Source organism: Mesoplodon densirostris, chromosome 15 (assembly GCF_025265405.1).
Source record: "Mesoplodon densirostris isolate mMesDen1 chromosome 15, mMesDen1 primary haplotype, whole genome shotgun sequence".
In the NCBI taxonomy this organism is placed as follows: domain Eukaryota; kingdom Metazoa; phylum Chordata; class Mammalia; order Artiodactyla; family Ziphiidae; genus Mesoplodon; species Mesoplodon densirostris.
The window spans coordinates 87,766,824-87,884,416 of NC_082675.1; the positions used below are offsets into that span (position 1 = coordinate 87,766,824).

The window sequence follows — 117,593 nt, forward strand, 5'->3', positions numbered from 1 at the left end:
AGCAGCCCAAGAGCGGCCAGTCCACGTGGACAGGAGCCCGTCCCCCCGAGACACAGGCCCCGTCGGTGGTGCGTCCTCTGGCCCTGGACACCCTTTTAGAAATGAAACCGTCCTTAAAAGGGTGGGTCGTCACCTCGTCATCAACGTGATGGCTCCCTTGGCTCTAAACACCAGCAGCACTTTTTTTTTTTTTTTTGCAGTATGCGGGCCTCTCACTGTTATGGCCTCTCCTGTTGCGGAGCACAGGCTCCAGACGTGCAGGCTCAGGGGCCATGGCTCACGGGCCCAGCCGCTCTGCGGCATGTGGGATCTTCCCGGACCGGGGCACAAACCCGTGTCCCCTGCATCAGCAGGTGGACTCTCAACCACTGCGCCACCAGGGAAGCTCTCATTGAAGTTTTGATATACATTTCCTTATTGACTGATGATATTAAGCATTTTGTTCATGTGCTTATTGGCAGTTTGTATATCTTCTTTGGAGAAATGTCCATTTTAATCCTTTACCTATTTTTTAGTTGGGTTGTTTGTCTTTTCGTTTTTAAGTTGTAAGAGTTCTTTGTATATACTAAATGTTAGATCCTTATCAGATATGTGATTTGCAAATATTTTCTTCCATTCTGTAGGTTGGCTTTTCATTTTCTCAGTACTGTCCTCGGATGCACAAATGTTTTGATTTCGATCAAGTCTGGTTTATCTATTTTTTCTTTTGTTGCTCAAGCTTTTGGTTTCATAGCTAAGAATCCACCGGGACGTTGATAGGGAATGCACTGCATCTTACATCACTCTGCTGATGCTAACATCAGAACAGTGTCTTAACCATGTCAAGTCTTCCAGTCCCCCGATTTTCACAAGGCTGGCTTCTCCTTTTTACGCAGATTTCAGCGCTTAACTGCTTCCTTCTGTTTTAACTCTCGTATGGTACCTACCACTGCACAGTGCTTTCCTTATTTACTTGTATTTTTGGTTGCTTCTGCTCCGTCTTTGTTCACTGGAACGCAAGCTACTTGATAGCAGGGTCATCATGCCTGTTTGTTCGATGCTTTATCCCAGCATCCGGAATTGTGCCGGCACCTAGTAGACTCTTAACAAATACCTGTAATGATGAATGAATGGATGAACCAGTGAAAATCGGCTGGGTGAACAGAGCACGTTTGCCAGGGAGCAGAGTGGGAAAGTTATTCTCTTGTAACCAGAAGTGACGGCAGGGTGATCTCGTGCCCCCGACACGCAGACGCTCTGCAGACAAGCCTTGTCCTCTCTTACAGCTCTGAACTTATGAAATGGATTAACCTTCAAGCATCAGCTGTGAGAAAGTAGGTGGAATTGATTGCCATGGTTGCTAAGAATTCACGAAAGGCACCTGTTGTTACATTTACATTTCTTTCCATTTTGTTGTAAATTGTGTTTTATCCATCAGTCTATTGATGCTGCTGAAAGCCAAATGAAGTGAAAAATGTGTTTTCTCCTTAATCTAGTCTAGAATCCCTATGGGAAGAGGAGCTCTTTGAATCAAGAGGCTGTAACCTCTGTCCTCCAAGTGACAGTGTGGCATCAGCAGGGTCAGTGGTTCACGCCGTTCTCCGCCCGCCTGATGTTCGTATGAAACACCCACTCGCAGTGGTATTTCTCCCCTCACTTGCTGACTTTTCACCGGCACTGACACAGAGCATCCCAGACCTGACCCCTAGTCCAGCAGGTGGCCTGTCATGTAGTGTGCAGGCAATAAGAAGACAGGCCACCAGAAGGGCTGGTAACGGGGCCTGAGTGTGCACGGGGTGGCCGAGACTGACGATTTAGGGGCTGTGAACCCAGGCCCAGGTCTGCTCACAGAGTGGAAGATCTCAACAGCTTACCGTGAGCGCAAAGCAGAGGCCAGATGCTGGGCGAGCACAAGAGTGAAGAAGTGGGTGTCTGTTCTGAGCCCCAGAACAGAAGCTGCCTCTAAAATGAGGCGTCTCATAAAAGGAGGAAGAAACAAGAACATGCCCCGGGCGCCTTTGGGAGCCACGCAGGCCAGCGAAAGGGAGCCGGGCGAATGGCGATCTCTGATCCTCTCTGCTCTTGTTTACTCTTGCTTGGAAGATACGGTAAAGCGTACAGATATGCAAATGCATCTGGAGCCAGGAAGATGCCGAAGCACGTGGGTGCCAGCTGGACCTGATTTTGGCAGTGGCCGCAGAGAGCCGAGCACTGCTCGAGGTGCAGGGTCGGCACAGGTGCGACGCACCTGTCGGAGGGGAGCGGGGTTGCTTGGAATCTTGTGTCACGCTCAGCTGTGGGCCTGGACAAGCAAACACCCATCGGTGTTCCCTTGCCAGCTACGCCTCGTGCTCTAGTCACGCCGGGGTGCTGGGGCCGGGGTGGGGGCTGCCGCTCTGCTGCCCCCCCAGGTCCTGCACCCACACCTGGAGTCCCCCCACCCCGCCCACCGTCTTCTTCCCTAGCGTCCTCAGTCCCGTCCACCCTTCAGGTGTCTTCCCCGGAGAGGTCCTTTCACCCAGGGCTGGTTAGCATATAGGAGAAAACTGCTTTCCTGTTTTGCTCAGTGAATCAGTACAGGGAGTAAAACAGAGAAGGTACTTCGACACAAGGGGAGAAGGAACTACCTGCAGGAGACTAGTTATATCCCTGGCAGCCGACAGGTGTCCACAGGAAGGCACGTTTCAAGGATGAGGTCACGTCTCCATTGTAGCGACAGTGTGGAATCTCTCTTCTATTTATAAACAGACCTTGAAAAACAACAAGTGATTTAACCAAATACCTCTTTAATAGGATGTTATAAAATGACTTGGGTAGAAATGAAAATTTATGGCTTTCTCTTTTAAGAGGGGTCAAACGTTGACCTCCAAGGAGGGCAGGACATTTCCCTTTGCTTCTATCCTTTCCTCTCTCTCCTGCTCTGCTCTGTGCTCCATCTGTCCGTCCATCCTCTCGACGTGAGGCCTCCTTTTCACTGCTAACAAGTGGAGCCTCCAGTTAACCCATGTGTGGGGAAAGAAGCCTTTCGGCATCTCCACATAGGCTCCAAGTATGGTGTAGGAGGATTCATGATTCATTGACTTGACGCCCGTGCACAAGTTGCTCTTTTCTGGTTGTATAACTGAAACATTGTCCTCAGACTCCAAGAGGAAAGTGCTTGTAATGTAAGGATGGAAACGAGAAGCAGCCTCCTAACCAGGACACCATGAGAGCTTGTGGTGCATGTGAGTCTGGACACAATGGGAGCCTTTCACACTTCAGGGCAAATCCAAATGTCAAATAATTCTGGAAGCATAATGTGTGGCTTGTTAACGCGCGTGAGCATCTTCACGCTCTTTGTGCGCTGAGGAAGAGGCAGTTGGAGCAGGGGGCAGTGAGAGAGGGCGTCTGTTCAGAGCCCCTTCTGCCCGCGTGTTTGCCCTGCGGCACCCGGAGCTTGCTGGGCACACATGCCGCCACAGAGCAGGTTCCAGAGCCAGGGCGCCGGGCCCAGCATCCTCCAGGGGTCAGAGACGTTCTACCAAGCTCACAGTCGGAGACCATGGAGTGCTTTGGTTCAGTTACTAATTAGTCACCATAGCAATGTGCTCATGATTCAAGTATAAAATACCCTTACAGATCAATGAGAAGGCAGCCCGATGTCTCCACCCCAACAACAACAAAAAAGGGTCAAAGATCCAAGCAAGTGTTCACAAAAGAAAAACTGGGAAGGACAATGAACAAATATAAGAGGTCCAGCCTCACAAATTGCTAAAGAAAGGCGAAATAAGAACATGGTAACAGGCACCTTGTGGCTGCACAAGATGGTAAGGACTTTTCTCCCCTAAATGGTAACGCTTTGTGTTCCTGAAGATTCCGGAAGCAGGCACACGGATGTGCTGCTGGTGGGAACACGAGTGGGCCGTGCTTTCTGGGGCGTGATTCGCCCTCATCTGTACAGACAGAGGCTCGGCTCCAGCGGGGTCACGTCCGCGTCACCGCTCACCCTTAGGAGGATGCGTGCGTAAGTGTGACATGGCATTTCTCCATCACCACGCTTTCCAGGAGGTGGAAACTCAGAAGTAACCTCGGTGCTGGAGGACAGGACTCCCAGACACTGCGGGTGGTTCTGTCTCGTCTCCCTTCCGACCACGGGAATGGGACTTGGTGATGCTCGTCAGGTGGACTCTCAACCACTGCACCACCACGGAAGCCCCCTTTTATTTTTGCCACAGCACAATTCATATGTGAAACTTCTGGCTAAAGGTGTTCAGGCAAAATCCAGCATCTCATCCATCTGAGGCTTCCTGGGTTCCCTCTTCTTTTTTTAAAAAAAATATTTCTTTATTTTTGGCTGTGTTGGGTCTTTGTTGCTGCGTGCGGGCTTTCTCTAGTTGCCGTGAGCGGGGGCTACTCTCCATTGTGGGCTTCTCACTGTGGTGGCTTCTCTTGTTGTGGAGCATGGGCTCTAGGTGCGCAGGCTTCAGTAGTTGTGGCATGCAGGCTCAGTAGTTGTGGCTCGTGGGCTCAGTAGTTGTGGCTTGTGGGCTCAGTTGTGGCACATGGACTCAGTAGTTGTGGCTTGAGGGCTCAGTAGTTGTGGCATGTGGGCTCAGTAGTTGTCACTCGCGGGCTCTAGAGCGAGTGGTGTCCGTGCTCTAAGTGACTGGCACATCCTCATATTGGCTGCTTGTCCTAAGGAACAAGAGCCATTTCTGGTAGGAGGGGCCGAGTAGACGTCCCCCAAACGGACCCATTTTCCTTTCAGCCCCCAACTCAGTGACTCTGGAGCAAAGCCGCGTGCCTGGAAGGGCTGCCCAAGGTCAGGGTCCCCGCCGAAGACGGGATGCAGGCGACGTGTCCCCTCACATCTCTGTTCAAACCGTTTGTCCTGCAAAAACAAACAAACAAGGAAACGAAGCACAGCAGAGCACCGGGTGTAATGTGGTGAGGGGCTGCGGACGGCCGTGGGGACGCTCAGGGTCTCGGGGATTGTGACGCCGCCTCCCGTCAGCCACCGGCGCCTGCGCAGTGGTCCAGGCCCAGAGTAGCCACGCGGCGGTGAAGGAGGACGGCCTGGCTCCTTCTGCAGGGCTGTTCCTGACACTGCAGGGCACCCACCTGGCCGCTCACAGGGTCCCCTCTGAGACCCCACTGAGGGACCAGCCACAGGGGATCCCGTGGCCTCCCGGTGGCAGCTTGGGCAGACCAGACTCCTTGCCGCCTGGCAGGGACAGCGGGAAGGGACACCTTCCTGGCCCCCAAGGGACAGGAATGGACTCCAGTTCTGGTCGGTGCCGCATGCTGAGGCATGCTCCCCCACCCAGAAGGGCAGGTGTGGTGATGTCCCCACGAGCTTTCCTCCCCTCAGCCAGGCAGGTGGTTCTGGGAAGCGCTTCGTGAGGCTCCTCAGAAGGTCCCCAGGGGGGTCCACGGTGGCCCCAGCTGGAGACTACATCCCCGCGTTGGCCTCCCTTCCCTGTTCTGCTCCCTAGGGCCCCGTTCCCAAATATGCCCCCAGCACACAGGGCTCTGCTTTTGGTAGAAGCGGGCCAGGACCCCCCTGCTCCCCAAATGCTCATTATATGAAAAGGAGGACGAATAGGAGGAGTCCTCTTGTGCATCATTGATTGAGGAAAACAAATTCTCCCATTAGCCTTTCCCGGTCTTATCTGAAATTTCAAAGGCTATACAGCGTCATGTGCCTCACCTACTTTTGTAACACTTTCCTTTTACCGCCAGGGAAATTGCCAGTCACTGAAAGGATGAGGTCCTCTGGAGAGTCAAAGAGCATAAGCCTCTGAAGAAGGGAGAGAAATGAGAAGGAAGGAAGGCTTCCAGGCAGGCCAGGGGCGCGTCCAGGAAGCGGGGAGGGGCGAGCCGGAGCCAGGTCGGAACTCGGCTCAGCAGCCTATATGGTGCCCAGAGCCCAGAGGCTTAGAAAGGGGCCTGTCGGGAGCAACAAGGGCTGACCTTCGCTGAAGGCTGTCCACGTGCCCAGTGCTGTGTAAGACTCTTACACACACCGTTTACACTTCACAACAACCTCTGAGGGAGGCAGACAGGAAGCAAGGCAAGGGCGATCCTTCAGCCCGTTGGCTTTTCCAACACGCAGAGCTCGGCGGTCCAGCCCTGGGGGCTGGGCTCTCAGGTCAACCTTGGGCTGTTGACATTAAGTGTCTAAAGGGACGGCGATTGTCCCATTCTAGACTGGACTTTTCACTGAAGCTTTTTCATCGCGTTTTATTCGTATTCACTTCTGTTGCTCAACGTGTTCAGCCCAACAACAACACACAAAGTGCAAGGCTGTCACAGTCGCCTCGGGTGGGCTTGTGATTGTCTACCTACAACTTTGCTGTCCGTTTCAGACCTTAGCTGAGGATAAAGCGAAAGCTTCGATTTCCCTCCTCTTTTGGTGAAATGTCAGACATACCCCTCAACTTTTGTGGACTTCTTAATGTAGCCGTTTCCTGTGCCTTAAAGGTAAGTTTCAGGGCTTCCCTGGTGGCACGGTGGTTAAGAATCCGCCTGCCAATGCAGGGGACACGCGTTTGCGCCCTGGTCCAGGAAGATCCCACATGCTGTGGAGCAGCTAAGCCCGTGAGCCACAACTACTGAAGCCCGCACGCCTAGAGCCCGTGCTCCACAACAAGAGAAGCCACCACAATGAGAAGCCCATGCACCACAACGAAGAGTAGCCCCCGCTCGCCACAACTAGAGAAAGCCCGTGCGCAGCAACGAAGACCCAACACAGCCAAAAATTAAAAAAATAAATACATTTATATAAAAAAGGTAAGTTTAAAAAATCTTTGAATCATAAAAGTGTTAGAACTAGCGAGAACATTAGCAACCACTTGCTTTATGTTAATAAACTGAGTCTCAAAGAAGTTAAGTGCCTTACACCATGAGTAAATATAAGTCACCATAAGAACTCTGGCCTCCCGTCTCCCACTCATTGGTGTCACTATACAGAACATTTCTTGGAAAGATCTGGTATGCAATAGAAAGTTGCATCGTCTTTGCTACACATCATTGGAACTTAAAACTCACCTTTGGTATAGTCAGCATGTCTACAGTCATGCTATTAACAAGACCTACCTCTGGGAGCAGTAGGTATTGTTACTGTCAACTGAAAGAAAAAACTCACAGCAGAAGAGCTGTGAGTTTAAGTTTTATTCAGGGTCTTACTGAGGACTACAGCCTGGGAGACAGCCTCTCAGGAGCTCTGAGTAAGCTGCTCTGAAGAGGCTGGGGGAGGGTCCAGTGCTTGGGCTCAGGCATCAAGTATCCATCTTGGTAAAACACTACTTGTTGCTAGTCACAAAGAACAGACATCTCAAGTTAATGATTTTAGTGCTTTTCTATGTACAGAAAGATGCAAGAGTCTGAGTTCATTGAAATTCTTGCTGAAGTACCCTTCTGCCTGTCTAAGGGGCCTGCTTGTCCAAGCACAGAGCATCCTGGTACCATCATTCCCCCCGTCTGAGGCAGAGGATACTGTTGGTCAGCAGCTGTAGTGGGTCAACCCTTGCAGAACTGCACAAAGCTCTCTGCTCTTCTTTCTTTACATTATGTATGTTATGTATGTTAAGGTATTGTTATGGACTGAACATGTGTGTCCCCCCAAAATTCGTGTGTCAAAACCCCCCACCCGTGTGATGGTGTTAGGAGGTGAGGCCTGTTGGAGGACATTAGGTCGTGAAGGTGGAGCCCTCGTGGTGGGATTAGTGCCCTTGTAAATGAGGCCCCAGAGAGCTCCCTTGCCCCTTCTGTCATGTGAGGACACAGCAAGAGGATGGCCGTCTGCAACTCAGAGGAGAGCCTCCCCAGAGCCCGACCATGGTCTCACCTGCTCTCAGGCTTTCAGCCTCTGGAACCATGAGAAATAAATGTCTGCTGTTTATGAGACATGCAGCCTATGGTACTTTGTTATAGTAGCCTGAATGGACTGAGGTATGAAAAAAACTAGGAAATAAATATAATTTCAGTCTGCATGTTGAGTTCCCCAGGCAGACAGTGCTGAAAGAATGTTGGTGTGTGTTAAGCCTCCTGCACCATGGGTCATAATAGTCCATCTGTTTGAAAGTAGAGACATCTAACCGAGGCTGCAGCCTATGAGATGTGAGCATCCGTGGATACTATGAGGGTTGTTTAGCTTTAATCATATGTCCACAGAAATGATTCTATGTTATTGCTGCTCTTTTACTTTAATTGGGAGATTTAAATAATATACCCCAAAATGTTGTATGCATACAACAGATGGTATAGGAAATAATTTTAGGCAACACCCCAACAAATGTTTTATTTAAATATCTCTATATTTATTTCATATGTATTAAAATGTATTGCACAACACATGTTGATTAAAAAACTGGTACCCAAAATAAAGTTAAAACTCAACACAAAGAAAACAAACAGCCCAATTTTAAAAATGGGCAAAGATCTGAATAGTTACCTCATGAAGGAAGATACGCAGATAGCAAGTAAGCATATGAAAAGATGCTTTGAATCATATGTCATTAGAGAATTGCAAATCAAAACAGCAGTGAGATACCAGGACACAGCAATCCGGAACACTGACAGCACCAAATGCTGGCGAGGATGTGGAGCAACAGGAACTCCATTCACTGCTGGTGGGGATGCACAATGGTGCCGCCACTTTGGAAGACAGTTTGGCGGTTCCTTATCAAACTAAATATAGTCTCATCATGTGATCCAGAAAGCACACTCCTTGGTATTTACCCAAAGGAGGTGAAGACTTACGTTCACACAAAAATCTGCATGGATGTTTATAGCAGCTTTATTCATAGTCGTGAAAACTTGGAAACAAACAAGATGTCCTTCAGTAGGTGAATGGATACATAAACTGTGGTTCATCCAGACAATGGAATGTTACTCAGCACTAAAAAGAAATGAGCCATCAAGCCACAGAAAAGACAAGGAGGAATCTTAAATGCACATGGCTAACAGAAAGAAGCCAGTCTGAACAGGATACATACCGCATGATGCTGACTATATGACATTCTGGAAAAGGCAATATAGAGACAGTAAAAAGAGCAGTGTCGGCCAGGGGTTCAAGGCGGGTGGGGAGAGGGTGATTAGGTAGAACACAGAAATTTGAGGGCAGTGAAACTATTCTCTGTGATACTGTAATGGTGGATACATAACACATTTGTTAAGACCCATAGAACTGTACAGAAATGAACCTTAAATTATGAAATTTGGTTAATACTCATGTGTCAATATTGGTTCATTAACTGCATCCAATGTAACATACTAATGTAAGGTCTTATTAATAGGAGAAAGTGTGTATATGGGGGGGGGAGGGTACGTGGGAACTCCCTGTACTAGACGCTAAATTTTTCTGAAAATGTAAAACTGTTCAAAAATCAACTATTAATTTAAAAAACCCTCAGGCGCTCGCCTCGGCAGCACATAGACTAAAATTGGAACGATACGGAGAAGATTAGCATGGCCCCTGAGTAAGGATGACACACAAATTCCTGAAGCGTTCCATATTAAAAAAAACAAAAACAAAAACCTCCTCAGAGTTGTTGCTCAATGAATATCGTTATTATAAGCGTCCACTATGTGCCAATCACCGCTTCAGCGCTGGAGGTCAGGCCTGTATCTTAAATGGCCCGGGTCTGCTCTGCGGCGGGGAGAGTGCAGGCGGCGCGATCTGCCACCAGGTGGCGCTCCTCCTCCCCGACTCTGTCTCATTTCTTCTTCATTTTCCCCATTCTGCTCCTGTCTTTTCCTTCTTTCCCTTCCGTGTGTACACTGTCATCCCTGGATCTAGTCACCTGGGGAGGGAACCCAGACCCGCCGTTTCCACGAGGGCTGCCTCCACCTTGGCGGGGGGGGGGGTGGCGCGGGGAGCTCCGGTGCCCCGGGCGGCACGTCGCAGCCTCTGGGTCCCGGCGCGGGTGGGAAGTGATGGTGACCGGCCAGGGCGCTGGGTGAGCGCGCGAGTCTGCTCCACCTGCATCAGTCCCGGGCCCGGGTCCCTTTCCCTGTTCCTCCCACCCCGCCTCTGCCTATGTGATGAATATCCAGACCCTGCAGCTCACCCGCTGAGACCCGGCCTCGCCCCCGGCTCCCCAGCCCGGGGTAGGGCGTTCACACCCGGATCACCCCGGGCTGGTCCCCAGCCTCACGGGCCTTGCCTCCCCTACAGATCTCCCCGCCTGGGGAAGCGGATTCGACAATCCAAAACCTAGCGGGGGAGACCGACCGACCCTGCGCTAAGAGACCGGACAGCATCAAAGTGATTGTGTGACAGTGTGGCTGGGGGCGGGGTGGGGACGACGCGCTGGATGCGACAGAGGGAGGGCAACCAGCGGGCCCAGAGCGGGGACGCCCAGGTCAGGTCACCGCAGCGCCGGGGACACAGGCTCGGGGCTGGGGAGGGGTCTCCGGGGGAATTAGAAAGGATCACAATGAACAACTTGGATTCTTATTGCGATAGGGAAAAAGGCTGGTCCACGAAATTATGTTACAATTAAAACTTGCATTTCTCAAATGACAAACCAAAATGGGCCACAGAATGGAAAGATGTTTATAACACATTTATCTGATAAAATATTAGTATTCAGAATATATAAAGAATTACTATAGATCTCATAGTAAAAAACATAAACCTAATGCTTAAAGTAGGCAAAAATAAAAACAGGCAAATCAGTGAAGAGGAAAAACAAGGGAAGAAAAGTTCAACTTCACTAGAAATTAGGAAAACTCAAATAAGACCCCACAGGTTGACAAAAATTAAGAAGTCTGGTCATACCAGACGGTGATGAGGGTGTTTTCAGACACTGCTGGTAAGAATGTAGATTATTACAATCACACTGGAAAATCATTTTAAATCTCAGTAACTCCACTCTTACAACCCAGCATACTTATGTCCACATGTATAAGAATGTTCACAGCAATTTTATTTGTAATAATAAAAAAAAAGAGAAATAGCCTAAATTTCACCAACAGAATAGATAAGAAAATTTAATATAGTTATATAACAGAACTCTTTACAGCAGTGAAAATGAACAAGATACATTTCTCATCACAATATAGAAAGAGAAAATAGATGCATAAAGATACATACATTCACAGGCACTGGGGCTGGCTGTGTTTAGGATCCAGGGCAAATGGGGTGGGATGTGCCCTCCCTTTAAACGTGGCTGGTTCTGTGGGCCCGGCCTCCCAGGGAGGGGCTGCCACGGAGCCGCATCGTGAAGCTGGGCTCTGAGTTTGCTAGTGAATCATGAGTACATTTTCGTTTTTCTTACAGCCCAGAGTAATGCTCACACCTGTGATCAGTGGGCAAGCAGGACACCCCGACCCCTGATCCCTGGAAGTGTCCTGCTCAAGGGCCACTGACTTTTAACTTATCCAACAGACTCTCCCTGGGGAAAAAAAAAAAATAGTGTTTGATGGTTTTTGGTTGAAGCATAGAGCAGTCACAGAGTTAAAACTGCTCGGGACGTCAGAGAGACACTAATTCAGCCTTCTCATTTTACGGTCTGAGACCTGGAAAGGTAAGGCGATTTTCCTGGGCTTACACAGCCTGACACCTCTGTTTTCTGTCAGCAACTCTGAGGAATTTATGGGGAAAATGTGTTGGAAGTTGTAAAGCAATTGTTCTTTCTTCTGGTGTCTTAGAGTCTCCTCACTGATGGCAAACCTGATTTTTCCCGCTGTTCCACCCCATGACTGCTGATCAGGATCCACATCTGCTTTCCTTATTATCCAAGACACTCTCCCCCTGCACACATCGTTTGCTTCCTTACTTGAGTGGTGTTTGAATGATGTCATTCCTTACTGCACATCAGCTGACTGTGCTTTTTGAAATCATGCTCTTGGTAGCTCCCTAGTTTACCCCTAACCCCTGCCCCCAGTCGCTTTCTTGCTTGTGCTCACACCATCCCATCCGTGTGGGCCTGTGCCTGTTTTCTTGGGCTACTGAGTGCTTCTTGAGGAAGTCGTGAGACAGGCTGATTGGTGTTACAGTTCTAGCTTATACCTAGTAACCATTTTATTTATCTACTTATCATAAGTTATTATTTCTATTATCATATTATTTCAATTTTCTTAGGTGCCAAACTAAGTCGGTTTACTTCTGAAAGTACTCCAAGCAGTTTCAGCTTCAGGCAGATTTCAGAGTCTAGTTCAGTTTGGAATCTGTGAATTCAGGCAACTCTGGAGTGAACTCGGATTCCCACTCCCAGATCTCAGCTTCTCGAAGGGCAAGGTATGTACTTTAATTTGCTCATCTGGTATGGGAAAGAGCACAGGGCTCTGGATACCTAGGGACCTGCTTTCCAATCTGAACTCCAAGACCTACTGTGTGACCTCAGGCAAGTTATTTAACCTCTTTTGAGAGACTTTTGTAAAATGGGAGTCTATACTTCTATTCCTGGGACAACTGAAAGAGATTAAATGTGTAAATGTGCCTGGTGGCAAATTAATACCCAATGGTTTTGCTTGCATCTTCATTTTAACTTGAAAACTGGCTGCTGGTATTTAATTCTTGACAGATGAGAAACAAACAACAACAAATCAAAAAACCTAAACATTATTTCTATGACTTGAAAACTGTGCTAATGCTAAACTCTTCCATAAAATTCAAGAGGAAGGAATACCTCACAATTCAATCTATGAGACCAGTATTACTCTGATAGTAAGACCAGAAAAACACATTACCAGGAAAACTACAGACTAATAACTCTCATGAACATAGATGTGAAAGTTCTTAGCAAAATTTTAGCAAATCAAACATTCATTCATGATAGAAACTCTCACCATCTAGGGAAAGAAGGGAATGTCCTCAACTATAAAAAACTTATAGCAAAAATATAATTAATGGGGAAAGACTGAATTCTTTCTAATATGAAAGAGGAAAAAAAATTTGCTGTTATCGTGACTGTCCATTAGTACTAGAACTATTATTACAGGTTCTAGCCAGTGCAACAAAGCAAGAAAAAGAAAAAATGGCTCCATATTGAAAAATAAGTAAAATACTTAATTTGTAGAAATCATAATCATTAATTTTAAAAACACTTGGGAATCTACAAAAAAAGCTAGACTGACTTATACATAAGTTTAACAAGGTTTCTGGATAAAGAGACAATATTGAAAAATCAATTGAACAATCAAGTTGATGCTAGATAAACAATATATTTAATAAAACCTCAAAAATACGAAATGGGAGGAATACATTTGACAAAAGATGAGCAAGACTTGATCACTGAAAACTACAAATTGTAGCAAAGAGAAATTAAAGAAGACTTGAATAAATAAAGATACTGTGGTCATAGACTGGAGGACTTAATATTGTTAAGGTGTGAATTTACTCCAAATTAATCTAAGGATTCAAAGTAATTCTCAAAAACTCAGATTTTTTTTTAAAGAAATTGACAAGCTGATTTTAAAATTCAGGAAATGTCAAAATGACTTAGAATAGGCAAAACAACTTTGCAAAAGAACAAATTTAGAGAACTTAACACTACTTGGTTTCAAGACTTATTATAAAGCTACAGTATTAAAGACAGTGTAGCACTGGAGAAAAAATAAGCAAAAAAGTAATAGAACAGAATAGAGTTTAAAATAGACCAATACATATATGATCATTTAATTTTAAACAGTGTTGGCATGGCACTTCAATGGAGAAATGATAATCTTTTAAATAAAAGGTGCTGGAACAACTGGATAGTATATTGAAAAAAATAAAACTCAACCCTTACTTCATACCATATACAAAAATTAACTCAAGATGGAGAAAGACCTAAAAATAAGAGCTAAAACTTCCAGAAGAAAACATAGAAAATCTTAGTGACTTTGGCAAAGTTTCTTAAAAATGATAAAAGTCATGGAACAACTGGTAGTTTAGACTTCAAAAAAATAAAAACTTATGCTATTCAAAAAACACTTATGGAAATAAAAAGGCAAGCCACATACTAGGAGAAAATATTGCAAAACATATATCTGACAAATAAATTATATTCGGAATATTTAAAAAACTCTACAATTTAATAATAAGGTGACAATCCAATTAAAAATGGGCAAAAGATTTGAACAGACAATACATCAAGGACAATACACGGACAGCAAAGAAGCAGATGAAAAGATGCTCAACATAATTAGTTATTAAAGAAAGGCAAATTAAAACCACAATGAGATACCATTACACACCCACTAGAAAGACTAAAATTCAAAAGGCTGACCATTCCAAGTGCTGTTGAGGAAGTGAACCAACTGGAAGGTCATGCATTGTGGGTAGAAATGTTAAGACAGTACAACCACTTTGGAAAACAGTTTAGTAGCTTCTAGAAAAAGATACGACTACCATATCACCCTGCCATGCCACTCCTAGGTATCTACCCAAGAGAAATGAAAAGTATATGTCCATGCTGAGACTTGACACAAATGTTCATAGCAGTTTTATCTGCAATCAGGGCTGGTATGAGGGCAAGGCAAGTGGGACATTTGCACAAACCTGACAGTGAGCACCTCCTTAAGTTTGCACACAAGGTGCCCTGCTTCTCTCACCCTAGTCCGGATCCTGTTTATAACAGTCAAAACCTGCAAACAATCTAAACCTCCATCTAAGGTGGGTGGTTAGAGAAGCTGTGGTCCCTCCACACACCGAAACACTATTCCGTGCTTATTTCAACAGTGCAAAAAATGGGACAATACAGAGAAGATGAGCATAGTCCCTACACGGGGAGGACTGCAATTTTGTGAAGCATTCCGTATTTTTATAAAATAAATAAGTCCTAGAAATATAATGTAACCATAGTTACTAATGGTAACTATAGTTAGTAATACTGTATTGTATATCTGAAAGTTGCTAATAGATCTTAAAAGTTCTCAGCATGAGGAAAAAACTGTAATTGTGTGTGGTGATGGATGTTAACTAGACTTATTGTGATCATTTCACAATATTTACAATTATCAAATCATTATGTCGTACACCTGAAACTAATACAGTGTTATATGTCAATCATATCTCAAAACAAAAAGAAATAATATTCAGCAATAAAAAGTAATCAATTATTGATTCATGCAACAACACGGATAAATTTCAAAACAATTATTCTGAGTGAAAGAAGTTAGACAAAAAGAATACATATTGTATGAATTCCATTTATACAAAATTTTAGAAAATGCAATTAATCTATAGTGACAAAAAGAAGATCAGTGGGTGCCAGGGAAATAAGTAGGAAGTAGGGGGTAGGAAGGAATACAAAGAGGAATAAGGAAATTTCAAGGGTGATAGGATATATTCACACCTTGATTGTGCTGATGGTTTCACATCTGTATGTGTCAAACTTATTAAACTTCACTCTTTAGTATGTGCAGTTTATTCTATGTAAATTACATCTCAATAAAGCTGTAAAAAATAAAATGAGGGCCTCCCTGGTGGCGCAGTGGTTGAGAGTCCGCCTGCCGATGCAGGGGATACGGGTTCGTGCCCCAGTCTGGGAGGATCCCATATGCCGCGGAGCAGCTGGGCCCGTGAGCCATGGCCGCTGGGCCTGCGCATCCGGAGCCTGTGCTCCGCAACGGGAGAGGCCACAACGGTGAGAGGCCCGCATACCGCAAAAAAAAAAAAATAAATAAATAAAAAATTAAAAAAAAAATAATAAAATGAGGCACAATAAAAACTTAAAGACATTAATCCTTATTGGATCCTGATTGGGAAAACAAATTTCAGGGACAATTAGGAGCATCTGAATATGGATTAGGTATTAACCATTTTAGGAGATTATTGGTAATTTTTGTAGGTATAATAATGGTATTGTGGATATGTAAGAAAATTCCAGTGTTCTTAGGAGATACATGCTGAACTATTTAAGGGTAAAATGGGATGTCTACAACTTATTTAAAATAGTTTGGAAAAAAAAAAGAAAGAAAAAAATAAATAGATAAAGCAAATATGGCAAAAATAGTAAGACGCTTGAATCTAGGTGTCAGTATACAGGTGTTCATTTGACTATTCTTTCAACTTTTTGAAAGGTTTGTTTGATAATTTTATCATTAAAAAGTTGGAAAAATTTACCAAATGGATTTGAAAAAGAACCAAATTACAAGAGATACAACAGAAAATAACTGAATTATCAAACTCAATGAATAGGTTTAACTGAAGACATGGCAGAAGATAAAATCAGTGAACTGCAAAATACATCTTAAAAAAGTATCCATAATGCACTACAGAGAGAAAAAGAGGCAGAAAATATGAAAGAAAAGTTAAGAAACATGGCAAATAAAATGAGAAGGCCTATGATAAATCTGGTTGGGATTCCAGGAGAAAGACAAATTTCACTTACACTTTTCAATGAATTCTTGAAAGTGTAAATAAAAAGAATCCATACTTAGGCATACCATGATGAATCTGCATGACACGAATGGCTGAGAGAGGCCTTAAAAACTTCCAGTGAAGATGATAACCTCCAAAGAACAAAGACTGATAAGACTCTTCATCACCCATGACAGAAGCCAAGCTAAAAAATGGAACACTTTCAGTGGACTGAAAGAAAATGATTGTCAACCTAGAATTATTTAACCATAAAAATGAGGGCAAAATAAAGTAATTTTCAGGTGAACAAAAAATGAGAGTGTTTGGCACTGGTCATGCTACTAAGTGAAGCTGTGCAGTACGTGCATGAGACAGAGGGAAAGAGCAGATGAAGGTCAGAGGTGCAAGGAATGTGATGGACAAAAAAAGTGGAACATGGAGGTATATTTAGATAAATTAGACTAAATAAAATAATATAATAATATCTTCTAAAGCTTAGAAGTAGAATTAAAACACAGAACTACGTGGTATATAAATTAGGAGAAGGGTAAAGATATTTATTAACATTCAACTTTCGTAAGTATCATCTTGAAGTTTCTAGGGTTCCCTTACAGAATACAGCATGTAACTTTCAAATCAGAAAGGAGAAAAAGTAGAGGAAGAAAAACATGTCAATCCAAAAGAAGGCAAGAAAGTAGAGAAAAGTAAACTTAGATGACGGAACAAATTGAAAGCAAAAAATAAAATAATAGGCACAAATATTTTTCATACTGTGTTAAAAAATCAACACCAGAAGGCAAGTACAAGACTACTCATAGCAGCATGTTCATTGAAAAACAAAACCATAGGACCCAGCGATGCCACGCCTGGGCATATACCTGGAGAAAACAATAATTCAAAGACACATGCACCCCAGTGTTCACTGCAGCACTATTTACAATAGCCAGGACATGGAAGCAACCTAAATGTTCATCGACCGAGGAATGGATAAAGAAGATGTGGTATATATATATACAATGGAATATTACTCAGCCATGAGAAAGAGCAAAATAATGCCATTTGCAGCAACATGGATGGACCTAGAGATTGCCATACTGAGTGAAGGAAGTCAGACACAGAAAGACAAATATCATATTATATCAGTTACATGTGGAATCTAAAAAGGGCACAAATGAACTTATTTACAAAGCAGAAGTAGAGACACAGGTGTAGAGAACAAACTTATGGTTACCAGAGGATGAGGGGAGGGATAAATTGGGAGATTGGGACTGACATATACACACGACTATATATACAATAGATAACTAATAAGAACCTGCTGTATAGCACAGGGAACTCTCTGCAATACTGTGCAATGACCTATATGGAAACAGAATCTAAAAAAGAGTGGCTATACGTATACGTATAGCTGATTCACTTTGCTGTACAGCAGAAACTAACACAACACTGTAAAGCAACTATACGCCAATAAAAATTAAAAACAAAACAAAACAGAACTTGACATAACCCAAAAGTCCATCGTGGATTGAATGAATACTCTATGGCATAGTCTTACAATGAAATACAACAGTGAAAATAAATGAACTGCAGCTATATGCATCAGCATCATTGAATCTCACAAACACAATACTGAGCAAAGAAGCAAGAAGCAGAATTTGGAAGAACTTTAAGAAAAAGTTCCAAAGCTGGGCCAACTGATGAATACTTCATTTATTTAAAGACATCTAAATAGACTGTACAACCGTAAAGGCGAGGGGATGATTATTATAGTATCAGGAGAGCAGGTATCTCTAGGGGGAGGACATTTTCAGTCAGGATCCCATGTGGAGCTTCTGCGGTGTTGGTCCTGTTTTCTAGCTGTGCCCTGTGTGGTGATTCTGGGGAGGATATGTTTTATGCCCCCTTTTTAAATGTCTGATATAGTTATCAACTTCAAAATGAAAAGGAGGAAAAGAGCAGTCCTCCATGGAACCCTCTGACACACCCAGGAGGGTGAGTATAGAAAACCAACCTATATACAACCTACCAAGGCTGAATCATGAAGAAAGAGAAAATTTAGATAAACCGATAATGAGTAAGGAGATTGAAACAGTAATCAAAAACCTCCCACCAAAGAAAAGCCCAAGACTAGATGGTTTCACCAGTAAATTCCACCAAACATTTAAAGAAGAATTAACACCAATCCTTCTCAAACCCTTTCAAAAACTGAAGAGAGGAACACTCCCAAACTCATTTTACAAGGCCAGAATTATCCTGATACCGAAGCGAGATAAAGACACAGCAGGGGCTTCCCTGGTGGCGCAGTGGTTGAGAGTCCGCCTGCCGATGCAGGGGACACGGGTTCGTGCCCCGGTCCGGGAAGATCCCACATCCCACGGAGCTGCTGGGCCCGTGAGCCATGGCTGCTGAGCCTGCGCGTCCGGAGCCTGTGCTCCACAACGGGAGAGGCCACAACAGTGAGAGGCCCACATACTGCAAAAAAAAAAAAAAAAAGACACAGCAAAAAAAGAAAACTGTAGGCCAATACCTCTCATAAACATGGATGCAAACGTTTTCAACAAAATATCAGCAAACTGATTTCAACAGCACATTAAGAGGCTCATACACCCTGATCAAGTAGAATTATTCCTGGGAAGCAATGAAAAACAATAAACGTGATATACCACATTAATAGATAGAAATCATATGTTCATTTCCATAGATGCACAAAATGCACTTCACAAGATTCAACATCCTTTCGTGATAGAAACTCTCAACAAATTGTGTAGAGAAAGAATGTACTTCAACAAAATAAAGGCCATATATGACAAAACCACAGCTAACATCTTACTCATGGTGAAATGTTCAAAGCTTTCCCACTATGACTAGGTACAAGACAAGGGTGCCCACTCTCACCACTTCTATTCAGCATTGCACTGGAAAGTCCTAGCCAGAACAATTAGGCAAGAAAAAGAAATAAAAGTCGTCCAAATCAGAAGGGAAGAAGTAAAGATGTCTCGCAGATATGTGTAGGTATGCATGTATGGTGAAGAAAGAAACCTGTGAAACTACATGGGGGGCACAGTGATAGAGGTGCAGCTCTTTCATGGATAAAGTGAGAATCTTGTAACTAATCATGTCTACTTTTCTGCTTGGGCTAAGAAACCTGGAGTTTGATTTTCTATTTGCCTTTTATAAGGATTTTATTAGTTTGGGTGCTTACTCACTTTTTCTGTTTTTTCCATTGTCCTGATTTCCTCCTGTTTTTCCCGATATAAATTGCTTCAAATCCTTTTCAGAACAAAATAGGGTATGCACTCACAAACACATCACCATCATCCAAATTGATTTATAAATGACCAAGGATTCTTATCTGCCTCCAATCTATTTTCTCAGCCTTACAAGGTACTCCAGCCCTAACATGCATATGGTAGTACTGTCATATTTTGTCTAAACTTAATGTAGACTTCTGCTTTGATGCAACTAGGATCATGGGATTAACAGGTAAGCAGATTTGGTTTGGGTCTTGGATTTGCTTACAGGCTATGTAGCCTTAAGCAAATTCCTTAACCTCTCTGAATCTCATTCGTAAAAGAGTACCTTGAAGGAATGTTGTATGGATTAGAAGTATTTTACGTAAGGCACTAAAACATACTAAGAAGAACAGGAAATGTCAATGGCTAAATCCCATTTGCCATTCACTGGCTGCCTGATGTTGGGAGGTTGAATAACCTGAGCGTGTTTTGTTTTTTCAGGAATTGGATGTATACAAAGCCCCTAACAGATAAGACTCTTCATTTTAGTTTTTCCTTCTTTACCCTGTTGCTTCCACGTAGAAAACCCTTTACCATCTGTTAGCACCCAACCACTTACTAAGTTTCAGTTAAGAAAGGGGTCTTTTGTATTTATTTTTCTAACTATAATTAACCTTGTCCTTCTCAAGGTTCTCTGTGGATTCTTGACTAGTTTTGTTTCTTGCCCCATGGTTCCAAGTTTTTCGGGGGGACAGATTGTCTTGTTAACCTTTGTATTTCCTCATAATACCCTGCGTGTAGTTGGTGGTCATTATTTATGGCTTTGCATTCATTTTTCTGAGGATACTAAGACGATGTTAGACTACTTTCTTTCGGCTTTGCTTCACCTCACCTAACACTCTGCCGTCATGCTCCTGTTCGGGTTTTGGGTTAAGTCAGTATGGGCAACAACAACAACAAAAACCAGATGGACACATTTGAGATTGTAAACTTTAATGCATTACATCAGAGGATAGAACATAAGTGACTTCTGGGTGGGTCCTCCTCAGTCCAAGGTCGATGTTTTGGGTAAATTTAGGCTCCCAGTCGTTTTGCCCCTGTGGTTTTCACAGGGATGCTCTCAAAGGCCTTCCGGAAGCAACCCGGGGAGATGGAGCGCTCAGTTTTCCTGGAATTACACGAGCATATACACACACAGGACGCAGACTACGCACGAGCCACAGGAAGGACCCGTGGCTGGGTTGTTTCTTTTACCTGCCTCCACCTGGAAAGCTCCTTCTCACCACCTCTGCCCGTTACAAGGACACCTTTCCTACTTACTTTCCCGGCGGCCTTACCGGCTGCGTTGACTTCGGCTGCCCAACACCTCAGGAGGCCCCGCCGCTAGGTGACCGCTGCCCCTCGCCCTCCGTCCGCCCTGGCCCGAACGGCCGACCGCGCATGCGCACGGCGCCGCTCCCCGCCCCCACCGCGCGCCCGCGCCCAACGCCCCTAACACGGCCCGCCAGGCCATGGAACCCGCCGAAGTTGGCGCGTTTCGAGCTCTCCCGTTCGCTCGCTTGGGCGTCTTCCCCCCGTGAGGCCCGCGGGCGCTCGGCCGGGGCTCGGCGGCCGCTCGAGCCGCTCCGCCCGCCTCCGCCGCTCGGCCGGGTGCGCGCCGCGCACCCGCGCCCGGTCCCCGCGCGTGCGCGCTCCGCCGAGTGTATGTGTGTGAGTGTGTGTGCAGCCGAGGGGTGGGCCGCCGCCGCCGCCGCCGCCGACGATGCCGCGGGGCCGCCCCCCGAAGCCCAAGGAGAGCAAGGCGCGCGGCGACACCGGTAAGCGGCCCCGGCCCGGCCGCGCTGTGCCGCTCCGCGCGAATATAGTCCCCCGATGCGGCGCAGAGGACGCCGGGAGCGGGCCAGGCCGGGGGCGGCGGAGCGGGCTGGGGTCGGGGGCCGGGGGCCGGGCCCGGGTCGCGGTGGGTGCCCCGCCGCCGCCACCACCACCGTCGCCACCGCTGCCGCCGCCCGACTGCTGGGTCGCAGGGTGCGGGCGGAATGATACCGGCGCGGCGCGGCCGGCCCCTCCGCCGGGCTGGGCCTACTTTCCTGGGCCGCGCGGGCGGGCGGCGGGGCCGGGGGCGAGGCGCGCGCCGCCGCCCTCCTCTCTCTCTCGTCTCTCTTTCCCTCCCCCCCGTTCCTCCTCCCCCCTCCACACCCCGTCCTCCTCCCCCGTCCTCGGCGTCTTCCTCCCGCTCCCCCGCCCGCCACCTTCCTCTCGCTTCCCCGCCCGCCACCTTCCTCCCGCTCCCCCGCCCGCCGCCCTCCCGGCCTGGCTGCCGCAGGTCGTGGGAGGCCTTTCTGACGAGAAGGCGCCGGCCCGGTGTACGTCCCCGGGGGTGGCGGGCCCGGTCCGACCGCGAGCTGCCGCGGCCCCGGGGGCGCGCCCGCGGGGGGCTCGGGAGCCGGTCCCCCCGCGGTGACACGTGGGCCGAGACCGTGCGGGGCTCGTGTCCAGGTGCACCGTCTTCCAGCCCCGGGCTCGGTGGCCCAGCGTCACCCTCCCCTGAGGCTCGGGACCCAGGCGGGCGGGCGCTCGCTCCGGGTTTCGGAAGAGAAAGAGGTCGTGTCTGGAAAGGAAGGCCGTTGCGTCCGTTCCATTTTGCCTCTGCGGCGTTTGGGAAGAGAGGGGGAGAGACTAGGTGTAAGCTTAGCGGCGTTGTCGGGAGAGGTGTCGCTGGAGAACAGTCCAGGTGTGCACGTTTGTAGTTGGCTAGTGGCTGCTCAGAGTTCTCGTTAGTGGCTGATGGTGTCTGGAAGGAGGTCTTAAAGGCCTTGCTCCCTGATCGGGCCTTATTTTGGTCAGTGTTAATTTTTTTTTTCGTTAATATGATTTATGCAAAAAATAACGTAAAGTGCAGTGTCCCCCAGTTCTTAGTCACTTGGAAAAGGCTTAGGGTAGAGGAAGAATGTGAACTTTACACTGGAATACGGCTGGGACCTCTTCTTCCCCCAGTCTTTCCCGCCTGGGCCAATGGCATCACGTTCACCTGCGTTTTCAGGTCCCAAACGGAAAACTACTTCTGTCCCTTACTCCCCAAGGCATTGCATAATTTTGTAGCTTCTCCCGCAGAGGCGTGTTTCCAGTCGGCAGTACTCCCTCCCTCTCCAGTGTGACTGCGAGGCGGGCCTCCGTGGGAGCCTTCTGACTGGTCTCTGCTGGTCTCCATCACCTGTCAGCCTGAGGCATCTCTTTCAAATGTAAATAAGATGGCCACACCCTGGTTAGAACTATCCAAAGGATCCTTCATCCCTTTAACTTACAGTCCCACTCCTTGCAGGATCTGCTTGATCTGACCTTCGTCTGACTCTCCTTTCCCTTTCCTTGCCCTCAGTCCTTAGCTCCTGGACGAGGCCACGTTTGTTTCTGCCTCAGGGCCTTTGCTGTTCCCTATTCTGAGAATCCACCCCTTGCTCATTCTGGGCTTCAGCTTCCTGCGAGAGACCTCCTTCCTCAGACCTTTCTGAAAGTTGCTTTCCCTGCCTTACACCAGTCATTCACTAACACAGTGGTTCTCAGAGTTGGTTCATGGACCCCTGGGAGTTCTGGAGACAGTTTCAGGCATCTGCAAGGTAAATATTCTTGGAGTGATACTAAGTCCGTTGGGCTTTTTCACTTGGTTAACAATTGCACTAATCGTACACAGGCCGTTAGGGGTGAAACTGCTGACTCTTTAGCAGGAGCCATGGTGGCGACACCCAATCCTGTGAGGCTGTGCTACATTCATGTATTTCACTCAAAACAACATATTGCAACAGAGAGAAAGCAGAAGCAGATATGAGCATCCACCTGTCTTCTGCTAAAGGAGACCTTGAAAAAGATGTACAAAAGTGAAGACTCCTCTTAACTATTTTTTTGGAGAGTATGTTTTACACAAAAATATGTATTTGTTAACACGTAATAGATATATTTTTCAGTGAATAAGTGTTTTGAAAGTTGCTCAGTTTTAATTTCTAATAGGGCAGTTGTCAATAGGTATAACCTATAGAAAGTTAAGGTCTTTGGGGTCCTCAGTGATGTTTAAGAATATAAAGGGGTTCTGAAACCAAAAGGTTTGGGGACTGTTGCTCTAACAGTGTACGATTTTAATTACGATTTTAATGTTTCTCATAATCTGAAATTATTTTGCTTGTCTTTCTTTGTCACTCATTATGAATTTTATTCTAAGAAAAACATGGAAGGTAGGAGGTGGGGATTTTTACACAACACCTACATTTCCTCTATATTTTTATAGGGGAAATGAGGCTCAGAGAGCTTAAGTGACATGGAAGGTCTACCCAGCTAGTAAGTGTCAGAGTTGGATGTGAATCTGCCTTTGGGTCCAAAGGGTCCATTGCATTGCTCTGCCCTCATAACTATAAAGCCCTACACGTGGGTTAATTCATTTATTCAGCAAGCATTTTGAAGCACTTCTTGTCGTAGGTGGGCACTGTGCTAGGGGCTGAGGGTGCAGGGTTTAAAAAGAGAGACGAGGTCTCTGCCTTGGTCTCAGGACAGTGTGTGTCCTCTGACGGCGGGAACACTGTTTATGGCAACAGATAACAGTCACTGGTGGTCTAGGCTTCCCAAGGAAAATGATGTCAAAACTGAAACCTCCAGAAATGAGGAGGGGAGCCCTGCTCAAAAACATTTCCTTTTTTTTTTAATGCAACTTAGCAAAGTGATTATTATACATATACATATATTCTTTTCGAGATTCTTTTCCATTATAGGTTATTATAAGATAACGAGTGGAGTTCCCTGTGCTATACAGTAGGTCCTTGTTGTTTATCTGTTTTATATATAGTCCTGTGAATACGTTAATCTCAAACTCCTAGTTTATCCCTCCCCCTCACCCCAGTCCCCTTTGGTAACCATAAGTTTGTTTTCTATGTATGTGAGTCTATTTCTGTTTTGTAAATGAGTTCATTTGTATCATTTTTTTTTTTAGATTCTACATATAAGTGATATCATGTGATATTTGTCTTTCTCTAACTTACTTCACTTAGTATGATAATCTCTTGGTCCGTCCACGTTGCTGCAGATGACATTCTTTCATTCTTTTTTTTTTTTTTTGTGGCTGAGTACTATTCCGTTGTATATATGGACCACATCTTCTTTATCCATTCCTCTGTTGATGGACATTTAGGTTGCTTCCATGTCCTGGCTATTGTAAATAGAACTGCTGTGAACATTGGGGTGAATGTATCTTTTCGAATTAGAGTTTCTCCGGATACATGCCCAGAAGTGGGATTGCAGGATCATACAGCAACTCTATTTTTAGTTTTCTAAGTAACGTCCATACTGTTCTCCATAGTGGCTGTATCAATTTACATTCCCAGCAGCAGTGTAGGAGGGCTCCCTTTTCTCCACACCCTCTCCAGCATTTGTTATTTGTAGACTTCTTGATGATGGCCATTCTGACTGGTGTGAGGTGATACCTCATTGTAGTTTCGATTTGCATTTCTCTAATCATTAGCGATGTTGAGCATCTTTTTTTTTCGGTATGTGGGCCTCTCACTGTTGTGGCCTCTCCCGTTGCGGAGCACAGGCTCCGGACGCGCAAGCTCAGCGGCCATGGCTCACGGGCCCAGCCGCTCCGCAGCATGTGGGATCCTCCCAGACCGGGGCACGAACCCGTGTCCCCTGCATCGGCAGGCGGACTCTCAACCACTGCGCCACCAGGGAAGCCCTGAGCATCTTTTCATGTGCCTGTTGGCTATCTCTATGTCTTCTTTGGAGAAATGTCTGTTTAGGTCTTCTGACCGTTTTTTGATTGGGTTGTATGTTTTTTTGATATTAAGCTGTGTGAGCTGTTTGTATATTTTGGAGATTAATCCCTTGTCAGTAGCATAAAAATGTGTCTTAAAGTAATAATTAGCTTTAGGACATAAGTAAAGAAGTAAGCCTCATCTGTTACATAAATTGATGGGGGAGTGTTTGTTGAGCACTTGCCTTTGTGCCTGGCACTGTCCTGGGAATATAAAGATGAGTGAGATAGGATTTTTTTTATCATTGTTATTTTAGTTTACTCTTAATAAGCCGTAATGTGATCTGGATGGAAACTACATTTTGGGATCTTGTATGGCTTCTGTTTTTCCAATAGAATGGTGCAAACCTTTTCTCCCTAGCTTGAACCTTTAGTTGGCCTCCTGCTAAGTTTCTGTTTTCTGTTGAAGGGATATTTGTTAATACTTCATTTCCAGAGAGCTGAGACAGGCAGACCTTGAGCCAAACGAATAAGCAATTCCTTTCTTGCTCAGATTACCAATTCAGGCCATTTTAGATTTTCTCTGATGAATTCAGTAACTCTGTATTCCTTCAAGGGGAGGAGACTGCTAGCGTAGCTAACAGAGGTAGAGCTTGAACTTCTTACAGGGCAGCAGGGGAAGTGCTCTGAGGCTCTAAGGGGACTCTGCTTCCCTGGCAAGACTAGGTGTCGTTGGTGGGTAACAGTTAAGGGGAGATAGATCCTGCTTAAAATAATTACTCTCTTGGGCTTCCCTGGTGGCGCAGTGGTTGAGAATCTGCCTGCTAGTGCAGGGGACACGGGTTCGAGCCCTGGGCTGGGAGGATCCCACATGCCGCGGAGCAACTAGGCCCGTGAGCCACAACTACTGAGCCTGCGCGTCTGGAGCCTATGCTCCACAACGAGAGGCCGCGATGGTGAGAGGCCCGCGCACTGCGATGAGGAGTGGCCCCCGCTTGCCACAGCTAGAGAAGGCCCTCGCACAGAAACGAAGACCCAACACAGCAAAAATAAATAAATTAATAAACTCCTACCCCCAACATCTTCTTTAAAAAAAAAAAAAAAAAATTACTCTCTATCAGTATCAGGTATTGAAGGATGAAAAGATTTCTTCAGAAAGGAGCAACCTGTCCTCTCCATAGTCGAACTTTTTAGGTAGACAGAAACTTGGAGTATTTAGTATTTTGAAGAAAGTGTGATTAGATAAGACACAAAATCTGAAGATTTTATGACCCTGGAATCAAGTCGTGAGTTAACATGGGTTCAAAATCTTGGTCTTTGACACAAACCTAGCCTGGGAAAACCATAGTAAACCGAATTCTTCATTAGATAGAGTCAATTCAGCAGTTTTAAAATGCTTAATGTATATCAGCGTTTTTACATTGTCTCCATACGCAAAGACAGTGCTCAAGGAATTAGCAATATTTTTCAAACTTCTTTTTTGTGGTAGAACTCTCTCACGTGAAATATCGCAGCAAGACCTCGGGTGGTGGTGTTCACCCTTGGAGCGCATTATGGAGTCATGTGGGGAGCTTTTAAAGCTCTTGATGACCCGGCCTCATCCAGTGACATCCGAGCCTATGGTGGGACCCAGGCAACATGGCTTTTAAAGCTCACAGGAGATTCCACTGTGTGGTCAAGGCTGAGGTCACTCTGCTGGGAAGGAGGGAGGGAGGGAGCTGGGGCTCCGAGGTGCCTTCCTCTAGCATTTCTCTCAGCGAACGTGAAACCTGTTGCTTTTCTGGGTTAAAATGAAAAATGTATGTAATCTAATAAACTGCAGGAACAGACTGTGCTCTCTTAATACCTCAATTCTTTAACTGAATTCAAAACCTCAGTTGTCTGTGGGTCAGACACTAATGCATACTAGCGAGGCAGTTAAAGGTAGTAGGTGATAGCAGTTAATAGCTGGCTCTGGGGTTTCGGAGAATTGGAGTTCCTGTTTTTTCTACAGGGGCCGGCTCCTACTTTGCTCCATTTAATGATTGCCACAGCTAATACTTCTCCACAGTGGCTGCACCATTTTGTGTTCTCACAATCAATGAATGGGAGTTCCTGTTGTTCTACATCCTTGTCAACATTTGGTATTATTGATTATTTTGGATTTTTAGCCCTTCTAATAGGTGTGTGTTATTGGGTATCTCATTGTTTTAATTTGCATTTCCCTTATGACTTATGATGTTGAGCATCTTTTCATATGCTTGTCATCTGTATATTTTTGGTGAAGAGTTAACATGTATTTTTATTATTGATCCATAGGAGTTCTTTATGTATACTGCACATGAGTTCTTTGTACTTTCGTGTTCACTCTCTCAAGGATAATCTTTTCCTGAAAGAAGTTTTTTTTTTTTTTTTTTTTTTTTGCTGTACGCGGGCCTCTCACTGTTGTGGCCTCTCCCGTTGCGGAGCACAGGCTCCGGACACGCAGGCTCAGCGGCCATGGCTCACGGGCCCAGCCGCTCTGCGGCATGTGGGATCTTCCCAGACCGGGACATGATCCCGTGTCCCCTGCATCGGCAGGCGGACTCTCAACCACTGCGCCACCAGGGAAGCCCATGAAAGAAGTTTTTAACCTTAATGTTGTCCAATTTATCAGTTCTTTCCTTTATGTGTAGTACTTTTGGGACCTGTTTAAGTAATTTTTGACAATTATAATCATGAAGACATTTTCCTATGTTTTCATCTAGAAGCTTTATTATTTTACTTCTCGCCTTTAGATTGATACACCAACCCAAATTGATTTTTGTTTTTGGTGGAAAGGTCAAGGCTTTTTACATGTGGATGTCTAATTAATCTGCACTATTTATTGGAAAGATCATCCTTTGTCATACTGTAGTATCACCTTTGTTGTAAATCCGGTGACTCTGGAGGTGAAGAATTGTTTTTGCATTCAGTTCTCTTCCATTGTGTTTTTGTTTCTGCCTATTCAATTTCTTATTGTCTTAATTACTTTTAGTCCAAGTTTTGGTATCTAGTATAAATGTAAGTCCTCTACTTTGGTTTTCATTTTCATGGTTATCCTGATAATTTTTGGTACTTCTCAGTTTCATCTAGATTTTATTTTTAAAATTTTTTTAATGTGATTTGAGAGGTTTTAAAAAATATTTATTCATTTAGGCTGTGCCGGGTCTTAGCTGCGGCATGCGGGATCTTTTAATTGCAGCATGCAGGCTTCTTAGTTGTGGCATGTGAACTCTTAGTTGCAGCATGCATGTGGGATCTAGTTCCCCGAGCAGCAATCGAACAAGGGCCCCCTGCATTGGGAGCGCAGAGTCTTACCCACTGGACCACCTGGGAAGTCCCTCATCTAGATTTTAGAATCACCTTGTCAGTTCCGTAATGATTAATGACACTGAGCATCTTTTCATCTACTTGTTGGCCATTTGTATATCTTTGGAGAAATGTCTATTCAAATCCTTTGTTCATTTTTTAATTGGGTTGTTTGTTTTTTGTGGCTTTTGTAAGAATTCTTTATATATTCTGGTTACTAGGCCCTTATCAGATATATGACTTACAAATATTTTATCCCATTCTGTAGCTTGTCTTTTTACTTTCTTGATAGCATCCTTTGATGCACAGAGGTTTTAAATTTTGATGAAGTCCAATTTATCTACTTTTTCTTTCGTGTCATATTTAAGAAACCATCACCCCTCCACAGTCATTAAGCTTTTTCCTTTTGTCTTCTGAGAGTTTTATAGCTTTAGTTCTTAAATTGATGTCTTTGATCCATTTTGAGCTATTTTTTGTGTGTGATGTGGAGTGAGGGTCCACCTTCATTCTTTTGCCTGTGGATATCCGTTTGTCCCAGGACCATTCGTTGAAGAGACTGTTCTTTCAGTGAATGGTCTTGGCCCCCTTGTTGAAAAATCAGTTCGCGATGGAAGTATGGGTTTGTTTCTGGACTCTCAGTTCTATTCCATTGGTCTGTATGTCTGTCCATGTGCTCGTACCTCATACTAAATTTCAAGTATACTTTATACTAAGACATTTTAAAATAAATACACAGCCAGTAAAACTGTGAGTTCTTGTACTGCCTAAAATCCCCTCACAGACTGCTGGTGGTACGCTTGTCACACTTAGAAAACACTATCTCTGCACATTTTTAGGAAATATGTAGTTGCTAATCGTTGTGTAGCAAACCAAGGCCCTGATGCTCATTGTTGCATTTATTGAAAATGCTTGGCAGAAAGCATTTAGCGGGTGGGGTAAGAAGACGTGGAGTGAAGCACGTAGGTTTCGGGCAGAATGGTGAAATACAGAGAGAGCTGCCTTTATTGTACTGATTTTCTGAAAACTACTATTTAGGGGAATGTCCAGTCTTTCTATCCCATGACTAAGACAAAGGTCTTAGTTTTAAGGAGATTATGCCTAAGTAAATGTTAAGGCTATTTACTGTAGAACGTAAAGCATGGTATATGTCAGCCCTTTATGCCTTTATCACTCTGGGACGTCCCTGGGGTGCCACGGAGCTTGGAGGGTAACAGACATTGCAGGGATTGCAGTAGTGCTGGCTGGCCGGTGTGGAACCCCGGTTTACCCTCTGGGACAGGGGTAGCAGGCTTCTTCTGTAGCGCCAGATGGTAAATGTTTTAGACTTTGTGGGTGTTAAGGTTTCTGCTGTAACTTTGAATTGCTGTCGCAGACCCAAAACCGCCACAGTAATACGTAAACCAGTGAGCGTGCCTGTGGTCCATGAAACTCTGCTTACCGGAGAGGCTAGACCCTAGTTAGTTGACCCCAACCTGGAAGAGAAAACAGGAATAAAAAGGGAAGTTGCATATTACAGCACTTTACTTTGGGGTAAACCTTCTATTGATATATAACATACAGAGAAGAATAGAAATTATGTTCAGTGAATTTTCAGAACAAGAGCTTTCTCCTATAATCAGCACCCAGATTATATGGGTTATATTAATAATTCATATAATTATTTATATAATTTCTTAGATTAGGAAATGGGACGTTACCAGCACCCTAGAAATCCCCATGATGCTCCATCCGATCAGTACCCTCGTAAGACTCACCACTGTCCTGATATCTCACAGCCTGGATTAGTTTTGCCCATTTCACTTCAGAGTTTTACCTAAAAAAGCTCAGCTGTGCTAAAACCTGAATGCTGACAAATGTGGGAGGAGCAGTAGAAAATGGGAGAAAAGAAAGTAGAAAGGAATTTTTAAAAAAGTAGAAATGAGGGGAAGGAATGGTGGAGATTAGGCAAGGTGGTACCGATCTGAAGTGGGGGGGATGCCTGTCAGAACTCCCAGAGGCCTGCTTGGTGACTTCAGAGAGCACTGTGGTGTCAGAGGGTGACAGAGGGAGCGCAGGCGGCTGCTGGTTGAAGAGCTGGGCTCTGGGAGGAACGTGGGGAACGACGGAAAGAGGGAAATGAGGCTGGTGCCTGTTGAGGGCGGAGGAGGGGGAGAGCAGCTCTAGTTTGGAAAGATTTTTCTTCAGAACTAAATAAAAACAGGTTAAAAGCTGGGGGTTTAGTTACTTTAGACATTGAAAATGCCTCATCAGGATTTAGGGGTAGCTGAGATCTTAAATGCACAGTGCTTAAGAGTTTCCGTCGAGAGATGCGAATTTGAGTTAAATCCCTGAACGCTATAAACGCAGTAGGTTTTGCTGGAACTTGGTGTCACATCGTAGGTCTTTTGCATAGAAGAGATCCACCCCGGTTCTTCCAACTGGGGGTGTGGACGACCTTTGCCATGCAGATAAGCTGGCTGGTCTGATGTGCCGGGCCCGTTCTGGGAAGAGCAGTTTGAAAGCCGGCTCGTCTTGTCCCCGCGGTTACATGCCAGGCCTGCCTGTGGGTAGGTACCGTGGGAGAGCGTGGTCTGGAGTGATGGGTAGGGTGCTGAGTAGCAAGGACGAGCATTGAAGAGGTGGCCGTGCTCCGAGACGGTTGATAGGCTCTTGTCCCCATAGCACCAGGAAGCATCATCTTGTTTCACCTGCACAACTCTGTGATAGGCGTTATCATTTTGGGGTGATGGAGACACAACTATTATTATATACTGTTTAGAATCTCTACATAAAGAGTTAAACTGATTTTGAAACTGGTCTTCAAGTTTTCCTCAAGGAAGCAAAGGTGCTCAATTTCTGATCTTCGTAAACCGGGTTTTGTTTAATTTTGATGGTGAAGTGGAGCTTTTGGTGGCGGGAAGGGTGAGCAGTTGAGGAGAGCTGTGGGCCTGTCTGTGTGTGAGGGGACGTGTGTGTGGGGACAGTCTGGGTCCTGCCTGGGGTCCTACGTCCGGAGGCTTCCTTGCACCACTGAGATCTCATGACGATCCCTCCCCGTCCTCTCAGAGGGCAGAAGCACATAGGTGAAAAGTACTGTTCTGGATGAGCTCTTAGGTTTGAGCACTGCCAAATGCAGATGGCTCTGTGCTCATTCCCATTCCGTCTGGGGAAGCAGTAGGAATATGTGCGGCCCAACGTCTCACGTGAGGTTCTAGCTGCCTCTTAAAAATGCAGCCATACTCAGCAGGACTGATGTGAATTGGTCACACCTTAACCTAGATCCCTAGCCCCTTAGAAATCCGGGGGCCCTGTGGCTGCAGAGACCGCCCACCCCCAACAGTGGACATGTGCACACACGTGTATGTTGGCGTGTAGTTTTCTTGGAGTTGGTGGATCTCCTGAAGCCCATCCTAAGTATACGTGAATTTCATAGACCTCTTTCTGAGCAAGTACTCTGGGGACCAGACATGTGAATGAACTTGAAGAGCTGGTGCCTAATTGGGGTTGTTTTGAGGCCTAGGACTCTCCCAGAAAGGGCCAGCTCTGAGCAGAAAGAAAGCCGAGTGTGGGGTTAGCACCCCCCAGCCCTGGAGAAAGGCTTTGCTCTCTCAGTGCCCAGAGGGACAGCCGCGAAGCAAAGTGAAAGTCTAGAGATGCTGTGGACTTTAAAATTAGACCCAACGTGGGAACTAAAACATGTTTTGTTTTGTTTTTTTTCCTTCCCAGTTACACTGTAATTTGAATTGTTGTTTTAAGTTTGTCTTTGAACCAGATTAATATTATGTTATCAACAGCGGGAAGGGACCTACTGAAAAAGTCATTTTATTACATTTGGAGCTTTGTTAAAGAGCGAAGTCTTGCTGCTTAGGATAAAACTATTTTCTAGAAAAGTCTTAATTCATAAGTCTTAATTCATAAATCATTTTTCAGTTTTAAATGTATGATTTTTTATCTCAGGGATTTATCTATCAATTGCAGTTAATTAAATGAAATTAATTCTCCTTTTTAGGTAACATATTAAGTAGTTTCAGCATAGAGGCTATGAAAATTGTTTCATTCTACATCCTGAAATAGCATTTTAATTTTGCGTTTTAGAAATTAAGTTGAGGGGCTCTTTTCTTATTGTATTCAGGCTTTAGGTTAAAACACTTACTACTGAGTTCTTAAAACACAGTTGTCAACAGATATTTTACTTGTGCCTTTAGTGTTTCTTCCCATAGTACAGACTTTTCAAAAGGGAATAATATATCAATTAATGTGGTCCCAGCAATCATTTTATTTGGGCCTGGGGAGTCATACACATTTTGTTATCAGTTTGGTGTAGAGATTTTGAATGTATGGGCTTTGAATGTGGATAGAGTTAAGGATAAATAGAATAAAAATTATGTGTATCTTTCTCTTAGTAGATCCACTTTGTTTCTGAATGAAGTTACACTCTTTTGAATTGCATCAGTGTTTCTCAAAACTGGAATCGCTTTACTGGAGGATCTGCCGGGAGGATGTTTTGGAGCTCTTGCCGGCTTTCTCCATCCGCTTCTACTCTGTCTCCAGCATGGTTCCACCCCACCTCCCATCGTTGGAAGTTCACAGCTCTTGCTTTTAAGCAGATTCTGCTGTAGACCAGGAGGACTGTTGGCCAAACAGGGGACTGCAGGCCATTTGCTCAGAACAGGCATGTAAAGGTCTAGAGAAAATGCTGGAATGCTGTGTTCACCACATGGACGTTTGAGAAATAGAAGACATTCCTGAGCTTTATTGAGTCTTAAAATTAACCCCTCACCCAACTTCCAAATTTCTAATATTTTGGGGGTCAAGTTGGATACAAAGAGTTGTACGTGACATATTTCTGTCTTTGTCTAGTTAATATGGATTGTGTATTTGTGCCAAAATTATAAGACTTAGAGTATTATTTTCAAGAATTAAAGACGTTTAGGACATCTTTATTTTATGACGTTCTTGGTAAATTTTTGTGATTATTGCATATTCTTGTTTGAAAATACTTTTAAGTTTATAGCCATTTACCTAAATGTAAGCACACTGTACACTGAAAGCATACTGTAAAACCTGAGGATTGTTCAAAGCACTGCAATTCTTTACCTTCCTAAAACCATAACTATGTGAGAGAACAAAAGTTTTTGCCTTTTTGACTTTATCTTGCTTTGCAGCAGTTTTCAGAGGTAGATTGAATTAGTGAATCAGCTTTTATACTTCTACTAGAGTTTTGTTTACTGAGTGATTTAAGAAACTGGGTTATTGATGAACGCTCAAAGTGACTTAGAGGAGAAGTGCCTCTGTGATTTGTTGTGACTTAGAAATAGTATTGAGCAGGCAGGCAAGGTTAAGAAACACGATGGCTTTTGTGTGTCGCTGAGTGGGTATTAAGCCTCAGGAGTTTAGTTTCAGGTTTCTGACAATCCTGTTCACAGGTGTTAGAATCCTGTAGTCCATGTCTCAGTCATCTCAACGTTTCTCATTTCTAACTTAAAAACGTGTCCATTAAAAAAATTTAAGGTACCATTCATTTCTGAAATCTCTCATAAATCTGACATAATTTGGTTTCGAAACAATAACCAAATAATTTAGTTTCATTTATGTGCTGAGAATAACAACTGGTATTTATTGTTTATACTTATGCAATTTTATAGATGGAGTTTTAACATTGAATGCGGAGAACACTAATTATGCCTATCAAGTTCCAAACTTCCATAAATGTGAAATCTGTCTGCTATCTTTTCCAAAAGAGTCCCAGTTTCAACGCCACATGAGGGATCACGAGCAAAATGACAAGGTATGTATTTTAAAAAGGGATGTCAGAAATGTGAGCGTTGAAACTGGAGGAATTGTGAAAATCAACATGTAAACATTTTTCTTATTCCTAAATTGTGGAACATTCCATATTCTGTAAATAAATATTTTGATGTTTTTTTTAGTTGTAGTTGTGTTTCTACCCATCACTAGATAATGAGAGAAAGTGAGAGCTAGTCTGGTGAATCTAATGAAGTTATTTATGGGTAGACAAAGAAATAATCTTAAAATACGACTTTCTTCAGTAGTTTCAATCTCCCTTATCTTGATGTGTTTTTCTCCAGCAGGGAGTGTTACCTTTAAGTGGTCTTGCATTTTAAGAAGGTATTTGAGATGTTTTAGATCTTACTTCCGCAGGGAGCAGCACTCTCTTAAATAGGGATTTGAACTCTCTTGCAGTGCCCCCTGTGGGATATATCAAGCCTGTTAGTGTCCTAATGGAACGAGCTGCCTGATAGTTGGAAAGTGGCAGCTAAAACTACAGTGAAAAGAGTGATTGCCGACTTTTCTCTAGGTTAGGAGGATGTAAGCTAGTGAGCCATCTGAGACCAGAAAAACACCAGGGATCTCTTTTCTGGAGGACGGGATCTGACCAACTCCAGCCTTACTTTCGGCATGAATGCTGCTGTAACTATGGTAATGTGGTACGGACACCAGTACCCACTGGCGTTACTCTCCCAAGCTGAAAAATCTGAAAATACTGACCCATTAGGGTCTTGATATTTACAAGAGAAATACCAGTGATTACTTTATCTTTCTACTAGTAGGGGGCAGAATACCTTCCATTTGGGGGAAATTTTAGATGGGGATAAGCAACTCTGTTAAAATCTAGTGAAAGTTTTCACAGTTACTTAGTTGACTTGTGATTTTGTTCACAGCAGGGGAGGTGTCATGAAAGAGGGGAGAAAACCCCACCCAGTGAGTTGAAGTGTCTCACTTTTATTTTCATAGCGGCTACATTCTGATACGTTTATATGCAGCATTTCTTATTAGAAATATTTTCTATATAGATGTGGTGTCTCCTTATACTCCTTTGAGAAATTCTGTAAGGAGCTTTACTGTGTCCATTTTGGATTTATTGACTTCAGGTCCAGAAGGACTTCAGAAGTTCCTTAGGAAGCTTATCTGTGGATTATGCTGCTTGTTAATATTTGAATGACATTTATTGTGGAAAGATTGTGTTTCAGTGGCTTCTCGACTTTTTTCTCCACCTAGCCACATCGATGTGACCAGTGCCCCCAAACCTTTAATGTTGAGTTCAACTTGACACTTCACAAATGTACCCACAATGGGGAGGATCCTACCTGTCCCGTGTGTAACAAGAAATTCTCCAGAGTGGCTAGTCTCAAAGCACATGTTATGCTGCATGAAAAGGAAGAGGTAATTATTTCAGCCTATACTTTGTTCACTGATTTTTAAAATGCATCTGAGGATTTTTAAAATGCATCAGGAGGATGTTAAGGTTAAACTAGTTTTAAAAAGCCTTTCGTATAGGTTTCAAGGAGTCAGTTATCATTAAATTTGCCTTGGCTAGTCTCCAGGTCACTGGTAAAGTGTTTGTTTTGGGGTCATGTCAGCACCTTGGGGCAGAGACATTTTAGTGTGTAGTATATTTGGGGGATCAAAGTATGTCCACAGTGGCTGGCAGAGGTGCCCCCCACTCTTTTTTTCTTAATAAAAAATAACTTTTTTAGGATTCTGAGTGCCAAAAGTAAATTTTCTGCCTCCGAAGATGGTAGAATCTCCTTGCTTGGCTCCTGGATCCCCTGACACGTGGGAATTTGGGAGAAGAGAGGAAATTCATGATGACCCAAAGCAGTTTATGCACCACAGTGAACAGTCCTGAAAGGGCCACAGGCCTAGTCTTGGGACAGAGTGAAGGGTGACAGGGCCGTGCCGCTGGTGTGCACCAGAGAGGCCTGCTTGCGCTGGGGACGGGCGGGCTCCCTGTGCCATATGCACGGCTGTTGCTTAAAGTATCACCCCCCATTGTTACCATAGAAAGCTAGGGAAATGCAAATGTAAAAAGCAGTCACCCAGGGACAATTACAGGTAACTATTTGGTATAGCTTCCTCCAGAGACAGAAAAACATACAGCGTTTAAATTGCATATATAAAATTTGCATCCTGAAAATTGAGTTTATTATACTTTGTATATCGCTTTGTGTCCTCTTTTTATGTCTTTAATTTTTTATATAAAATAATTTTTATCTTTTAAAATCTTATTGTATAAGTAATACATGTTTATTTTGGAAAAAGTTAGAAACTAAAGATTAACAAAAGTAATATAAAAGAACCAATAATCACACCAGTGGGAGAGAACGCATTGCAGTTGACCTTTGAACAACGCGGGTCTGAACTGTGCAGGTCCACTTAAACGTGGAGTTTTTCAGTCAATATGTATGACAGTACTACATTGTGCTAAGTTGGCTGACTCCAAGGATGGGGAACCGTGGACGTGAAGGGCCACCCTGAAGTTATGCTCAGATTTTCAGCTGCGCGGGGTCGGCGCTCTAGACCCTTGTGTTGTTCAAGGGTCAGCTGTGTAGTCTTTCAGGCTTTTTTTTTTTTTTTGGCTATACATATACTTTTCCATAATAGTTTATATACTTAAGGATAGTTTTTTTAGTGCAAATACATACTGTTTTGTAACCCACTCTTTTCCTTTAATACATTGTGAATACGTCTTTTCCTCTTTCACTTACTGAATCATGAGTGTTTTCCCCATGTCACTATTTTAAATTGCTTTATTAAAGTCTTCAGCATCTGGATATAGCATCATGATATTTTTACCATTTCCTTTATTATTTAACCTTTAAGTTGTTTATATTTTTTCAGTATTATAAATAATACATCTTTGCATGTATCTTTAATTGTTTCATTAGGATAGATTGCTAGAGTTGGATTTACTGAATTAACAAGGCTTTTTCAAGTTCTTTATAGAATGCCACGTTATGTTTTCGAGAGCGCATGCTGCTTTATACCTTCTCCTGCAGACTGCAGGCCTGCCTGTCTCACTCAGCTGTAGTGCTGTCCAGAAATGGCCATTGTTTTCATTTTAAAAGGCAGAAAGTGTTTAATTTTGGAATAAGTTCACACAGTGAGACTCAGACAGCAGAGAAAGGGTTAGAGAGTGAGACTTAAGTCTCCATCGGGCCCGACTTTCAGTCCTCCTCCCAGGAGCTGCCTGCACAGCAGTCTCTTCTGCATCCTCCCAGGGGCTTTCAGTGCACGTACACATCTCTGCATCCCCAGTGATACCACCCAATAGCAGTATTCTGTGCTTTTTCTTCAGTTGACTCTATCTTAGGTATTGTTGCAGCAGCCGCATGGTGTTACATTGTATGCTTTGTGTACACCTGTGTCATAATCAACAGGTTTCTGTGTAGGTTGTTTCTGCCCTTTGTGTGTAGCTGCAGTGAGCAGTCTATTCATTGACAGGCTCTGGGTCTTACGGTTTGCTTAGAAATGCTTCCCAAGTGTACAATCACTATTTTTTAAAATCCCACCGTGTCTTCTAATGCAGGTCCACAGGGTGTAGGGCGCACCTGTATTTCAGAAATCCTGAGTTCACGCTCATCCCTCCAACCCCAGCCCCTCTGCACAGGGCGCTCACCTGCCCCCCAGTTCCTGGTTGTGTGTCCCTTCCTCCACGGCGGGACGGGGCTCCCAGCAGTGCACACGCCCCACCCCTCGTGTGCTCGGCGGTCCTGTGTTAACACTGGAAGTCGTTTCACAGTTGCTTGGCCCAAACCGCTGTACATGAAGCACGTTTCAGAGTTGAGGTCAGTACAGGGTTGTTGCATTCGTTTGCTTTCTCTTTTAGGCCCCCTTCCCATTCTCACGATCTGCGGGCCTCAGTTTACTGCCCTCAACTAGGGTGGGGCTCGTAAGACCAGAGACAGACAGCCCCATGCAGGCAGAGTAGGGATTGAGGGCCGGGAAGTTAGTCTTTGAACATTAGGGTAGTAAGTAGTAGCCGTCAAAAAGATAAAAACAAGGGGCACTCAGAAGACTGGCTCCTTTCTGTAACCCCGCCGCATTCCTGGGACCAGGTTCTTGGTTTTCAGTTTGACTTTGCTGTATTTCTCTTTGTAATGATAAACAAATGTTTGTATGTTTCTTATTTTACTTTTCTGGTTTATTATTAATGTGGACTTTAGAATTTTGCCTAATTAAAAATTAATTGGTATTTTAATTTTGATTGCATAAAATTTTTAGATTGTTAAAGGGGAGAATTGAACATGTTTAAAATATTGAATCTTTATTGTCAAAACATTCAGTATGTTTTGTTCAGATGGGTTCACATTATTTAAATTTGTTCTTAAATGTTTTAACATTTTTTAAAAATATCATTTAACGGCTCTTTCAAAGATGTATTATTTGTTATCTGTCTATAGGAAAGCAGTGCTTTTTTGTATATTAGTTTTTTTTCTTTTCTTTTTTTTTTTTTTTTTTTTTTTGCTGTACACGGGCCTCTCACTGTGGTGGCCTCTCCCATTGCGGAGCACAGGCTCTGGACGCGCAGGCTCAGCAGCCATGGCTCACGAGCCCAGCCGCTCCGCGGCATGTGGGATTCTCCCGGATCGGGGCATCGGCAGGCGGATTCTCAACCACTGCGCCACCAGGGAAGCCCTGTATATTAGTTTTGTAGCCTGCTGTTCTACCAGATTCTCTTGAGTTTTCAGGTGTACAGCCTCATCTACAAGTAATAATTAGGTGATGAGATTTTTTGTTTTGTTTTGTTTTCACCTAGTACATGGGGGGTTTTAAAGTAAACCCGATCTCACCCCTCGAAGTTTCGAACAAGTTTGAAATAGTTGCAGGCATCATGTTACTACTGCGCCTCTAAGTACTTCAGCTGTATCCCCTAAGAACAAAGACACTTTTCCTCAGTATCACAAAACAGTTACCACACTCAAGAATTTAACATTGCTCTAAATCATCCATCTTCAGACGTCTCCATCGGGAGGGGCAAGGACTGACTTCCGATGAGAGTAGGTGGAGAAGGGAGTTGTGAGCAGAAGCGATACCTCTGCCTCTGACCCTAGAAGAGAAGCGTGAGGACAGGTTCCGGTGGACAGGGGACGCAGGTGTGACAGTGGGAGTCCAGGCCCTTCCTGCTGGCTTAGGGCAGCTTTCCCTTTCTCGGTTTGCAGCTTCCTTAGTCTCTGTGTCTCAGCAAGTTTTCCACTGAGCCAAACATTAAGAGTTCTTTTTCTGAAGTAGTTAAATCTAAGAGGTCCAATAAGTATTTATGTCTTAAGTAACTTAGTAGCCATTTGAAAAACTACCGTATGTAAATTAGGTACTGCGTAGCTTTTTTTTTTTTTTTTTTTTTTGCGGTACGCGGGCCTCTCACTGTTGTGGCCTCTCCCGTTGTGGAGCACAGGCTCAGCGGCCATGGCTCACGGGCCCAGCCGCTCCGCGGCATGTGGGATCTTCCCGGACCAGGGCACAAACCCGTGTCCCCTGCATCGGCAGGCGGACTCTGAACCACTGCGCCACCAGGGAAGCCCTGCGTAGCTTTTTAAACCCTGCAATTTTCCTGTTTCACATTGAATTTCACTCATTTTCACTCATTTAACCGCAGCAACTACTGAAAGTCAGCTTCACAACATTACGATGTCATTGAAACTGAATGGTATTGAGCCAGTCATCCGTGTGACGTGGGACGGTTGTCGAGGGTCGTGTGTCTTCCCTTGAGGGCGTCTGCTGTCCCTTGGCCCCTGTGACTCTGTCATGGTCACTGCCGCCTCCCTCTCGGGCTGGATTGGGGCTGCAGAGCCTCATTTTTCTCTGTGAAATGGAGGCGTTGCCTTGTCTTCACAGAAGAATGAGGTGGTGGAGAGGCGCGTGGGTGTGGGAAGCGGGAGCAGAGCCTGACCGGGGACAGATACGTGGGTTGTGTTACACGTAATACAGGGGTCGTGGCTGCGAACGGATCTGTGTGTGTTGGGTGGGAGGGGAGCATGTGGCTTCTTCACCGCGCCCTTCAGCCGGGTAGGAGGTCAGATGGTTGTTCGCATCAAGGTTCCGGTTGACGAAGCGTGTGTGATGGGATAGCGAATGAGTCAGGTGTTGGCAGAGGGTTGAAATGATGTAACCTGCGGTCTAGGCCGCATCAGCAAGGGGGTGAAGCCTGGGTGTGTGTGTGTGTGTGTGTGTGTGTGTGTGCGCGCGCATGTGCCTGTGTGTGTCAATCCTCTAGGGGGCTCACGGCGGCGAGTGGGGTGGGGGGAGATGATTGAAGCGGTTCCACCTGTCCCGGCGCCCCGGGTGGCCCCAGCGCTGGGGGTGATGGCGTAGGGCAGGTGTGCCCCCGAGCCGGGGCCCCGCAGCTCTCCCAGCCGCGCACCGCCGACGCAGGCCAGTGAAACTGCTGTGCTCCATCCTAATGCTTCTTCAGATACACCTTTAACATTTTTCTCTACCTTCTCCATGACTGGAAAGAGAAATAATGGTAATTCATCATTTCCAGACACTCTGAGGTTTTTATACATTATTTTCAAAACCTTCCCTTTATTCTGTTTTCCACACCCTTTGTCCAGATTCTTTTCCAGACTGTCCCCCAAGTGGAGCTCACAGTCTCGGATGTCTGCTTTTACGCCGTTTGCTTGTGTCGGTTTCTCGTTGCTGTGACGTCGTCTCCTGAGGTGGCAACCCCGTCATGCGCAGCAGCTGTGACGGCAGCTTGTGCAGCCTGGTCTCATCTGAATCCTTGTTGCGTTGGTGAAGCTCCAGCTGTCTTTGTCTTTCACTGTTGTAGGAATGTAAACAGTTCATAGTTTCTGACTCCAGATTTTTTTTTTTTTCCCAAAAGGCCTTTGAGAAGCGTGTGTTTTCTGAAATCAGTTGACTTTCATTTCTATTACTACTAACCTGTCTTCTATTTTCTCTCTTGGAATATAACAGATTCTCTCTTAGATCAATAAATAATCACAGGAGAGGAAAAGGGTTGGAATAGTCAGAAGAGAGGCTTTTGTGTAACTGGTTTGAAGCTGGGAATGGAAACTGAAAATGCTTTATCTTCTTGCCCTTGCGCCACTGTGCTGCCAGGGAGAAGGCTCTGGAAGTTGAGAAGTGATATTCAGTAACTTGACCTTAGTAACCCCATGCTGAACAGGAATTCAGGACTAGCGGTTTCACATGAGCAGAACAACAACAAAAAGGGTTTGCTTATTTCTGATGTGAAAATGTGTTGGCAATATGTAAAAAATAGGGTGCTCTTTTTTTAAAAAAGGGCTGTGTTCGGGTACAGGTTCAGAGTTTTCCTCTCTCACCGCACAGTCTGGTGCCGTGCAGTACAGAGCTGGTGGGGTGGCCGAGGCAGTCCGGGACCCCACATACTCTGCTCTCTTTGAGGGTTTCTGTACCACGTGGCTGACGGCGGAGGGAGGGAGGGAGGTGGCGCGTCTGCTGTGGGAAGGCCAGATCCAGAGGCGGAGCATCAGCCTGCTGCCATCCGTCAAGTGGAAGGGGCACGGTCACTACACGGGGTGGTTAGTGTTAGGAAGGTCGGCACACAGCCGTGTGCTCAGCTAAGAAACCCACTGTATAGAAGAAGAATAGATACTGGAACACAATTATCAGTCTTTTCCATGTATGTTAAATAATGCATTTTAGCTACCTTTGCCTATTTTGTGTGTTTTTATTTCTTAGTTAATTGATTTGAATGTGGTATATCAGTATCGACTATAGGAATAATTCCTTCCCTTTAGTTGCACTTAAAATTAACCGATAAGAATCCAGCTAAGATGAAGTAGACCCTTTGTGCCCCTCTTACAACTGAAAATACCTAGAGATCACACAGCCAAGCGATCTAGAGGCTCCTGAGGGTGGGAAGAAGGCGGCAGGCAGCTGAGGGCCTTCAGGACTTGAGGAGCGTGTGGCAGTGAGCCCCCGAGCTGCTTTTTTGCCTGCTGTACATCTGGACCAGGTGCTGGAAGAGCCTGTAGCCTTCTGCCAGCAGGCATAGATGAAAGCACGCCAGAAGATTGGTTGCCAACAGCCCAAACTGGGAAGAGGGTGGTCTCACAAGAGAAAATCTTGTTGACACTGCCAACCCTGTTCCAGCCAAATACCCACTGAAGAGCTCGGTGGGGCTGAGAGGAGAGCGATCGCCTGCGCCGTCCTGCTCCCTGTCCCCTGGAAGCAGGTGGCCCTCAGCTCCCCTGACCCCCGGGCTTCAGTAGGGAGCTAATCTTGCATCCGTCTCCTGGCGGAAGGAAGTGGCACCCAGATCCGCCCCCCGCGATGGTGTTAGAGAGCCCGGCTGGAAGCCGGCCTTCCGTCCTCTGCTGGGCAGAAGCAGGCCGTGCTCTGATTCCCCGCCTGTGTAGTCTCTCCGCCGGCAGCACCGAGACTCAGCCAGGTGATGCGGGATGGACCGGTCTGCACGCTGCTTCCCGCCCCCCGCCCAGGGCCCAGGGCAGAGGGGCCCTGAGAGGTGGCCCTCCAGTCCCCAGCTGGCCCTGCCTCTGAACAGGGTGACACCTGCCAAGAGATGAGCCCAGTGGCCTGTGATGGGGACCAGTGCTGCCGGGGCTCAGAGGAGGGCGGTGTCCTGTGGGGTGGGCTAGGGATGCTCTCCTGCACTGAGCGCCGTTTTGAGGCAGACTCCTGTAGGAAAGGAAGAGTGGCTGCTGAGAAAGCCCAGGCAGGAGCAAGGACAGCACTTGGGCATTGGAGCCTGGGGGCTCGAGAGAAGGAAGGTCGTGGGCAGCCCCGGTGGGGGAGGCAGCAAGGGCCGGTGTTACGGGGTGAGTGGCCTAAAGGCGCTTAGTACTTATTGTATTTTATACTCTGTTTGACTTCAAAAAATTACTGTATCTTCAGCCAGATGGGGGCTGATAAGAGTGCCGTATGTTTACCTGGATGATCTGCTGGCCACTTAGCGATCACTGGAATTCCCCCAGGACCACCTGCTTCTGGGGCAGGCACTAGCCACTGCCTCTGCCTAGAGGGCCTGCCGGGAGCTCCGACTGCGGGGAGCGCAGTAAAGTGGACGTCCGCCAGCCGCCCACAGGCCTCGCACTCCCCACTGAGACTTGCTCGAGGTGCCAGGTCCTGGGCAGGGAGGGAGGCCCATCCTGGCTCCTGGGTCTGGCTGGGTGTAACACAGCGGCAGCACGAAACCTTCCATCATGAGGCCTGTTTCGGTTGTGGCCCAGCGTGTACTTGATCCTGCTTTCGCCGTATGAGCAAATTGTACATAAACCAGAGTTTCCACTCAGAAAATTCTGATCAGTTTCTGAGTAATATCATGTAGATGTCTCCTGAAATATACTAATCTGCTCATTTGGTGAAAAAGTACCTGAAAAGAGGATGGGTCTGAGCCAAAGCAATGAAAGAATCACGGTGCAGGTGGGAGGGTAACAAGTCAGGGTTTATCTTGTGATTGTAAGTTGTCAGTGAAAGGAGAATACTTTGCTGTACAGATTCAGGGTGTGGCAGATGCCCCCAGTGCCACACTCAAGATAGGCAGCAAATTTTGTTAGGTGGCTTTTAAATTTTTGACAGTTCCCAAGAAGAAATGTCTTTATTATCAGCAAGATACTAACAAGATAGTCCATTATTTCCTTAAATTATTATATAGTAACACTAAAGTTACTTAAGTTGACGTCATCGTTGGATTGCTCAAAGTATTCCATTCATCCTTGTCTTTTCTGCAAAGGATGCTCTGAGTAGTATCAATGAACAACCTCACGTTAATGCTGTTTCTATGCATTTACGAGACTGTCAGGTGCAGTCATTAGAAGAAAGTCTGATGGGAAGACAGCTATATATTTTGTTGTTTGGAAATAATCGTTTATGCTCATTGACAGGTTACACTCATTCTTTGCCATGTTTGGGTCATTTAAATAAATAATTGCCTTATAGAAGGTCACATGAGTGACCTCATTGAACTTTGTACTGAGTCAGCAGTTCATTACCGAGTACTTCCTCTGTGCCGGGCACCGTTCAGCACCTTACCTGCGCCGTTGTCCGTAACTTTAGAACAACCCTGTGAGGGCAGGCGTTGCTGTCACCACGGCTTCACAGGCTTTGAGCGGTCAGCACCCCCAGATACACACAGCTGGTGACTGGCAGCCTTCACGTGAACCAAGGCCCAACTCCAGAACATCTGGACCAGTGCTATCCTAATTGAAATTTGAGTAATTTAAAATTTATAGTGGCTATGTTTCCAAAAGTTACAAAGAAAACAGATGAAATATATTTTATTTTAATATATTTATGAAAATATATCCAAAATATTCTAATTCAAATGTTAAAAGTTGAACTACCTTTTTTTTTTCCGTAAGTCTTTGAAATCCTGTGTGTATTTTATACTTACTCCACAGCTCTGTTCGGGTGCTCAGCCAGGCACTTCTGGACAGAGTCGCGGACTTCTCGTAATCGACTACCCATAAACCAGATTGAAAGAATGATAGGTGTTTCCATTTAAAAATTTACCAGCTGTCATTTTGTTTTAAGGTAGCCTATTAAACTGTCATCTTAATTTAAATTCTTTCCTGACCCTTTTGTGGTACTGAAGTCATTCTGCTTCTCCTTAAAGTTTTCACAGCACAGTTGGACAAAATGCCGTTTACCCAGCAGCCAATTTGAAACAATTCGCTTTGCTCAGAAATTGTATTGTTCTCTCATCCTTTTCCCTATGTTTCTATCAGGAAAGAAATCATTTTTATATGTTCATATTTGGATATGATGATATATTTGTTGAGAGGTGAAATAGTGTTTGTTCCAGAGGAAAGCATACTTTGTGTATCAGCCATTTACAGTATGAGTTCTTTCAGGAGGTGATGGCTCTGAAGTGTTTGCTCTGCTCATGGGCGGTCTTTGCCTTTGCAGAACCTCATCTGCTCTGAGTGTGGGGATGAGTTCACCCTGCAGAGCCAGCTGGCCATACACATGGAGGAGCACCGCCAGGAGCTGGCTGCGAACCGGACTCACACCTGCAAGGCCTGCAGGAAGGAGTTCGAGACGTCATCACAGCTGAGGGAGCACATGAAGACTCATTATAAAATTAGGTGTGAGCCTTTTCTTGGGCTAAAAAAATTATACAGTACATTAAAAATGGGCATGCTTTGCTATGATGGGTTACGCATCTTGGCTGCTTTAGAAACAAGAACAGGGCAACTCATCTCATGTGGTGTCGGGATGTCTTTCATAGCATGTGTTATGTGTCGTGTCTACAGTAGGACAGGAAAGGTCGAAAATTTAAATGTCAGACTGTATGGGTAGATGTTGTTAGCTATATTATAATGTTAAAAGGTGCAGAACAAAGTATTATTGGCAATACATTTTTATGGGCAGGTAACAAGGTGTGTAGAGTGGATTCACAAAGGCCACATTAGCACCCTGTTTACTGAATCGGTTTATTTATACTACCTATTTAGAACTTACATGTTTAAATAGTTACTGTGCTTAGTGTGTATTTAAATATATAATAAAACTTCATTTAATCATTACAAACAACCCTTCAGGCCTGATTCTTTTATGTCCCCATTTTGCTGATGAGAAAAGGTAGGCTAGAGAGACCAAGTAACTTTCCCAAGGTTTTACAGCTATAAGTCAAGTGTTAGGGATTTAAACCCTAATAGTCTGGCTTTAGTGCTCATAATATTAGCAACCACGCCTATATTTACGTACATATATACATTTATTCCTAGTAAAACTTAACATGGCTTCGAAATTTTGTATTTGACCTATTCCTGATTATATATATATATTTTTACTGATATTTCCTTCTCTTAATGATATGAAATGCAGAGTTGTTCCTGGCCCTTTGTGCTAAGTTAGCTAATGCTGATGATCAGTGGTCATACTCGTTGAGCTGATCTCTACAACAAACTATAAACGCCTGTATTGATTAACTTTTTAATGACAGTATCATCAGTTTAACTTGCCACCCTTCCAAGCTCCAATATTTAGGAGCTGTTTAACAACCAGCACCACCACAGCAAAAGGTCCCACACCAGTTAATAAAGTTTGTAAAGTGCCTGAGTGCTTTGTAGTATCTATGTATTCTCTTCGGCACTGTGTTTTGGAAGCGTGGACTGAACATCTCCATATGATCAAAGTTCTCCTGTCTTTCCCCCTCCCTTCATATTGCTGGTTGTTGACTAATGTGGTTCCCACCTGAGGCTTTGTTATTTCGGCGATTTCTAAACTCCCCAAACAGAACGCATGTGTCTGTCACACTAGATTGTTATTGTGATGACCTTCCAGCACAGGCTCTCTTGATTGTCCCCAGAGGTCTTGGAGAGGCGACTGAAGGCACGTACGTTGTCACCGCGCACTAGAGTACCGGCCCCTGGGCCTCCCGGGGGCCAGGCAGACTGCTTCCCTCTCACGGAGCTGCCGCTTAGCAGGGGAGACAGACAGCGGCCAAGCAATCGGATTAGCCGGTGCAGGTTTCAGGCAGTGGGCGTGTTGAGAAGGAAGTAGGACTGGATTCACCTGGGGTGATGCTCCAGGGATGGGGCAGTGGCTGAGGCACCTGTCTGGTGTAGGCCTTTCTTAGGAGGGCCGTTTGAGGTGGGACCCAGGTGAGGAGCAGGGGGATGCGGCCCTGCAGGTCTGGGGGGGGCGGTGTTCCGGGCCTGGTGGGCGGGGAGGGGAGCAGTTGCCACCGTCTGAGCCGCAGGGGGAGGCCGGTGTGATGGGAGCCGGCTGCGGGGTGGAGTGGCGCTCCTGGGGCTGAGTGCAAGGCGGCAGGGTCTCGGAGCTGGAGGGTGCTGAGCCCACCTGGGAACGCGGGTGTTACCCGAGGGCCGCGGGAAAACCTGGGAGGGTTTGGCCCACGGATCCGGCTGCCCAGCCTTCAGGCCGCAGCCTGGCTGCTGTGTGGGTGAGGTCGAAGCAGGGAGACCCATGGATCGGGGCCACAGAATGGCGGCGCTGCTCTCAGGCCACGCTGGTGGCTGCAGGGTGGAGAGATGGGAGCTTCTTTGGAGGTGTTTTGGGGTGAGACCAGCAGCTTCTGGAGATGGACTTGAAGTCAGGGGTGAGGGAGAAGGAAGAATCCAGTGTAACTTCTAAGGTTTAAACTTCACAGCTGGGAGCTGCCGTCTCCTGTTGTGGAAAGGAGCAGGCTGAGAATTAACAGGGCTTCATTTGGGACTTGCTAGGTTTGAGGTGCCCGGGAGCCTTCAGGGGGTGTCAGGTAGAGAGTTAGGTGCCCGGGGCTGCTGCGCAGAGGGGGGGTCCGCGTTGTTGGAGATCGTCAGCGTCTAGGAGGAGCCTGGAGCAGGCAGCACACACTCGTGTCGACATAGAAACCACACTGCACGGGTCTTTGTGTTTGGTCATCACAGTGAAAGCTTTATCTAGAAGAGACATTCCGACTCTCCTCCTCCCCAACCAAAAAGATGAGTTTTATGATATTGATACACAAAACTAATACATGGATGTGTGTGTGTGTGTGTGTCCTACACACTTACATGTGATTGATTCCTCATTAAAGCACATTCTGATGGCCAGTCGGCTAACCTTTCCCATGGGATTTTGATTTAGAAGTGGTGGCACAAGGGATTCGACTTACTGAGTATTTTCCCTCTATTTATACTAGGGTGTCAAGGTCTTATAATCGGAACATCGACAGGAGCGGATTCACGTATTCATGCCCACACTGTGGAAAGACGTTCCAAAAGCCAAGTCAGTTAACTCGGCATATTAGGATACACACAGGTACGAGATACATTTACTTTTGGGTGATTTCCCGTGGGACCTTAAGGGAAGAAAAGGTGCTTTAGAGCCAGCTAGACCTGAAATTTAATCTTGCCTTTTCCATAGTTTGCTGATAACCTTGGTATTACTTGTGAGATTTTGAGTAGGTAGTGAGACGTGTGAGTCTGCGGCCACAGGGGAACGTTCTCCCTGGAGGGGTAGGTTCGGGGCGTTGAGTGAGGGTAACTTAAGTATTTTCTTTTAATCCATCAGATGCTCGCACAGTATGGAATGATGTTTTGATCATTTTTCTCCCTCTCTAGGTGAAAGACCATTTAAATGTAGCGAATGTGGAAAAGCTTTCAACCAGAAGGGGGCGCTGCAAACTCACATGATTAAGCATACAGGTGAAAAACCCCACGCCTGTGCCTTTTGTCCTGCCGCTTTTTCTCAGAAAGGGAACCTCCAGTCACACGTGCAGAGAGTTCACTCAGAGGTAAGCGTCACACTTGGGGGTGTGGTCCTCACAGGTGTGCAGTACGTCACAGGCTGCACGGATGGCTCTTGAGTTAAGAGTGAACCTGAGAAATTCTTCATTTTCAGTGTAGACAAAGTTTGTGCAGAGCAGACCCTGTTTAAAAAAATACATATATGTATATGTACACATAATGCACACAGACATACACACATACATGCAGACCCACACGTATACACATACGACACACAAATATACACACACAGATATACACACATACATACACATATACGCAGACACACATATATATACACACATTTGAACCTTTCTGGCTTATACATGGGAGAAATATAAAATACTGTTTTTTGTCAACAGTATTATACCTTTGATGAATAAATGTTTGGAAATAATCATAATACCATTCTTAGTTGTGGTCCATCAATCTGAATGCTAACCTATGTCATCCCTTTAGTGAACCTGAAACAGACACTTCCAAGTGTAAGAAATTGAAAGACAAGAAATGAAATTGAGGAGAAAGTATTTTTCTGGTGCTAGTATTGCTGACCTTGCATATGGGCCCATTCACATTTTCCATCAGAGCCCTGCTCGGTGTATTTCCCTCCACGCTGCATGTTAGCTAACTATTTCAGCCAAACTGATGTTCCTAATTTTTTTGTTGTCTCCAGGTAATACTGATTTGCAAACTCTGGAAGTATTTCTCTTAAACTGGTTCAGCTATGCTCTTATTATTATTTTTTAAAATATTTGTTTATTTATTTATTTTTGGCTGCGTCGGGCTCTTTGTTGTGGCATGCAGGCTTCTCTCTGGTGGCCTGTGGGCCTCTCTCTGGGTGCGGCGTGCGGGCTCAGTAGCCCTGCGGCATGTGGGATCTTAGTTCCCTGACGAGGGATCAAACCCGTGTCCCGTGCATTGGAAGGCAGATTCTTAGCCACTGGACCACCAGGGAAGTCCCCACCTTTGCTCTTGTTAATTGTCATGATTTGGTGTCTTATTTAGTCTAATTGTAGATTATGAAGAAATATTTAAGCAACACAAATACTCCTATCATGGATCATTTATTTTATATAACTACAATACTTTGGAGGATGACAAGTATCACATTCCTAAAAGCATATGTATATCTAACACTAAAATGAAGAAAACCCTACATACTTCATATAGTTTGTAAAGAGACTGAGAATTTCATATGCAGTGAAGTTGCTTTTAAAGACTAAGCTTTATTATCTAAGACCCAGAGACACTAGGAAGAGCGTGTACGTATGTGTGAGGTCACCTTCCGATCTGAGGAGAACACGTGTGGGCTGTGTAAGTGACTCTGGTGGAGCTCCCTCTGTGTAAAGGTGATTGCTGAGGAATAACAGTGTGTTTAAATGCACAGCAACTGGAAAATGGCACCTTAGAACAGTCCCAGGGCGTGCTCGTTGGTGCTCCCGGCTTTAGGAAACCCTTTCAGGGAAGGCCCGGGACTCGCCTGCCCCCAGCCTGGGGCCATCCTGGGACCTGCGATGGGACAGGAGCAACCTCTAAAGATTGTTTGTAACATTATCTAATCCTGTGATGAGTCTAAAGCTGTAAAGTTCATTCTTAGCAAGGTGCTAGGTGGAATGGAGGTCTTAGCCAAGTTCAGAGCTGGCTGGGCTTGTTGAGTGGTGCAGAGAGGATACTGTAGGTGCTTCCTCTGTGCCTGGGTGGCCCTGTCCGTGTTACTGCTCTGTAGTCCACTCTTGGCTCTGTCATAGTGTTAAAAAGTAGTCACTATTAAACAAAAAGTAGTCACTGCCGTGGACTATTGGACTTGGTGATGGAAAATGTATACACTGCGTGGCCATCCATCCTAACTTGTATGTTCAAGGCTCAGAGTAAAATTATATCTCACTGTCTGGCCTTCGTTATTGAACACTGCTTAACCGTTTAAGAAGTTGAGAACATGTCAGACATCTTTTTTACCAGAGCACAATAACTGAAAACTATGATTTTTCACTTGAACCAGTTCTGATTTATAGAAAAGACTGAAATTTCAATTAATCTCATACTGCCAATATTGATTAAAGAGTTGGGTCATTGATTCTAGACCTATCTAACTTATAAGAAAAGGTATGATAAAGGGCTAGATTATTTATGTCATTTTAATTGAATGATAAATTATGATTTGCCATAATTTAAATATTTTAATCTAACAATTGTAAAAACTTCTTTTTTCTTTTTTCTTTTTTAAGGTCAAGAATGGCCCTACCTATAATTGTACAGAATGTAGTTGTGTATTTAAAAGTTTAGGTAGCTTGAACACTCATATCAGCAAGATGCATATGGGTGGGCCACAGAATTCAACAAGTGCTGCAGAGACTGCTCACGTTTTAACGGTAAGCTTAGTAAGCTGGTTGATAGAAGGTATTCTTTTACCAAATCTATCATCTTTATTATGACCTTGAAAATTGAATATTATTAATAGTATTTAGTACCGTAAAGGTGCTATGAAAGTTTCCTATATGGAAGTATGGTGCTACTTTTATTTGTTTAATGAGTGGAAGGAAATCAAATTTTTAAAAACTTTAGAATAATATTACATGATTCTGATTTATGGACTGTCATCTGAACCGGTTAGAAATAAGACAAAATGTAATCGTGTAATCATTAATTTATGAAATTGTAATTCCTATGGTCAGTGTTATTGATGATTATTATTGAATATTCTTTATCCTTATGTTATATTTTAAGAATCACTTCTCTCTTTAAAGTAATATTTCTCCAGGTCTAATGTGACAGTGATACTTTTTCCTGAGACCTTGGACTTTTGGGAAACTCAATTGTATTTTTCAGTGCATGTATTTAAAATTGTATGACCCCCAAACACACCCCCTTTTACTCCTTTTTTGTAGGCTTTCATAGCTCAGCCTCGATCTACTTCTACTGCCCTCCCAATTGATCATAAGTGGCAGCATCTAAGCATAGAGTTTGGTGTCCTGACCAACAGCAGAGGCTTTGGACGTACAAGTCTCGGGAGTGTTGAAGTAGCTCATGAGTGCCTTCAGCCGATAGTCTGTGTTAAGTCAGCAGCTGCCTCCTACCAAACTAGAAAATAGGCCTAGTTTGTATTTAGTTCCCAAGCATGAGGTTCACATTTAGTGTTTACTTTTTCTTTTCTTTTCTCACAATATTTGCAGCTTAGGATGATTCCTCAACTTACTCTTGATCAGGGAGGACGTTGTAAAGAAGGTATAAAACTGGAGAATAATTAGAGTCTAATAAATTATGTCTTAAATTCTATTTTGGACTGAGTATTTTTTAAATAAAATTTTCAGTGTATAAATCAAGCAAATATTCATTTCCTTTGGCAGTATGCAAATCAAATATGTAGATGTAGTGAATTACCTGGAATGATAATGCAAATCATTTTTAAAATTTATAGTCTCAACAAAAAACTGAAAATGTAGGATAGGGGTTTGGAAACCTGGGATCCACGCCACCTTTTACCCTCATCTGCGTGTGTAAGAGCGCTCTGTGTCAGGTTATACGTACTGTTTTTCAGGACTGTCTAGGGATCCGTGTTCAGCCTCCTGAACACTGTCTGTTATTTTGCCTCTCCCATTTTCTGAATCTTGACCTTTTTGCTTTACCTTGGAGGGTTTTTTGCAACTTTATCTTTTTTTGTTTTTAATTTTTTTAATATATTTATTTTTATTTATTTATTTATTTATTTATTTTTTGGTGGTATGCGGGCCTGTCACTGCTGTGGCCTCTCCCGCCGTGGAGCACAGGCTCCGGATGCGCAGGCCCAGCGGCCACGGCTCACGGGCCCAGCCACCCCGTGGCACACGGGATCCCCCTGGACCGGGACATGAACCCGCGCCCCCTCCATCGGCAGGTGGACCCCCAACCACTGCGCCACCAGGGAAGCCCCCAACTTTATCTTATAATTCTTTCCTTGAATTTGTTTTAAGCTAGTGAGGTTTTTAATTTCTCAGATCTTTCCTTGTGATCTGATCGTTTCTTTTTCAAGATACTCTTTTCTGGTTTGAGGTACTTTCCTTTGGAATCTAATCAGCATTTTCTTTTAAAAGTTCTCTTCTGGTCATTGAATTGTCTCTCTTGTGCATCTCCCCACTCCTCCTTCTTTCCGATGTCTTATAGTTCTTGGTTGCCTGTATTTAAGAAGGGGGGCATCAGGAAACCTGCCTCTGAACTTCTTATGCATCAACAGAGCTGGTTGAGCTCCAGGGTTACTTATAATTGGCCAGGGAGCCAGCTCTTAAAATTGGGGTCCCTGGTGGCAGAATGTAAAAGATTTTTTGTTTAATCCAGGGAACTAAGGGCCACAAAAGGTGCCCTAGCTCTCCCCAAATAGTTTTTTCTTTTTTATCTCTTTTGGAGGCAGTCCCCCATTTTTTTGCCTGAAGGTAAGTGCCTAATTGCCATCCGTTCTATGGAGGAAGACAGGGGATTCATTGTCAGTGTTAAGTATTTTAATTAATAGACTTTATTTTTTGGAGCAGTTTTAGGTTAACAGTAAAAGTGAGCGGAAAGTACAGAACGCTCCTGTAGACTCTGCTCTGCAGCAGCTCACATGAGTTACTACCCCCATTGTTACACCTTGCACTGGTGTGGTGCATTTGTTACAATCGATGGATGAGTACTGGTGTATTGTTGTTAACTAAAGCCCACAGTTTATGTTAGGGTTCACTCTCGGTGGAGCATGTTCGTCGGTTTGGGCCAGTGTATAATGCCCTGTTATCCACCATTACAGCATCGCACAGGGTAGTTCTCTGCCCCTACCCTCTTCTGTGTATGCGTTTCACATTCCTGGGTTTCTGAGGAATCAGATCATCTCTCTCTTCACATGTTCTTGGCTGTAGCTTTACAGAGCATTTATTCCTCCAGTGCCCCTATTTTTCGGGAATTAAAAAAAAAATTTAAACCACAGTGATTTCTTGCTTATTTTCTATATTTTGTAACTCTTTTACTCCTTCATTTTAATGGACTAAGAGGGAGATGAGGTTTGTGTGCTTCATCCCCCATCTTGAAGCAATAGTCTCTACCACCACTTACAAGACTTGAATTGTAGTAGAAAAAATTCATTGAATATATTTTTTAAGGGCCAATTTTGTGTCTAACTTAAAAGTCAGTGAGGCATTTTATTTAAAATTTATGTTTGGATATGTATAGCTGACTCACTTTGTTATAAAGCAGAAACTAACACACCGTTGTAAAGCAATTATACTCCAATAAAGCTGTTAAAAAATTCATGTTTGGGGCACTAATTTTGGGATTTTAATGCTCATAAGGGAGAAATGCCTGTTTATTTCCTTTTTTAAAAAAATTGGTGTACAAATTAACGTAATTGTTTATATTTTTAACGAAATGTTGCTGTATTTCAGGCCACGCTGTTTCAGACTTTACCTCTTCAGCAGGCGGAAGCCCAGGTCACGTCTGCTCCGAGTCAGCAGAGTTCCCAGGCGGTGGCCGATGTCATCCAGCAGCTGCTGGAGCTGTCAGAGCCGGGGCCGGCGGGGTCCAGCCAGCCGCCTCAGGCTGGCCAGCAGCTGAGCATCACGGTGGGGGTCAGCCAGGACATCCTGCAGGTGAGACACACTTACCTGCTCCTGTATGTGTTTGCCAGGGACTGGGTATCATCACTGAAAACGAAATATTCAGGTCTTGTCAAAGGAAAGGGATCTTCATTCAAAATGTGTCGTAATTGAAAAAAATATATTGAAACAAAATATGCTTGTTTGATTACTTATGGACAGTGCAGTATTTGAAATGATTTATTACTCGATAAATAAAAAGTTTAAAACTCGATCATTTTTTCTCTGTAAGTGAATTTTCTTGAAAAGTGTAGGCTTTTCAGAACTTCCTTTTATCTATCCTTGTTGACAGAGGGTGAGGAATATTTCATCCTTTCCCGCCGCGCTCCTTGGAGATAGCACTGCCTGTCTTGACAGTGTGTGAGCGTCCCTGCTCGTGTGGCACTGGAGCGCGTGGAGGGCAGAGGGCTCTTCTGAGTCGTCCCAGCCCAGCTCCATAGCCACCGCCTTCATTCCCAGGCAGAGACAGCCTTCTCTCTCCTCTCCCTCTGTTTACTTGCTGACGTGAACACTAACCTCTCCCCTCTACCTTTGTGGTGACAAGTTGGCCGGGGTGTGAAGAATCTCAGGTTGTCATGACGGCTGACGTTGTGAGGGTGACCCCGCTGTAGTTTCAGCCAGTGATTCCTAAACGTGTTACAGACAGCTAGAGTTGTCTGAGAGAAAATTTCTAAAAGGCAAGTGAATTAATTTCAGTGCCCTTGAATTTAGAACCGTAAATGCTTGCCACACCGGATTTTGGGTGGAGGTGAGATGTTATATCAGGAGGGATGTTTCAGCCTCCAAGGGCTGGGCGTTTCGCTCAGAGATGACTGCTTGGCGATGTAGCTCTTAACGCCCAGTGGGGTGGAGTCAGAGTTCCGTAGGTCAAACTTGGTCGCGTCTTTGTAATTGACTTTGGTGGGCAGGTGTGGGCATCGTGCCTCCTAACCTCCTAGTTCTGTTCTGTCTCAGCAAGCCTTAGAAAACAGTGGGCTGTCTTCAATTCCAGTTGCAGCGCATCCCAGCGACCCCAGCCACGCCAAGGCCGCGGCCACTCAGGGCCAGACTCCAGACGCTCCCAGCGTTTCAAGGGAGCCAGCTGACCCTACGGCCGCAGAGCGAGAAGAAGAACAGGAGAGCCCAGAGAAGTTGGATAAAAAAGAAAAGAAGATTATAAAGAAGAAATCGCCGTTCCTACCTGGTAATTTTAGTATGCTTTAAGGTTTAGACACTTTGGGTGGCCTATTGCTGCTTTTTAAGAAACACGCCCTCCTTTTTCCTACCGAAGGTGGTATGTTTGTTGAAGGCTCTGATAGCGTCTACCTAATAGCATTTGTTTATCGTAAACTTCGTTAAACTTATCGACGTCCCTGTGATTAGGGCCCCTCCTGGCTCGTCCCTCCACCGCTGTCAGGCCCCTCCTTCCCTCCAGCCCTTCCCGCCAGTCTCTGCCCCTTTGTCCCCCAGTGCCGCCGCCTGATGCTTCTAAAGCCCCTCTGCTCGAAACCCTCGGCCCTTTCCTGCTGCACCTGCTCCAGCACCTGCTCCGTTTCTCGGCCCACAAGCCCTCCGCAGCCTGCCCCAGCGTGCATGTCTGTCTTCCCTCCCGGGTCACCTGGATGCAAGCTTCCGTTATGGTAAACTTGGATTCCTGCAGTTCTCTCAACATTCTCACGTCTTCTGAATGGCACGGGTTTCCCCAGGCTTTTCTGCATCATGAATGTCTTCTTCCTCCTCCTCCTCTCCTATTCTCTGTGCAGACTCTGGTGGTCATTTGAGGCCAGATCATGGCGCCTCGTTGTAGGAGCACAGGTCTCCCCCCTCTCAGTCCTGCAGACTAGAATGTTTGGGACCCCCGTGGTCCCTCACGTCACTTGTGGACAGCTAGAATACATTCCCTTCATTTCCGAATACCCCACGGTGCTCAGTATGGCTCATTGCACGGGAGCACGCATTAATGCATCTTTCTTGAAAAAAATAGATTCCTGCCTTCTGGGAGAAGCATTCCTTTGAGAATATTTTCTCAGTGAATGTAACTACTCTGCCCCTCCCAGGTGTCTTGGGAGCAAGTGCTTTCTTTCTGGAGAGCATGGAGTAACCCTGTCATCTCTGTTAACACTTCTTTCTGAGAATGTATTTTCTCATTGTTAACGTGCGATTGTGAGATTCTCGTTTCTCAACCCACAAAACATTGTGGCCCTACTCTCCTTTTTCTTTTGATCTGGCCCCTCCTCCCCGAGTGAAAAATAGGACAATGGAATCTAAGCAGTTTATTGTCTGGGTTTTCCTGGGATCTAGAGAGGCAAGAAGGAAATAAAAGGCCATTGCCACATATTTTTAATAGCTATATGACAGCCTTGTAGGTTACACGTTTAGCTGTGCATTCTTGAGCGTCTCCTTTATGTGCCCCTGATAAACTGATGGAAACCCATGGTCCTTGCGAAACATTTTTTTTTTTTTTTTTTTTTTTTGCGGTATGCGGGCCTCTCACTGTTGTGGCCTCCCCCTTTGCGGAGCACAGGCTCCGGACGCGCAGGCTCCGGACGCGCAGGCTCAGCGGCCATGGCTCACGGGCCCAGCTGCTCCGCGGCATATGGGATCCTCCCAGACCGGGGCACGAACCCGTATCCCCTGCATCGGCAGGCGGACTCTCAACCACTTGCGCCACCAGGGAGGCCCATTGCGAAACATTTTGTATGAGTTAACTGCTAGTCGTCATGCTGAGCCTATGAACATGCTCTGATGTGGCTGCAGGCAACATACACGTCTTCAAGTGAAAGGCCAGACCTGGCTTCCTGAAAGTAACGAGGAAGGGAGACTTCATCCTGGGCCGTCACATATCTTCAGGTGTTAGAAACAGCTTTCTCTTTTGCACTGAGCATTATTAGATGGAGATTTCAAAATGGAACTGCAGTTAACCTTATTGTACATTGTTTTAATGTGGAGTGTTGTGTTCATCGAGTTTGTAAAGATTATGCAGATTAATTTTTGAAATACTTGAATAAATGAAGTACTTAGAGCACTTAGCAACTTTATAGAGTTCTAGTAAATTTTAGATTAAATGTGATCCTTACTGCAGGTTGGAGCCAGCTTTTTTTGTTTTAACCATCTCTCTGATATTGTGATGAGAAAATTATTATGGGGACATGTTTCTGTATAAAGATATTCCTCTTGATTAAAACTTTATAGGGACTAGTATACGTTTAATGTAACGATTGTTTCTGAAAATACCTCTTCAGGGGTAGTTGACACCATCTGATACCCTAAGAAGACCCTGAGCAAACTATTCTTGTCTCGTAAGTCGTAACATTTTCTTAACAGCTTAAAATTAGCCTTAATTACATTTCCAAATTGAACTCTGCCATCTGTAGCTATCACTATTTGATTTATTCAGTTTTGTGAGAGTGAATATTTTTAGTAGAATTTGCTTTGTTATTTTAAGAGGTATTTTGTGTATCGGTTAAACGTTTAACAAATGCTTTTATATTTATCATAAAACTTGTGACGTATAAATCATTATGAAGCTTTAATAAAGTCAGTTAACCTTTAAAATGTCAGCTTCCTCATCTGTAACAGGGGTAGATAAAAGGGATAGAATAAATGGAAGAGAACTGAATAGCGCCTGACACATACCAAGTGCATAATGAATACGTACATTTTAAAGTTAGTTTTTATTTTTATTTTATTTTTTTGTGGTACGCCGACCTCTCACTGTTGTGGCCTCTCCCGTTGCGGAGCACAGGCTCCGGACGCGCAGGCTCAGCGGCCATGGCTCACAGGCCCAGCCGCTCCGCGGCACGTGGGATCTTCCCGGACCGGGGCACGAACCTGTGTCCCCTGCATCGGCAGGCAAACTCTCAACCACTGCGCCACCAGGGAAGCCCTTAAGTTATTTTAAAAGCAGGTGAAACTTACTCATGCCCCACAATTCAAAAGGTACACGATGGGATACAGTGGAAAGCGGGGAGTCCCCTCCCTGCTCATCTTGGTCCTCCACGCGCCCCTCCCTCAGGCAGCTGCCGTCACTGGGGTCCTCTGTGTCTTTTAAACAAGCTTAGGCATATTATTATATATTATATATTATTGTTTTTTAGCAGGATGTATGGCATACTGTATGTATTATTTTCTGGTTCACTTTTTCCCACCTGATAACTTCTTTTACAAGATGCCTGAATAGTATTCCCTTTTATGGGTAAATAATATTTAGGTATTTGCCAGTACCAATAATACTGTCATGGATACGTGTATAGCTGTAGGGTACATTTCTGGAAGTGTCAGAGCTTTCAGAGGGTAAGTTCTGTAAAGATTGTTTTAAAGTACTGATTTTGAAATAATTGCAGGCTTACCAGAAATATTGCAGGAACAGTAAATACAGAGAATTGCCTTTTGCCTTCATCTAGATCCTCCAAGTGCTAAATGTTCTGCTGCATTCGTTTTCCCTTTACCTAGTAGTATTTTTTGAGCTGTATCTATGGCACGTATTCTTTTCTAATTTGTTTGGCTTTTGAGTTAAAGGGGAGAGGTATTTTCTTTTTGTATAGCAGAAAGGGGAGAAATGTTTTTATGTAGCCAAATTTGTCAGTGTTTTATGACTTCTGGACTCGTGTAATACTTAGAATTCAACACTGACATTATGGAAAAAGTGGCACTTTTTTTTTTTTTTTTTTTTTTTGCTGTACGCGGGCCTCTCACTGCTGTGGCCTCTCCCGTTGCGGAGCACAGGCTCCGGACACACAGGCTCCGCGGCCATGGCTCGCGGGCCCAGCCGCTCCGCGGCATGTGGGATCTTCCGGGATCGGGGCACGAACCCGTGTCCCCTGCATCGGCAGGCGGACTCCCAACCACTGCGCCACCAGGGAAGCCCAAAAGTGCCTCTTTTATCTAACACTTATACTTTCTTTTTTTTATACATCATTACAAAATGATCACCATGATATGTACAGTTACTATCTGTTTACTCTCATATTTTTTTTTTTTTTTTTTTTTTTTTTTTGCTGTACGCGGGCCTCTCACTGCTGTGGCCTCTCCCGTTGCGGAGCACAGGCTCCGGACACACAGGCTCCGCGGCCATGGCTCGCGGGCCCAGCCGCTCCGCGGCATGTGGGATCTTCCGGGATCGGGGCACGAACCCTAGTCCCCTGCATCGGCAGGCGGACTCTCAACCACTGCGCCACCAGGGAAGCCCTACTCTCATATTTTAAACCAAATCTTTGACTCAGTTTTATTTTTTGTTTCCAGATGGGCACCCAGCTGCCTAGACACCATTTTTGAATAAGTCACATTTTCCCCACTGGAAAGCAATGCTGCGTTTATCATATATTACACTCTCGAAACTGTATGGGTCTTTTCTGGACTTGATTCCAGTAATCTGTCTTTTTATTCATGTGTTGTGATACCAAATGGCTTTAGCTTTATCGTGTGTTTTATAACTAGGATACCTAGTCCTCTCTCACTACACTTTTCTTTAAAGTGTATTTTTTACTGTTTTCACATATTTATTTTTTCATGTGTACTTTAAAAGCGACTGCTAAACTTCCAAAACTAGTTCTAAAAGAATTCCTATTGGTATTTGTATATAAGTGATTTAATCAGAGAGAATTGATGCCTTTATAAATTTTTGTCCTTATACCAAAGAATAGGGTTAATAGGGGATTATATGAAATCATGTGTGTGAAACTTTTGAAAATTGTAAAGCACTATAGAACTTAAGGAATCTTTCATTCAATAAAAAAAATAACTTAAGAAAAAAGAATAGGGTATGCATTTCCATTTACTCAGATCTTTTTTTTTCCCATATTTTAGTACTATTTTAAAATCTTCTGGATTTTGTTGGTAGGTATGAAGGATGTTGATTTTCACGTATTAAAATGTGGGCCTCTTTCTGAGTTTTAGTTTTTTAGGTGTATAATCATATCATTTGTAAACAATGATTTTACCTTTTCCTTTATAGTTATTACTGTGCATTTCTTTATCTTAACTAGTTACGTTGGCTAGTATCTCTCAAACATGATAAATTAATGGCAGTGTGATAGTGGACTCTTTCCTCACCTTAATAGGATTGCTTTTAGTATTTTCCTGTCAAGTCAAATGTTGTATTGATATGTTTTATTCACCTCCTCCTGTTTTTAGGTAGTTTTTTAAAACTTAAAAGTAGACGTTGAATTTTAGTAAATGCCTTTTCGTCTTGAAGATGACTATGCATGTTTTTTCTTTCAAAATTTATTAATGTGTTTGAAGAGAAAAGCTATTGCCCAGCACCAAGAAAGATTGCCACGTGGGAATGCAGAACTGGTTTTCCAGATCATTCAGTTTGTCAAAGGGTCAGAAATCTGGATTCAGTTTTCTTTTTCTAACACTGCCTGGGCCAAACAAAATATATACAGGCCAGATTTGGAGACAGCTTCAGGTTTGAAGCTTCAGCTTCAGCTGCCAGTTTGTATCTCTCTTCCAGTTCATTCCCAGAAATAATTAGAACCTGGTGACAGTTTTATGTCATCTTATGTAATTAAAGACATATTTTCATTTTTGTTTGGAAAAAAAGTCTGATTTGGGGAGATGATTTCCAGATTTTAGCTGACATATTACGCTTCTGTCTTATCTTTTTGTACGTTGTTTTTCTGATTTGTCATGATAAGACCTTTAGGTAATTATTGCACTTCTTCTAATACCTATTCGTTTTAAGCAATCTTAAGTTTTAGACTTCCTTAGTATAAGCAATATCACCTAAAATAAATATCTTTCTCTCACTTTAAAAACCATTTCCTTTGTTTTCTACTCTTTCCCCCCGACCTGCCATGGTGTGTGTATGTTCTTCTCTTTGTTTTCGTTACTAGAAAAATATTACTTTTCATTCTTTTACCTAACCTCTTTCTCTATGTTAATTAGTCCCATAAAGAGTGTTATATTCAGGAAAATACATTTTCTCTCCTTACAGATTCACTGGCACATAAGGAGAAGTCCTTGTATTTACTGATAACAAAGAGAAGGAAACAAAGAGCTTTTCTTTTCTCTAATAAAACTATGTCTGTAAAGACACAGTTAAATAAAGAGTGAAAATTTTTCTGATGAATTTCATCAGCATGGCCCAAATCTCTTTGATTTCAAATGGATTCCTTATTGTAGGTGTCTGTTTAATTTCTGGCTAATACATCTAATTGAAGTTTAAAAAGCTGATTCTGCCAAATTAGAAATTTGCCAGTTTAGGTATTATTTTACTAATTATATTTCCGTAAATTCCACTTGCAATTTTTCTTCTGAGAGGAATAGCTTCAAACCTGGATCAAGGTTGAATAACAGTATGGGGTTGGCCAAAAGATTCGGTTTTTTTTTGTTTTTGTTTTTGTTTTTGCGGTACGCGGGCCTCCCACCGCCGTGGCCTTTCCTGTTGCGGAGCACAGGCTCCGGACACGCAGGCTCAGCGGCCACGGCTCACGGGCCTAGCCACTCTGCGGCATGTGGGATCCTCCCGGACCGGGGCACAAACCCGTGTCCCCTGCATCGGCAGGCAGACTCTCAACCACCGTGCCACCAGGGAAGCCCCGTTTGGTTTTTTCTGTATGATGGCTCTAGTAGTACTTAGTTGTCTTTAACTTCATTTGAAACAATTTTGTTAGATTGTATGACGGCTGTCCTATCAGCATGCGTTTAAAAAAAGACTTAACCAAAACTGGTGAATTTTTGTGTAGCCATTTTAATATTGAAGAGAAGAAAAAAAAGCAACATTTTCAGCATGTTAACACTTTATTATTTCAAGAAAGGTAAAAACGCAACCGAAACGCAAAAAAAGATTTGTGCAGTGTATGGAGAAGGTGCTGTGGCTGATCAAACGTGTGAAAAGTGGTCTGTGAAGGTTCATGCTGGAGATTTCTCGCTGGATGATGCTCCGCGGTCGGGTAGACCACTTGAAGTTGATAGTGATCAAATCGAGACATTAATTGAGAGCAGTCAACGTTATACCATGCTGGAGATAGCCAACACACTCCAGATATCCAAATCAAGCGCTGAAAATCATTTGCACCAGCTTGGCTATGTTAATCGCTTTGATGTTTGGGTTCTACATGAGTTAAGCGAAAAAAAACCTTGACCGTACTTCCACATGCAATTCTCTACTTAAACGTAATGAAGAGAAAACGTTCCGTTTTTAAAACAAATTGTGACGGGCGATGAAAAGTGGATACTGTACGATAATGTGGAACGGAAGAGATCGCGGGGCAAGCAAAATGAACCACCACCAACCACACCAAAGGCCGGTCTTCATCCAAGGAAGGTGATGTGTATATGGTGGGATTGGAAGGGAGGCCTCTATTATGAGCTCCTTCCGGAAAACCAAACAGTTCCAACAAGTACTGCTCCCATTTAGACCAACTGAAAGCAGCACTCGACGAAAAGCATCCAGAACTAGTCAACAGAGAACGCATAATCTTCCATCAGGATAACGCAAGACCGCATGTTCCTTTGATGACCAGGCAAAAACTGTCACAACTTGGCTGGGAAGTTCTGATTCATCTGCCATATTCACCAGACCTTGCACCTTCAGGTTTCCATTTATTTTGGTCTTTACAAAATTCTCTTAATGGAATAATTTTTAATTCCCTGGAAGATTGTAAAAGGCACCTGCAACAGTTCTTTGCTCAAAACGATAAGAAGTTTTGGGAAGATGGAATTATGAAATTACCTGAAAAATGGCAGAAGGTAGTGGAACAAAAGGGTGAATACATTGTTCAATAAAGTTCTTGGTGAAAATGAAAAATGCATCTTTTATTTTTACTTAAAAACCAAAGGCACTTTTTGGCCAAACGCAATATTTAGCGTTGCAAAAGAATCTTCTGTATTTAATCATAAATCCTGAACTCATTGATGATCAAATATGCTGTTTCTTTGTTTTAACTATTTATCAGTTCCTTTCTATAAGAATTTATAAGAATTTACCATTTCCTCATTATTTTTATTTGCTTTTTTTTTTTTTTTTTTGCGGTACGCGGGCCTCTCACTGTTGTGGCCTCTCCCGTGGCGGAGCACAGGCTCCGGACGCGCAGGCTCAGCGGCCATGGCTCACGGGCCCAGCCGCTCCGCGGCATGTGGGATCTTCCCGGACCGGGGCACGAACCCGTGTCCCCTGCATTGTCAGGCAAACTCTCAACCACTGCGCCACCAGGGAAGCCCTTGCATTTTTTTATTAGTGATAACAGATCAGCTCAGACAATACTTATTGTAACTTCATTCCTTCTTTTCATGTTCTCTGAGTTAATTTTGGAGTCATTTGATCACACCTACTGTTACTTACACTTATAGCAGACTAAGTCTGCCCTGCTAATTCTTGATTTATATCATAGTACCTGTCTAGTTAGCGTTCTTATCTCTCTTAGGCTATGATTTGTGTTCATATGGGACTGTTAGGATTTTCTGCAAGATTCAATCATAGTCCTCAGTCATTTCAGTTATTATGGAAATTTCATCTTTTCCCACAGTTGATCATATATCCTCTGCTGTGGAAAAAGGTGTATAGCTTTTTATAGGTATGGTGTGCTGTCTAAATCTAAGCCTAGAAGGACATTAATAATTGGTGTAATGCGGTTTCGAGGCCAAGCTGGACCATTCTTCTTGTAATCTTCCTCCAGGGTCGATCCGCGAGGAGAACGGTGTGCGATGGCACGTGTGTCCCTACTGCACCAAGGAGTTCCGCAAGCCCAGCGACCTGGTGCGCCACATCCGCATCCACACCCACGAGAAGCCCTTCAAGTGCCCACAGTGCTTCCGGGCCTTTGCCGTGAAGAGCACACTGACGGCCCATGTCAAAACGCACACGGGCATCAAGGCGTTCAAGTGCCAGTGTTGCATGAAGAGCTTCTCCACCTCGGGAAGCCTCAAGGTGCACATTCGCCTGCACACAGGTACGGGGGCCCTCCCGCCGCAGGGGGTTCACAGCGGGGTCTGCGGTGGTGGCTGAGCGTGTGGAGCACTGGTTGCTCTTTATTTTAATGAGTGTGACAGTGACCTTCTGTGGGCTGGGCACACGGTGCATGCTGTTCAACAAAGTCCACGTGGCCTTGGTCCTCATGGAGCCGATGGCCTAAAGAGGGCGCATTAAACTGTACCACGAACGAGTGAGGGCAGGAGTGCAGGGAGTGAGGAGGGGAGACTGCTGTGGGGGACGGGATTCAGATGCAGCCCAGGAGGGCCTTCCCGAGGAGGAGGCCGGCATCGCCCCCGTGGGGCCTCTGGGTTTTAGCTGGCACACTTCAGGCTGGGAGTGTCTGTGCTGAGACCTTAATATCAGTACCCACTCTGCCTTTCAGATATTTTGTCATCAGTATTAAGGCACAAGAACTTTCATATTCGGGCTCCAGTTCTGTTCATAGCAGTTTTATTGAAATATAATTCACAAATCATAAAATTCACTCTTTTAAAGTGTGCAGTTCAGAGTTGTGCAACCGATGCCACTATCTAATTTTCGAACATTTTTATCACCCCCAAAAGAAACCCTGTACCCATTAGCAGTAACTTCTCCTAACCCTTTGAGGTTCCTGGGCTGAGCTGAGCATGTGAATGAGTATTTGAAAAAGCTGAAATGAGACTGTTTTGATATATGCCTTTCTTTGGAATCTGCATTTTCATTTGCCAATAAAATTGTAAGAAAAGGCAGTTTCCTTCAGAAAAGGGAAGTCATAGCAGAGGATTGTTAAGAGGATGTTATTACTGTCATCATCAGCAGCAGTGACATTATTATTTACAATCAAACCACCACCATTTACTGCTCGTTTACCAAATGCTGGGCATTGCTAAGTGCTATTCAAACACAAGTGTATAGAATCCCCGCAGCAAGCCTGGGGCCCCGTCGTTATTCCAGTTACAGACAGGATGATGTGAGAGAGGAGAGCAGCCTTACTCACGTTAGCGTCTTAAGGACTACTAGTTATTTGAACATCCGTTTTACAATTTTAGGCTTTCTCCTGAAAATAGTAAATGCCCTTTTTTTTTTTTTTTACTTAAAATGCTCTTATTACATGCCTTAACATCTGTAACGTGCACTGTATGCAAACAAGGGAGAATAACTGTCAATTTATAATGTCCATGAAATTATAAACGTATGGCGTGAAACAGCAAATTGAGAATTCAAATCAGTATTAAAATACTAGAATTTTATGTTGGCATTAACTGAGATGTATTTCTTTGGAATAATTCTACAGTCTGTTTTATTTTTTACCAGGAGTCAGACCTTTTGCTTGTCCTCACTGTGACAAGAAATTTCGAACCTCAGGCCACAGGAAGACTCACATTGCTTCTCACTTTAAACACACGGAGTTAAGAAAGATGAGGCACCAGCGTAAACCTGCAAAGGTTCGTGTTGGCAAGGCGAACGTTCCAGTCCCCGATATTCCTTTGCAGGAGCCGATCCTCATAACAGACGTAGGTAAGATTGTCCTCCCTTGGTACTTTGCAAAGGGTGTATGAACATTATGGTCTGCGTAGTTAGATAGTTGTATGTGTGGTACCAGTGGAGTTGTTGTTAAGCACTGTTTTGCTTTATGGGCCAGCAAGTTTCACAATTCAATTAAGATCCTAGTTCTGGCTCAACTGCTGCTCAGATTATGTTCTCGGTAAGAGGGAAGTGCTGTGTAAGTGAAGATATTTATATGTGAGTCCTCACTAAGGAAGACTGTACCTCAGTGGACATGTTGGGTGGATGGGTGTCCTGAGTGGGGCACACAATATGCTGTGTCATTTACGTCTTAGAAGCCCTGCATGCTGTGTAACAGATCATTATCTGGGCTGCTTTAACCTTTGGATTAAAAGGTAAATCTGCCAGCTTTTAAGCTCTTTTTAGGCTTGGTGTTGTTATGATCAAGGTAAATTATGATTTTGTTAGAACTAAAAAAAACCCACTGTTTATGAGAATCTTCAGAAAAATGATTTTTGTAGGTCCTAAAACAAGATTAAAGGAAACTCATTAAGTTCTGTGCAAGAATTTACATTTTTATGCAGTTCTTCTGTATTTCATCGTCTTAGGCAAGATAATCTAGTCTGTGAACAAAATTAATATCAAACAAAACATAAGTTAATATAAATAAAGCTTAAATGGTAAAAAAAGAGAGACACTGTAGACTAATGTCAGCTATAGTCCACTAATAAGGTGATCAATAGTCATGAGCTTTTATGTATCTAGGAGCATAGTATCAAAACATCCAAACCAGAAACAAAAGAAAGGAGAAATATTCAAATTCTGAACCATAGTGAGAGACCCTCAATTAGACTGGTGTAAACACAGTGAGACTGAGGAGGATTTGAAGCACACATATAAAAAGGGTGAGTGAATGGCTTTAAAGCCTTGTACTCCAAAGTACACACTCTTTTAAATATGCATGAAATAGAAGTTGATCACATTCTAGGGTATAGAGAAATTTCAGGTTTTCAAAAATAGGTACTGTGAAGGATACAGTCTTTGATTACTGTTCAATGAAAACATAAATTAATAGAAAGTAGCTATCTAAAGTTTCATTATATGGAAAAGTAAGACTCAAAACTGCAATTACATCCTAGAAATGGGAATTTATTTTTTTTTTTTTGTGGTACGCAGGCCTCTCACTGTTGTGGCCTCTCCCGTTGCGGAGCACAGGCTCCGGACGTGCAGGCCCAGCGGCCATGGCTCACGGGCCCAGCCAGCTCCGTGGCATGTGGGATCTTCCCGGACCGGGGCACGAACTCACGTCCCCTGCATCGGCAGGCGGACTCTCAACCACTGCGCCACCAGGGAAGCCCGAAATGGGAACATTTTTATAAACAGTTTGATGGACCAAAGCTATTATCAGAAAAGACTGATAACAGCTTTTAAGAAGTATTTCTTACTAAAAAATAAGAACAAAAATAAATAAAATATATAACTCAAAAAGGTAGAAAAATAAAAAAGCAAGTAGCAAAAAGTAATAAGTATAATAATTTAAGATAGAAGACAAAATTCTAGTGAACATAATTTTACAATTTTTAAAAAGTTAACAGTAGAATAGATAGCTTGACACGTCTCTAGTAAACTAAAGACCAAGAAAATATCTGGAATATTAGGAAGGAGAGTCAAGCTATAAGCACAGGTACAGATGAGATAAAAATTGTTTGCAGATGCTCTACAACATTTTGCTAATACACTTGAAAATTTAGATGAAATGGATTTTTTCTAGAATAACGTGCGTATCAGAACTGACTCTAGAAGAAATGGAAAACCCCCGAAAGACAACAAGTTTAAGAGCATACTCCCCCAATACCAGCCTGCAATGATTTTACGTATGATTTCTGCTAAGCTTCCTAGGAACTGTAATTCTTAGGGTGTTTAATCGTTTAGGGTATAGACACTGACCGGAACTCCCATGATAGGTTAGAACACTCTGATGTCCTTGTGCAGTTGTGGCAGCTCACAAAACAACAGACCAATTTCACTTAATGTGTATTTAACCTTCACTGTAGTCTCTAGGTTCTCAGTGATGTGTGTTACTCTTGAAATGCAAAAAAATCTCTAAAAGTCAGGACAGACTAAAAACTTACTTAGCAGCCCTAGAATTATCCTTCATGCTTGAGGGTAACCCTCAGATTACCAGTTTTTTCAGGTTGCCATGACTCAGGTTACACACCTGTGGGTTTCTTGCCGTTAAGTTGACAAATCCTCAGTTGAGTTGAACTGGAGCCCTGATTCTCCAAACTTTTTCCAAGGTTAAAATGGAGAACATTGTGCTTTTAGCTTCACAGACACCTGTATCTTAGGCTAAATTAGTGGAAGCAGAATTCTCCTTTGTTCTAGGCTGAGTGGGACACATGGGGGAAGTGATTCATAGAGCTGGCTTCACATTGTAAATGTAAAATATTTCAATATTTATTTTACACTTCGTCGTTATTTGTATTTGTGTCTGTCTCTTCTCTCAGAAGCTGAGCTCCTTGGGGGCTATGTCGAAACAGTGTGACTGTAATTATGTTTGGGGGACAGATCTTGATAAAAACACGCCAGAGAGGGTTTTAGCATAGATGAGTTACAATTATGTGACTTAACTGGGAGATGAGATGCTCCAGTCCAGTCTAGTTACTTGAAGCTCAATACCTTTTACACTAATTACTGTCACTTAGGAAAGTATTAGAATGCATCAAAAATTACTACAGCAAGTAACTTAATCTCTGCATATTAAGGGAGCATTGTTGGATGGAATAGTCCCATATAGTTGTGTAATTCTAAAAACTTCCAGAGCTGCGTGGGAACTTAAAAATAGTCTTTCCCAAACTTGCCTACATTCCTCACTCCTCATTTTCACAGATGTAAAAAGTGGGCCCTAGAGAGGGTTCTAACATTGCTTTTAGGTTCTACAACTAGAGCTCATGGTAAAACTAGAACCTGGGTCTTCAGACTTCTGGATCAGGGTGTGGTCAGTAAAGCTTACTTCCTCCCACACCCGTCGCCTTGCACCCCCAGCGCAGGAGTGTGGAGGAGCCGCCAGGGGCCCAGATAGCCACTGGATCTTGGCATCGAGCACCAGTTGTCTTTACTGAACACAGATACCGCGTAGTTCATTGCACTTGGGGCTGTTTTCACTAGACATGTGGTGTACTGTACTCTAAATGCTTTCTCTTCTAAATTCAAGAACTAAGTTTAAATAAAACAGTGTGCAGACTGGGGAAGTATTGGAGTCAGGGTGATTGTAATATTTTGATCTGTAGCTGCTTCTGGATTTTCAAATCACGTGTGTATATGACATATCTATTTTTTTAAAAAGAAATCACTGTGTTTTCTATATATGACTGTGCGTATGTGTGAGTGTGTGTAATGGTGTATGCTCCCACCATTTTTGTGGAGCATAGATGTTTGAAAAATATTTTCTTCGAAGTGAGCCAGGCTTTGGTTACCTATTATCTTTTAAATTTATTTATTTTAAATTAAAAGTGGGCTTTTGTTTTGTTTTTAATTAATTAATTAATTAGTTAATTATTTACTTACTTATTTGGTTGCACCGGGTCTTAGTTGCAGCAGGTGGGCTCCTTAGCTGTGGCTCATGGGCTCCTTAGTTGCAGCTCGCCAGCTCCTTAGTTGCGGCATGCTAACTCTTAGTCGCGGCATGCAGGATCTAGTTCCCTGACCAGGGATCGAAGCCCGGGCCCACTGCGTTGGGAGCGCAGAGCCTTGACCACTGCACCACCAGGGAAGTCCCTAGTTACCTATTATTTTAAACCTCAGCACTGTCATGATTGATCTTCCAAGTTTATATTCATGTTTTAATCATGCTGATATTAGTGCATTTATCGTGCTTTTTCTTTCACGTCTTTGTCTAACCTAGTGAACCGGGTGTATTTTAAGTGTTGTGTGTGACATATGTGTTAGGCTTGTCATCACGTTGTTCTTTTGTGATTTATGGTAGCTCTTGTAAGACTAAGTTGTATTTTCCCCCAAGCACCATAACAACATAAAGCTTTGTCTTCTGTTAGTATAGAAGGAATTTTAGGAAGTTTTAAGGACATTTCTAGTTTGTTTTTGAGGCGTATTAGCTGAAATTTATCCATGCCTTTCTTTAAGATTAGTAGTTTCCTTAAAATAAAATACATATATATATATAAAGGGACAGATGGTCTAGTAGAAATGACATAATGTAGCCAAGACCTGCAGAGTTTTATGTATGTTTAATTCACCTTTCATTTTTTTCTTCAAAGATTAAGACCATATAATTAGCCTAGCTTTTTTTTTTTTTTTTTTTTTTTTTTTTTGCGGTACGCGGGCCTCTCACTGCTGTGGCCTCTCCCCTTGCGGAGCACAGGCTCCGGACGTGCAGGCTCAGCGGCCATGGCTCACGGGCCCAGCCGCTTCGCGGCATGTGGGATCTTCCCGGACTGGGGCATGAACCCGTGTCCCCTGCATCGGCAGGTGGACTCTCAACCACTGTGCCACCAGGGAAGCCCCTTAGCCTAGCTTTTTAACAGAACTTTGTAAAATTATTAGACGTGAAAAATAAAGCATCGGAAAAATGAAGCCTGTTATTTCACTTTCTGAGGAGCTCAAGGTGGGACCCCTCCCCTCACCCCCAAAGATCTCAGAATTATCTGGGGTTCTGTTTAAAAATAAATATGCCTGGATGCTGCCCAGAGACTGTAATTCTGTGTCTAGCGGGGAGAAACTAAGGTAACAGTTGTATGTACTGGATTGTTTATTGCAGCCCTGCAGTAGTGTACAGTTAGAAACAGGCAGAATGTCCGCCAGAAGTGCATTAAGGGAACTGGGTACACTGGCACAGTGGAATTCCTTGCCAGCATCCAAAGGGTGATGGGGATGATGTCATATGTAGTGACTTGGAGAGTTAAGTATATGTATGAAGTATGAACAGGTCGTTCCAGAACGGTGTGTATGGTTGATCCCACTTACGTTTTTGCATTACAAACTCTTCTGCTAGAGTGGATACTAAACCGTTCATTGTGGTGGTCTCTGAGGGGTGTTACTGGGCACGTTCTTTTGCTTTTGTTTTTATGATCTTGTGAACTATTTGAGAAAGGGCCAGAGGACTTGCACAAGAGCATGTTGGCAAGGGACTGGGTAAAGGGATTCGGTGCGTGGAGGGCAGGTGGGGCTGGGGAGGACGCGAAGACAGGCTGGGAGGTAGAGCTGGGCCGGGACAGGAGCCTCGAGCTCCGCAGGCTCGGAGGGGGCCTCAGGGGCCGGGGCTTCCAGGCCAGCCGCTCGGCCACAGACCTACTGTCGTGGAAGAGAAAGGAGTAACGGAACATTCTGTTCATGGGACCTGTTGATGATGGAGAACTTGTGTGCTGTGGAACGTAGGTTCCCAAAGCCACAGGAGAAAGAGCTGGGAGAACAGTGGGGCTGGAGGGGGGACCCTGCACCAGAATGGGGGTGACTTGGAGAGGAGGGACGTCCGTGGGCCTTACAGGGCTCACAGCTTCAAGGCCTGGCGCAGACAGCCAGTCTGAAGTCTCCCGGAAGATTCTGGCGTCAGGCTGCTTCAGTGCAGGCTGGAAGTCAGGGCCTGCCGCAGCAGACGGGTGGCGAGCTCTCTGAAGGTGCTGAATCGGGTGCAGCCTGGAGCCTTAGGGGCACAGCCCGGCTCTGCCGTCTGACGAGCTTTGTGTCTGCACTGCAGGCTGGGGAGGCGCTCACCTGGAGCCCCGCTTTGCTAACTGACCTCAGGTCTGACTGGGAGGCAGTGAACCCCTGCACAGCCCTGTCCCCAGCACCCAGTACGGCTTTTTTTTTTTTTTTTTGATGTGGGAAATGGCAAAAGCAATACTTTGTTTCCTTATTTGTGAATATCTTATTTTTTCCCCTATGAGACAGATAGAAGACAACTATAGGAGGGCTTTTTACTTTTTAAAAATTACCTTGTGAATTTTATTTACTTTACCTACTTTCACGAATTTATACAATTTATATAAATAATTTATATAACTAATTGCTTAAAATTATTTCACTTTCCTGTGTTGCTTTTTAATGTATATCTTGTCTGATGAAGTCTATAAAATTAATGTCTCTCGTTTGTATATTTGTACAGTCCATTTTAATTGTGGGAGGACAGTTTTAAATTTTTTTATTGGTGTTTTTCTTAGAAATCACTCATTCCATTAAGTTCAGCAATGAACAAGAAAATGGCTTATCTGATATTACTTGGCGCTTACAGTTTTAATTAGGTGGTACTTTATGCTAATAGTTACTGAACCTGTTTGCATAAGATACCAGGGAACTGTGCCTAACAGTTGCTATTATGTGTTGCCTGTGGACCTTCCTTGCAGAGCATTTGAGGTTCACAGTTTCACAAGCTTCGCAGTGACCAGAGGAGCCACCCTTTTTGGCTGCCAGTTTGGAAAATACTCACTTGAGTTTTCTGTTCTCTTCATGGAATCTAACATGATTCCATGAAAGTAGATGTCCAGTAAAGGTTGACCGTCAGACCGTGAATCAACAATCTTGGTTGGAATTTGTGCGTGCTTCTTTCCTTCCTTTCTTTCTCTGATTTTGTAAACACTGAGAACAGGATCATTAATGTATCCGATCGTATCTACGTGTCCTACTTGGCCGGTGCTCTTCGGCTCAGGGCTACATCTATGACCATGGGGCAGCCCCAGGCTCCAGAAGCTTAGCCCAGGGAGTGGGGAAAGAGAAAAGAGAACCAGCAGTGACAAGTGCTGGGACAGAAATGAGTCAGCGTGTGGAGGTGGGAAAGTGAGGCTCGTTAAGAATCACAGCACGCAGCTGCCTGGGTAGGAGCTGGCGGTGGGTGTGGAGGGAGGTAGGGACCGGTGCCAGGAGGCCGAGCCAGGTGGTCGCGGTGGCCCCGTTCTCGGTGGCAGACCACGGGAGGTGGCTGAGCAAATTGCCATTCGGGTCCCGGCGCACCGTGCCAGGGACATTCACGAGAAGGCAGAGCAGAACGTTCAGGAGGCTGGTCTAGGTGCGTGTCTGACACACAGCCACGCAGAAGAGTGAACGTGCATCTGGGTTCGGGAATCGTCCCTTGTACGGCCAGCTTGCCTCCGAGCGCCAGGCATGTCAGCCTGCCTGCAGCAGACTTAGCGCATGTGTCCTGGGGAAGGTGGTGGGGTGGACTGAAGGACTGAAGTTTTCTCTTCTTGAGCGCGAGAGAGGAGTTGTTGGGAAAAAGGGCGAGGCCGTGAAGGGTAGAGCGATGCTGGAGCTGCCCGGAGGGCAAGGCTTTGTGTGGTCCCCACGCAGCTCCCCAGTCCTGAATCCTTGTGAAATGGGAGAAGGTTTGGCAGCTCTTCGAGTGTGTGCCCTGTGGATTGTACACACATCAATCACAAGGGAGGTTCTGTTATTTTTTAAAATTATTTCTTGGCCGTGTCACACAGCATGTGGGATCTTAGCTCCCCAACCGGGATCAAACCTGTGCCCCCTGCCTTGGGAGGGCAGAGTCTTAACCACTGGACCGCCAGGGAAGTCCCACAAGGGAGGCTCTGAATTCTCTTTGAAAAATAAATGAGCTCTCATGCAGCATCGGGAAGTGCGGGTCCGTTCAGTTACGTCTCACATGCGAGCGAAGCAAAATAGAAACAGCAGTGGAAATGGCAGTGGAAATAGAAACGAGGAAACAAGTTTAGGAACACTGGAAAGTGGGATCTCCAGGACTGGCAAATGGCAAACTTAACGAGCGGCTCCAGGAGTCTGAAATCCCTGGCCCCCGCGTGACTAGGTGGATGGGGTTCCTTACGTACAGCTAGGAGAGTTGGGAGGAGCAAGCAGGTTTTAGGGGACAGGATTGAGCTGTAACCCGCACTGTTAGGGACAGTCTGGACAGCAGTGTGTTAGGAGGTGCCTGTTGGTAATCATTGCATGGAAGTGCATGGCACAGCTGAGGGGGCAGGGAGTGTGGCCAGTCCAGAGTCTTGGCTGACAGCTGCATCGTAGAATGCCCAGGTAGAACTGATAGCGTACGTCTTCCTCTTGTTGTTCCAGGTAAACATTAAGTAATTCAGAGTGTTCAAATATATGTTTGTCCTGAATTTCATAAATAATTCAATTGCTTGATCAAGACTTACTTATTACACGGTCAACCTAAGGGCATTCTTTATTCACTGAAAGTATGTAAAACCTGAAATATTTAAGGTTGTAATTTTGCTGTTTACAGATTTTCTTTTAATAAAATTTCTATGAAAACCCTGACTTTCTTAGAACAAAAGATCATGTTGGAATCATTTCTGTCTTGAGTTTGTTATAGTACCTAGGGTACAGTCTTCATACTGAACAAATAAGGGACTTAAAAACTCTGATTAACCTAAATGTTGATGTAGTTATATAAATTGCATGCCAACAGATGCTCATATAGAAAGTTAAATGTAGAAATCCATGAAAAATTGGCTCTAGAACAAGGAGAAGTAGTTGTGACGATATAAATGTTCCTTATGTCGAAAGAATATCTATCTTACATTAACTTTAACTCTGTAAGTGTTTCCTGATAGGTGTTCTTTAAATAGCGAGTTCCTAACACAACTAAAATAGCCATTAGTCGCAACACTGGAATCTAGCTCCTCAGGATTTTTATCTTCTGGGTAAAGCAGATGCCTTTTGACATTTCTTAGTAGCACTGACAGTGAATTATTTCTGATTTTCTTTTGGTTTCTAGGTCTTATCCAGCCCATTCCAAGAAACCAGCTTTTTCAAAGTTATTTTAATAATAATTTTGTAAATGAAGCAGATAGACCGTACAAGTGTTTTTACTGTCATCGTGCCTATAAAAAATCTTGCCATCTTAAACAACACATCAGGTAAGGTAATGTAGATTCAGAGATGGAACTTTACAGTTACAGGGATTTAGTGATCTGGTGACTTGTGGAAATACTAAGAATGGTAGTGTTAGCTTTTGTTATTTAAAATGTCACTTTTGACCCCAGAATATTTACTGATAATTGATGTTTTCATTCTTCAGTGTCTTGACCAAAATGTTTTACCCACAAACCGCCACTGAATTTTATTTACGCTCCTATTATATCTCAGTATTTGCGATCTCTGGGACATGTCAGAGAAGTATTTGTTTCATTAGGATTATGCTCTTTCACAGTTCCTCGGGTGTATTCATCAGGTTAATTCTTGGTGCTAGCAACAGTGAGAAGGAAGTATTGATAGAAACCTGCTCACACGAGGCCGTGAGGGGTCACGGGAAGAGCACAGAACGTAGAAGCGGGTGCGGGGTCTGGTTTTGTGTCGGCTGTGTGCGAGCCCCGGGACTTCAGATGCGCCGCCTGGGCGCTGAGTCTCAGGTCCCGTTGTGGGGACGTGAGAGCCGAGTCTCTCTGCTGCTGAGCTCAGAAAAGGGGTGGCCAAGTGAGATAGTTACCAGGGTGCGTTCTACATTAGAAAGCAGTGTGAAAGCGTAAGACGCTTATTCATTACCGTTTTTATTCTTTTTAGATCACATACAGGTGAAAAGCCTTTTAAATGTTCTCAGTGTGGAAGAGGCTTTGTTTCCGCAGGAGTGCTCAAAGCACACGTCCGAACGCACACTGGACTTAAATCTTTCAAGTGTCTGATATGTAATGGAGCTTTCACTACTGGAGGTAGCTTACGGCGACATATGGGCATCCATAACGACCTTCGTCCCTATATGTGTCCCTATTGCCAGAAAACATTTAAGACCTCACTAAATTGCAAAAAGCACATGAAAACCCATAGGTAGGTATAATTCTGATGGTCACTTTTTAACAATCCTTATAATTCCCAGATGATGGTGGGGAGCGTTTTGAAGAAAATAGTTGTCTTTGTTTCCTTTATTATTACTTCTAGTGGGAGGTGTATGAGCTAAAGAAACTTCTGTATCAGTGTTTAATGACCTATTGAGAACCATAGACTAAAGCACATCATTTTTATTTTTAATGTAGTGTTGAAGTAGTCAGTGTTGGCCTAAATGCTTTCTAAACTCTCTTAAAACTGATAATCAGTGGTAGATAAAATGCTAGATAGACAGTGTCTACTATAATGAGGTAATAATGAAGGTTTCAAAAAAAATCTTGGTCAACTCTGTGACCTCTAGGCATATCATTAGTGTTATCTGAATGGTAATTATTGTAGGTTGTTGACAGAAAGAAAATATGTTTTAGCTAACACATAAATCCATCATTAAAGCTAACTTAGATTTTTTTTTTTTTTCGGTATGTGGGCCTCTTACTGTTGTGGCCTCTCCCGTGGCGGAGCACAGGCTCTGGATGCGCAGGCTCAGCGGCCATGGCTCACGGGCCCAGCCGCTCCGCGGCATGTGGGATCCTCCTAGACTGGGGCATGAACCTGTGTCCCCTGCATCGGCAGGCGGACTCTCAACCACTGCGCCACCAGGGAAGCCCTAACTTAGATTTTTGCTTGCTTAGAGGGCTGCCTCATCTGTAAATGGAGGTGACCCAAAGAGCCCTTACAGAGACTCATTTCTGACTGTTTCTGGAGCTTATTCAGTGGTGCTTCTGTGAAGCCTCAGAATTCTGTATTGTAACGGAAAGCCTGGACAAGGTGACCACGACCACCTCCTAGGAGACTTTGAGAACAAGAGTTACCAGGCTTACCAGGAAAGAATATTAGCCTTCTGCCCTAGAATGTTTACCTTTGAGCGGTATTTTAACCCAGATGTCTGTCCAGGTCTTACCTACCAAACAAAACTCCCAAGTGTTAGAATAAGGTAACTCTGAGAAATACTGTTTTGGTTTTATCCCTCTGGATGCCGAAGCACACTTGACAGAATTGACTCTCCTCGATTTTGGTGCTGTTGATCGTGTAGCGAGGAGTTTAAGTGCTTCTCGAGACCATCTAGGGAATATGAGATTGGCGGTGTCAGTTAGGGGACTCTTGCCAATTATATATCCAGTTATACTTGGCTACATTTTATGGAGGAAACTCTGTGCTTCACACGCGTTCAGGAACTGGGGAGTTCATGGGGGTGGAGATGCTCAGAGCGTGCGCTGCTGCTCTCCTGCCAAGAGAAATGGGGTGCGGCCACAGCTTGCCCAGAGCATGGTGAATGACGCCTCTCTGCAAGACGCCTGGCCTTCACAGTGTGCTTTAGTGGTGGTGTTGGGAGTACAGTTTACAGGCTCAGAGGCCAGTGCTGTAATTTCTGGGAAGAGGGTCAGCTGTTTTTAGCCGGGTCATTTCTGTCAGTGGAGTGTTGCTTTGGCCACTGCTTGTCCAGGGTTCTGCTGAGGGACACGTGCCATGCTTAGGCCAGGGGAGAGTGTGCGTGACTTTCAGGTGGCAGCGTAAGGACGGGTAGGTCTGTCATTGCAGAGTTGGGGTTTTACCTTACAGGTGGCGTGTACTGTGCACCGGCCTGCAAGCAGGCAGCATCTCCAGTCGTTGGATCCCTCTGTGTGCAGTCCTGGGAATTCCTAAAATGCCATACACGCTGACATTAAAAATAAAAAGTCGCTGCAGTCAGAGTTGTGAAAACACCCAGGCAAATAAACAGAAAACAAGGCTCCACCAGTCACGACAGAGGGCACACTTCCTCTCCTTCGGGGCGGCAGAGGGGACCCCGTGAACCCATGGCACCACTGCACAGTCGCCCTGTGGTGGAGGTTGTCACAGTGCGTGTTCTCCCCTTCGCTGCTTGTCAGTACGTTTTTGTCCCCCCCCCCCCGTGAGAGTAGTCGAGAAGTGACTGTTTTTGATATCAGAAAATAGAGAGGAAAGACTTTGTTTGGAACTCGGAATGGAATCCTGAACCGGCAGATTCACGGGATTCTGGCATCCAGCGTCCGGTAGAGCTCGTGTGAGTCTGACTGGAGTAGCCCCTTCATGGCTGAGATACTGTACAGCCTGTTACTCAGATCATTGTCGGACCTGGGTTTTTGTTTGTTTGTTTGTTTTTTCCCCAGTTTTTTTGATTCATTCACTGAATTCATGGTCCATTTTTCTCTTTGAAAGAGAAATTGCTGGCCTTGATGAAAATATGCCAGGTATGCTTTGTACACGTAAAAGTAATATTAACAGGAATAATGATCTTGCAGAAAACCATCGCGGCCACATGCCTCGTGGTCCAGGTTCTGCAGCCTGTGGCCCGCTGGTCAGTGAGCCGCGCACGGCCTGGCAGGTTGCAGGACGGCCCTGTCTCTCCCACGTGTGTGTGCAACACTGAAAGCAGTCTGTCAAGGCACTGCCTCATCTCATGCAGTTCTTGTTTTGAACACCTCAGCTCATCGCAGAATTTGAATTGGGAGAGTTCAGCTTTGAAATGTGGCGTCTTTTGTATCGTTCAGACTTTGAAAAATCCTTGTTGCCTTCAGGCCCCTATAGTCTGTGAAAGTGCTTAGAGATGAGGGCACGTGGGTTTTCTTTCAGATTATTTGTAGTGTTTAACTCTCAACTGGATTGCCGCCGCGACTTCAAAGTGAAACAGTTTAAAGTGAAAACTGTCACTGAATAAATCGCACCTCGCGTGCCCGCGGTGCTGACGCTGCGGACTGTTGTCCATTTTTTGAAGATTTGAGCTTGCCCAGCAGCTCCGGCAGCACCAGCAGGCCTGCCCGATAGATGACGGCGCCGTGGACCAGCAGGGCATGCACGTGCCCACCCAGGTGCCGGTGGAGATTGAGAACGCCGTGCTACAGCCGACCGCTGAGGCCGTGGCCGACAACCCTGGGGCCGTGCTGGACCTGGGGCCGCCCACCGGCGTGGAGGCGGGGCTCAGCCAGCAGATGGCGGGTCAACCTTTGGAAGCAGATGAAGGTGAGTCGTTCAGGGCTTTTAACTCTCAGGAGTTTTGCAGCCCTTCGTACTCCAGTCCCCGCTGGCCCTCTCGTCTCTGACCTTTTAAATAAAGCGCAGTTGGTGCCGTGTGTCTGAGCGTGAGAGAGTCTGCGGTGCATTTAGAATGGTAGAAATGGGACCTTCTGCTACGTGCTGCTTGTCACCCACTTTGACCCCTGAGCCTACCGCGAGAGAGTCTTTGGTTTCCACTGAGTGCCCATCTGTGTGCTCACGCGTGTCCTGGTGCGTGGCTCCCGGACTTCCCAGCGTGAGGCCGTGGACTGGGTGCTGCTGGCGGCGGGAGCTGAGGCCCCTTGGCCAGCGCGCTGCCTCCTGCGGGAGGTCTCGCTGCAGAAAGGTGCCGGCTCACCGGGGAGTCGGTGAGCTCAGTGACAGAGCCGGCTCCGGCTTCCGGCCTCCTGCGGGCCTGACAGACGGTTGGCGGGTCAGCTTGCTGTGTACTTCATGGGCGTCCCAAGAAGTATTTGGCCTGTGAGCAGGGTTTTGTACTTTTTAACCCAACAAATGTAAGTTTGTACCCTCTGTATGAATTGTGTTCCTACTGTCTTTTCCAAACAAGGAGGCTGCTTTTTGGGAACTCACCGAAGCATCCTTTTGGACAGGTTGGTAGATGTGAAGCAGCTTCCGGGTTTACGAATTTTCCGCCCTCGTCTGTGCTTCTTGTCTTCAGACAGGCTTGTGGTCCCGCAGCACACTCTGGAAGGGCACGTGGGCCAGTACGAGGAGCAGGCTCCCCCGCCGCAGCCCTTCGAGCCAGCGGGTCTGTCACAGGGTCAGTGGTGGGCCTTACCCGGGGCTCTCCAGTGAGCTGCGCCTGGTTGGGGTTAACTTTACAGCAACCTTGAGTGTTTCTTTTAGTGCTCTTCTGAAATTTATGACCAGTTACCGAACCAGATAACCTCTTGCGTGGGTAGCGTGTGTGTGTGCGTACACATGCACACACCCGGTATTTTGTAGTCTGTTCAGATTTTCCAGAAAGGAACTTTAATGACCATTCTACACCTGGTTTCTAGCCAAGGAAAGGTAATTGAGTAGAAATTGGGACTTATCTGTGGCTGGTGTGTCAGCCTGCCCTGCCAGGATGGGAGCTGAGCGTAGCCTCTTGCCTGTGAGCAGATCACTTTAGAGCCTGCTGATAAAAACTAATAATCCTGATTCCCGTTCAGAAAGTAGACATGTTCCTTTAAATACCTTTATTTGTAAAACCAACCTTTTTTGGTTTTGTGTGTGTGTGTGTAACTTTAGTATTTTTGGTAGAACTCATGTCTTCTAATTTATTTCAGGTTTTACAGTGACTGATACATACAATCAACAGACTCAGTTTCCACCCGTCCAACAGTTACAAGATTCTAGCACACTGGAGTCTCAAGCCCTGTCCACGAGCTTCCATCAGCAGAACTTACTTCCAGTTCCTAGCTCTGATACGATTAATGTAGTGAGTATTGCAGAAATCTTATCATTGAGCAGATTCTATCTTATTCTTCACTGTAATTATTTAAAATTTGCTTACTTAAGAGGGCATGCTAACTTGTTGCAACTTTAAGATTGCTGCATCACCTGTGAAAACCTCAATGTTTATCATATAGGGCTTCTATTCCCTTAAAACATTTTTGTTTTAAGATTTCATTCCCATGATGTGGCTTTACCTTTTTGGTTAAAAGTCAGGAAAGTCAGGAGAGTGTAACTGACTTCCGTAACATCTGAAGGATATCACCTTGCTTTAGCGAGAAAACCTAAGCATTTTAATATGTGGAATCTTAAAAGAAACATGATAGAATGAAAATATAATGAAGGCTGACATACTAAAGATACATATTTAAATGCATCATTTAAAATTTTCATCTCTTAGTCAAGTTGGAGGCATTTAAGTTTTTGTTTTGGTATTGATTTTGCCATTTTTGGAAATCTTTCGGTAGTGGTGAAAATGATTGGCAAATCAATTGTTTTCTCTCTTTTTTTTTTTGCGGTACGCAGGCCTCTCACTGTTGTGGCCTCTTCCGTTGTGGAGCACAGGCTCCAGACGCGTAGGCTCAGCGGCCATGGCTCACGGGCCCAGCCGCTCCGCGGCATGTGGGATCCTCCCGGACCGGGGCATGAACCCATGTCCCCTGTATCGGCAGGCGGACTCTCAACCACTGCGCCACCAGGGAAGCCCTGGCTCTCTTTTTTTAATATTTACTTTTTTAATTTTTGGGGGTGCTGCGTTGGGTCCTCGTTGCTGCGCGCAGGCTTTCTCTGGTTGCGGCGAGCGGGGGCTACTCTTGGTTGCGGTGCGCGGGCTTCTCATGGCGGTGGCTTCTCTTGTTGCAGAGCACGGGCTCTAGGTGCGCGGGCTTCAGTAGTTGTGGCTCGCGGGCTCTAGGGCGCAGGCTCAGTAGTTGTGGCGCACAGGGCTTAGTTGCTCCGCGGCATGTGCGATCTTCCTGGACCAAGGCTCAAACCCGTGTCCCCAGCGTTGGCAGGCAGAATTTTTAACCACTGCGCCACCAGGGAAGTCCTTGTTTTCTCTCTTTAAAAGCCCCTGTGGGTAACTTTTGCCAAGTGGAGGACCTGGACCCTCCAGTGAAATTTTCAGAGCCCGTTTTCCCAGCTCGAAGCTGTGTAACTGACAGTAGGCGCTGAATCTGGGTGGTGGGGGGCATGCCTCTCTGTGGCTTGCCTTCACTCGGCCCTCTGAGCAAGACTGCACACCCGCTCACTCGTGGCTTTTCGGGGCGGGTCCCGGAAGCCAGGGGAAACACGTGCACGCAGGCAGGCTCTCCCCTGTTCTGGCCTCTCCTGCGCCTGTCCCCCACGTCCTGAAGGTCAGCCTGCGCTCTGTCCGCTGAACATGGGTGTTTCCTGCAGATCTGTGCCCAGTCCCTGGGCTGCACCACCTGTGGCCGGAAGGTGTCGGGTTCAGGGGCTGCTGTCCAGGCCTCCTGCTCCTGGGCTGGGAGCAGGCTTTCTCCCCTGTGATTGTGGGACAAGTGAGGGGACTTAGTGCTTGAAGAAAGCAGGGCGTTTTGTTCACTCTCAGTAAGAGTAGAGATGAAGGGGTAGTCTCTTAATAGACATAAAAAATGTGGGAAGGTTAAAGCAAGTTAATGGAAAATAAGTATTTCTTCATTAAAATGGGTATAGATGATTTTTGTTATTAATTTGGCCCAAATGATTGCAACGACCCAGTTGGGGTTTCTCCCTTTTAAATCCACATTTATGAGTGTTCTTATCCTTAGTTGTTAGGTGTTTGTATTCATTCATAGATGTTCAAGCAGTCTGCTCTGTGCTTCTGCTATGTTTTAGACAAGTCGTTTGATTCAGGAGTCATCCCAGCAGGAGCTGGAGCTGCAGGCGCCACGTCCCCCGTTCCTGGAGGACAGCGAGGAGCACAGCCGGCGCTCCTACAGGTACGCGCACTCCTCCGGGTACGCACGCTCCTCCAAGTACGCGCGCTTCTACCGGTACGCGCGCTCCTCCGGGTACGCGCGCTTCTCCGGGTATGCGCGCTCAGACTGCAGCCCGTCCTGCTGCGCCCAGTGCCCACCTGCACCGTTCCTGCAGCTTCACAAAAGCTCTGGGAAACAGGGTCTGTCGTCACCCCCATCTTATAAAGAAAGTATCTGAGACAAAAGAGACTCGCTTGCTAAAGCTTCTACAGCTAATAAGTGACATGGGCAGGGTTTCGATGCTGTAGCTTCCTGTCCCCACTCTAGGCCGCTGTTACTGTGTTTTCAGAAATAACTTGAATTTATATCGTGCCTTTTTGTCCACGGCTCTTTGTGTGTTTTATATATAACCTCCTGATACTTAACTCACACTTCCATTTATTCAACAAGTATTTGTTTGTTAATGTTTAATTTGGGATTTTGCATGGGTATTTTTAAGTGAGATTAGTGTAATGTTTTCTTGTGGTTCCTTTGTGACACCTGCTTGGGCATTCCTGGACTTCTGGCCATTCATTCATCCCCCACTTGTTCAGTCAACATTTATTAAGAACTTGCTGCTGTGTGCTCTGTGTACCTTCCGATCACAGATTAAAACCTGGAAATGGAAAAAATAGGGAAATAAAATGGAATAAGCTTTCAGAATTTAAAAAAAATGTTTAATAATATGTGAATAGGAATTTTGAAATTTATAATTGTTTCATTCTTAATTTTAATATATTTCATAACAACTGAGAGGAAAATAGCACTACATATTTATATATTATTCAAAATAGCTCTAGTAACATCTGTTTGGTAAAGTATTTTATCAACTAAGGAGTATACGAACTGACATTTCCAAGTGTCTAGACTCAGAGGTGATTCTGACCCTAATGCAGCGGAAGGATTCGCAGCGTCTTATGACTTGGTAAAGAAAGTAGCACATAATAAATTCCCTGTTATGTTTAAAGGAATAGTTTGTAGTTAATCAAATTTTATTTCTCCTGGAGAATTGCTATAGGTTTTACTACCTTTGAAATAATAAAATATGTTTCAGGGTACAGTCTGAGCAGAATTTGACCTAACAGGTTTTTCTTGCTAGTATTTCACAGCGTTTTAAGTGTTGGAGAGCATACCTGGTTTCTGTAACAGTTATGCCTGATTGTTTACTGATTGTTGGTGAAGAGTGTTTGCTTTTCTTCCCTTCTCAGGTGTTGCGTTTGTGATCATGCTGTGAATTAACGTGGTCTGTGTTGTGTGTATAGATGTGACTATTGCAACAAAGGCTTTAAGAAGTCCAGCCACTTGAAGCAGCATGTGCGGTCACACACCGGGGAGAAGCCCTACAAGTGCAAGCTCTGTGGACGTGGCTTCGTTTCCTCTGGGGTCCTCAAGTCCCACGAGAAGACACACACAGGTCATTGTCTGCCTCGCACTGGACGTAAACATGCGGAAAACCATACGTGATTCTAGAGCATATGAATTCTAGCGCATTTTCATCACACCCCTCAGGGCCCCCAGCCCCAGGCAACCACTGACCTGTTTCCTATCTGTGTGGATTTGCCTGTTCCGAGCTCTTCCTGTAAACGGAACCATACGACCCGGTGCCTTTTGGCACTGGCTTCCCTCACTCAGCACGTGTTCAAGGTCCAGCCACGTTGTAGCATGTGTCACACTTATTTTTATAGCCGAACAGTAGTCCACTGTGTGGAGAGACCACGTTCTGCTTGTCCGCTCATCAGCTGTTGGACAGCTGAGGTGTGGCCGTTTTTTGGCTCTCAGGAATAATCTTGCTGTGAACGTTTCGTGCGTTTCTGTGTGGATGCAAGTTTTCGCTTCTCTGTTTAGGAGTGGACTTGCTTGGTCATACGATAACTGTTTAAACCTTGGGGTTTACCAAACCAGAGTGGCCTTTCCAGAGTGGCCGCACCATTTTCCTTGTCCACCAGCAATGATTTCACCTCTTGTCAGGGCTTAGTATGGTCTGTCTGCTTCATTATGACCGTCCGTCTTCTTAAAATAACCTCTTCTTGAAAGACCCTCAATTCCTAAAACTTGGAGACCACAGCAAGTACATGCTCTTCGGTTTTGCAGCTTGTTGAGCGCATCTTTGCTTTGATTGCGTACGGTTTTCAGGTAACGAACGTGTTCTGACCCCGTCTCTGCTGTCGCAGGAGAAAAGGCGTTCAGCTGCAGCGTCTGCAACGCTTCCTTCACAACCAACGGCAGCCTCACCAGGCACACGGCCACGCACATGAGCATGAAGCCCTACAAGTGTCCGTTTTGCGAGCAGGGCTTCCGAACCACAGTTCATTGTAAAAAGCACATGAAGAGGCACCAGACAGTCCCCTCGGCTGGGTCAACACCGGGAGAGGCAGAAGGAGGAGGTGTGGTCCCTTTGTTGATTCAGGTTTATCGTCAGCCGATGCTGAAACTTAGTGATTAACTCATTTCAGAGGTGATTTGTACCAGTATGTTAACTTATTTCATTTTCTGATTATGAAAGCAATCATAATTTGCTCTTTGAAAGAAAGATTCAGGAAGGCACGAAGAGGAAAACTTCTTACCTCACTGGTCACCAGACACCAAAATACCAGCATCCCCGCACAGGGCAGGCTGTCGCCCTCGCATGCACGTACGCACGCACGCGTAGGTGGACCCGAATTCCCTAATAGAAGATCACGTTAAATGCAGTGTTGTCGTCCATGGGTGTTTATTACAGGCGAATTTGATATTAGTGAGCACGGATGTACATCAGTTCTAACAACTGCACGGAATTCCATTGTGTCTCATGACACAGTTTCTTGTTGCTGGATGCACAGTGGCTGCCCAGTGCTGCAGTGTAACAGGAAGAGCTGGCGGTCAGGGGGCTTTAACCCTCGACGCTGTGCTTATTCACCACGCACATTCTCATCTGATCGACACGAGATACCATGAAGCTAACTTAAACGATAGACGAGCTGATGGGCCCAGTTCCCACACCAAGTATAGTAATCCCAGGAGGATTATTTTGTGCTTATACTTTTTTTTTTTTCTTTGCGGTATGCGGGCCTCTCACTGTTGTGGCCTCTCCCGTTGCGGAGCACAGACTCCGGACGCGCAGGCTCAGCAGCCATGGCTCACGGGCCCAGCCGCTCCGCGGCATGTGGGATCCTCCCGGACCGGGGCACGAACCCGCGTCCCCTGCGTCGGCAGACGGACTCTCAACAACTGCACCACCAGGGAAGCCCGCTTATACTTTTTGTACCTATGAGATGATTTCTTTTTAGCAAGTTCCAGAGTGAAATTACGGTGACAGAGCGTGCAGCTTGCGTATTCTGACACATGGCGCCAGTGCACAGCGTTTAAAATTTTTTAAACAACCTTGTTCCATACGCAGTGTGAGTTATGCTGTCGATAGTTTACATGGTGTCCTGGGGCCTGGGCTCCTGTCTGTGCTGCAGCCGGCACTGTGCACCTCACACCGTTGATGCTGGCGGAGTGAGCATGCTGAGATGGGGGCGCGACTCAGAGGGCCATCTGTCAGTTTTTATTTCACTGTTTTGGCTCTGATCGCCGTCCGTTTTGCTATTTAGTGTTTCTACTGTTTTTTAAAAAAAATTTTCTTAGCCATCTGTGCAATAATAAAGTCCCCCTGTCCCCCATCCCGTGTCCCCAGCCAAACCTTTTTTCCCTTCTCGGTTACATTTTAACAGCAGCTTATTCTTTTTTTTAATGGATGTAAATATATCCTTACATTTCACTGAGAGATTACTTAAACATACATATTTTTTAAGCGTTTTCTTTCCTTTCAGTAAGTCTTTTGAACGGGCGGCTGTTTGCTAGTTATCAGTTTGGTCTCTTCCTTCGGGCTGCTCATCTTCTTACGCCAATTCACTTCGTGCCCGTGTTGATAAATGAATGTCTGTGTGTACGAGTACTGTTGACTCGTGCGGACACTGACCCTTTCAGAGCCCACTGCCTGCCTGCTGGCAGGGCTGGCAGGAGACCGTCAGCCATGGCATCTGCCCTTGTCAGTGACCCCTACCCCGAGGCATGGGCTTTCCACCCTGACCAGCTTCTCAATAGACAGTGGTGGGAAAAAACCCTTTACCATCGCAAATATAGCCTCATTGAGTTGCTAATTTTAACCTTACATATTTAAGTTAAATGTTTAGTTTTAGTTGTTTTGTTACAACTTAGTTTTTTATTAGGATTTGATCCTTTTTCCTGCGTTTTGTTTAGAGATGGGTCTGGAGGAAGACGAAGACAGTTCTGAAAGAACTGTGTCTAGAAAGGCTCGTCCCGAGGTCATCACCTTCACAGAGGAGGAGACGGCGCAGTTGGCCAAGATTCGGCCGCAGGAAAGTGCCACCGTCTCAGAGCAGGTGCTGGTGCAGTCGGCCGCCGAGAAGGACCGCATCAGCGAGATGAAGGACAGGCAGGCAGAGCTGGAGGCCGAGCCCAAGCACGCCAACTGCTGCTCCTACTGCCCCAAGAGCTTCAAGAAGCCCAGCGACCTGGTCAGGTGCGGTGCAGGCCCTGCTGCCCTGGGGGCGGCCGTGCGGTCTGTGTGCTCCTCTGCAGCCCTCGCTGTGGTGTCTGAACCTGGTGCCTTCTGAGTGGCTCCTTGCCTTCTTGAGTTACGGTTTCAGGCCCGTGTGCGTTCTGAGGCTTCCTTGGAGGCTCGTTGAGCACGTTAGCTAGAAGTCTGCTTGCTCTGTGGGTTGCTTGTGCGTATGTCTGTGTGACGGCGGCAGCCGTAAAGGAGAATTAACCTCATTTCCTGAGGAGGACGCGGCGCTGAGCCCAGCCTCATGGTTCCCGCCCGCCCCACGGGGCCAGCGGTCTGTATGGCGCGAGGCTCCATCACACGGGGAGGTGGCCCGAGCGCTGGGGGTCCAGGCCGCGCCAGCCGCGAGGCGGTGATTGACGTGCGGTCTGGCAGAGTGGCGGAGGGCAGCTGACAGGCGGGCTCCAGGAAGGAAGGCCGAAGCACAGCGCTCTCTTACAACAGTTGGAGGTGTTTCATTTACTGGGGGGCCGGGGGGCGCTCGTCTTTTGCTTCAGGAGGTGGAACTGCTGGGTAAAAGGTAGAGGGTGATTGAGGGAGGAGCTGTCGGGATTTCAAGACGGATAATAAGAGAGCCGGCTGCTTCAGAAAACCAGAGAGGCGTCTTCCTGTCCCTCTCTGTCGCACAGAGCCCTGCGCGTGACGGGAGGGCAGACGGGCTGCCGAGAAGCTGCTAGGCTGGAAGTGCTCATCACCTGAGCGCAGCCACGAACCCCTGCCCTTGTATTCCTGCCGGGCGGGAAGGGGCGTGTGCCAGCGAGAGAGGGACGGGTAGACGGGCGAGGGGCAGTGGGCAAGGCCGGTCCGAGCTTGGGCGCGGGGCCCAGATGGCGTCGTGTCCCGGCGGGTGGGGAGGAGGAAGGAGCTAAGAAGATGCCAGCGTGACTCCGAGGCCGGGAGTGAGACGCTGGAACTCTCAGCTACGGAGAGGACCGGGCGGTGGCCGCAAGGGAGCAACACGCTGGCTCTGGGGCAGGGCAGGGCCCCAGCGGGAGGCAGAGTTGCGAATCGTGGATGAGGACGTCATGCTGGGCAGCCCCGTGGGCAGCGTCGCGCCGCTGTGAAGGCCTGCAGCACGCGTGGCCGGAGGGTGGTGCTGACGAGCAGCCAGCGGCCCGGAGGTGCGCCCAGGAGGCGGGACTGCCGACCCTGCACCCCCGTGAGGAGGCGAGGCGGCAGGTGCCCCTGGAAACGGGAAGCCTGCTGCGGCCTGGCAGCCGGCCTGCCTTCTCCTCCGTCCTTCATTTAACAATCGTGCGAGGCTCAGCTGCGTACTGGACAGGCGTCCTGATGAAGCGAGCCAGGACCGAAAACAGCGGAGGAGGCTATGAAGGGAGAGCCTTCCCCTCCCCAGAGACAAGCGCTATCAGCAGTTTCTTCTGTGTGTTTTTTCAGAAATGTCTACACATATGTCAGCATTAACTTCTGCAGTTCTGGTCTCGGTTTAATTTTTACATATATCGTGGGGTCTCAGACAGCTTTGTCAGTACCCGCCCACCTCTTTCATGCTTCATGGCGACGTCTTGTTCTGTCGTGTGGGCATCCCAGACCCCTGTTGATGACTGCCTAGTTTTCAGTGTGGAATCACTAGGCCAGCCCCACTGTCCTGTGCTCTGTGTGCACCTGTGTGGGTGCCCGGGGTCAGTGCTGATGGACACACCCACTGGCCTCGGAGGGCTGTGCCGTTGATATCCCCCAGCCTCTGAACACCTGCTCCCAGGCCACCCAGCCAATGGTGGGTCACCATCAGACTGATGGGAAAGGGATGGCTTGTCATGTTAACTTGCTCCTTTTAAATTCTGAGGCTGGGGAATACCTTTTCATGTGGCATTTGGGTGCGTGTGTTTCTTCTCTACGCTGCCTGTGTGTTGCCTGTTTTTCTACTGTGATATTTCTTGTCTTACTGCTGATTTGTAAGATTCTCTTTGGTTTTCAAGAAAGTTAGCCTTGTTTTCATTGGTCTTGCAGATTACTTTGTTGTCTTGTGGATTTGTTTATGGTATTATTTATATAGAGTGAAGCTTAAAAGTTTTGTTTTGCTGAATTTATTCAGTACATAGTCATGCATAATTTTTATTTATATGGATAGCTATAAATTTTAAATCATGAAGGTTTTTGTGAATGCGTATAAAGTTAAAAAGAAAGACACTTAATTGCAAATGCTTTCTGGCTAGGCATGTTCGAATCCACACTGGAGAAAAGCCATATAAATGCGATGAATGTGGGAAGAGTTTCACTGTTAAGTCTACCCTAGACTGCCATGTGAAGACTCACACAGGTAAGAACAAACACTGCACTGTTGGTAGATGCCTTCCGACAGCATTTTATACTTGTTCCTATGTATTTTGCACACATACTTTCAAGATGAAACAAAGCTTAAAAATCAGGAACCACGAAGAAATGAATATAGAAGATGTGTGATTCCCAACATGGAGAAAGTGGTATCTGACACCAAAGGAAAGGATCTAGGTCTCAGATGTGGCGTTGTAAGTTGTCTCACTCAGAGTTAAATACCTATGTTAGAAAGATTACCTTTTAGTCTCATTCAGGCCAGAGATTCAGTTTGTTGAAATTTTGTGAAAACTGGGGATTTCACAAATCTGATTACACTTATCAGATAGCAATTCTGTTTCTGTGGGGGGGAAATCTGATAAAGGAAAACAATTAACATCCAAATTTCATGGCCATTTTCTTCATCTAATGTGAGGAACTGAAGGTTAATCATCCTAAGTAAAACGTACTCAACCTTTGCTTCTTGATGCTGCACGGTGCGCCCCTGTGGGTTAGAAGGCGGGCCCTGGGCCTCTGCCCGGTTGGAGTCTGTCCTCAGACCCGCCCACCCCTCATGTAGAAAGTGGGGCAAACACGAGTACCCCCCCCCCACCCGGTTTAAATTGCCTAGAAAAGTAAAAGTAGCGCCTGGTAAACACGGAGTAAATGTTAGCGTTGTGAGGACGTGTAGGATTATGATTATCAAACCAGTTTACACTCTGAAGTTTTGGCCGTAAGCAGAATTGACCAAGAGAGTACAAGTGGAATTTCACACATAGGCGTAAAGTCCTGTGATTCTTTTCTGATGGGTTCATGTGTGGAATTAGGTAAACAGATACACGAAGTCCTTCAGCTGCGTATTCTACGGACAGTTCTTCTGTTGTTTCCTTAGGATCTGTGCTTGACCCTCCCCTGCAGCCCTGGGCGCTGCCGAGGGTTGGGAGCGACCCGCTTAGCGGCTTTGCGTCCCGGGTCTCGCATGGTAGCTCACGGGGCAGGTGCTGGCGACCCTCAGGATGCCTCCTGCGCACCAAGCCTCCGTGTCGGCTCCCTGGTGTCAGGACTAGGAAGAAAGTCTCTGGGAAGACACCTTCCAGGGCTCCCTCTCAGGTGACTTCTGAGGCCCAAGCAGTGCGAGGGGAGCAGGCGCCACCAGTCCCAGGGCGAGTCGCCGGGCGCCCGCCCCTGGACACAGTCTGTGCTGGTTTCCGAGAGCAGGGGAGGGAGACAGGAACGGGCGGGCGCTCCTTGCAGAGACTCCAGGGCAGGGTCGGGGCTCTGCCGCCACGCCCAGCCACGCCTGCCTGGCCTTCTTCCCCCCCCCCCCCCGCCCGCCCCGCAGCGCGCGTGTGTTAGAGGACTTGGCGCCCCAGGAACTGGGCACGTGCGTCCGGAGCGCAGTCTGCCGGGCGGCTTCCACCTGTGCCGGCGGCTCGGGCGCCCCTTTGTCAGAGGAGACCGGTGAGGCGTGAGCTCACGCTTCGTAAAATCAGGGAGCGGAGCCCGAGATGCAGGGCGGGTCCCCGCTTCCGGCAGGGCTCGGTGTGCCTCCGTGTCGTGGAAAGACTGAATTCGGATCCTCGACAGTGAGCCTCGCTTACTTTTAAGTTTTCCAGCCACCGGCCCTCCGGAGCGAGGGGCCCTGGGGAGCGCGGGGGTTGGTGGACGCAGCGCGGTGGCAGCCAGGCCGATGGCCGACGGGGGCGAGCGCTCGGCGGCCCGCTGACGCTCGGCTCCTTCTCCCAGGTCAGAAGCTCTTCAGCTGCCACGTCTGCAGCAACGCCTTCTCCACCAAGGGGAGCCTGAAGGTCCACATGCGTTTGCACACTGGAGCAAAGCCGTTCAAGTGTCCCCACTGTGAGCTGCGTTTCCGCACGTCCGGGCGGAGGAAGACTCACATGCAGTTTCACTACAAACCGGACCCCAAGAAAGCCAGGAAGCCCGGGCCCCGGGGGCCGCCGGAAGGGCCGCAGCCCGTGAGCGCGCCCCCTCCGCCCTCCTCCGACCCCAGCGTGTTCATCATGAACAGCCCCGTGCTGGCGGGGCAGCTGGACCAGAGTCTGCTGCAGCAGGGCCTGCTGGGCCAGGCCGTCCTTCCCGCCTCCGTGTCGGGTGAGTAGGGCTGACAGGCACCAGGGCTGTGGACGCCGGGACGGGGGCCGCGACCTTCAGCCTCAGGACATGCCCTTCCCGAGGGTTTCCCGCGAGCCCGTGGGGGGTTGAAGTCCTGACTTCCAGACGCAGCTGCCTTTCGTTTCCCGTTCTTTCTAACGTCACTTCTGCATTTCACTCTTCGGCTCTTTGTTTAGTTTGATGGGCTTAAACCTGTTTCTTTTTTAGTATTCTCACAAATTTAATAGCGAGACGTAACTTATAGCTACCCGTGAACCTTGTTTTTCATATACGAGAGTTATCCAGTTGCTCTTGGGTCCCACAGTATTTGAAAAGCATTACATTTTAGTCAGTTGGGTTTTTTGTGAACTCAGAAACGACGTAGCAACTGTTAATAGCTACTGGACATCTTAAGTGGCTTTCTTTCAGTTTCATGACCCATGGCACAATTAAAGCATAATAAGACAAAATAATAGCGTTGTTTTAAATCTTGGGCTAATCAGTGTGATCTCTTTGAGCCTAGTTTCCTGATGTGTTTAAAATGGATAATATTGGGCTTCCCTGGTGGCGCAGTGGTTGGGAGTCCGCCTGCCGATGCAGGGGACACGGGTTCGTGCCCCGGTTTGGGAGGATCCCACATGCCGCGGAGCGGCTGGGCCCGTGCGCCATGGCCGCTGAGCCTGCGCATCCGGAGCCTGTGCTCCGCAACGGGAGAGGCCACAGCAGTGAGAAGCCCGCGTACCACAAAAAACAAAAAAACAAAACAAACAAAAAAAAAATGGATAATATTATTTTCTATTTCACAAGGTTTGTTTTATGATGATTAAATTAGATATGTATGTGCCTGTGTAAAGTAAATATTAGTATTTGTTAACTAGGTCATGTCGGTATGTGTTTAGAACTTGTGTATTTAGAAACCCAGTGCGTTTTTCCTGTTTGAGAAAGTGTCTGGTATGCAGTCATTCCTGTTCTTCCTCTGCAGCTGGTGGCGACTGGACAGTGTCTTTGACAGATGGAAGCCTGGCCACCCTCGAGGGCATACAGTTACAGTTGGCTGCTAACTTGGTTGCACCCAGTGTTCAAATCTCTGGGATCGACGCTTCCAGCATCAATAATATCACGCTACAGGTGCGACGCCTACCAGGCTTTTCTGTGCTTTCAGATGGTCTGAGTCACACTCAGTGTGAAATTTCCATCACAACAACCTCTGTGCTTTCAGATTGACCCAAGCGTCCTGCAGCAGACGCTACAGCAGGGTAACCTGCTTGCTCCGCAGCCGACCGCGGAGCCCGGCCTGGCCCCGCAGCACAGCTCCCTTCAGACACCAGACAGTACAGTCCCGGCCAGTGTGGTCCTCCAGCCCATCTCAGGCCTGTCCTTGCAGCCCACGGTGACGTCTGCCAACCTGACCATAGGCCCGCTCTCGGAGCAGGATTCCGTGCTGACCACCAGCAGCAGTGGTGAGAGCTGCCGCCTCGGTTGATTGTGACAGCTGGAGTTTCGGCTCGCTGCTGACAGTCACAGATTTGGTTTGGGGACACTGGGATGCTGTTTTCTTCTCTTTATAAAGCTTAACGAATAAATGTCCTAAAAATAAAGGAAGCTTTTCTGACGATATATGATGTTTAGTCAGTATATGCACAGAGATTGCATTCATGGAACCGGCTTCCTGTTTCCTCATAAGGCTTTTTGTTTGTTTGTTTGTTTTTAAATCATTTCAGATGAAGGAATTAGAGATGACTGATACTGTATTTTGAATCCTTCTCTTCTTAAAGTAACAGTTGCACTAAAATACTTTAATATGAAAAAGGAGGAAATGATTATTTTTTTAAGCCCAGCTTTGTTCTATTTTATAACGATGACCAGGGACACAAGACCTCTCTCAGGTGATGACATCACAAGGCCTGGTGTCCACCTCCAGCGGCCCCCACGAGATCACCCTGACCATTAACAACTCGAGCCTGAGCCAGGTGCTGGCGCAGGCTGCTGGGCCCACTGCTGCATCGTCCTCGGGGTCGCCGCAGGAAATTACCCTGACCATCTCCGGTTAGTCTTAAAATTTTTTAAATCCTTTCACCTGCAGTTTAGGTAACTCTTTTTTGTATCTTTTTCCTGCAAGACTGAGCTTTGCCTAAATCCAGTGCCTCAGGAAGTGTTTTTAATTTATGTGAGAAACTCCAGTTTAGTGAGAATGATCATCCTGCAGTTCCCATCTGATACCAGGGATTAAACGTGGTGGTTCCTCATGGCACGTCCAGTTTGAGCCAGTTAGCTTTGTCAGATATATTTTGTTTAGCCAAGAGCAGAAAACCATGGCTTCATAATTCTTACCATGCTCCTTTGAGCTAAAGGAGTTGAATCGGTATAAGTGGTTACACTAGGAGATTACAGATACCTACCCCCCTGACCTTTTCAGAATTTTTCTCAGATTATGTAGAAAATTATGGTAGAACTAGGTAAGTGGGTGGAAGACACCCTTTGGCAGCCCAGGCCACCGAGGTTGGCAAGCTGATCCTCCATGTGAGTCACCAGCTAATGTGTTCCCTGTTCCAGGCCTGTGATGTTCACGGTCAGTTCTTCCCCTTATAGAGCATTAATTCTCACAATATGTTCTCATCTAAGTTAGCTTGGAGCATATTTTACAGGTGCGCTTTGCCCACGTGACTCTTACCTATGAGCTCTTCATGTTAACTGAGTGGTTCTTAAATTTAGCAACAATTTTTTTGACCCTTACAGTGCACCAGGTCCTGTTCTAGTAACTTTGACAAATATTAACTCATTTAAGTCTCATAACAACCTTATGAGATTGTTGTTTTTTAAAAAAAAAAAAAAAGGAAAGAAAAGAAAAACATTTTGCTGGGGTCAGAATAACCTCCCTGGAGACACGGTATGGCAGTGGCTGGAACACAGGGCCGATAGCTGTGTGAGCGGTCAGTGTAGTTATTACCTCCGTTGCCTGAGATTTCTGCAAAAATCATTATTGGAAAAGAAAGAGTAGTTAATGAGAAGAAAACCAAAAGCATTCTTTCTTAAGGGGTGTCTTTATTCCTTTCAATTTATGTGAGAAGTTTGAGGAACTATTCCTGGATGGAGCTTTGCTTCTCAATGACACGCAGTGGTTTTTAGATGCTAACAGGCAGCAGAAATTAACTTTGAATTTTATCTAATTCACTAACTTTCTTCTTTTTTATTTAATATATGTGTATTTATATATATATATATATATATATATGTATTTGAATTTTAATGTTGGAAACATGGAAGGGTTATTTTCAGAAAGCTGTTTTGTTGATCGAATTAACTTTTTTTGCGTAATCTCAATATTTGAGGGGTTGTGCTAGTCCTATACAAAAAACACATAATGTGGGATTCTTGTTTATAGTTCGGCAAATGTGTTTTTGTGTTTGTGGCTTGTACTTCTGTTTCTCCTATGTTTTCCTATTATCGATCATTTAGTTATCTTATTGTTAATTTTTAGTATATTAGGTGAATATAACTGCAATTAAAAAAAATAGCTTAGGGCTTCCCTGGTGGCGCAGTGGTTGAGAGTCTGCCTGCCAATGCAGGGGACACAGGTTCGTTCCCCAGTCTGGGAAGATCCCACATGCCGCAGAGCGGCTAGGCCCGTGAGCCGTGGCCACTGTGCCTGCGCGTCCGGAGCCTGTGCTCCACAACGGGAGAGGCCACAGCAGTGAGAGGCTCGCGTACCGCAAAAATGGAAAAAAAAAAAAAAAAAGCTTAAAAGGGTTATCCTAGGAGAAATCTTTGTCAGTTGATGAAATAAGGGTTGCCCAAACTCTGGGCTTAAGATTTCTTATTCCTTTACTTCTCATTATTGTGTGTAATGAGAATTGGCTGTGGGGACTACTAACTCAACATTTTCTTATCCCATTCTGAGAAGTCTAGAAAAGCTTTTAATTTGTGGTCACCTGTGGAAAGCATCTAGCTGTGCTATAGAAATTTTTGGTTATTTTGTAGAATGTTCTTTTTTCCATGAATGCACAGAATTATAAATGCTTATGAATGCTAGAATGCAAATATTACTTCAATTAAGGTGTACAGACCTTTAGCAGTTCATAAGCTGTTTGGGAAAAAAGTTAAACATTGGGTAAAAGGCGAGGAGAGTCCTCAGTCTCCCCCAGTTGTCTTGTACAGTAAAAGTCCTCTTACCTGATGTCTTTAGTCTAGTTATTAATAAAAAGCCACATCAAGCAGAGAGTCAGAAAAACGATGCCTACACGATTTTGAGCATTTATCCGCAGGTCTTTGAAAATGGGTCTGCTCTGCTGGTAGGAGTTCTGCACGTTTTATTTTGCCCACACTTCCACCCCTGTTGCACAGACTCATTCCACAGTTCTATTTCTCTAGTGTGGCGTGAGGGTGTCGGTGATTATGAAGCTGAGTGCAGCATCCTTTTGTCTTTTGGTTTTCATTGAAACAGCTCGGGTTTTTAATTTTCATGTTCCTCTAGTAGTTTCCATACTATCTGATTACATTATACAATTATGCTGCAATGTAAAGGTTACAAGCTAATGAAGCTGACAGAAGCCCATGTCTCTCGGTGGGAGTACATCACGGCGTGTTTGAGCCTGCTGTGCATGTCCAGAGCGCCGTGGGGCAGTGACCCTCCTGCAGGAGACCTGTAGCGGCCACTGCTGCCGCAAGGGAGGCCTTGGTACCCTCCCTTGTGCCCCTCGATGCTGCAGCTGGGAGTCCACCATGTTTGGAAGTATTTCCAATTCGGTTTAAGTTTTATTCAACAAAGTGTGTAGCTCTAAGTGCCTAAATGCTGGGTTAAAGTAGAACTCTTAAGAAGCACTTAAAAACTTTATAGCTTAACAAGTGTGAATAAATAGTTTCATTTCGGGAAATGTATTTCATGGTCTTATTTTCATTTTTTTCCTCTTTAAATAGTATTAAAAATGAAATAGCTTTTTCACTTTTAAAAGGATGTTATTCTATGTTTAACATACTTGCCCGTATGTGAATGAACGTGTTACTCTCAGATGCCACAGTGTTGATTTCTGTTTAGGTCAAGATCTCATTCAGCACGGTTCTAATGGAAGTGGTGAGCTGAACGGGAGCATAAGATTGTCAGCGCCTGCGATCAGTAATCCGTCTACGGGCGCCACCTTGACCATAAGCAATGATCAGCTTCTCTCACAGAGTGCAACGTTAAACGCTTCAGGTATGCAGCTAATGATCCAGCCACGAGAGGCTTCATAACGTTTCATAGTTATAGGGCTCTGCACCTGGTCAGCGGAGAGAAGTCACCTGTCTTCTTGCGTAACGAGTGTGTCGACTGCATGTTCTAATACGTTTGATGTGATTCTGTGACGATTAGTGGCTTATGTATAATTCTAGGACACAGAACTGTCTCAAGTGTTATTAACCTTTTAAGGTTTCCACCTTCTAAAGAACAAAGGTAAATAATCTTATTCAAATATGCAAGGCAGTGTGTATGTCTGCAAGTCACAAAGCCGTCCCTGTGTCAGCCAGGCTGAAAGTGCCTCTGACTCGTTACTTTGTGCCCTGTGGTGGGAATGTTTGGGCACCAGCTGAACGTAGGATGGCAGAATTAAAAGAAGACATCTTACTAAGGTTTTGAAGTATAGGCTTTAATAAAAAATAAAAGTAAAAGAGCTCCATAAAATAAGTCACAGCTTCATAAGTAAACATTAACAGTCGAGGATGACATACCTGTTTTCCTTACCTTGTAGAGATGTCATAACTTTCTTAGGCCTCTTTATTTTCTAACTCTGTATATCATTTTTTGGGAAAACAAAAATTTAATCTTTAGATATGTTTGTACCCCCAGCTAGACTTTTTTTCATGCTTAATTGAAATGCTTTCTTAGCCAGTAATTCTTCTATTCACTAAAAGGTTGTGGTGCATACTGTATGGTAAGAAGTATACTAAATCTGGGTGTGTAATGTTGGGCAAGGCAACTATGGTCCCCTTGCGTTTTGGATCCTAGAAATGAATAGAGCAGACGTTTATTGAAGAACCCGTAAATCAGTGTAGGATTAATGGCAGTAGCGATACATAAAGGGGAGAAGGGCGCCCAGGGAGCACGTCTCAGGGGTGGGGGGTCGACTGGTGGGGGCGGCCTCCCGAGGCGGGAGCTCTGGCCGTGGGGGGGCATTTCCGTCCCGTGAGCGAGAGCTTGATGGAGCTGCTGGTGCTGCGGGGTGGGGGCTTGCTGACCTGAAGCGGGCGGTGAGCTGACGCAGCTGCACGCAGTACGGCCCCACTCAGGACGCTGAGGGGCTTTCTGTCCACGCCTCCCCTTCGCTAACGGGCAAACCGACACCCGGCTGGTTGAGAGCCTTGTTGGAATCACGCGTTGGCGGGTCTGGGCAGATCCACAGTCTGGACTTCTGGCCGATGCCGGTTTCCGCTGTGCCACTGCTCGCCGTGTTTTCCCGGCTCTACTGTGGTCTTAACTCTGTCCCTGCTGCGTCGCTTTGCTTGTTTCCTTTTGGGGCTCTAAGAAAATTGTGTTCCAGAACTGAATTCTTGTACTTATTAATTTGAGATGAGAGTCTTTTTGTTTTGTTTGCGGTTAAGGGGAATTTTGTTTTACATTCTAATTGGCTGGGAAAGCTAGTACTTTCAGGTTATAATTTAGCCTGTAATAGGTAAGACATCTACAGTATATCATGTACTACTTAAGCTACACAGCAAACTTGTTTCTGCAGCTGTTTCCTGAAAGTCTTAGTTTGTGTCTTTTTGTAAAGGACTAGACACTGTGTTCTTTCTTACACCTCTAGGGTTCTGATCAGCTCTCCCACCCTGTGTGGTGCGTGGTGCGTGGTGCGCGGTGCGTGGTGCAACATGAAGATGTGTCTCTTGTGTTTGACTGGAATGAGTGGTGTCATGCTCTGGTGGGGGTCTCTGTCCTGGAATGTTGGGATGTCAGGCTCTCCCCGCCTCCTGCTTCCCTGAGGAGTAAACTGGCTGTGGGTGGTGGAATCTTAGGTCTCCTTGGAAGCCCTGCTTCATGTCTGTAGTGAATCCTGGGCAAATCGATGGAAAGACAAGGAGAGTTTTCGGTGTTTCCCTTTAAATGGAGGGGTGCTTTACACTACTTGGTGACCCTGGACGTTCGCCAGTGCAGCAGATTACTTAAAGCTGGTGATGTTCTGATCAGAATGGAGAAGGGGATGGAGGGAGAGCCCAGGAACGCAGAGGGCTCTGTTCTGGCCACCTGCATTTCTTTAAACCTCTCTCTTCTGTGAGTCAGACATTAGGTGTTCCACCTTGTACATCTGCCTCCACAGCTACAGAGTGATGGTCTCACGGGCAGGGGAAGAGCAGTCAGTTGTGTATAGGGCTCCTGTATGCCACGCACTGATGTTTCTTTAAAGACAACACGCATGCCCCTTTCTTCTGATTTAATTTTTTTTTCTCTTAAGTCTTATTGTTTTAGAGCCAGCTGAGAACTTTTCTTCTTTTTGACGCCACTTTAGCTTAATTTGGTATCTTATTAAAAACATTTTTTTCAGGAGTTTGATGATATTAGAAACTAAAAGATGTGCTCATAACTAAAGAACATTTGTTTAATAATGTAGTATCAGTTATTATAAATACAGGATTAATTTTATATAAGCAGCTCAGTTGTATTACGCTCTCAAATACCTTTGGCATCTTTGAATAATCCTGAATATAGGAAAAGATTCTTCATACGCTGAGCCACTTGATCCTTGACTCTAAGCAGATGTTTTTAGAGAGGTTTGCATATTCCACTAGTGCTAGTTATAATTAAGTGGCTGATTTCATCTATATCCTATTGTCAAGAGATTGCATCTTAATGGACAACATTTATCTTAGAATCAGTCAGCCCTAGGCCGAGCTTCAGGCCACACCAATAATAACTGAAATTGAAATGACTTTGAGATTAAACATGCCTCTTCTTAGATGAGCACCAAAATACAAACTTTCGGTGTCACCTGGTAAAAGTCATGTTGCAGGCCCTTGATCAGAGCACAGTGACTGTGCGCGTGGTTGTCGTCGTTAGCGCTCTGTGTGAGCAGGATGTGGTGGGCTGCCAGCTTCTAGGGCAGCTTTTGGGCTCTTTGCGCCGTAGTTGGAATTAGGCTGGTACCGTTTAGGGATTTACAAATAAATCGATGTGCCCCGATGAGTCAGAATTCCACATCCAGAACGAAAGCATGTGCTTTTGTTCAGATGTGTGATATGGGTTTGAAGGCCATTTCCAGATCCGATCCAGGTAACACCCATGACAAAGGGTTTTCCTAGAAAATGGGCAAGTATGCTATAAGTACCCTTACAGAGGCAGAAAGTTATTAGTAGAGGCTTGAAATTTAGCACAGCTTTTTAAGGAATTTAACATTATCTTTTTGTTCTTACCTGAGTCCCTTTTTTTTTTCCTTTGATTTTAGAATACTTTAATTAATTAATTAATTAATTAATTTTTAAACATCTTTATTGGAGTATAATTGCTTTACAATGGTGTGTTAGTTTCTGCTGTATAACAGAGTGAGTCAGCTGTACATATACATATATCCCCATATCTCCTCCCTCTTGCGTCTCCCTCCCACCCTCCCTCTCCCACCCCTCTAGATGGTCACAAAGCACCGAGCTGATCTCCCTGGGCTATGCCGCTGCTTCCCACTAGCTATCTGTTTTACATTTGGTAGTGTATATATGTCCATGCCACTCTCTCACTTCGTCCCAGCTTACCCTTCCCTCCTCCCCGTGTCCTCAGGTCCATTCTCTGCATCTGCATCTTTATTCCTGTCCTGCCCCTAGGTTCTTCAGAGCCTTTTTTGTTGTTGTTGTTAGATTCCATATATATGTGTTAACATACAGTATTTTTTCTCGTTCTGACTTACTTCACTCTGTATGACAGACTCTAGGTCCATCCACCTCACTACAAATAACTCAATTCCATTGTATATATGTGCCACATCTTCTTTATTCATTCATCTGTCAATGTACACTTAGGTTGCTTCCATGTCCTGGCTATTGTAAATAGAGCTGCAGTGAACACTGTGGTACATGACTTCTTTTGAATTATGGTTTTCTCAGGGTATATGCCCAGTAGTGGGATTGCTGTGTCATATGGTAGTTCTATTTTTAGTTTTTTAAGGAACCCCCATACTGTTTGTAGATTTTTTCATGATGGCCATTCTGACTGGTGTGAGGTGATATTTCATTGTAGTTTTGATTTGCATTTCTCTAATGATTAATGATGTTGAGCATTCTTTCATGTGTTTGTTGGTAGTCTGTATATCTTTGAAGAAATGTCTGTTTAGGTCTTCTGCTCATTTTTTGGATTGGGTTGTTTGTTTTTTTGATATTGAGCTGCATGAGCTGCTTGTAAATTTTGGAGATTAGTCCTTTGTCAGTTGCTTCATTTGCAAATATTTTCTCCCATTCTGACGGTTGTCTTTTCGTCTTGTTTATGGTTTCCTTTGCTGTGCAAAAGCTTTTAAGTTTCATTAGGTCCCATTTGTTTGTTTTTGTTTTTATTTCCATTTCTCTAGGAGGTGGGTCAAAAAGGATCTTGCTGTGATTTATGTCATAGAGTGTTCTGCCTATATTTTCCCCTAAGAGTTTTATAGTGTCTGGCCTTACATTTAGGTCTTTAATCCATTTTAAGTTTATTTTTGTGTAAGGTGTTAGGGAGTGTTCTAATTTCATTCTTTTACATGTAGCTGTCCAGTTTTCCCAGCACCACTTATTGAAGAGGCTGTCTTTTCTCCATTGTATATTCTTGCCTCCTTTATCAAAGATAAGGTGACCATATGTGTGTGGGTTTATCTCTGGGCTTCCTATCCTGTTCCACTGATCTGTATTTCTGTTTTTGTGCCAGTGCCATACTGTCTTGATTACTGTAGCTTTGTAGTATATTATGAAGTCAGGGAGCCTGATTCTTCCAGCTCCATGTTTCTTTCTCAAGATTGCTTTGGCTCTTCGGGCTCTGTTGTGTTTCCATACAAACTGTGCATTTTTTTGTTCTAGTTCTGTGAAAAATGCCATCGGTAGTTTGATAGGGATTGCATTGAATCTGTAGATTGCTTTGGGTAGTATAGTCATTTTCGCAATGTTGATTCTTCCCATCCAAGAACATGGTATATCTCTCCATCTGTTTGTATCATCTTAAATTTCTTTCATCAGTGTCTTACAGTTTTCTGCATACAGGTCTTTTGTCTCCTTGGGTAGGTTTATTCCTAGGTGTTTTATTCTTTTTGTGGCAGTGGTAAATGGGAGTGTTTCCTTAATTTCTCTTTCAGATTTTTCATCATTGGTGTGTAGGAATGCAAGAGATTCTGTGCATTAATTTTGTATCCTGCTACTTTACCAAATTCATTGATTAGCTCTAGTAGTTTTCTGGTAGCCTCTTTAGGATTCTCTATGTATAGCATCATGTCATCTGCAAACAGTGACAGCTTTACTTCTTCTTTTCTGATTTGGATTCCTTTTATTTCTTTTTCATCTCTGATGGCTGTGGCTAAAACTTCCAAAACTATGTTGAATAATAGTGGTGAGGGTGGGCAACCTTGTCTTGTTCCTGATCTCAGTGGAGATGGTTTCAGTTTTTCACCATTAAGAATGATATTGGCTGTGGGTTTGTCATATATGGCCTTTTATTATGTTGAGGTAAGTTCCCTCTATGCCTACTTTCTGGAGAGGTTTTATCATAAATGGGTGTTGAATTTTGTCGAAAGCTTCTTCTGCATCTGTTGAGATGATCATATGGTTTTTCTCCTTCAATTTGTTAATATGGTGTATCACGTTGATTGATTTGCATATATTGAAGAATCCTTGCTTTCCTGGAATAAACCCCACTTGCTCATGGTGTATGATCCTTTTAATGTGCTTTTGGATTCTGTTTGCTAGTATTTTGTTGAGGATTTTTGCATCTATGTTCATCAGTGATTTTGGCCTGTAGTTTTCTTTCTTTGTGACATCTTTGTCTGGTTTTGGTATCAAGGTGATGGTGGCCTCATAGAATGAGTTTGGGAGTGTTCCTCCCTCTGCTATATTTTGGAAGAGTTTCAGAAGGATAGGTGTTAACTCTTCTCTAAATGTTTGATAGAATTCACCTGTGAAGCCATCTGGTCCTGGGCTTTTGTTTGTTGGAAGATTTTTTATCACAGTTTCAATTTCAGTGCTTGTGATTGGTCTGTTCATATTTTCTATTTCTTCCTGATTCAGTCTTGGCAGGTTGTGCATTTCTAAGAATGTGTGCATTTCTTCCGGGTTGTCCATTTTATTGGCATAGAGTTGCTTGTAGTAATCTCTCATGATCCTTTGTATTTCTGCAATGTCAGTTGTTACTTCTCCTTTTCCATTTCTAATTGTATTGATTTGAGTCTTCTCCCTTTTTTTCTTGATGAGTCTGGCTAATGGTTTATCAATTTTGTTTATCTTCTCAAAGAACCAGCTTCCAGATTTATTGATCTTTGCTATTGTTTCCTTGACTTCTTTTTCGTTTATTTCTGATCTGATCTTTATGATTTCTTTCCTTCTGCTAACTTTGGGGTTTTTTTTTTTTGTTCTTTTTCTAATTCCTTTAGATGTAAGGTTAGGTTGTTTATTTGAGATGTTTCTTGTTTCTTGAGGTAGTATTGTATCGCTACAAACTTCCCTCTTGGAACTGGTTTTGCTGCATCCCATAGGTTTTGGGTCGCCGTGTTTTCATTGTCATCTGAGTCCCTTTTTAAGATAATTTTGATGAATAAATTGAGTTCTGCTTTCAGTGAGAGAAGGATCAATTCTTTGTTTACTAGTTCTTTGTGAGGTTATTTTAGCCTCCATTTCTCCTAGATTTAAGTACAGTTACTTATTTCCCAACAGCTCAGAAATGTTCACGGTCCCCACCTGTGGGTGCACTTTAAAATCAGACGCTCTTCCCACTCTTCCTGGGGGTGAGGCCAGTCAGGGCATCTTTCCCGTTCCCGACTCCCCACCTCCTCTCACCACTTTTTTGTTAATCTCAAGAAAAAAGTGATGTCGCACCTTGTCAACTTGTTATGAAACCCTCCAGAATTATCATTACGTTTTCTTAGAGGCTGTGAAGACTTATCCCCACGAAGACTGAGAACAGGGTGGGTTTGATGAACGTACAGAGCTTGTTAACCCTTTAAAGGTTACTCTTTTTGAGTTAGAGTCATGAAGTGACGTAGGGCTTAGATGGCTGTGATGTGTCCTGGGGAATAGAAGAAAGAAGAAAAAATAAGTGGGAACTAAAAGTAAGAGTCTACAGTCTTTACTTCAGTATTGAATCTTAATTTTCCTGTTAAGAGTATTTAATTTGGATTTTAAATTATGGCTTCTAGAGCTTTAAGCAAATACTTTCATATGGCTAAGAGCTCTATATTAAACAAATATAATTACAGCTTTTAATTATTTTAATCATTTAATTGCACGCGTAAGAAAATCTTTAAACACAGGTTCTTTTCAACCAGATTGAGACTAGTTCTGCCTGAACTAGGATCATCCTTCTTGTGGGAAGTCTCTTGAATTAAGAACATTATTAAAGGTTGCTTCACCACACTGTTTGAGTTGAAATATGAGCTCTGGCCTTCCGTGAAGTTGTTCAGTCTTTTCTCTGAACTTTGTGTCAGGGTTCACCTTAGTTAACGAACCCACAGGCTTCTGTTTTCTCTTTGCATTCCTTGTGCTGCACGCCCTGGAACCTTCCACTACCTTAACCGTCCTCAGAACGTCGGACGTAGTTCACTGGTTGGAAGGGGAGAAGATCTGCGGCTCCTTAGTTGCAGGAGTTGTGGTGAGGTCTGGAGTCCTGGTGGCTACTCCGGGATGAGCCCTGCCAGCCTGTGGTTGTGGTCTTTGTCGACGTGGCCCTCGCACCACCGTGCTTCTCCCAGCCCGGTGCCCTGCCAGCCGACCCCGTCCTCTCCTTAGGGTTCTGAGTGAACAGCAGCTCATGTAGCTGCTCCACGCCAGGTCCTGCAGGGCCCTTCTTGTTCATCTTCACCCCTCCCGAGAGAGTCGCACCTGCATGCGTTTGCGAGAGTTCGGGTGTGTGGAGGGGATGCCCGGTGAGGAGGTGGCCCGGGTACCTCCGCAGATCCACACTCCCCTCCCGTCCTGGCGGCCGGGAACGCGCGCTGTGCAGACGCGAGCGAGGGGGGGCTGGCGAGGTTCTCGGGAGCCGCGTGGCTGCTTCAGAGCGGAGACTCCCAGCCTCCTAATGGTTGTACTGCTTTTGAAGGTTCCAGGTGTGTGCAGCACAGTGTGGGACTCCGGGAGTGTGGATCTGTGGAGGACGCCAGTTACAAGTAAGTAGCCTGGTTCCCTGTGCCCGACCCGGGCAGACCCAGGTCTCAGCAGAGGACCGCGGGAGTCTCGTGGTGTTTTGTGTTCAGACGTAATTAGGGACTAGTGTTCGGAATTTCTGCTTTAGGTGTCATCTTGGGGTCGCTAGCACCTGGCACGGTGGCTGACGCAAGTGGGTGATAAGTCACATTTGCTAGATGAATGGAAGGACAGCTTGTGAGAATTGTGCGCGCGTGTGTGTGTGTGTGTGTGTGTACACGTGCATGTGCATGTGTGTTATGCTTACAAGTAAAAACTTAAAAAAATTGTGTTTTGTTGGTGCCCGCCACAGGACTTTGATAATACCATGCTAAGTCCATTTCATTTGCCAGTAGGTGCATGAGTTCCAGTTTTGTGGAAGAGAAGGCCTTCCTTTCCTTGCCCGATTTGTCCCAGATGTCTTCCTTTCTGTTATATCATTAGCTACAAGGGGAAAATATGATAGTGTTTTGTTTTGTTCTCCAAAGAAAATGAAGGTGTCCTGCAGGGTAAATTAGTATTTAAAGGATTGCAAGAGGTTGATTTTGACTGCCTGTGTTTCAGAATAGGTGAACGTAAGCAGAGTTGTCAGATGTTACACTGTGGAGCTGGTCGTCGCTCGGTGGGTCCCGTTTCATTCCTCTCTCCAGGCTGGTCTCTGGTCCTGGATGAGTTCAGTGTCCTGGAAATTCTTGTCTGAGTCTCCTTCTGCACTGGCAGCGGTGACTGGGCCTTAGGGTCACTTTTTCACTCTCTTTTACGGCTTTTTTCTCTGTTTACACTTCAGAAGCAGAGTACATTTACGTGTAAGGACATGTAGATATTTACAGAAGCCTTGCCATAACGTTGGAATCAAAGATACTGTGATTTGCTTGATGCACTTTCACAAGCTTAGGCAATGTAAATGCTGATTATGACAGATTCGTTCCTTTATGAAAACTGTCTTCCCGTGCAAATAACATTGGACTTACCTACTTTCCCATTTTGCCTTTTCTGTAGAACTTAATGCCACAGCTGGAAGCCTGCCTTTGACAACACCCATGTCCCCATCTGCCACATCTGCCCAGAACCTGGTCATGTCCTCATCGGGAGTCGGGGGAGAGGCCAGCGTCACGCTGACGCTGGCTGACACTCAGGGTTTGCTCTCCGGGGGGCTGGACACGGTCACGCTCAACATCGCTTCTCAGGTGGGTTCCTGTGTTCCCCCCTCCCCACGGGGTCGTCCCGGGGAACTTATCACTTTCCTGAGTGTGTGTTCTGAATACGCTCTTTCAAAGCTGAAGTGTTTTTTTCTGATTAAATTGAAAAAGTAATTTGTTAAATGCAAAGTGGAGAGTACAAGAAAATCCAGATAATACAGAAAAGCATTTAAAAACATCCACTACCCAAACGGAACTGCACTTAATGTTTGAGTGTGTATACCCTTCTAACCCTTTCTATGCATACGTACAGATGCGTATTTTCTAACTTTTACAGAAATGAGCTTGTGTATATATCGTGTAGTGTAAACTTTCCCCCCTCTCATTAATTATATTGTGAGTATCTCCCCATCAGTGATTTTAGCCATGCAGACCGTCTGTAATGACTGCACCACCGTTGGTCTTATAGATGAGTTTACCGAGGGGCACTGCGTTGCATCCAGGGTCTTGTTAGTAGTAGGCGGAAGGTCTTGTGCTCTTTATCACTTACGTTCTTAGACGAATCCCTGCAGTAGACGTGCTGGATAGAAGGGGTTACATTTTAGATAACGCATGGAGCTTAAGATGCCGAAAAACCTTTCACAGCTTAATTAGAAAACTCATGAGAAGGGATGATTAATTACAGTAATGAATCCCTGTAGTAAAGCGCTGTAGGAGTTTCAACAGTGGAACTGTCTGCTGGTCCCTGTGCGTGTGCCTGGCTGTGCATGTGTCCGGCTGTGCATTTGCCTGGCTGTGCGTGTGCCTGGCTGTGCGTGTGCCAGGCTGTGCGTGTGCCTGGCTGTGAAGAGACAGGCTGGGCAGCGGAGTAGACAGTCACCTGCTCTCCTGGCTGGAGCCTCGTCTCCGCTCTGGGCTCTCACTGTGCAGGGAAATGCTGACGGCTGTAGCATCCAGAGCAGGCTCTCTTCTGATCCTGCCACAGGTGCGTGCCGGCTGTTTTGACTGCGGGAAGACGGGCTAGCTCTTGCAGGTCCTCGCTCCTTCCCTTTGTAGAATGGTCACGTGTCCTCTGCTCGCTCTGGGCTCACGCCCTGTGAGGTCCCCTGCCAGCACGCCCAGCCCTTTCCCCAGGGAACACGTGGGACACTGCACGTGAGGGGCTTCTGTCCCGGCCGACCAGAACGCTCCCTCCCAGGTGATTTTGACTCTGCAGCCTGGGCCCCCTGAGCAGTTGAGGGGGGGCGCTGCTCCCCTCAGCCAGTGCTCAGCGGTCTACAGAATTCATGTGCACTTGGGGAATGAGAATTATTACAATTTCCACCTCAGTGTAAATGAAATATAGCAGAGAAACAGACTGCAAGTAATAATACAAACCAAAAATAAGTGACTTCTAGATGATGCCATTTTAGCGGATTCAGGTCATCATTTCTGTAAGTATAGCTAATTGTTGAGCATTTAGTTTATTAGGTACTTGATTTTTGAATCAGGGCATTTGCATTAAGAATACTTAGTATTAGCCTTTGAAACACCAACCGTAAGCTAGTAAATCACATCGTATTCAGGATTTTTTTTAATTAAGCTTTTTTATTTTGAGATAATTGTGGATTCGCAGGCAATTGTAAGAAATAACACAGATCCCGTGGACCCCCTACCCAGTTTCCCCAGTGGTAGCATCTTGTAAAACCAGGGCGCTGCACCTTCCAGGTGTTGTCATTGGCACAGTCAGGACGCAGAACACGCCCATCCCCACAAGGATCCCTCGGGTTGCCCTTTGAGCCACATCTGCTTCCCCTTCCCCCTGACAACTGCTGGTCTCGTCTACAGTGTTGTCATTTCAAAACAGAAAGGCATTGTAATGTCCCCTTGATAGACCTGTGTGAGCTAAGAGTCTCAAATGTCTTAGCTTTAGTTGGGAATATATGAGTTTATTGAGCCAGTACTTCTTCAGGTGGGTCAGGATTTGTGGGCAGCAGTTGTATTTGTTCTTGATTAATAAAGGAAGGAAATGGGAATGTATTAATTTTGATTGACAAATTTGATTAATTTTTCAAATTTGGGTACCAACACTGGGTACCAACTGTCTAATCAGAGTGGGGGCCAAAGCCAGCCACAGACATGTGAAAGTGCAGCAGTCACTGCTATTTGAAGGTAGCAGTATTCAACTGACTTCCCTCTGTAAGGGGGGTCGTGGACGTGATGCTTTAGTAGGGTACATGGGAACTTTTCAATCCATCCCACGTTGGTGTAAGAAAATTGGACTGATGGATGGAGATACCTAAAATATTATTTCACTTTTTAAAACATTGCCTATGGAAAGTAAAGAATCTTAATTTAAGCGCTCTTTTTTCTAGACTCTAGATGACTTTGTGAATTTATTTTCTGCCCCATATACCCCCTGTTCTACCCCGCTGCCTTTGTTTCCCCATCTGCCCTGGGTGGTGTCTTTCCAGTAAGCAGTGCACCTGAAGTCCTCGGAGGGAGGAAGCGTTCACAGTGCCGTCTTGCCCTGCGTTTCCTCTCCCCGCCTGCTCCCCGGCTCTTTGTCTTCCCTGTTGGAGCTCAGCTTGTGTCAGTCCCGTGAGGACATTAAGCAGCAGCCTTCACCTTCAGCTTACAGGCTTCCAACGACATGGGCCATGGTCTTTATGGTTGTGTGACCCCTTACCCCTTTAGCATTGTGCATTGATGGGGATTCTTCAAACTCATGGTTTTGAGTGAGTGTTTTGATGATGTGTGAAATACGCTTAGAATCAGCTTTAATTGTAGCAGTTCAGGTTGTATCCTTAGTGTGGAGCCAGCATTTGCCATGCAGCGTTGGCTCCTTGAGGTTGAACTTCGTCTCTGCACTCACCCCCTGCATCACCCTCACCACCTCCGTTCTCTCTCTGTGTCTCAGATTCACAGTCAGTTGATAAAGGTGTGCTGGCCTGGTAATAAGACTCAAAGTAGTTTTGTATGGTTTAGCAAAACCGTATGTCTAATTTTAAACAGATGGTCTTTATATATATATATATATATTTTTACAAGGTTACTGAGATATAATTTACGTATCGTAAAGTTCACCCATGTATTTAAAGTGTGCGATTTAATGGTCTTTAGTATATTTGCAGAGCTTTACAACCATCACCATATCTAATTTTTGAACAGTTCATCACCTGAGAAGAACCCTTGTCCCATTAGCAGTTAGCAGTCACTCCCCAGGTCCCTCCCTCGACCCCAGATCCACCCCACCCCTGCAGGTCTCCCCCAGCCCCTGGCAACCACTGATCCACTCTCTGTCTGTAGATTTGCCTATTCTGGGCACTTCCCATAAATGGAATCATAAGACTCTGGTCCTTGTGACTGGCCTCCTTCACTGGCTTGCACACATTGCAGCCGTGTCATCATCATTCTGTTTTATTGATGAATGCTGTTCCATTGTATAGCTGTACCACATTTTGTCTGTGGGTTCATCAGTTCATGGATATCGGGGTTCTCTGCCCGTTTGGGCTGTTGTGAATAGTGCTGCTGTGCACATTTCTGTACAAGGTTTCAAGTGGATGTAGGTTTTCGTTTCTCTGAGTGGAATTGCCGAGTCATATGGTGGTTCTGTGGTTAGAGGACCTGCCAGCTTGTTTTCCGAAGTTACTGCACCATAAGAGATCTTTTGAAATATGACTGGATTTGATCATGTTACAACTTCTAAAGCAGTAATCACCTCTGCCAGGGTCAGCAGTTCCCAGCCTTGCTCACGGACCCCGCTCTCTCCGGCCCTGGGGGTGCAGGCTCGCCCCAGGTCATCCTGGTGAGCCCCACTCCACAGCCATCGGCAGCCTGTGAAGAAATCGCCTATCAGGTACAGCACATGTTTCATCCACAATCTCTCATAGTTTTCAAAAAACGTAGCTTCAGAAGGGATGGGATGGGGAGGGTCCTGGAGAGTCCTGCATGGCCGGGCTCGGGGCCAGCCTGAGGGGGTGTGTCTCCCGAGAGACGAGCAGGTGCTGAGCAGGGAGGACCCGGGGGTGGGGGGTTAACACTGGGTCTCGTTTGTTCCATGATTTTCCAATAATGCGGAAATCTAGTTTTAAATTTATCATTATCTCCTTTATTTGCCCCCTGATCAGATTGCACGTGGCCGTTTACTTGCCTTTGTTCTGTTTGTAGGATTTCCTGTCATACCTTTGCTGATCCTTTCAAGTGTTGCTATACTTTTTCATAGCATACACATTCACGTGTGTGTACATGACCTATTTGTCCTCTGACTAGTCCTTTTTCTTAAACGCAGTTTGGCAGCGGGGATGAGGGTGGACAAACACTTAGTGTAAATGATAGAGTTCCACGTATAAAGGCCTAAAAAATCCTGGAGCTTTGCAGAGAAGTAAAGACAAGGGGTGAGGACCTCGCCCGCAGCGGCCACAACAGTGACCTGGGGGCCGGGTCTGCGGCCGGGGTCCCAGCCGGCGCCGCACTCCGCTCCCCAGAGCCTGCCCGGTCAGCATGCTTGAGGCGCGCCTGGGCCACCCGTTGCAGCTGCTCCCATGGGAGGCCGGGAGGCCAGGAGGCCGAGAAGCCGGCCACCTCCCACAGATGACAGCCGAGCTCGGGGGCTGGGTTTGGGGCGGGGGTGCCTGTTCCCCTCGCGCCGGTCCTGTCAAGCCGGGATTTCTGACCCGCTCCAGGTGACGGACGTGTCTCCTAACCTGGCCCAGGGTGGGCAGCCCGAGAAGGAGGGCCGGCTGCACCAGTGCCTCGAGTGTGGCCGCACCTTCGCCTCGGCCGCCCTGCTGCTGCACCACAGCAAGGAGATGCATGGCCGGGAGCGCATCCACGTCTGCCCCGTGTGCAGGAAGGCCTTCAAGCGCGCCACGCACCTCAAGGTACGCCCCCCCACCAGCGTCGCTGCTCTTCGCTTAAGGTCAGAGGCGCTGCACGGGCCTAGGACTCAGTGGGGTCAGGACTCTTCCTAGGGAGCGACACGGTTCCCATCTCTTTTCGAGGAAAGGCCCGTGGAGGTGAACATGTTTACAGATCACCTTGAGATGCCGTTTCTCCCATCGCGGGGACACGTATGAGAGCTCTGTCGGCACCTACGAGCAGGGCTCTGGGGAAGCATGGCCGTTACTGGTGGAAACAGGCTAGTCTCCCATGCAGAAGAATCCCGAGTAGCCCCTGTGGACGCTGCCCCCGAGAGGGCGTGGCCCCGCTCCTCAGGGGCGAGCGGCAGCAAGGGCACGTGATGGGAGGGGGTAAAAACGGCCACCCTTCCCTGGAGAAACCTGACAGACGCCACCTGCGTGATCAGAGTCGGTGCCAGCCGTGATGATATTGTGCGATGGAAATGGCACGGTACTCCCCACGGCCCACAGCCCACAGCCCTGGTCTGGTGATGAGGAAAACATCAGACACCTCTCAGTTGAGGGACATCCTGCAGACTATGCAACCGGTCCTCTAACAACTGTCGCGGTGGCCGACAGGGAGGGAGGCCGAGACACCGCCCCGCCCAGATGCAGCCCGGGGGCTCGGGGGGGAGCCCGGGTCTCCCTCGGCAGCCGCACGCCCGGCCTCCCATCCCCCGGGTACCACCTCCGACTCTGCTCCGGGAACGCCCACGAGGGTCCTGGTCGGAGGTGAGCCTGTGGTCCTCCTCCCGCTGACGGGCCTTTCTGCCCCGGGTTTTCCTCTCCCGTTTCAAGTCTGTAAAGTTCTGTTACGATCTTCAGTATTCTTCACGTGTGTGTTTGTCTTTACCAGGAGCACATGCAGACACATCAAGCCGGTCCTTCCTTGAGCTCTCAGAAGCCAAGGGTGTTCAAATGTGACACTTGTGAGAAGGCCTTTGCCAAACCAAGCCAGCTGGAGCGCCACAGCCGCATCCACACAGGTGACCGCGTGGCGGGACCCCCGCAGCTGTGCTTGGTTCTCCCTCTGCCCCTCCGTCTCCTCGGGACCACGGGCTCGGCCTCCCACCCTCTTGGATCTTCCCTGCGCCCCTCCAGGCCTCTGTTCACCTGGCAGCCGGGCCGGAGCCCTCGGAGGCTCCCCCTGAGCACCCCCGGCAGAGCCCGCCAGACCTCCCTGAGCCCCCGAGGCCCCCGGCCACGGGCAGGTCTCCCCCCGTCCAGCTCTCTGTCCGGCGCCCACCCTTTCCCGGTGGCCTCTGGCAGGTCGTCGTCTTCCCAGCCCTCCTGTCCCTCTGCCGGCCGTCTCTGACTCACCTTCACACGGACGCCTCCTCCCGAGAGGCCCTGCCCCGCTGGTGCCCTGGCTGGCGTGAGGGCCTCCTGTGTGGTCGGCAGGTGCCCGGCAGCCCTCCCCGGCCCGCGGGCCGTGTGTCCTCAGGGATGCCCCTTGCCTGTCAGCGCGGACCCGGCGCCCACCGGGTGTCCGGCAGGTAGCTCTTGAGTGAAAGACAACCGTGCTGTTACTCCATGATGCGTTCATTCAGAAGCACAGTGAAGAGCAGTGACTGTCCGCCGGCTTTCAGAGCCTAGATGCCTGTGAAGGGTGTGGCGCGTGTGAAGTGGCCCCTTGTGGCTGTCACTGGGGCCACGTCCCTGCTCACGTGGGTGCCCCGTCCTCCAGCTCCTGATGTCTTCAGCTTCCCCTTCTGTCTCCAGAGAATCCCAGCTTCTAAGGGCGCTGTGGTCAGAGTGGGCCCATGGGGTAACCTCCCTTTTGGTCGCTCCCAGTCACACGACTGGCGACGCGTCCATCTGTGGCCGTTCTGTTTGCTCAGGCATGACGTCATCATAGTCCCAGGCCCAGGGTTTAGGGCAGGAGACCTTGGGGGGCCATTTTTAGGACTCTGCCTGCCCTGGGCGAGCTGCAGGAAGACCTCCTTTGTCGTCGGCTGTAGAGGGACACCTCGGGGGCTTAGGACCCCGGGGCAGCCCTGGGGGTGTTGGCACGTGACCCCGAGAGGCAGCCAGGCAGAGCGCGTGGGAAAGAACCTTCAAGGCCAAGGGGAAGGGCTGTGCCAGGCCCTGGGGCAGGAAGGGACCCGGTCCCTGGGACTTGGACGTGGGTGCGAGACAGCGAGGGATGGCAGGACTGCCAGGGCCGCAGGGGGTGGAAGCAGAGAGAGAGGCTGCGTGGGGAGGGCCGGGCTCCGCGGTGTGGCTGTAGGGAGGGCGTTCACCTGGGCAGGCTCCCCGCAGAAGTCACGCTGGGCAGCTTTTCCCTCCATTTGTCAGTTTCCATGTCAGCTTGAAAGCAATTAAGTACCATTTGAAACATATTGTATAAATCATAGTTTTAGTCAATTGGATTTGATATTCCCATGTCCTTAATGTCTTTTTGCTTTTCTGCTCAAAATGGATGAGAACCATTTTGTTTGAAGCATATGTGCTCCGCCTTTATTTCTGGGTGCTTCCAGGACTTCCCGTAGCTTTTGATGGCGGTGTCTTTCGTGGCTCCCCGTGGAGTGGCCTTGCTGGAGCCCTGTGGGTTAGCATCCCGAGCGAGGAACGTCCTCACCTGCTGTTAAACCCGCGTCCCTTCTTCGGAGTTACTGTGTGCTGTGTGTGCGCGTCGAGCGCCATCCGTCAGGGACGCTGACCGTGCTGTCTGTCCCCAGGGGAGCGGCCGTTCCACTGCACCCTCTGCGAGAAGGCCTTCAACCAGAAGAGCGCGCTGCAGGTGCACATGAAGAAGCACACGGGGGAGCGGCCCTACCGGTGCAACTACTGCGTCATGGGCTTCACGCAGAAGAGCAACATGAAGCTGCACATGAAGCGGGCCCACAGCTACGCGGGTGAGGCGTCCTGGCTGCGCGGTGCGCGGGGCTCTGTGTGCTGAGCGGTCCGCACCTGGCCGGCCACGAGGGGTCGGCCCCGCGTCCCTGCCTCAGGCTCAGGGTCCGGGTCGGGCGAGTCTGTGCCCTGTGGCTCCGCAGACGGGCCTCCGTGTCGCCGAGCTGACTCCCCGGCACTGGTGCCGGCAGGGCAGGGGCATCCCTCTGTCTGCCTTGTTTCCCGCGTTGTCCAGGAATGCCCGCACCCTTTACGGAGACAGGCAGGGGCGGGAGGCTTGGGACGGGGGCCGGAACGCAGCCCGCGGAGTGTCTCCGACAAGTCAGGGAGGGTTACAGCCTGCGTCTCGGGCTCGCTCTGCTGGTCTGGGTGCTGTGACCATGAGGGGAGTTGGACGGCCTGAGCGTGGCAGGAGTAGTGCCCAGGGCTTTGCTGGAGCCACAGGGGTAGGACCCTTCGTGTTGTGAAGTTTTTGAGGAAGAGGAAGTTCTAACATCTACACGCTAGTGCTTCGTGCTTTACTTTCTGTTAGAAAAATCGTGCCTGCCGTTATCACTAGTATTAATTAGTAATCGCTCATCAAGGATGTCATGTGAACGTAGCCTTTATGAGCGTGGGGAACAAGCGCTGTGTGCGCTCGTGTTCAAGTAACGGTAATTGTCATCACTGAGGGAATGATGAAACCTGCAGCTCAGATGACTCTTTTTTCACCGGGAAGGAAAACAAATCAACTTAGGAATTTCTTGTCTCCGTTTAAGTTGTCCTTATTTAAATGTGAATAATTTTGTGCTAGTGAATGTCTGGGACTCTTTCTTTATCACCACGGCAGGAACCTTGCAGGAACCCGCCTGCCCCCAGGAGCACGGAGGGGAGGTGCTGAGCCGCGCGCTCCACCTGGACGAGGTGGAGCCGGAACCCGCGAGCGAGTGGCAGACCCTGGCCAACGTTTTCTGACGCAGCCCGGCCCCAAGAACGTTTCCAGAGTGAAGTGTGGAGAAAAACAAAGCACTTGGGATTTCTGTTTTGAAGCCTCAAGTGTTAAAAATGTTACCACAATAGCTATAAAATTTTTAGCTATAAAATTATCTAAAGAATCATTGACTTTCAGAGACTTCAGGAAGAAAGCTGGGAAAGATGGAAGCACGTTGCTGTCGTTCATCTGCAAATCACTGAACTCAGGTACTACATCAGCAGTCTCACCTACTCCGTGGCCAGTGTGTCTAGTTAAAAAAGAAATTAACTGGATCTTACTCTCATTGTAGTGTGGTTTCTTTGTATTAGCAAAGACAGACAGAAGTTAACGTGGAAAAACCCAGATAGGTTTTCCTTCATTCTTTCTGTTATAAGAAGCGTAGCTCGTGAAACAAACATAAGATAGGTGCATGAAGTTCGGAAAAAATGTTACAACACGCAGGGAAGTTTTTTCCATCTTTTTCTCTGTGAATTTTGAAATTAGTAGAAATTGACTCTAATTTTTAGTCTACCATAAGTTAATATAACTAATACCTTGAGAGATGGCTGGACCACTTCTCTCTCCATTACAAATATCTCTAATCATTAGTGACAAGAATGCAGTGTCTGGGGCGTACACCCGGGGAGTACAGTAAGCCTGACTCACAGGTGAGGATCCAGCTGTCCGCGCGGGATGACGCCACTCGCGCTGCCCGAGCTGATACTCGGGTACACGGGTCGGGCTACCGCAGAAAGCACAAGCCATGCACTGCAGGTCAGAAATCACAGAATGGTCTCCTGGGAACAAAGGGACTGCAGCCCTGTCCGCCTCAATAATTAAGAAGCGTATTTGTACTTTGAGGGTAAGAACCTGTACGAGCCCCGTGGTTTTCTCTTCGTGCATAAGCAGGTGTATTTTTTATTTCAGGGAATTCTTTAGTATCATCAATGGTGCCACGTTGAACATGTCCCAAACCAAATCCTGCCCCCCGCTGCCCGCGCTGGGGCAGAGTGTGTGTCGTTCCCACAGCATTCCAAAGATGGAAACTTCTTTACTTCATGTGAATCTCTCCTTTGAAATTATTTATATGTTCTATATATAAATACATATGTACATATACAGATATATGGGCCTCTGTGTGGCCGAACAGTATATTTTGTAAATAAGCACTAGTCCCAGTTACAGAGAGAGCGACAGAGTTTTTACCTCCCAACGAGCACTTCAGATCAGTATTGTATTCATTTTATTAATAAATGGATATCCTTGTCATTGTGACGTAAAGCTGGGGTTGGTTTTTTGTTTTTGTTTTTCCTGAAAAATAATCGCCTTTATTTTCTCTCTCATTGCCTCGCTGGTTTCAGAAGAGAGTAGTTTTATTATATAAATGTTGTATGGACTTTGTATATTAAGAGAGGAGCTCATTTCAGATTCCTGAAGAAAGAGACATTTCACTGTTATTTTTTTGAAGGGGCATCTTTTGATTTTTTGTTGTTATTCACACTTCTGGCATATGTATATAAGTAGCATTGATAGTGATATAAAACCTTTTGTTATGTGAAAATATTTAAGTCAGAAAACTGTTAAATAATATTACTTTTTTTTTCAAACTGCTTTATGTATTGTATATTTTTTTAAGGGAGGAAAAAAAAAAGCCTTATTTGACTTATTCTTGTGATGCTGGACTTGTATATCCTGAGGTTTTTCTTGGATGTCAGTGTGTATACCTGGCTGCAGTCTGTTATTCAGAATAACTGTAATTGCGCCAGAGTTTAAAGGTTCTGCTTTTAATGCACTTTTCTTTTATAATTTTGTATTAAAGTATTTTAGAAATGTTGAATAATTTTGGTGAACAAATATCTCCAAAGTTGAAATGATTGAAATCTGAAAAATTTTGTTCTTGCTAGGTTATTTATTTTGGTTTCAGCATTAAATGTCATCTCAGGTCAGTCTCTAAAAGGGGTTTGTTTAATTCCTAATTGTATAGAAAGCATAGTTCAGTGAATTGTATTGGTGCACTGCCCAAGTAAGGCCTTACCAGGTGAATCTAAAGCCTACTTTTATTTTGGTTAACGAAAAAAAAATCTATCAATAATCTGTTTTGTGAGTTTTCTCAGTTTATTATCAGGCAAACACAAGACATTAATGTATTCTTTTGATTTACTTCCTAATTATAAAAGCTGCTTCTTTGCAAGACATTCCTTGAAAAAATAAGGTTTTGTAAAGACATAATATCACTTGAACTTTTGGTGGAGTGGAGTACAGGTTGATCTTTATACTTTACTGGTTGATAAAAAGTCTTCTGACAAGAGATTTCTAGTCTCCTGCATAACCAGGGTTTTGAGGATAGATAATTGTATTTTTAAAAATATCTCATCATAGCGTATCTGCTTTGGAAATAACAATAAATAAAAAATGAAGTTAGGAAATGTGATTAATTTTTTTTCTTTAAAAATATTTAAAATAGTTTGGCACGTGAATTCCTTTCAAGCTCAAGTAGGTCCGTTTTTACAGAAAAGAATTTTAATCATATTTTCCTGTACCTCTGCACTTGAACGCTACCCTTGGCAAGGTTTATTTGCAGATCTTCAGACTAAACATCAGGACATGGTGTGATGACAGGCAGGCCGTCTGTGTTAGGTAGCAGTGTCTGTTGTTTTGGCCATATTCAGCGGTATCCTGGTCACTTAAGTGCCTTTAGAAAGGGCATGACTGTCTTTAACTGTCTTCTGTGGTCAAGTAACGGTGAAGCTCTTAAGTAAGCGGAAGGAGTGCGTTCCCTTCCCACCCATGATACCGAACGGGAAACTGGGATGTGGCTCACAGGCCGCTGGGGGGCAGGAGGGAGCTGCACAAGTGGCCGCGTCTGCGTGAAATGGTGGTAGATGCAAATGGAAACACCTGTGCAGAAACGTGCACTCCCTCGCCCTGCCCCCGACTCTCCTTTGTCCCTCTTAAAGGCAGGCGTGTGGGTGGAGGGTCCTGCAAGAATGGGGCTCCGCCTGCAGCCTGTCGGCTCAGCAGGAAGTCCCTCAAACGTCTGTCTCCTTATCCTCCGACAGCACGCTACTGACAGCACGAGGAGGATCGGTCCTAAAGTGAGTAGTTCCCTTCCTTGCGTCAAGTTTCCGTCTCATCCAGTGTCAGCATTGAACTAGCGAGTGTTTCTCCAGGACAGTGTTTTGTAATTCCTGCCCATTGCCATTTGTGAGCTTGAGTTTTACAAGAACGCCAGTATTTATGCGCAAGAGGTGTGTGCATTAGTACAGGGGCGGAACTCTGAAAAGGAGGTGGGTTTCTGTTCTTCCCACGGAGTTTTTCCTCTTTGCAGAAGAATGTTGCTAACTCATGAAGATACACATTTTTAACATTAAAAGATCGTCACTCAGATTTATGTAAATCTGGAACAGCTAAGGTGATTTTTGTTTTCTCCTGGGCTTTGCTCAGAGGGAACGGTAAGAAGTTGGCTGTTCTTATTGCTTGTTTGTAGGAAGAACATTGCTCTATTAGTGTTTAAAATACGGCAGGTGGGGAAGGGGGCTGTTGTTTCAGAAATGATCAGATTGTGGTTCCCTCTACTGTGGATTGCAACTATTTAAAATGGCCCAGCCGAGTTTTTCCAGAATACGTGGCTTTTTGGTGGTGTAAGATTGCTGCTGATATTTAAACACAGTCAAGGGCGTGAGTTTACGGTGCGTCTTGGGCACAGCTGGGCAGTCAGGCCTTGGGGCCTCAGGTCAGGTTAGCCAGGGCGCCGACGGGCCGCCTGTCTTTAGGCAGCTCGGTTCACTTCTCTGGTCTGTAAACTTAGTTGATTAGATGTCTTCCTTCCCAGCTCGAGGACCTATTCTTAACCAGTGAGCTGTGGTG

The 117,593-nt window shown here is 45.6% G+C and overlaps 1 protein-coding gene and 2 non-coding genes across 9 annotated transcripts; all 3 read left to right on the forward strand.

Moving 5' to 3' along the window:
- Positions 1-9,374: 9,374 nt before the first annotated feature.
- On the forward strand, positions 9,375-9,481 carry LOC132503347 (U6 spliceosomal RNA). Its single transcript, XR_009534593.1, has one exon. It is a non-coding gene; the product is annotated as a U6 spliceosomal RNA (small nuclear RNA).
- Positions 9,482-14,611: 5,130 nt separating this feature from the next.
- Positions 14,612-14,713, forward strand: LOC132503358 (U6 spliceosomal RNA). The gene has a single exon (XR_009534601.1). It is a non-coding gene; the product is annotated as a U6 spliceosomal RNA (small nuclear RNA).
- A 6,460-nt stretch (positions 14,714-21,173) lies between these two features.
- On the forward strand, positions 21,174-115,007 carry ZNF236 (zinc finger protein 236). Of its 7 annotated transcripts, XR_009534493.1 has the most exons (33): positions 21,174-21,302; positions 34,150-34,292; positions 35,525-35,689; positions 45,161-45,339; positions 47,883-48,001; positions 48,304-48,476; positions 50,694-50,837; positions 53,850-54,053; positions 55,014-55,242; positions 63,659-63,931; positions 65,248-65,451; positions 74,144-74,285; positions 74,929-75,189; positions 77,981-78,225; positions 78,938-79,039; positions 79,551-79,702; positions 81,553-81,656; positions 82,937-83,088; positions 83,846-84,058; positions 85,896-86,178; positions 88,398-88,501; positions 90,241-90,606; positions 91,589-91,734; positions 91,826-92,066; positions 92,473-92,652; positions 95,639-95,794; positions 104,899-105,086; positions 108,748-108,876; positions 109,703-109,900; positions 110,775-110,904; positions 112,600-112,776; positions 113,604-113,953; positions 114,654-115,007. XR_009534493.1 is itself a non-coding variant. In XM_060118516.1 (32 exons), the coding sequence occupies exons 1-32, from the start codon at positions 21,248-21,250 to the stop codon at positions 113,726-113,728; spliced, it is 5,682 nt and encodes a 1,893-aa protein (XP_059974499.1). In that variant the 5' UTR covers positions 21,174-21,247; the 3' UTR covers positions 113,729-115,007. The 7 variants fall into 7 exon arrangements, 6 of the variants coding, with proteins under 6 accessions (XP_059974499.1, XP_059974500.1, XP_059974501.1 ...); XM_060118516.1 differs by having other exon boundaries at positions 113,604-115,007; XM_060118517.1 differs by having other exon boundaries at positions 78,938-79,027; positions 113,604-115,007.
- The last annotated feature ends 2,586 nt before the right edge of the window (positions 115,008-117,593 follow it).

Excerpts from the sequence above, each read along its gene's own strand:
- ZNF236 (XM_060118516.1), top strand. The coding sequence starts at position 21,248 with ATGCCGCGGGGCCGCCCCCCGAAGCCCAAGGAGAGCAAGGCGCGCGGC. Across the intron at positions 79,703-81,552 it reads GCTCTGATACGATTAATGTA|ACAAGTCGTTTGATTCAGGA; the intron begins GTGAGTATTGCA and ends GCTATGTTTTAG. Across the intron at positions 108,877-109,702 it reads GTGAAGAAATCGCCTATCAG|GTGACGGACGTGTCTCCTAA; the intron begins GTACAGCACATG and ends GACCCGCTCCAG.